The sequence below is a fragment of the Epinephelus lanceolatus genome, chromosome 14 (assembly GCF_041903045.1).
Source record: "Epinephelus lanceolatus isolate andai-2023 chromosome 14, ASM4190304v1, whole genome shotgun sequence".
Lineage (NCBI taxonomy): Eukaryota > Metazoa > Chordata > Actinopteri > Perciformes > Serranidae > Epinephelus > Epinephelus lanceolatus.
In genome coordinates, this window is record NC_135747.1 from 30,181,718 (window position 1) to 30,315,357 (window position 133,640).

At 41.2% G+C, this 133,640-nt stretch overlaps 5 protein-coding genes across 7 annotated transcripts; 2 read left to right on the forward strand and 3 right to left on the reverse strand.

The window, feature by feature from the left end:
• Positions 1–23,087: 23,087 nt before the first annotated feature.
• cmss1 (cms1 ribosomal small subunit homolog) lies at positions 23,088–69,094 on the forward strand. Of its 2 annotated transcripts, none has more exons than XM_033617533.2 (10): positions 23,088–23,176; positions 62,032–62,168; positions 64,204–64,275; positions 64,365–64,500; positions 64,600–64,659; positions 64,746–64,848; positions 64,935–64,995; positions 65,091–65,178; positions 65,263–65,351; positions 68,783–69,094. In XM_033617533.2, the coding sequence occupies exons 1-10, from the start codon at positions 23,128–23,130 to the stop codon at positions 68,864–68,866; spliced, it is 879 nt and encodes a 292-aa protein (XP_033473424.1). In that variant the 5' UTR covers positions 23,088–23,127; the 3' UTR covers positions 68,867–69,094. The 2 variants fall into 2 exon arrangements, with proteins under 2 accessions (XP_033473424.1, XP_033473425.1); XM_033617534.2 differs by having other exon boundaries at positions 64,368–64,500.
• On the reverse strand, positions 24,714–75,287 carry LOC117251330 (filamin A-interacting protein 1-like). The gene is made up of 6 exons (XM_033617529.2): positions 75,157–75,287; positions 46,735–46,966; positions 45,691–45,861; positions 42,767–42,945; positions 29,377–31,888; positions 24,714–25,470 (listed from the first exon to the last, which is right to left on the reverse strand). The coding sequence occupies exons 2-6, from the start codon at positions 46,957–46,959 to the stop codon at positions 25,324–25,326; spliced, it is 3,234 nt and encodes a 1,077-aa protein (XP_033473420.2). The 5' UTR covers positions 46,960–46,966; positions 75,157–75,287; the 3' UTR covers positions 24,714–25,323.
• On the forward strand, positions 69,512–79,849 carry tmem30c (transmembrane protein 30C). Its single transcript, XM_033617532.2, has 7 exons — positions 69,512–69,863; positions 70,133–70,249; positions 70,506–70,613; positions 76,162–76,252; positions 76,659–76,805; positions 76,893–77,105; positions 77,327–79,849. Exons 1-7 carry the CDS (start codon positions 69,666–69,668, stop codon positions 77,512–77,514), a joined length of 1,062 nt encoding a protein of 353 aa, XP_033473423.1. The 5' UTR covers positions 69,512–69,665; the 3' UTR covers positions 77,515–79,849.
• Positions 79,837–105,331, reverse strand: dcbld2 (discoidin, CUB and LCCL domain containing 2). 2 transcript variants are annotated; one of them, XM_033617531.2, is made up of 15 exons: positions 104,976–105,328; positions 100,789–101,013; positions 98,010–98,147; positions 91,005–91,056; positions 90,843–90,915; positions 86,473–86,606; positions 86,283–86,323; positions 85,807–86,022; positions 85,204–85,328; positions 84,534–84,681; positions 84,303–84,440; positions 84,126–84,219; positions 83,997–84,046; positions 83,774–83,908; positions 79,837–83,437 (listed from the first exon to the last, which is right to left on the reverse strand). In XM_033617531.2, the coding sequence occupies exons 1-15, from the start codon at positions 105,076–105,078 to the stop codon at positions 83,019–83,021; spliced, it is 2,091 nt and encodes a 696-aa protein (XP_033473422.1). In that variant the 5' UTR covers positions 105,079–105,328; the 3' UTR covers positions 79,837–83,018. The 2 variants fall into 2 exon arrangements, with proteins under 2 accessions (XP_033473422.1, XP_033473421.1); XM_033617530.2 differs by having other exon boundaries at positions 84,303–84,681; positions 104,976–105,331.
• Positions 105,332–127,930: 22,599 nt separating this feature from the next.
• commd6 (COMM domain containing 6) lies at positions 127,931–133,083 on the reverse strand. The gene is made up of 7 exons (XM_033615569.2): positions 132,830–133,083; positions 132,019–132,077; positions 131,573–131,638; positions 131,398–131,474; positions 129,570–129,738; positions 129,319–129,471; positions 127,931–129,238 (listed from the first exon to the last, which is right to left on the reverse strand). The coding sequence occupies exons 1-7, from the start codon at positions 132,852–132,854 to the stop codon at positions 129,188–129,190; spliced, it is 600 nt and encodes a 199-aa protein (XP_033471460.1). The 5' UTR covers positions 132,855–133,083; the 3' UTR covers positions 127,931–129,187.
• Between the last annotated feature and the right edge of the window lie 557 nt (positions 133,084–133,640).

The following is a 133,640-nucleotide window of genomic DNA, read 5'->3' on the forward strand; positions in this document are numbered from 1 at the left end:
TTGACACATTGTTGTTTACTTAAAACCTGAGGTCATATCTTTTTCAGCATTTAGACAGTATTTCAGTTGATATGTGTTTTTAAATGCACTGTAAATTAAGATAATAATTGATTCTGACCCATAGCTACAGCCTCATAGTCAGAAGCATTTTCACCATTTGTTCTTCAAAAAAACAATGTCATACAGAAGTTATCCCTCTAAATCATCACTTATGATCCACTAGAAGTGTGTGGTGGTGTATTTATCGGCAGAGACTCGCCCCTCTTCTTATTATTTTTCAGTGCTCAGGTGAGGTCAGGGCTTTATAAAAAGACAGAGATCAGACGCCAGACCGTAGGCAGCAGGCATCCAAGAGACATAGTGCCAAAAAAATTGCAAAAATAGCGAGGCGACATGCCAAACAAGAGTGAATCTGGGGTTGGCTTTTACTTTCATCTTCGCTGGCAAGCACAATCCTGCATAGTATGCCTTAAAGGAACATCCTTTAAGGCTGAGCAAGGTACTTCTGACATCCCTCTCGCTAGCAATGCTTTCCAGCTCCTCCTAGGTCAGTGGTTCGAAACTGGTGGGTCACAGTCCAAAGGTAGGTCATGGATCCAATCTGAATGGGCCACAAGTGACTCACAAACATGTCAAGTTTGTAAAAAAACACTCTTTATTTCAAGGTACAGTGAATTTCTGGCACAGAGCTTTTACTTTGAAGTGCCATAATGGACAACTACTTGACAGAGATAGCAACGTAGCTCGACAACACGGCCAAACACAAGTATGATGCTGAATATATTAAACTGTGTGGACCATGAACTAATCACTGAGGAGAAACCAAGGCGTTCCCAGGCCAGATGAGGGATGTAATCCCTTTAGTGTGTTCTGGGTCTGCCCCGGGGCCTCCTGCCAGTTGGAAGCACCTGGAGCACCTCTAATGGGAGGCGCCCAGGAGGCATCCTGACCAGATGCCTGAACCACCTCAACTGACCCCTTTTGATGTAAAGGAGCAGCCTCTCTACTCCGAGCTCCCTCTGGATGTCCAAGCTCCTTACCCTGTCTCTAAGGCTGAGCCCGGCCACCCAACAGAGGAAACTATTTTCAGCTGCTTGTATCCGTAATCTCATTCTTTCAGTCACTGAACAAAGCTCATGACCATAGGTGAGGGTTGGGACGTAGCTGGACTGACTCAGCTCCCTCTTTACCACGGTGGTCCGGCTGATGCAGCGCCTAACCAGTGATCCATCTCACGCTCCATTTTACCCTCACTTGTGAACAAGACCCCAAGATACTTGAACTCCTTCGCTTGGGGCAGTAACTTACTCCCAATTCAGAGGGGGCAGTCCACCGTTTACCGACAGAGAGCCATGGTTTAAGACTTAGAAGTGCTGCTGACTCTCATCCTGACCACTTCACACAGCTACGCACCATCCCTCTGCATGCTGAAGGCCACAGTGTGATGAAGCCACTTTGAAGAAGATGAAGCCAGCCTTTAAAGACACAGACACACAGAAATCCATCCATTAAAACTACAAGAGTAAAGCCAGCCAATCTGCAGATGTTTAAACTTTAACATTAATTTTCAAGAAAATGCTAATTATTTAATGCTCTTCCTTTCTTATTGGGTACTTCAAAGTATTTCTCACACACTTGGACACTCTTAAACCTTCAATGATACAACCACAATCAGAGCGCTGCAACAAACTGAGCTGAACAGAAGAGTTCAAAGTTTACTGCTGGTCTTCATTTGTTGCTGTAATATTGTATTCTCAGTGTTACATGTTTTATAAGTGCAGGCTTATTTAAACAGCCCAGTTCAGTTTGTTAGGCTCATTCAAGACTTTTCACAATAAGACTTGCCTCTCTGAGCCTCCTTTGTGAAACATTCCTCAGAAGCTCCTCTGTACGGACAAACAAGGTTAATATTTATGAAGAAATGTGATGCATTCATCGTGATCTTCCATTTATTTATTCTGTTTAAATAGCACCATTAACGGATATACTTATGTCCCATCTATCCTCGTACAAGTCATGGGTGAGAAGTTTCACAACAAGACAACATGAATTCAGAGGTCTGTGATAATGGAGTGAATCAGATCTGTGAAAATGTCAACTGTCTTTTTGTTGACTAACAATCGATAAGGCAGACGTTTGAGGCATTTGGTCTTTTCAAGGCCTAAATCTAATTCAACAATATTCACAGTGAGTTGCTGAGCTATTGCTGTTGATGGGTACTGATGGCCTGACAATGAGCTGCAGACTGTACTGTAGATTTGTTGCCTCTGAAGTGCATCAAGTGGATGGAGATTTTTCAATACTGTTTGCTTCAGTGTTTTATTTGGATGTGGAGGTGGCTGCATTATGAGTGTGTGTATCAGGTTTCCTCAATGCAGGGCTGGGCAATATAGATATTGTGATAGGAGACTACAGCCAAGTTGTTGATACCTTATATTTACATGTTTCATCAGTATCATATCAACTTTCTAAAGTGACGTAACATGTAAGCTGACTTTGTCTTCGGTAGGTGGAAGGGATGGTGGTGAACCGCCAAGCTGCAGACCACAGTTTGAGACCAACAATCAACCAGTTATAATTTAGTGACTCATTTCTGTGTTTCCGGCAACTTTTTAGACACAAAAAGCAATTGTTTTTTGCTGAGTTATCGCTGCTGTTCCTTCTGAGATTGTGCCCTTTCAAACTGGGTGTCATAGTTCTGCATTCCTGGTCACCTGGGGTCTCATTTATAAACATTGCACAAAACGAGCCCTGAAAGAGGCGTACGCCACTTCCCAGGCAAGAGTTGTGATCTATGAAAAAACAGACAGAATGCGAGAAACTTTGACCCATGCTTACGAATATTTTGGAGAAGGGAAATTGGCGACACGGATGGTGAGGTGGACGCCTGATTATAGAAACTGTTGAATAGTTTTTGGCGCATACCATTATTGGCTTTTGTACATACGTACATTTTTAGTATGGGTCCTATCTTTTCTGCATGCATGGTCCCACCCAGCTCCCATTCAGTAATTCTCCATTGACCCTGGTTTTCCCACGCCTCAGCACTAGTCACGCACCTCATCAAGGCAACTCAGTTCACCTGTTCTTCATTCCTCACAGCCAGTATTCATATCTCAGCCTCACAGACACTCTGTGATGATCCCTGTGTCATCTAGGGGTGTGTCTGCTGTGAGTGTCTCAGGCCTGTCTCTCCCAAGCTGCCTTGATGCAACTCAGTGCACCTGGGCCCGGCGCACTGAAGCTGATAAAAGCTGTGGTCACTCATTCACTCACCCTCTACTTCTTCCTACAGGCAACCACTCTGGTCTGGTTTGGTAATGTTTTAGTTTCTTTGCTTTGACGCACTCTGGAGAGTGCGTCAAAGCAAACACTTACACATACACACTCTCCCACACCCATCATTCAATACTCACACATAGTACTGATATCACTGACATTCACACTCCATATGTTATTCTTATTTAGTTATTTGCTAATTTGGTCTAATTTGGTTTGATTTGCTTCCAATAAAATATCTTTCGTTAACCGTTCATCATGGTGTGTCTCTCTTTTGTTATGGCCACTTGAGCCGGGTCGTAACACACTCGTTGCCAGATTGTTCTTCGCCATTCCCATGCAAGACTTTCCAGAGTTCACTCTCAGACTGATTCCTTGTCGCCGTCCTGCTTCGCCTACCTCACAGTAAACTCCTCAGCCTTCATTCCTGACCACGAGCTCTGCTTCTGTGTTCCTGGTGTCTGTTTGCCTTTTCCCTTTGGCTGTGCTAACCTGTGCCGTGGAGTGATTCGCCATGTAGTGGCATACACCGTCTATGTGTGTGTGTGTCATGGAGATTATTCACAGTCATTGCTGGTTCCTTGACTCCTTGCCTGGCCTGACCTCCCGTCTGCTTGCTGGTGTGTTCACCCCTCCTGTGTGCTTACCTGGTTTTGGATCTTCTGCCGGCCTGATGACCTATCCTGCCTGCTCCTTAATGGTAATGCAGCACACAGTTTAACTGTCTGGTGTGTGAGTGCTTCCTGCAGAGGCCGGTGGCTCCCCTGCCCTCTGCTTGGGCAGAACCCCGAAGCTTTTGGATCAATGCTGCCAGGGAATTGGACTTTTCTGTTGTTTAACTTACCTGCTCATTCTGTGTTCTGCCAAGAAGTGCATTAGAGGCTATTCTGACCTGTCCTTTCTGTCAGTGGTGTTGCTTCTTAGTCCAAACCACACCTATTACGCTGAGTATTTTAAGCCACGACATGATCTTTTCCTTACCATCACCAGGTGGTTTTTGTGCCTAATCCTAACCATGTTTTGACCACAGGCTCACAGCTCAGACAAAAGGAGGGAGAATACAAAAAGATGGAGGTCCAAAAATGAAACAACTTATTACATAATGTTATTTACAAAACAAATTATTGAGACGTGATCAATCAGTAACATCAGTGGTGTGTGCAGGTGCCAGGGTGAGTGTAAAATGATGTATGAAGATCTTGCATGCTAAAAGAAAAGACAAAATAAATTAACCAAACCAAAGGAGAGCGTGGGAGCTGAGAGAGCTGCGAGAGAAAGAGGCAGACTGATCTGGCCAGCTGTGTAGGCTCACCAGCTCATCATCCTTGGTGAACCAGTTTCCTTATGACCTGCACTGCCAGCCCACTACCTGCAAGAGGAGGAGAAAGTACAGGCAGGCCAGGCAGAGCAGAGACAATGAAAGAGCTGTCATGCTCAGGGGCATGGTAGAGGGGGAAAAGTGGGACTGTTGACCCAAGGCCCCAAAGGGAGGGGACAACTTGAAAAGCTTGGCGTAAAAAATTTGGGTTTGTTGCATTTTTTTTTATTTCTCATACTTATTCTTTGTATAAAACTTGGTATAATAATTTGTTTAGTTCACCCCTGCACTACGATTCATCTCTGCTTATGCTGCTGGAGTACCAATGTAGACTGTCATGTATATCCCCAAGAAAGGGAAATCAGGGTTACAACAAAGTAAAGAAGGAAAGAGAAAGAAAGCAAACTGACGTTCTTAAAAAAAAACAAACAACATTTTATCTGGCTTTTGGGTTGGAGATTACATATCATCTTAGATTTTGTGAACCTTATAATCATAAGTGTTGTCTTTTCCTGGTTGTAAAGGCTGCTTTACAGTCAAGTGATATGATTTCTAAGGAACATACCACTCTGTTCTATCTGTTATATTATTTTATCTTACCCACATCCACTTCACTGATGATTACTTATTAAAAACCTTGTTGTATAAATATTTTGTGAAAGGACCAATAGTCTACCCTACAATACTGTAGTATCAATATATATAATTTCAATATCAATGTTGGGCTCCATACTCTAAAAATGTAATTGATTACTCAATATTTTTTACTTTTTTCAAACGTAATGATATTACTTTACTTATTACTCCCTACCAACAGTAATTCGTTACACTACTCATTATATTAGTTTTCCTTTGCACCCAATACAATTGGTAATCACGTATCTTCTCAAATTTAGATGTGTGCCTCTGTATGAATGTCATTGTAATCGCCGGTAAGCGTAGCTAAGGCTAGATATGTCTTCAGTTGCCTGTGACCACTATTTTCCCGCAGATCTCCCCGAAAGACGGAGAGTCACTCATGGAGCAACATTTCATCGACCACATATCCAGCCACAAGCTTCATCACTTCTTTGTAGCTGCAGCTGTCCACAAATAAAATCCAGTTATGGTTGTTTAGTCAGTGTAGTGCTACAGCAGACCTCCGCAGCCGAGGAGGGCTCACCTTTGGTGGGGTGTATTTCCCGGAGCTTTGCGTTGTTGTGTTGTCGGTCGTAGCAGCCAAGGTGCTTCAGACCGGAGGTTTGAGGATGTATTTTTCGCTGTAGCAAGAGTTTTAGTCCGACTACCTGCAGCAACAGTGTTCTTGTCATCTTTCCTCCTGACAAAATCAAAGTAATGGGAATATTTTCAGCTGCTAAGTTTCCAATTAGTTTCCAATTACCTTGGTGCTTTGTGACGTGTCTGCGCCTGTGCCTAGAAAAATGAGTCCACTGGTGTGATTGCTGTCAGTAGTGATGTGATAACAAAAGTAATGTTGGAACAAGTTGTTTGGTTTTGGAGTATCTGTAATATAATTACTGAAATTGTATTAGTAATTAGTTAAACAACTTTCTGTACTGCCCAACAGTTATCAATATCAAGGTACATGGTCAAAGATATAATGTTTGATTTGCTTCAAATCACTCATCCCTGCCTCAATTCAGACTATTTTACCCACTTACACCATTTTCACAACAGAAAAATGCACAAATCTCTTGTACTTCTCAAAGTAATCATTATTGTGACTGAAGTTTTATTAAGATCACACTGAACAAACACCCGCAAGATTCAAATATGTCAAAGACTGAACAAAGGCTAAGGCATTGTTCTCAAAGTTATATTTAATAAATTTCTCCAGAAACTAAGGTTAAAATTAAGGTTGCGGTTTATCATTATTGTCATTTTTATTTGTTATCTGGGATCTTATTACACTGCAGCAGGAATCTCAAATGTCACCAGAGAGTGTTAACTTTTTGTCATAAAATGAGAAATAAAATTACATTTACATTGTCTGCAGTTACAGGGAGTAGGCAACTCATAAGCAGCCTCTATGCTAGAAGTCACATCTCATTTAAGCAATAACATAGGTGTTTGTTGGTTTTCCAGCTGTCCTGGCCATCCTGTGCTGGGTCATGTAACAGCACGGAGGCAGCAAGGTCCTGTTTGACAGGTGCATTACCCAGAAATCCCCTCTCACCTTGTTTTTTGCCTCTGTGTCCCTTCGGTGATGTACGTGTTGAGGCAAAAACTTGTATGTGTCGCTAAGCTCCCAGCTGTGTGGGTGGCCCTCCGCCCTTTAACACTGTCACTTCTGCAGCTAGCACCAATCACTTTCGTCACTTACCATAATTAGAGAGGGGACAAGATGTCGTGTCGCTTTGCCCACACTATAGAGTCTCTGCTGTCGGCAGTGCCAACAAGCTGTCTCCATACATCCAGAGGCCTCACACAGGGGGAACTTGTAGTCTGCTCCATCTGCTGGAAACAAAAGGTGTGAATAACATTCAGATGTTTGATCTCTTAAGAACAAAGGTCAATTTTGATGACAAAAATTGTGCTGGAGTGTTGAAAGTTCTGACAGCACCGTTATTTATCATCTGAGGAGATTTGTACTGGATGCAGTATCACCCACAGTTTGCAATTTTAGTTTGGCCCTTTGCTATCACTCATATCAACCTACACACTGGGCCTCTGAAGGCTAACACATTTTTTTTTTTTTACACTAATTACATAGCCTATGAGACAGGGCAGAGACAGCATTAAAATGACATTAAGACCATAACATAAGTTTTGTGATTTCTTTAAAATACTCGAGAGAAAAAAGAGAATTTTGTTTGGTAGCTTGACAAAATGTTCTTCTTCTAGGGTTATTTTAAGGACATTTTGATGTTACGTTTTATTACATTTATTTGTAAGGGACATTAAAGAGTACTCCTAATGATGTCATTGGACTGTGCCAACTTGGGGTTTGGTATCTAGTTCTAATAATACACCCATGGTCTGGTTTTCCCTCCTGTTCAGACAGATTTCCAACTGGCCAAGCCAAAGCCAATCCCAACTGTTTATCTAATATGGGATGTGTTTTAAACCAGTGGATCCCAACTGGTCCAGCCACAGGGTCCAGATTTTTCCTTGTCATTAGTTCAAGGTCCACGCAATTCAGTATAGTCAGCGTCATACTTGTGTTTGGCCATATCACTGAGTTAGTTTGCTGTCTCTGTTAAGTAGCTGTCACTCTACAGCAGAAATTCACTGTAATTCAAAATTAAGTGTGTTTTTTACAAACTTGACATGTTTGTGAGTCACTTGTGGTCCATTAAGAATAGACCTGCGACCCACTTTTGGACTGTGAACCACTGGTTGGGAACTACAGTTTTAGACAGTGACAACTTGAAGAGCCTTCACACTTTACTCAAAATTTGTAAGGACGTCAGTTTTGGCTCGCATACCCTTGATCCGGGGACACTATGGTGAGCATAAATCTAGCTCAGTAAAGAGGAGCCCTGTTGAGACATTAAAAACAAACCAAGATGGCCGCAGCTGCAACTCTATTTTATAAATTCTAATGGAAAAAGGAGCAACACACGTTAACAACAATATTGATGCTACACCATCACAGCACATCTCTGCATGCTGTAGTCTGTTTACATTTGTCAGTCACTCAGCACTATGTCACATGTTTTGTAGCGCTGATTGGTTGTAGGTCAATCCAATTGTGTCCAGAGTCATCTTAGTCTACGGCATTGATAATGGCCTTTGGAAACTGAAAATGAACTGAAAGGTTCCAGACTGCATTTGTTCTCTCAGGCTTCTAGACGGCTTTTCCATTGACAGTTTTGGCCATGACAGGTCAAACCATGCCACATTGACTTGCGTTTTCATACCCGAGGTGGACCATCTCCGGAATCGAGTCAAAGTACGCCCATTGTGGCAACACCAAACAGGCTTCGTCATCATTCAGGGATGATTCAGTGTCGACATGCAGTGGCAATATCATCATTCCATCTATGTTTTTTTTAAAAGAAATAAGCAGTAGATGCCACGATAAAAAAAGGTACAAAAGGTACTTCTCAAAACACTTTTTAATGTGTAAAATTGGTGGCATTCCCCTTTAATCCAAAACAAAAGAGGAGTAGAGAGGCTTTGTACCAGGTTTACTGACCACTTAATATATGCAGACAAACATGACATTAACAACATCTCAGCTACAGACACGTGTCAACTGTGTTTTGTTTTTTTTCATGTATGAAAAAAGAGCAGAAGTGTAACAAAACTGACCCTGTGGTGTTTTGAAAAGCCGGCACGTAACTTGTAGATTCAACCGGACAACATGTCGTGATGTAACCTCCGAGCTGTCATTTCTTCTCCAGCACGCTCTGCAGCGTGTGGCCTTAAAACTTCCATCAGGTGCAGCCTGACCCATGTGGTTAGACAGTTGGCGAGGTTGACAGTAACTGGGACCTTCGCCATAATGATGCCTGCTCTGAGATACCTTCTGTCTTACCTCTAACCCTCTGACACATCTACAGGAAGGCATGTTTGTCTCATCTGAGGCCGCAAACACAATATGCCTGCTTATTGTACATGTGATGCTTACAGGTGAAAGTTTGATGTAAGTGTGAATATAATGTTTGTTCCAATATATTAAACATAACAGATTTTTGTCCATGTTTTTTTTAATATTTTTTGTTTTGATATATTTCAGCCTTGAAAACAAACAAACAAAAACATATAAAAACAAAGCAACGTAACCAAATGTTCTGGTGTTTAGAATGCAGCACATCTCCATGCAGGTCAGGCTCAGCCAGATGCTCATGAATACAGTTGTAACTCAGAGACCTGCATGGGAAGTTATGTGTGGGGAAGTTTTGGAAGGCTCAAGGTCACTTCCTGTTTATTTGCACTTGGTCACATACTTGCTGTCAAGCCGCCGACTACCTTGGTGACCCCTCGTTCTGGCTGTGGCATATCAACATGACAGTTACTGTATTTCATTTTATATTCATTTGAATCATCATTTTTGTTTTTCAAAGCTCATTAAAACTGAGAGGGCATTTTTAGTAACACACATACTTTATTCTCCTTGGATCGCTGTCCACTAATTTGATAAGGTTATATCACATTAAGGCAGGTATTAAAATAGTTTTCTGTCATCTAACTAATCATTTAAAGGAAAACTTTGCCAGTTTTGAACCAGCTTAGTGTCCTAACAATGTGGGTAGTATGTGTGAATGAACTATAGTGAACTTCCCTCCATCTTATCAGCACCAGGGCTGAGTTCAATCCCGACAAAAATCATTTATTTAAACAGAGACATTGGTGCATTGAACACCCTGTTGTGTCATGCAGATGCACTGCCTTTTATTATGGTGGGGTTTATTTCAATTCAATTCAAAGGGGCTTTATTGGCAGTTTGAAATGAGAACTATAATTGACCCTCCGCTAAGTCCCGCCCCCAGACACAGATTGGCTCAGACCGGGGTCCGATAACAACACAACTGTGCTCCATTGACTCTAATGCAGTCGTTTCAGATTTCCTTCATTTTCAGGCTGGTTTTGTGGATTTGGAGCTAAATGTTGTGCCTGGGGCACATCGTGTATTAATGATGCTCGTTACCTGGAGAGGTTGGAAAATGATATACAGTCAGGTCCATAATTATTTGGACAATGATACAGTTGTCGTCATTTTGGCTCTGTACACCACCACAATGGGTTTTAAATGAAACAATGAATACCTGCTTAAAGTGCAGACTCTCAGCTTTCATTTAAGGCTTTTTTCAAAAATGTAGTATGAACCGTGTAGGAATTACAACCATTTCTTCACACAGTCCCCCGACTTTAAGGGCTCATAAGTATTTGGACAAACTAACATAATCATCAATTAAACAGTCAGTTTTAATACTTGGTTGCAAATCCTTTACAGTCAATGACTGCCTGAAGTGTTGGACACATAGGCATCATCAGATGCTGGGTTTCTTCCCTGGTGATGCTCTGCCAGCCCTTTACTGCAGCCGTCTGCACTTCCTGCTTGTGTTTTGGGTGTTTTGCCCTCAGTTTTGGCTTCAGCAAGAGAAACGCATGCTCAGTTGGATTCAGGTCAGATGATATGACTTGGCCATTGCAGAACATTCCACTTCTTTGCCTTAAAAATGTCTTTGGTTGCTTTTGCAGTATGCTTCAGGTCAATGTCCAACTGCACTGTGAAGCATTGTCCAATGAGTTTTGAAGCATTTGGTTGAATCTGAGGAGATAATGGTGCCCCAAACACTTCAGCTTTCATCCTAGGGGCCTGGAAAAAACATACCTCAAAGTCTGCTGCACACCATTTCACAACATTTTGAGGAAACATGCTGTTTAACCTTAGCCTGGAAATCCAGACCCAAATCTAGAAAGATTTAGGGTCTGGATTTCCATGGCCATGAGTAATGAAAATGGCCCAACTCAAGGGGCGGCACCAAGCATGCATTTGAAAATATCACTGCACGCAATTGGATAACACTACGACCAATCGGAACAATACACGGGGTGACATATCCAGAGCTTAGCTACCAGCGGAGCTAACTGGTAGTTTACACTCTTGCCGTATCCGGTCGGCAAAACAGCAAAAATGTCCTTCTTGCAAAGGAAAGATTCGAGTGCCGTCTTCTGTTCCTCTTTTAGAGAAAAAGCCAAGTCTAACTCAACAACTGGTGTTCATCCGTAGCCATCTTGCAATGTTTACTGACTGATTCCGGACCGTCGTCGCAGCGCTGTCGTCATCTGTTTAGCTCGCCTCTGGCCCGCCTATATCAGATACACTGATGTGATTGGTGCAGCTCGGCTACAAGGGCATGGGTAATGAGCATCATTACTGATTGCCAGAGTGACTCGCTGAGCAAATTCAAATTGTGCTCTAGCGAGAACTCTGGATTTCCAGGGTAGTTTAACCTGGAAACCATAGCAAAATGGTGCACACTGTTTTCAGAGTAAAAGTGCCCCAGATCTCCCTACTGATGTCCCAGTGAAAGGCTGTTGTTCAATCTTCAGATTTTACTTCTACACTTTTTTGCACCATGGACACAAAGAGTACAGTAGTGAATTGAGTGAAAGGCCTGACCCTCTCTCTTTCAAACACAGATCCAAACTCCTATCAAACTGTAAAACTAAGCAGTGCTGATCAAATAGAAACCAAGACTCTGTTACTGTATTGCCTATTTCTCGCCTAAAATGTCTTGAGAAACATATTTTAGTGCACTGTTTGGCTGTTTGTGAACAGATAGCAGGCACCATACTGTTTCCTGTAATGTAAAACGGAGATCAAAAGATAAAACTAAGTAGTGTTGATAAAATATGAAGCAAGATTCTGTAACTGAGTTGCCAATGTCTCGCATAAAATGTTTTCAGAAACATATTTCAGTGCACTGTTAAACTGTAATTTGAGATTGTTTGTTACCAGCTGGCTGCCATATTGTTTCCTGTGGAAAAAAAACATTCTGGTAGTTGTAGGTTTTGCACCTCTTTAGCAATAGCAACTGCTACAGTCCTTTCTGTGGTCACGTGGCACCAATTCCACAAGTATTTGCGTCCTTCTACTGCATAGACAGCCCAGTTTTATGAAAAGACTATCTTTCCAGCAGTGAAATACTTATTTAATCCTTATAGTCTACAAAAACCTCTTCAGTCCCTCAGCAATCTGTTAACTGGCTTGAAAAGGAAAACAGACGATCTCCATGCAGCTCAAACTTGCACAAATTAAATGAACAAAAACTCAAATGTATGCTCTTTACTGGATAAAACAAAGCAGAGTAATTCAAAAGAGTCACCACAGAGATCTCAGGTGAATAAAGTAATACTTTTATCACAATGGAAATGCATTGCATGACAATAGGTAGGAAACAGATGCCTTTGTGGATGGGTAGTAATCAGCATTGAACTTTTTCAAAGCCATAATTATTCTGTGTCCATTCTCACTTCCTTTATCCTTCGCCTTTCTCCACATTCAGCAAAAGAAAACAACTCTGTAATGGAGACCAAAAATAAAACATCTTCTTGTGATCATTAAAAAGAGAAAGTGAAGGAACAGCTGCTTACAACAAAATAAACACATTAACACCAATGCTCCACAGTGCGCAATCACAGAGGCCCGAGGAGACAGCTGTCCGCCTCTTTTTAATTAAAATCACGCTCAGCTTCTCTTTCAGCGTTCTCACAACTTTCTGGACTTCTTTGTCTTCATTTGGATCTCTTTGTATCTTAATTTTGTGCCCTGTGTTGCTCCAGTATTACTCAAACTGTAATGCTTTCATGCTTATGGTTATGAAGATCAATACAACTCTTAAAATTTGTCCATCACTGTTTAAGCTCCAAAAAGCTAAAAACAGGGGAAACCCTGAGCCTCTGTGTCTGTCTGTCCAAAGGTAACAAAATCCTCCGACTGATGCCTTGAAACATCACAAACATACAAGTTTTATCTTGTTGGTTTCATCTGTATAAAACTTAAGTATAAAAACTAACAAGTTGTGATTTAACAGGGGGATACATCATATTAGAGTGGTATTGATTTCTTCATCTTACTTTTGGCAAGAAAGCAAATGTATTTCCCAAAGTGCCAAACAACATTTGAAATCATTTTCTACTTCTACTTCCCATCAGCCAATTTACACCAACGCAATCTTTTACCACAACCTCTTCCTTAAAGAGTTGCAGAGAACAGGGGTTATTTAAAACCTTCCTTTGTGTTCAAACCATTTTAAAAGGATTTTAAAGGGACAGTTCATCCAAAAATCAAAAATATTTTTTTTTCTCTTACCAATCTAGATTGTTTTGGTGTGAGTTGCAGACTGTTGGATATCTGCCGTAGAGTTGTGTGCCATCTCTAAAAAAATATGGAACTAGATGGCAAAAAAACAAAGCAAAAAACTACTACAAAAATAAAAACATAACAGCAATATCGTTTTCTAGAGATCTATCCCTAAAATGACAAATATTACTGTCCTAACAGTAGCCATGATAAACATGTCCTAAACATTATGAAATGACCACTGTTATGCTATAAAATCTCGTGGTTAGGCAACAAAACTAAGTGGTTAGGTTTAGAAAAAGCATCATGGTTTGGTTTTAAATATGTAGCTGACTTTTGTTTCTAACGTAGTGTCATGTATATCACATGACAATTGTCTCATATGTCACCTTACATAAGTCACTAGTGTAGTATGCAACACATATTAGCATTCTATGCCATAATGTTATTAAAAGAAGTAAGCATTGACATTGTTCCATGAACACCAATCTTGTGGGTGAAAGTCCTGTGCTTATCTGACCCAAACATAACCCATCCCACCCACTTTGTAGGGACTTCTTCCATCTTAGCACTGCTGACATGCACCTCCCCAGAAAAGTAACTTCTCGTTGCAGTGATGCAGACCTCCTGTCTGTTTTTGTAAGCTGACACCATTTCCCTCAGTGGAAACAAAGCTTGTATTTGCTTTAACTTCACAGATAAGAAACAATAAATTGTGAAGACAATAAAGCCTCCACAAAAATAGCATTTTAAGTCTTGTTAGTGATTTACCCTGGTTTCATATGGGCAGAGGAAATCTCCGCTTGTCGTTAGGCTAATTTGTACAATGTAAAATGCCATAGGCTTGTGCTAATAACGTTAGCATGTTGTATTTGTTTGGAAAACGTGTTTTAGTATGAGACAGTTGTTTGGTCAGTGAACCTTGTGAGTTGTAATGCAGTGGAATTTTGTAACATTACCTTTGTTAAATGTTGCTGTTGTCTCTGGTTTCATATGAGTAGAGGAAAAGTCTGCTAGCTGCTAGGCTAATTTATACAATGTAAAATGGCTTAGGCTTGTGCTAAAAACATTAGCATGTTGTATTTGTGGGGAAAATGTGTCCAGATAAAAACACGTGCTTCATCTGTGAATGCTGCGAGTTATAGTGAAGCTGATTTGTGTACTTGTGTCTGAAATTGTCTCTATTAAGCCATGTTTAATGTGTGTTTAATGTGTGTTTTGAATCAACTAAACTTCACAGCACTTTACAGAAACCCCACTGCCAGCTAGTGGGTTGGAGGTGTAACTGCAGTGACACAGACACACCAATGCACAAGTATAAATGCTCACAATGGTTTAGGCCACATGCGTAGGCTCTGCGTAGAGTTGCCACCCGTCCCGTTTTTCCCAGAATTGTTCTCTTTTTTCATCAGCTGTCCCGGGAAAAAAAAAATCCCTCCCGGGACACAATTTGTCCCGTTTTTTTGGGGAAAATGCAGCAGCAGCAGGCCAAGCAGTCAATCCAGAACGATGCATAGTGCGTCCAAATTCACACCTGTTCTTCTCTATGGTTTTTCTCCGCGACCGTGCGTCATAGCGAGAAACCATGCATATCACGTGAAACAGCGGAATCGTAGCTTTCCGAATGTTTTCACAGCGAAAAAAAATTATAAAGTTACACTAAAATGATGTATAACATAGCTTTCATACAGCTCTGCACACACATTATATTAGGATGGATTACTCGCGAATGCAGGCTCGCACAGAAATGCCACGCATATCACATGAAAGCGCAGGAGCAGAGCTTTCCTATGATACCACACACATCATTGTGCTGTCATCCCATCAATAAATCCAGACTAATTGTCTACCAAATAAAATCCTGTCGAATTTCTTTACAATCCATTATACAGATCTTGTTATCAGTCACTTCATATAGTGAGGAATATCGTATCTTACCACGTCTTAGGCTTGCGTGTGTTTCTCCCTGTCTGTCCACATTTGTAGTCCATCTTTCAAGATGCAAATATCTCCATATTGTCCAGTTGACACTCCATCGAACTTTGTATGACAAGACCAGCCACTTCACCTTTGTGCACCCAGACAACTGTAGCCTAATTATGCATGCATGACAGGGCCGTAGTCACCATATACATTGAGGGGGACATGTGTCCAACCCAATGCCCAATTTTTTTTTTTACTGCAATCAAAGTGGCAAATATTATCTTGGAGGATATCATTGCACTTGGGTGACTATTTTTCTATGATCCTAGATGTAAATATTGCATGTTTCTTTCAGATAAAACACATTTTTGACTTGTGAATGAGTCAATGGAATTTCTTGCAATAATGAAAAAATACTGTCAATCATGTCCGCCTGGCACAAACCACATGTTTTGGACAGCTGTGAAGTGACAGAATGTCCCACCATCATGGTTCTTATATTGCCAGATTCCAGAGAGTCTCCCCTCTTCATATATGCCAGAATATGTCAACTTCCAACTTGCTATGGTGAAATACATGTAAAAATGTAAGAATTTAGTAACATGGATTTGTTTTTTTCATTGAAATAAAAATTAATATAAAATACAGGCACATAGAAGGACATGGAATGATGGCAAATCTGGTCTCCTATGTCCGAATTTCATGTTCATTGGTCAATCTGAACTAGTAATAATGGCCGAGCCCTCCGCCTCAAACATTTGGTCGAGTGTCCCTTTTTTTCACAAATCCAAGGTGGCAACCCTAGCTCTGCGTGAGCTGACGCACAACTATAAATCCTGCTTTTTATACTACTTCACGTCAATTCCTCCTCTGCTCCTGTGATAGTAGCTATGTCAACACCTTACAATTACTGTAGGACTAAGTATGGGCCGTAACAAGTTGCTTGTACAGTTGACCTACTATATGACCTTTTTCCAGTGAGAGCTGACCGTTCAGTAGACAGAAAATAGTTCCAACAAGAAACGGCTCGCAACAAGATCTGTGGATTATCTTGAGTAACCGGGTTTTGATTTCTGGAAAGAGACATTGCTGTTGAGTTTTTCAGATGTATTTTTCTTGGTGCTTTGAGCACCACAAGAGATTCAAGAGAAGGCAGACATCTCTACAGCGATACCACCAACACTCTGCAACTCACACCAAAACAATTTAGACTGATAAACAGCACTACAGGTAAGAGGGAAAATAAGTGTTTTTGATTTTAGAAAGAACTGTCCCTTTAAGATAGAAAACTCTCCATTGTTTTTTTTTTCTTTTTAAATGCACATTTTCTTTCGCATACAGGTTGGCTGATTAACACAGAAAAAGCTGATTTTAAAGTTTCACAAGTTTCCCTGGGGTCTAGAGAAAACGATTGTGCTATTGTACAGCATATTGTTCCTCGTGAAAACGCAGCCAAATGATGAACAGAGAGAATGACAAATGAGGAAGAGGCCTGTGTTTTACAGGAATGATGCTTAATTACATACAAAGCTGCCATTTAGAGCCCATTGTCCTCCCCGAATGTTGGCAGACCTCGGCACAATGTGTTGACTGCATCCGTCCTTTCTCTTTCTTGATTTGTTTTTCTTCCCCCATTTTGAAGGTTATACAGCATAACTATTCTGAACCCGTTATAATTTCCCCAGTAATCAGTCTGTTCTTTTTTCGTGGCAAAGCTTTAATCAAACATCTCATAGCTTCTACCAGCCAGAAATGTGTTGTTCCGACAGAAACACAAAAAAGCATGCAATTACTCCCAGAGGACCTGTCCCTCCTCTCCGCTACAGCTGCAGAAAAGAGGGCACTATTCCAAACACGTCCTCCTCCTCCTCCTCTTTTCTCCTCTCTTTCTTCTGTGTGTTGGAAAATAAGATCACCCTTCCCAAACCATAATGACAGAAAATGTAAAGATGTGTTTTGTCATGTGCACCGTGTAAAAACCCTCAGTTGAACAGTAGGTTACTGCTCTCCTCCGCTATGAAAACTCCTATAATTGCATATGTCATTCATACAAAAGTTAACATTTGAGTTTTATGAACTAGATATAATTATAGAGATCCTTTATTTAGCATCTAATTAAGTGTCGCAGAGAACAAAGTAACTGAAGCAAAGGATGTGTTATTTCCGGGAAACGTTGTATGGTATGGTTCAGTATGTTGTGGAGAGGGGGCGTTATATATACTTTCATTCATTCATTATCCATAGCTGCTTATCCTTTTAAGGGTCGCAGGGTGCTGGAGCCTATCCCAGCTGACATTGGGCGAGAGGCGGGGTACACCCTGGACAGGTCGCCAGACTGTCACAGGGCTGACGTGTTTAAGGACTGTGGGAGGAAGTCGGAGAACCTGGAGTAAACCCACGCTGACACAGGGAGAACATGCAAACTCCACACAGAACCTGGACCCCTCTTGCAGAGAAAAGTAAAATCCAACATTCATTGAAGAAATTACTGCATGTTATTGAATCATAAGATCAAATCATGAATGAACAAATATTTTTTTGGAGCATTATTTGGCTCCCTTTCCGACAAGATAGCATAATATGGTTGGTACCAATGAATTCCTCAGGCCTCTAGTTTAATATGATACCCGTATCTTCACTGCAGCTTTAAAATCGAGCCCGATACAGCAGGTTTTATTTGCTAAAAATGAGTCTGCCTCACTTCTCACCCTCAGCTTCACCTGTCATACCTGCTGCTTCACATTTTTTTGTTTTTGCCAGATGTTTGGCTGTTGTGTCTGTGCTCCTTTATTGCCTTGTTCTCTCTGTACTCTGATTTTTCTTTCAGGAGCTCCTGATTTTTGGTGAGGCATTCTATCTTAGCTGGTCAGGCAGCAGTCTATCTCACGTTTACATCAGCGGCACTTGTGCACATCACACACCTGACGCCCTCTGTTAGATGGACTGAACCATTTCACAATACTTGTGGGGGGAGGGAGGATCAGATGGCACATTAAAGTATTTTTTTAAGATAAAATTACATTTATTTATCATGTAAATACATATAACTTGTCAGTGATTTAAGTCAGTAAGTAAATTGTTGTACTTGATCCCTGTTAAGGATCAACCATAGACCTTCTCATGGGCCCCTCCTTGGCCTTGGGCCGGGGTCGTCTGTACCCAAATGTAATAATCCAATTATGATTTCACTAAAACATAATTTTCTTATTTACATTATATGATAGCCGTGCATTTTTATGTTCTGCAGATTTAAAACTTGTGTTTCCTCACGTTGGACAAACAATTTGTAGACTGGGGAGACAAGATGTTTTCCTCTTATGCTGGTGAAAGGCCTCTCGACAACTCCTGATATTTTTCTGTTACCTAAAAGAAGAGCAAAAATAAGAAAAGATCGGTGGATCACAGAAGTCAACGGGTACTAACAAAATAAGAAAAAATTGTGGATTTGATTTGTTCGTAAATCACAACTTCCATGAGGCCTGCTGTAATGTCATTGAGGATGTTTTATGAGTCAGTGGAGGCCGGTGCCATCCTGTTTGCTGTTGTGTGCTGTGGCAGCAGGTTGAGGGGAGCAGATGTCAGCAGACTCAACAAACTGATGCAAAAGGCCAGGAAAGTTGTGGGGGTGAAGCTGCACTCAATGATGGCAGTGTCACGAGGAGGATGCTCTTTAAGTTACGCGTCATCTTGGACAATGTCTCCCACCCACTCCGTGATGTGCTGGTTAAACACAGGGGTACACAGGAAATCATTCCTGCCTGTGGCCATCAAACTTTTCAACTCCACCCTCAGACTGTCAGACAGTGTGAGTCAATAGTGGCCTTGGACTTAATTCACCCGTCAGCAGTCCATAATTTATTTATTATATTTTCGACTGTGCAATGGTGACTTAAAGGAACAGTGTGTTAGATTTAGGGAGATTTAGTGGCATCTAACAGTGAGGACTGCAGAAAGTTCTCCCTCTTAGAATTTCTTCAGTGTTCATTGTTCAGTAGGTCCATATCGAGAGCCCAATTATTAGGTCTCTTCCTCTCCAAAACAAATGGACCTGATAATTTAAACCAGTGAGAAACCTGAATAAAGCAGTTTCATGTTAAAAAATGAGTGTTTGTCCTACGCTGTTTGGCATGTCAGAGACGGGCTGCTAACCTAGCACCTGCTAATGTGTGCTCGCCTGTTTTCTCTGATAACTGATTGTGTGCTCACCTTATTTCTGATCCAGATATTCATCAGGTTTTTATGAGGAGCCAAATTATCAGCAGAGGTCTCTTCCTTTCAAAAAAACAACAACAAAAAACTGATGATTTAAACCGGTAAGCCCCTTTGCCTCCATTATCCAATGAAGGCAAATGGGCTTCTGACTGTAGTGGCTGGCACAAAAATATAAAAGAAAGAGAAATTGCAAAAATGCAAATGGCCCTATCTAGACTCAGTGTCTGGTTTGTCTGTTCTGGGCTACTGTAGAAACATGGCAATGCAACATGGTGAACTCACATGCCCTGTTTGGTTTGGTTCAGTCAAACTCAAGTTCATTTGCCCCCTAAGTGTGGTTCGTTTGGGCAGGTGTGAACACAGCGATCACACTCAGGTGTGCACCAAAAGAACCAGACTGAGACCTTCTTGAAGAGGTGGTGCGGTTCGTTTGTGGTGAGAACGTGTTCCGACCTGGATCTGAACCAACTGCAGTCACATGACACATTGTTTGGGTTAAACATGAGCATGTTACAGTCCTGGAGGATTATTAATGTGCACCTCCTCCTGTACTGCCTTAATATGCACATTCAGCACATTCAATGCATCAAAACATTGTTTTCTAGTTGGAGCCGCGCCTCGTTTTCAAACTGTATGGTTTGACTAAAGTGAACAATGACAGCAATATAGTCCACGATGAGCAGCGCTAAAATCAACCTGCGTAGTTGTCCCTCCATTGTGACATTAGAAATTGTCACATTTATCTTACAAGTGTACTCTTCTTCAATGTTGTGTTTACTTCCTGGATTTTTCCTGCATGGAAATTCTGACCAATCAAGAGCAGCTTTCTCACACAAGGCATTTGATCTGGTCTGCTTGTAAATGCTGCCGTGAGAACACAAACCAACTCTAGACAATTATGCAACTTTATAACAAAATTAGTCCCTGATTTGGAAGAAAATTGCAACAATTCTTATTATCATGTGGTTATACACTAAAGAAAACATACTTATTATTGTATTCCATTTTTGCCAATATATCCCCCTTAATCCTCCACACTGGACCTTTAAAGGTCAGTAATTCTGTGCAACACTGTCCTAACTCTACAGTAATTGGTGCAAAAAGTCAACTGCTGCAATTATTCAACTGTGCATTATTTTCAGTGTCCAAATTTATTCCTACTCTCTAACATATGATGCACAGATTGTACAATGTATCATAGTGCATATATTTTTATATTTGTAAAACTTCACATACCACTGTACTTTCTTATAATGCTCTGTGCTTTACATCAGAGGGACTGTAATGTATCACAGTTTCCACCCCGGGATTAATAAAGTGTCTGATTCTGACTGCGAGGCAGCTATACTGGCAAAAGGGAAAATATTGCAACATGTGCTATTTGACGATATCAAACTGCATCAGTGGTCTCAAACATAAATTGCCCTCTCCTACACACGTCCTCATTACTTTCCACATGAATTAAGTCGAGCTTCTAACTGACCCAGTTGGTAAAGCAATAAAGACGATGGTTACTTGTAGTAGATTACAAAAATTGTGAGCAGCAAAACATAAGCACACAGAGCAAAGCTGTGAGTGCACTAAACAATACATGCAGCGCCTGCCTCTGTATAAGTTTATTTTCTGCTCTGTGTGCAGAGACGGAACACTGAGCTCAGACACTGTCTCCCTATCTGCTGGTTATTTTACAGTCTCTATCTATTGCTTTGTGTAAGCTTTTGTTCATTTGTGTGCCTAAGCCTCAGTAAGTCTTTTGACTTTTTTTTGCAATCATGTGTCTGCACTCCAAACAGATTATAGATATATTATCTTTATAACCAGGTACCCAGTCAACAGTAGAACTGCCCTATTTTTACTAAATTGACATGTTTTGTCATAACTTATTCAGAAAGACTGTTGCCAAGGCAGTCAGCTTTCTTTTTGCTATTAAAAAATACAGAGTTGAGTTTTTCCCAAGCAACCATGTAGCAGCTTTGACACCATAAGTCCAATTTGGGGTTATTTCGCTTGCTCATCTTATTATGAAGATAAAAAGAGACCTACTGCATTAGCAGCACTGTAACTGTGTGAGTCTGAGCCATCTGAGCCAGCATTGCTCTTAATGTGCTTACACATAAATAGACATAACAGTAGGAAACAAGGCAACAAAGCTGGACAAATAAGGATTAGATACAGACAGGGCGGTGAGCACAAGTATGTGAAAGAACTGGTGTTAAATCTCCCATTCCAACACATCCCAAAGGTGCTCTATTGGATTGAGATCTGGTGACTATGGAGGCCACTGGAGTACAGTGAACTCACTGTCATGTTCAAGATACCAGTTTGAGATGATTTGAGCTTTGTGACATGGTGCGTTATCCTGCTGGAAGTAGCCATCAGAAGATGGGTACACTGTGGTCATAAAGGGATGGACACGGTCAGCAACAATACTCAGGTAGGCTGTGGTGTTTAAACCATGCTCAGTTGGTACTAAGGGGCCCAAAGTGTGCCAAGAAAATATCCCCCACACCATTACACCACCACCACCAGCCTGAACCGTTGATACAAGGCAGGATGGATCCATGCTTTCATGTTGTTTACACCAAATTCTGACCCTACCATCTGAATGTGGCAGCAGAAATCCAGACTCATCAGACCAGGTAACGTGTTTCCAATCTTCTATTGTCCAGTTTTGGTGAGCCTGTGTGAACTGTAGCCTCAGTTTCCTGCTGTTAGCTGACAGGAGTGGCACCTGGTGTGGTCTTCTGCTGCTGTAGCCCATCTGCTTCAAGAATGGACGTGTTGTTGGTTCAGAGATGGTCTTCTGCAGACCTTGGTTGTAAGCAGTGGTTATTTGAGTTACTGTTGCCTTTCTATCATCTTGAACCAGTCTGGCCATTCTCCTCTGACCTTTGGCATCAACAAGGCATTTTCACCCAGAGAACTGCTGCTCACTGGGTATAATCTCTTTTTGGGACCATCCTCTGTAAACCCTAGAGATGGTTGTGTGTGAAAATCCCAGTAGATCAGCAGTTTCTGACAGACCAGCCCGTCTGGCACCAACAACCATGCCACGTTCAAAGTCATTTAATCACCTTTCTTCCTCATTCTGATGCTCGGTTTGAACTTCAGCAGGTCATCTTGACCTTGTCTACATACCTAAATGCATTGAGTTGCTGCCACGTGATTGGCTGATTAGCTTTTGCATTAACAAGCAGCTGAATAGGTGTACCTAATAAAGTGGCCAGTGCCCCCCTTATGGGCTTCAGTGTGAATATGTACAATATGTGCTTACATACATGTTAATATACTGTACAGCATGCAGGATTTACATTAACAGTGACAGATGATTTGTACAGGAAGGCAAATGTAGACAGAAGACACAGTCAGTGCCCTAATTCGAAAAGGTGGTGTTACTTACCAAGAAAGTCAGGCATGTTGTTATGAAGTTTTCCATGGACAAACCCAACATATATCTACCGTAACTAGTGTTTAACTTATGTTGTGGTGATAACGAGTCTCTCCGTTTAACTTTCACAGTGTCCCCTTAGCGTTTTAAGCCACACACTTTACGTTTTAAAACGTGCTGCTCTTGAACACACCCCTCCTCTACCAGCGGTAGATTTGATTGGACGGGCTGCTAGCTTAGCTGAGGAACATGGGAGACGACTTGGGTGACGAGTGGTGGGCGCACGAGGGTAAATCAGGTATGTTTCTTGACTTTAGTAACTTTATTTTGTTAAGTGTTTCTTAAACGTATGGTCCGGGAGGTTTTGGTGTACCCTGATCCGTGAGATCTTAACGTTAGCTTGTAGATGTCACAGGAAAAGTCTGTTGCTAACTGTATGCTAACGTTAGCTAGCCGGTGGTAAAGTTGCTGTTAACTTAAGCTACATTCTATGAACCGTTGGTGTCAGTTACCATAGCGACAAGTGTAGTGACCTACCGTGTAGCTTAGCTGGAGTTTGTTAGCAGAGGGAAAGCTAGCGTTGTTAGCGCGAGTTGTTAGGAGCATAAGATGTGTAAACACGTGTATGTGTGTGTGTGGCTCATGACAGTAAATAACTACAGTAAAGTTACTGTTGCTGTAACAGTGTGTCTTGTCATGTCCTGCGCCTTCCTCTGAAGCTTACAGTTAGCTCGTCTCTGTAAGTTACATGACTTTTTGCATTTCTATTTTATCCTCATCTTAATACATCAACAGAGGAAGCTCCCTGCGGCTTACCCTCATAGCTCCATGCACCCTGCATACCAATAGAGGGCAGTCCTGTACCTTAAGGATTATTGACCTGATTGCTTTAGACAGCAGTGTTGATGCGGTGCCCTGCAGAATGATACAAGGGGTATTTTCAGGAGGTACAACAATAAAACGCTAATTTAAAAGATCTCTGTTCCCCACTTTGATGTATTTTTCTTGAGTACCTAGATTTTAAACTTTACTTTATTCTTCTTTACTCCACTATATTTCACAGGAAAATGTCCTTTTTATTTCACACTATTTATTTGACTGCTTTAGTTGATTTTTGGTTGGAAATCAGATCCACGTTATGATATTATCACGATACAATATTATTGCCATTTTAAATATGTTGCAATATGCTGAGTATTGCAATAAAATATATTGTGATATAGATCTATTTATTACCTTTTTTCAACTGTAAATTATGTCCCAAAAGGAAAACATCTGTTCATCTCACCCCATTTTTTTGCAGCAAACTGTATCAAGTGGACAGAAAAAGCACTTGGATTATATCATACTAGTAGGATACCTTAAGTTTAATTTGTATTTGTAATAACAATAATTTACATAATAAAAAAACAATACTTGGCACTGTGTGACAATTCGATGTTGCCACACAAAAATATCACAATACTATGCTGTAACGATTTCTTCCCCTACCCTTAGTAACATAAGTAAAGTACATTAATTAAAATTAGCTCCACCTCCATTAGCTACAACATAAATGGAAATGTCACAGTGATAATATTCAGATTGTACAGTAAATGATATGACAGGGGCCATCTTGCTGCCTAATGAGTACTTTTACTCTTGATACTCTAAGTAGGTTTTGTTGCTAATACTTTTATGGAGGTAGAAATTAAAAAGCAGGACTTATACTTGTAATAGAGTATTTTTGCTCAAATAAAAAAAAATACTTTTTCCACTACTGGCACAAACACACATGCACACTCACCAAGCTCGTTATTTGTGCACTTTTATGCAAAAGAGGAAAGTGATACAAATTCACACTTTATGGTAAATTAATAGAATATGATAGAGCAAACATAATAATATATAATATATAATAATGTTATGCAGGCCTGAATTATACTCTGCTTTTCCTCCAGTCTTCAATCAAATTGGAAGGAGGAACACTTAACTGTTCCCTTAAGTTTTCAGTTTTTATGATAGTAAGGTAAGGTGGTGTTTGTTGTGTGGGGGACAAAAAACAAAAACACATTACCTGTTGAAAGTATGGTGTACCATCTTGCTTTTTACCTTTACAGATGAGCAGATTGACAGATTTTTCATTGCAGCATGTGGCATCACTTTCTTTACTCATTTGTAACACATCATTTAAGATAAGGAATCAAGTGTTGGCTATTTTTACTACAGTCAGTACATTTTTGACATGCAGTGAAGCAGTTTTTTGACTCTGTGGTGACAAATTCTCGATAGATGTATAGTTTATATTCAAGTGACCACTGAATATAAACTGACCATGTTGCTGCCCAGATGTCTACATTTAAATCGCAGTTCTTTAATGTACTTTGGATATGTTTTATTATGAAAGTGGTGTTAAAGTGGTGTTAAACACCACACAAATTGCAGTTGCAGGTCTGTTGGTCATTCTCAGGTCAATGTTTTCTCTGTATTCTCTGAGGTGGATTTAACATTTTTCTGTCCTGTACTGGGAGCTCTGTTGCCTCTTCTATGAGTTAATCCTTTGGTCTTGGGAATCCTTGTTGGGCCGGGCTTCTTCAGCGACCCTAGAGGAATCTGAGAGAAAAGAAGCATAACTATCTCTTAGGGGTTGTTCACCTAATGTTCACTCCTGCAGATTTACTTACATTTTTGTGATTTGTTGTTTGTGTAAAGATGTTGTGGTGTGTGCCTTTTCAAAGTTGAATCTATGGCCACTGTTTGGTGTGAACACTTCAGCCTCACCATGGTGTAATGAGCTTTGACGGCATGCATTTTTCCCTTTTGTGAGAATCATAAAAAAGCATCATCACTATACTTATATAAATCCATGTAATCTTTATATTGAGTGTGCAGCTCTTTGTTTTCCTAAGTTGGCCCCTTTCCCCTGACTGACATCCCATCCTCACTCGCATTTGTATGCGCTGCTTGACAGAAAAGGCTGTGAGGCTGACTGAGAATTGACAGGACAGAAAAGGAGAGTTGAAGTCTGCTGGATAGAGCATGGGACTGACTTTGAAGTCTTAAGAATGAAGAGAAGGTTCGTGAGACGCAGCATGACTTTTATGGCAATGTGTCTTGTGGCTAAATGCTCTCACTAATGACAAAGATTCTCATGAGGCCTCTGTCACGCTACAGTCTGCACTAAACTGTCATCAAATGCATCATCTGGTTTCCACCTTGCCAACCGGTGACGTCACCGTGGTTAATGTTTCTCCGTGTTTGTCATTATATACCTGCTATGCCAGGCCTCTGCCAGCCTCCTCTAGCACAAGAAACCTTATGGTGTCCCCCCAAATACTGACAGCTAGTTTCTTATTTAGATGAGCTCATCACAGCTTTTATTTAAGCTGTTTAACAGCCCATTTATTTCTGCCACACTATGTAACTATATATTTTGTGATGTTTGAAAAGCTCATCTGTTGCTGTGATCGAGGTTTTAGAGTTGATACTAGCCTCCTGTTTATTTACAGGAATTGGCTGACCTAAATACAGATAATCATGTCAAGTCAGTGTTTATAGAGCACATTTAAAAATAACAAATGTTGACCAATGGGCTTAACAAAGACAGAAGATTATTTATGTTCGCAATCAAATAAAAATAGACATTTTTAGAGGATATACGTAAATGAATAAAAGCATGGAATGGATAATTTTGGATAATCTTAAATTATTAATTAATTGGTTCCTGTTGTTTAACTTTTTAAAGGATTGTCCATTATTTTCCATTGTATTTGGCTACAATCTTACCTTTTTAATATTCTGGATAGGTCTCCTTCCCCTGCATGCCATTTTGTTTAACAACAAAATGGTCATTAAAATTGGTTTAAGTCTATTGTGTTTGTTTGTATTGGATTACCATTGAAAAAGAGAGCTTGGATTTTTTGAAGTGGGATTGTATGGGGTACTGACCATGTCTACAGTAGATGTCTGGAGGAGAGGCAGGATTACTTGGAAGAGACAAGGAAGCTAAGCAATGCACTGCTGTGGACAGGGGCAGCAGCAAAATGCATTTTAGCCACCTAAAGAAATCTGTAACAGTTTAAGTGTACACTATATTAAGGGTATTTTCATTGCTTGACCTTCCTGTCAGATAGCCCAATCCGACAGGGAAGCGGCTTTAGTTCCCAATGTATGCTCTCGTGAAAACCACCAGACTCCGTTCACCAAAACAGTAATTTTAGCTGACTGAACACAGGAGCTGCTGGTCAACCGCTACCTCGATTAGTTAGTTAGTGTGTGTTAATGTGTGGCTTTGGTGAATCCTAACTTACCCTTTAAATCACCAAAGTCACACAGTAACCCAAACAAAGTAACTTATTGAGGCAACTTTACACCAAAAGGCTCCTGTGTTCAACGATGTTAAATCACTGTTTTTCTCAGTGGAGACTGGCTTTGAAAATAGCGATATAATGGCTTCATTTCCACATCTGATGGCAAGATAAAGCAGCGAAAATATTCCTAATATAACGTACACTTAAACTGATATTGATTTTCTCAGGTGGGTCTTTTTTTAGGTGGCTAAAATATTCTACCTGTCTACAGCAGTACATACACACAGTTTTCCTGCCTGCTTCTTGAAACTGAGGGTGTGCTGACTGACATCTACTGTATGTTATACATTGGCTATTGATAAGTACCTCATACAGCCTCACTTCAAAATATCCAAACTATTCCTTTAAGTGACTATCATACCACTGTCCAGTTTTGACTGTAGTACCCACAGGAAACTGTTAGGAAATCAGGAAATGTTCATAAAGTAAGCAAATCAACTCAACCATGAAAGAAACTGTATCATTTTGCCTGCGCTGGGAGGTTTACTTGGCAGGATTTGGCATGTGCTGAATACTCTAACTGCTGTGGCAACATAAGTGGCTAACAAAACAAGACTGACCAGGAATGGCATGCCAGCTGCTGCTCTTTGTTCACATAGTGAAGCTTTTTTGATGGTAAATGAGGAAAAGCTAGTGAAATGTGTTGATGGATATGTGCAAAAGTTGAAAATGGATGTAATTATACATCAGGTGTCAATTTTAAACTTGTTAAGATACTGACAATTACAATTTACTTTTAGTATTTGTGACCAAAAAAGGCAAAGAAAAGGATCTTAATAGTCCAACCACCATAAAACCTGAACAGCCTCACCATCATTAGGTGTTCCGAGTTTTATTGTGTCAGAAAAACATGAGCCGAGTTTTCCAGTGCATATTTGAAGGAGGTTTCACACTCACTTATCCACACACACACACACACACACACACACGCACACACAGTTGTGAGGAATTATGCTGTGGTTGAGATAGTGGGTGACTCAACTTTTGAATCAAACTTAGCAAACACAAAATGTGTCAAATAATCAGATATGTGCTGGATGTGTTGCGCTATGCAGAGTGGTGTTAGCCTGGGGGAAAAGAAACATCAAACCATATTTTTTTTGTCGTTTGTTCGTTCTTTCCAGTTGTAACCTAATAGATGTGATGATGTCAGCCTCCCCTCAAAAAGTATTCAAACTGAATAAGTAAAATCAACACAAATGCTTTTAATAAACAGAAAGAAACAGTAATGAAACAGAAAACTGTAAAAAAGCACATCACACATTTGATTGCGATGATAGGCTCGTTCGAGATGAACTGCGCTTCGCCTGAAAAGTAGACGAGAGCAGGCGGCCGCAGCGGGGGGCGGTGACAAAAAGCTGCGGTGAAGTCGGACAGTTTCCCGACAGTTTCCAGCAGCCTTCAGTCCGTGCAGGAAGTCACAGACACACTTACATCCTGTCTGGAATGATGTCAGTTCATTAAAAAAGTGATCAGATCCATATATCGGTTTGTTTTCACCATCAGTCACACAACATGTTTTCTGTTCACAGAATAAACCTTCAGATCAGACAAATACAATCTTAATCTCTAGAATTCAACAAAAATGAGTAGTTTATCTAAAACGTCATCTTGTTGAGTCGATGTCTAAACCAATCAGCTGTTAGATCAGGTGAGAGCCAGGCGGTGCAGTCGGTGGAGAGCAACTGCAGCGCCTGGCTCTAAAAACTGTGGCCGCCTCGCTCTCGTGGCTTTATCGACGTCCACTTTTGTAATACGTCAGAGCAAGTCAGGATGAAGTCGGACACAAAAAACTAACCGGCATGCATTGTGCGCCGATCGCCGGTGATCGAATCTGCGCAGGACTGGCTCATCTCGAACGAACCTATTGTCTCACTTAGCTCTCGCACAAACACTACACACACATGTTGTACAGTCAATATTTAAAGGGTTGTTTAAGCTGTAAGTCTATGGACACACGCTAGATCAAGTCGGCTTTACAAAGGCTCTAATAGGACAAATACCACAAAGCTTTTATTTGGTGATTATGGCAAAATACAACAAACTCTGGGTGCTCGTTAGAGGAAGTGCTTCTGTCCATGAATGTGAGTGAAACATGATAATATATATGTTCAGAATACATCTTCATCTAATCACAAAGGCCACTTACTGTTATATTAGAGGAGTGTGAAGCTGCAGAGGTAGCAGGGGATATAGTGATGCTACTTGTAATCTTGCCAACACCTTTGACATGACAGCCGTTGGCGAGCACTTGAGTCCTTTGTTCATGTCGGACATAGTATGGCCCAACAGGCTGTGGGATGCTGTGGGTCATACCATTCAGAGACTGGATATAGGGGCTCCCCAGATGGATGTGGATCTTGTTATCCTCCGTGGCAATGATGCTTGGGCTTGAGTCGGTGCTGTTGGACCTCTGATGTTGCCAGCTGTTCTGTCGCTCCGGCGTCTTGCAGAAGACGGTCTGATGCGCGGCCTCTGCTGGCTCTGGAGAACAGGTCCGGACTGTGACTATCTGAATGGGGGAGCTGTGGTCGGGTGTTGCAGAGCGCGATGAGTTTGGGCTCATCACCTGAGAGATGGGTGTGCTGTCAAGTGGGGAGATGGTGCGGTCAGGACTTGAAGGTGGGGTTTTGGAATTAACTGCAGACAGAGCTGAGTTCTGGATGATGGTTATTCTCTGTTTAGGTGAGGCCCCGCTTGTTGGGATGACAGCTGTGCTGGTGTAGGACGTAGCTGCGTCTCCAGTGGGGCTGCTGATCTCCAGCATGGCTGTGTTGAGTATATGATGTGGTGTTACTTTGATGTGCAAGGGCTGCCCCGGTGTGTGCGTTAACATCACCTCTCCGTTAACCGTTTGGTGCATATCTACACCATTGGCTGAATGACTGCTGTACTGGCTGACGTTATTATTTGCGCTGTTTAAGCTGTTCAGATTGTTGACAAGAGAGCTTCTCCTGTTTATGACTTCTGCATTGTGGTTTGGATCCTCATCCTCAATTTCTTTATCGAGTTTCTCGCTGTAGTCAGGAGGCAGGCTATCTGCTGGCTCAGTCTGAACCTCTTTGGTGGTCTGATGAAGGTCTGAAAAAAGTTGTCTGTTTGCACCAGGTGTGAGATTCTTGATTCGTCTGTGCCTGTCTAGCTCACTACTCAGCTCCTTCATCTCTCTGGCCAGCTCTCTGTTACTGGCTTCCTGCTGGGTCAGCTTTCTCTGCAACACGGAGTGATCCGTCTGAACCCTGCAGATGGACTCCTCAGTTCCCATCAGCTTCTGCAGTTTCTCCTTCAGGGCATCCACCTCTCTGCCTAATAGTCTGGACTTAACCTGCTCTTTCTGAAGACGGCATAGGAGAAGGTGCTCCTGGTTGACCTCCTGCTTCTCTGCCTGCTCGTATCTGGAGAGTTCTCTCTTTGCGGCCTCTAGCTCCTCTGTTAGAGCCTGAGTCCTCCTCTGTTCGTCCTTGAACCTCTTTTGTAGGGACTCAAAGTCCTCCTCCACCTTCATCAGCTCTTCCTCCAGCACCTCCTTGTCCTGTAGTCTCTTTCGCAGTCCATCTAGCTCTCTTGTCAGTTCTTTTACTTTGTTGTCCTCTGTTTGGCAGTGATGGTTGTTGGGAATAGAGCTGTATGTGTACTTCTCCTCTTTTTCTCTCCTGTTTTCTAAGACTTGCAACCGTTTCTTCATTATGGTTATTTTACTCTGTAGCTCTCCGTTCCTTTCCTCCTCTGTTTTCAGTCTGTCTTGGAGCTCATGTTTTTCCTTTGTTATGCCCTTAATCCTTTCCTCTAAATCTACCTTACACCTCAGTGCCTGCTGCCTCTCCTCTCTCAGTCTCTCTGTCATCGTTGCCAAATTGCTTTGCTCATTTCTTTTGCCTTCCTTCCTGTTGAGTTTTTCCTCAGCCTGTCTGAGCCTCTCGGCCATGGTCTTTCTGTCCTCCACCAAAGCTACAGTCAGTGACCTGAGCTTGGCCAGGTCCTGCCTAATCACCGCCTCACTCTTTTCCAGTTGGCCTTCGTTGGCCTCCAGCTCTCTCACCCTAACTTTCAGAGTGTTGAGCTCACCAGACAGTAACTTGCTCACCTCTTTCTCTCGCTCCAAGCTGCCCTTCAGAATACTGCAGTCCTGTTTGCTCTTACCTAAAGCGTCCTCTAACCTGTCCAATTCACTAATCCTCCCATTGAGTTTATCCACCTCAACTTTTAAGCTACGGCAGTGGCTGGTCTCCCTCGCCAGTCTGCGATCCAGATCTCGGCACTGTTCCCACATGCGTATCAGCTCCTCATCCTTTCCCTCCATTTCCACGACTCTTCTCCTCAGTACCTCGACCTCTGACAGCAGGCTTGGGGCTGTCATGGTGCTCTGGCTTTGGTGGACGATGGAAACTTGATTATGGTGCAGAGATATGTGCTCCTCCTTCTTTGTGCCGGGGTTAGCGGCACTGACCTCCTGCTTGATGTGGTCAGTGATGGCGGTCAGTTCTTGGATGCGACCCCTCTCCTCCTCCAGCAGCTCACTCAGACACTCTTGCTCCTTTACAACCAGCAGCGCAAAACCCTTCAGCTTGGTCAGCTCGTCCTTTAAAGTTGATATTTCTCTTTCACGTTTCTTCTCCTTTATCTCTTGGTATTCTCTCTCCTTTACAATCAGCAGCTTGAGTCTGTAGAGAAAAACAAAACAAATTACGCTAATGTCAAACTTATGTCGTGGCCTGGTTTACTGTGTAATTTACTCGTATTTCAGCCTCCAAGGACACTTAATTGTGTTTATAGTTAACCTCTTGGCCACAACTTTTAAACACAATTGATTTCTTAAGTTGTTTATATCCAGCATAAACATTTATTTAAATTTTCGGATGAATTTAAATAAAATTTCCTCCCTGCTCAAACTTCTCCAGAAGCTTGTAATAGGCCTACTCTTTTCTGTTTTCTACATCTCTCTGAGTGTCCCTACTTCAAACTCCAAAACATGTAGAGTTCATGTAATTCCATGTTGTTTTGCACGTTTCTCCAGGCAGCATGCGCTCTCTTGGATGTTTAGACTATCACGGCAGATGGTCCCTTGGCAGGGAGCATTTGTTAATTAAGAAGTTCCTCTACCCTTGAGTACCCTCGACACTGCACCCAATCACCCTCCTTCTGTGCACCTCCAGTGCTACCCCGTTTCCAGCTAGGAGAGGCAGGAATTCCCCCCTGTTCCATAAGTAATTACAGACGGGCCACATTTACCAAGTGCTGTCGCTCCCCGCATTTCCCTAGATGCATACCAGCAATGCAGAAATGCACTTAATGCACACAGTACATTTCATGTCATGTGTTATTGCAACCTTGGCATAGTTGAAAGTGATCTCTCACCAGTCGAAATTTACGCTTCAGAATAAGTCTCTTGTGTGTGTGTGTGTGTGTGTGTGTGTGTGTGTGTGTGTTGCATACTGGAGGTATCCAGAATGCAGACATTCATGTCTACTTGGATTAATAATCAGATCTACATGCTTAGAAGCTTGTTTTTTCAATGTAGAAAATGTTCCCAAGGCCTTTTTTCTTTCCCTTTTTAATCATTTGCCAATAAAGTATGTTTTGTGGAAAACTATTGATTTGTGATAGCTGATGTTAAGTGTAAAATATTAGTATGCACATTGTGTTTAAGGGTTTTTTCCCCAGAGAACAGGGTCTATAAATGTAACATTTAGAGCTTTTGCACTTTTGCTACTGAGGTAAATATCAACAATAGCTATAATATGCATGCATGTGTGGGTGGATGGATTAAATTAACAAAGAGCTGAACGTCTCCGAATGGAATTGATCGCTGGTCTGAAAATTGATGGTATGTTGCTCTAAAACATAGATTAACAGGCTACACTACCTAACGTCAAGATTGGTTTTTAAATGGTCTCACTTTTAGTTGTATTGTCTTGTCAGTAATGCTTCTTTTGGACAGACAAAGAGTCGCAAACAGTTATGACTTCGGAATTAAATTTTCAGTGTAGAAGTTTCAGTGAGACTTAATTCATTGCTTTTAAATTTACTTTTTCAAGTGCACTGTTACTTGTTCTCAACTTGGTTTTGTTCTGTCGAATCTATGCAGAGCTGGACACCACTTACTTTACCCGAAAAGCATCTTGCGGTTAAAAACCATTTTTTAAAGTGTCACATGTTTCTAAATGCTTGTTATATCTTCCCCGCTGTTCACAAGACTTGTGACTGTTCCTACCTGTGCTGTGCAGCGCCGTTGGCCTCTGTCCTGTAAAATCCTCGGAGAATAAATCGCCTCTACTTCTTCACCTCTCCCTTTCCCGGAGATCCCAGTGATGTGGACATTCCATCCGGAAAACCAAACATTATGAGAAGTGCTCTGCACACTGAGTCTCACTCGCAGTCAGTGGCGCCCATTACATCATCAGCAAGTCCTTATATGGGACTGTACAGGCTCTACTGCTCAGTGTGTGTGTGTGTGTGTTCAAGTGTGTGTGTGTGTGTGTGTGTGTGTGTGTGTGTATATATATGTGTGTGTGTTTTTACTGGAGTTCAGCCCATTCCAGATGAGGTCATTGTGTAGCCATGCCAAAGAGGCTAATGGGAAGGACAGAATGTGTTTGTGTATGTGTGTGAGTGTGCGAAGAAAGCTAAAGCTTTAATCACAATTCAAACGAGAGAGGCTAACACTCAGTTTGCAGGATTAGCCTGAGCAAACATGTTAACCATGCCTGCATAAGTGCTAGGCCTAACTTGGCATGACATAGGAACTGTAGCTCATGCATACTGTACTCTGTGTGTGTGTATGTGTGTGTGTGTGTGTGTGTGTGTGTGTGGTGTTCCCATGTGTTTCAAGAAGAGAGACATGTTTTGTGAGTTGTAGCTGCCTTGCCTGAGGCCTGATAACCTGACTGTGAGATGACATCATCACTTCATAGGCCCTCAATTACATCCATATGTCTGTCTTTCTCTTTCTCCTCCCCACTCTGCTTCTCTATCTCTTTCTCCTTCTCTTCATCATTTTGTTCCTCACCCTGCTCTTTTTGCTTTTGGGTAAGAATTGCAGTTTTGTTTTTGTAACTTGCATCTTTACCCTTCTCTTGCCATCATCAATTTCTCCTATATCCCTGTGTTCTATGGTGGCATTACTCAAGTCAAATCTATGTGCTCAGCGGAGCAGAGAGGGATGACAGATTATAATCTCATTATTCTTGCTGCTAGTCTCGTCTGTCACGACAACAATGACAAAAATCATAACGGAAAGATTTATGATGTTTTATCTTGCCAGATGATGGTACCACCAGTGCTGCAGGAGAAAACAAATATATATAGGTCTCTGTGTGACTCATGTTCCCCTCCAGGAGTAGTTACTCGCAGTGTGGCTCCTCATTCCTAGCTTTCACTGGGAAATATACCCCTGGTGGTATTTCTTTCTGTCAAGCAAACCCGTCTAGTCCCCAATTAAAGGAGAGCTATTTCCCCTGTGTCATGTCGTCACCGCAAAAGAATGTCCAAAACAGCTTAAAAGACACACTTAAACTTCACTTTTAGACGTTTATGTTCTCAAGCATTTTCACACCAGGCGTGGAAATTTAGAGATTGCTCAGATATTTAAGGAAAGCACTGAGAGGTTGTGCAACAGCGGCGAACATTTGTGCTGCAGAAAAGACGGTCTATAGTTTATAAATGTGCAAACAATGTCTCCATGGTTGTTCAAAGTTTGTGTCAGCTCCAATTTCAGTCGCTCTGTGCTAACAAAACACATTTTATAGGAGGAAAATAGTTTCTAAGCATTGAAAACATCAAGATACTGGGCTGGATAGCACTCTACCTGAGGTCTTTAAGAGCTGTGATTTTAATGACATCATCCTGGATATTTGTAACCTTACTCTGCTGATAAACTACAGGCCTGATATGTGGTCTCTCACCAGCATCATCCCAGTTCCTAAAGCTGGAGGTCTTTCAAAACCTGACAACTATCGTGGCATCAGTCTAACATGTATCATTGCAAAGATGTACAACCGCAGATACTAAACCAGATGCACCATTGACCTTCACCTGAGAGAGAACCAAAATGGCTTCAGAGAGGGGAGAGCCACTGCAACCCAGATCTTGGCCTTGAGGAGAATCATCGGGGAGGTGAAAAAGAACAACCTGACAGCAGTCCTGTGTTTTGTCGACTTCAAAAAGGCATCTGACTTGATACACAGATGCGTAATGATGAGGATACTCAAGGCCTGCGGTGTCGTTCCCAACCTAATCTGGGCCATAGGGACCATGTACGTGAGTATAAGAGCAAAGGTTGTGACCCCAGATGGCAACGGTGAGCAGTTTGACATCCAGGCAGGAGTGTTGCAAGGAGATACCCTCGCCCCCTTCCTCTTCGTTGTAGTCCTGGACTATGCACTCATGGCGGGCCATCAGTGGACACGAGCAGGAACTCGGACTCATTTGAGCACTAAGGAGGTCTGTGCCCTCCTTGCAGTAGTCCTAACAGACCTGAACTATGTAGATGACATCAGCCTGCTATCTGTGCACAGGAGCTTTTGACTAGAGTGTAGACAGAGTGTGCCAAGGTTGGTCCTCAGGCGAAATGCCAAGAAAACCGAGGTCATCCTCCTCTAAGGACATCAAATGGTGCTCTAAAAGAAGTCAGTGACTTTAAATACCTCGACTCATGGATCAACTCAACAGAGCAGGACATTAGGAGGGCTGTAGTGTGGAAGGCTCTGAACTGTATGACCAGTATGTGGAAGTCCAGCCTCTCCCGACATACCAAGCTCAGCTTCTTCTATGCAACCACAGAGTCCATTCTGCTATATGGAGGTGAATGCTGGAGAGGACCCTGGATAAATGCTACGGCAGAATGCTGTTTGCAGTACTGAACATCAACCAGGGTATCCATGGCATTATCAAGAATCGATACAGAGACCTGTGTAGGGTGAGCAAGAAAATAGCATCCAGGAGAATGAGACTGGCCGGTCACTGATAGAGACACCAGAAGTTCCCAGCCAGCAAACTAGTGCTGTGGGAGTCAACACATGGACATCGTTCACAAGGACGTCCCATGTCAACATATGTGGATGTCCTAAAGAAAGATGCAGGAGCAGAATGCACTGGCAAACTAGCCAGATGCATGGAGGGTCGAGATGACTGGAGATGCCGATCTAGGGCTCGTCTGAGGATGACTGAATAATGGTGATGATGATGATGATACTCTGTCATCACTTATCACATTGCTTGACGAGTTTCCACTTCAACACCTTTTGTTCTTATAGCAAAGCAGGACTGCAACTAATGATTATATTCATTCTTAATTAATCTGTCGATGATTTTCTCAATTGATAATTAGTTGTTTGGTCTGTAAAGAAACTCAAATTTCTTGTTTTGCCCTCCACCCAAAGCTATTCAGTGTACTGTCATAGAGGAGTGAAGAAAATACTCACATTTATGAAGCTAGGATAAGAGAATTTACAAGTTACTAAAACCAGTGAATCGACTATCAAATGAATTTGCAACTAATTTAAAAAGAAAAAATGTTGCAGCTTTATTGCAAAGCACTTTATATATCAGTTTCTCAAACCACCAATGTAGTGAAATGTAGAGAGTATCTACAGCATTTATCCCAAATCAACTGTGTTGCAGGCTCACATGTGAATTCTTCCCATCAGACACTATGCTGCCTTAATATAGCCCATAGAGTTACTGACCACACCAGTCACACAAGTTAAAGATGTAAGGCCACTATTCTGCTCCTTGTAGGCTTTCCCTTTAATCACTTAATTAATTGATTATAACTGTGCTGCCTGTTTCAAAGTTCAGAGATCAATGTAGTAACTAATATTTTATTTTGACTTATTGGTTTTGATAACTGGTTTTGTTAATGCTAAGGCTTGGAAGCTCATACAGTGGGAACTGCTTAAAGTGATCAACAGTCTGTATGGATTACAAGTCTTGGGAGAGAATCATTCCTATACAAATACTGTTTAAATATTTTTCTCATAATAATCAAGAAGTCCATCTACAGTGTTTATTTTGGGTGTTAATTTATTTAATCATTTTATACTTTGCCTTATAATAACATGTCTGCTTCAGGTTGGCTACCTGAGACTGGAATGACAATGTAAATCATGATGAGAAAAAGAGTCATTTGCACTCAATGAAAAATGCAGTCTCATGACAAACTGCCAAAAACGAGCCAGCAACATGCAGCAGTGAAAGTCCTTAGAGTTGCACTAAGTAGTCTACTTAAACAACAAGAAACAAGGTTAGTGATTAAGACAGAAAATGAATGTGCACAGGGAAGCACCAGTGGTTGAAACCGCCTGATCGTCAGGTGGATTAATAATGCCTGGTCATGTGATGCCCCCTGTAACAGCTGCACTGTATCTTTAAACAGTCAATAAAATTCATCAAATAGCAAAGCTGTCTGTTTCATTACTTAATCTTTATCCAATAAACATACACATGTCAGTTAGATGGCAACCTGCATGAGAAATAAAGAAAAAGAGAGGAAAAATCTGTTAAAGTAATCATGGGCTTGTAATGATCAATTTGATCTGGACAGACGTGATCACTGTAAGAGGTTTCCACTGTAATGTGTTGTTCAAACACTAGGAATTGGTCTCGCTGCTCTTCTCCCTAAGTGCTTGCAAATTGATTATCAGCTATGGGCCCCAGTAGTTGTAGCTGCAGACTAGATAAGGGTACCAATACTAAATCATAGTGTTTGATTATTCTGTCCTGACTCTAAAGAATCTTTCGTAAGGTCTTAGTGAGATAAGATATTTCTGTGGTTGTGGAATGTGAGAGAGAAATGCTCCTCATTCCTCGCAATTCCTTTCCACAGACCAACTCCCAGACCAGAGTTCATGAGGTCCTGTTTTGCTTAGAGGAGGGGTTGGCAATCCGCGGCACTTGTCCTCAATTACAAGCATGATCCGTTCCCTCAAAGGCACTTCCAAGAAAAGCCTCAAACATTGCCCCTTATATGAGAGGAGCTCTCTCGCTTCTGTTGTCGTAGCTCCTATTTTCATCCAGGGGTGTAATTTGGAGTTACTGAGTTTTTTTAGCTGCTGACTTTTGACATATCCTCTAGCTGTATGAAGCATGATGCTGTACAGGTTCACAGAAAAGGCCTATTGAAGATGCATAAAGAAAAGCAGCTGCTCACGCAGCCTATCCTGGCGTTCTTCTCTTCATTCATCAGCAGGTTTAATAAAATTGAGGGATGAATAAACTGACCTCATATGCTTTGTATGGCTAATAAATGGGCCCAACAGCTTGCGATGCGCTGCCAGACACCTATGGTAATTTATGCACATCTTCTTCTGACACATTATTGGCTGAGCCGGCAGATGGTGGATGTGTTTGAGTGTGAGGGATGGACAGAACAGCTGTTGGTTTCCGCTAAGGCACAGCCAAGTTTACTTGGTTCTTCTCCTTTGAGCAAAATTTATAAAATGTTTCCTTCACCATGTTTAACCAAGCCAGATTGTTTTTTCACCGTCTGCTTGTTAGCTGTGCTGGTGGTGCAGCTCTAGTGATAGCAATGTCAGTCTGTCCCTCTGTTGGTTGATCGTTCTCCACTTTGGTTCACACTGAAATATCTCAGCAATTACTAAATGGGCAGGTATTAACTTCTGTGCTGACATTAACGGTTTCCAAAAGAGAAAAATCCGACTGAGTTTTCCTCTATTACCACCAGCAGGTAGACATTTTAGTGAAATCTTTGAACCAATATTGGATCATTTTTATTAAAATAATATATTTATTCATTAATGATCCTCAGAGGATGAATTCTAATGATGTTGGTGGTTCACTGCACTTTCCTTTAGCCCTGCATGAGGTCACCATTTGGTTTTGAGTGAAATATCTCAACAACTATTTTATGGATTGCCATGGAATTTAGACATTCATGTTCCCCTCAGAATGAATTGTAATAACTATTGTCATCCCTCGGCCTTTAATCATTGGGTCAAAATCCAAATGTGTCCAATGCTTTGGTTTACGACTAAGCATTTGTGAAACTAATGACATTCCATCAGCCTCCTCAGCTGTACTTTGTGTTTAATGCTAGTTTGCAAATGCTAGTATGCTATCATGCTAAACTAAAATGCTAAACATTATAACTACTTTGCCTGGGCATGTCAGCATGGCCACTGTGAGCATTTAGCCTGCCCATAGATGGTATAATAAAGATGGAAGACATGACAGCTCCCCAAAAGTAAAGCCTCTAACACAGCTGTAGACTCTTAGTCTTTTAAATATTTCTGAGATCATCTGCCCTCCTTTCCTACATCTGTAGCACTTATTGATGATGTATTGATGAGAAGGCCACATCAATTAGGGAGTGAAAACATGATGTAGTTTAAAAGTGGTTTGCGGGTGCAGGATAAAGTCTGTGAAAAGTGTATGAGTCAGAACTCAAGTGAACAGATGAGAGCACGGATGTCTTTGGTGTGTTGAACATGTGTGTGCAGTTAATGCTGAAATGTTGTCAGCTCGGTGACAGGCCATAGGAAACACACACACAGTCTTAGAGTGTGTTCTGATAGCTGAGGTTGGAACAACCAGATTGCTGCATTGTGATGTGCAGATGTAATCATCCTTTGACACGCAACCAGGATCATACTATGGCAAAAAGTGATTATATGCCGTGACTGGAATTTACTGTATAGTTCACTGCTAAAACAGGTCATCTGCTGTGCACATGGCACCTTGTGCAGCTACTTTTGTAGGGAAATGAAAAAGGGAGAGAGGGGCGCTGATTTTAAGCCGGGCTGAGTGGCTCTCTTGGCTCAGAGCGTACGCTTTGAAAAGAAACGGGGAGGGAGATTGAAAGATAGTTGAAGAGGATTTGGAGTAGGAGTGGAAATTCTTTCAGTTAAATATTTAGGCTACTGCAGTGCGAGATGTAAGAGGGACAGGATGGAGAGGGAGATGAAAGGGACTGGCTGTATCGCCATGTGCCGTGTGTTGTTTACCTTGTGGATAAATGCAAGCATTGACTCAGCTCAAACCTATTTGTGCCAAGCTCAAAGAAGCTGCAGCACAGTGCCGATCAGAAAGAATGGGAGTATAAACTCTTTTCCAAGTGTGCCTTAGAACAAAAATAAATATGTACAGGCAAGAGAGCATTGCTGTGTGGACTGATTGTGGATGTGCAGAGAGGAGTAGGCCATTTATTGAGTTTTAAGGCATCACAGAAGAGCTGCAAGTATGGTTTTCATTATCGATTTATCTGCTGATTATTTTCCCAATTAATTGAGTAACTGTTTGGTCTATAAAATGTTTGAAAATGGTGACAAATGCCCATCATTACATCTTCTGATTGTTTAATAGCCATAAAGATAGTCAGTTTACTACCAAGAAAGACAAGTCAAGAGCAATATTAGATCATGTTTGGCATTTTTGCTTGACAAAAGAAACTGAAACAACTATTTGATGATCAAAAGTTACATACTAATGTTCTGGCTGTCTACCAATCGATTAGTCTGACTCACTGTATGTGGACTTTGGCTATTAACCTGCCATCGATAGGCTTTTTTTTTTTACTGAGATTCTCCCTCCCTTCTGCTGTCTAACCTCCGAGCTAACAACATACACGCTGAAAATTGCAAGTTTTGACGAAAACTTGGGTCATGCACTAAGGCAGGCCTTACAAAAATCTACAACGAATACGACAACTTGTAAACGCACCTCAGACTGGACTCCATCTTGCAAGACTCTCATTGTCGTCACCAATGTACGGATCTACTCCACTTTACACAAACCTCTGTAATATTGTCCTAATAATGCTCTGCAAGAGCCACACACAGCTAGACTATAGTCTGTGGTTTTAACGGGTCCAATGAGCTCCTCCAGAGCTAAAGTATAACCATGCTTAACCTGTCGGGCACCGATTATCAAATTACGTTTGTCTTTTAAGAAGTTGTCGGTCAACAAAAGTCTATTACTGTTTTTTGTGTGGAGAATTAGCCATTTTAATGACAGTGCTCGCCTCCCTGTGTGCAAATGTTCCACCAAAATAAGTTCCGCCTTTACACTTTTTTGCAAGGGCACTGTCACTGCATTCTGGGGTTACCGCTGCCTGGAACGATTATGTTTGGTTCGAAGAACTACAAACAACCTAGAGCGTTTTTGAATGATAATGTGTGCTTCCAGGCCTATCTCTGTAGCGCTGACACTGCACTGTGAAGATAGGTCTGGCTCTGCAGGACTGCTAACCGATATATTGTCTAATTATGTAAGCTCTAGATAAATGGCCACCAAAAGGAAGATGGGAAATGTAAAAGTTGAGAAACATGAAATTATTTTGGTTGGAGAAGAACCCAAAACCCGCTGGAATACCCCACAGCCTGAGCTAACACTGCAACTTAAAATTATGTGTTAAGTTCAAGTGTGATGTTTTCGGCGCAAGTTCTTAAAAGGAATTCATAAAGGAGGGCGGGCAGGAGATGAAAAATCCTCTGTGTTCAAACAGTCAGGAATGTATGAGCCACACAGGGTTCAAACTGCACCACAGACATGCTGTCTACTCATGTATTAATCATCATTAGGCAAAGATGAACCACAAAGCCTTTATGTGTGCATGTTTAGGGTTTCCACATTGTATTTGACTAAGCAGAATTCTAGTAAATTTAATCACTCTACTGGCATGGCTATTTTTGGTCTTTAATTGCGTGTGTGTGCCTGCAGTGGATCAGTAAACGTTTGCACTTTGGCACACAGATGCAGACAACTAGTCTCCTCCCAAGGCTGCGAGCCCAGTGCGGGTCCAGTCTCTACGCAGCTAGATTACAGAGTGGACTCGGATGGTACATGAGCCGAGACAACCCGGGACTTCAACACAACAGCCCCGTTGTGGGCCTCAAATTGCATAGGAGAACCAGTGACCACCTTCTTGCCTAGACCTAGCTGTACCCGTAGGCCACATCTAAATATGCTCTCTATTTCTGAAGGGAATCTTTCTGCCCACAAGTAAACCATCAGGCCATTTGCTCGGTTTAGAAGAAGGCTTTATTCTGTGCTGTGCGGTATTGTTGAATTGGGCAGGAGGGTGCCAATTTAGACTGTACATGTAATTGCATGTGAGTGCATGTTTATGTGTTTACAAGGGAGAGTGAACAGAGCCAGGCTGGCCGCAAGGTCCAACCAAGTCCAGGATGTAATGGACTGTGTCTGAGTGGAGTAACTCTAAGTACAGTCTTGAGGTCACATACACTGGGGGTGGTAGAAATGCAGCAGCCAGCAGTGCCTTTGCTCTCTCACTCAGCCATGAAGAGCATTACAGACCAACATAGACTAAAAGAATCTAAGCCTGCACAAGTGTACATCACAGAGCTCAGATCTGGCTTGTTCCAGTGCGCTGAAATACTTTAATCCCTTAGCCTCTTCTACGCTAGCTGTAAATCCTCATCTCTTTTACACTCTGATTCTGAAAGGCGTGGATGTTTCTACAAGTCTTGCTTCAAGGCAGGATAGCAATTTAGTGGGAAATGGAAAATATCAGTGTTGTCTTTGCTTAAACAATCATCTGAACCTCTCGGGTTTGGTGCACCAACCTCTCTCTGTCCTCCTCCAGTAGAGTGGTAAGGCAGTGACTCTTGTGGATAAAAGCCCCGTGGCTGCTCTCCTGCTCCTGAAGCCTGTGCAGGGCGCTGCTGTGAGAGTGGGACACCTCCAGGAACTGCTGCTGCATCCGTTCAAATGAGCGCTTCTGGGACTCCACCAAATGGTTGAGCTGAGGGAAAAGGCGAAAACAACACAGGGGGCTGTAAAGAGAGATTAACTGATCAATTAATCCAGTAGTTGTCAACTATTAAATTAATCACCATCTAATCTGATAATTAATTCATCAGTTTGAGTTATTTTTTAAGAAAGGAAAAAGTCAATATTTTCTGGTTCAATGCTAATTTAGTTTTTTTCCATAGAGCTGTGTGTAGCATATTGCTTTGCTCAGCGCCTCCTTGCCTTGCTCTCTTTCTCTCTGTTTATCTACTACTACTACTACTGCAGCAGGAGTGTGAGCTCCACACTTGGGACCTTGAGAGTTCACCTGCTCAGCACACACACAAAGTGACAGGGCTAAATGTTAGCATCAAACGGCTAATGTCATTCAAATGGTCTGACAATAGAGTCAAGCCATTTTGGTGTTGGTGTGATTTTCTTGGGACCGTTTAACGGCTCGGCCTTGGATGTTAATTGCTGATGCTCTATTAGCTTGTACTAGCTAGGCAGATGTCGAACTAACTGTTTACTGATTCTTTCCACCAGTGAAGAGAAATAGTCTCCAATGAGGGGGTATCATCTCTCATATAGGTGTCCACCTCTGCCTCTGGGTCATAAACTTTTTGGGGGTACTCTAGTTGTCTGCAGGAGCAACATAATGGCATAGCTTTGGTGGTGGCGTAGGACTCCAGCCTGGGTAGCAGCAGACTCCACTGTCTTATCTCCCCCTGTAGCACCAGTATAATATATTTAATTTATCTACTGTTTAACTGATAGTATTAAAATGTCAAAATTCTTACTGTCAGTTAACGCTTAATTAATAACATCCCTAGGTTTGGTCAAAGCAAAACATTAAAGATAGTCAATTAATTTCACCATTTTCTGTCATTTTATAGACCAAAAAACTAACCAGTTAAATAACAAAATATTTCACAGATTAATCGACAATGAAAATAATCATTGGTTGTAGCCCTAGTTATCAGTGTGAGGATTTTGGCATGTGAAGCTCTTAAAAGATTTAGTGGCATCTAGTGGTAAGAATTGCAGATTACAACCAGCTGAAAATTCTCCTGGTTAGAATTCCTTCAGTGTTCATTGTTCAGGAGGTTTTTACTGGGAGCCCAATTATCCGCAGAGGTCTCTTTCTTTAAAAAAAAAAAAAAAAAAAAAAAGAACAGGGTGATTTAAACTGGTAAAAACATAGAATAAAGTAGTTTCACATTATGAAATCAGTGTTTTTCTGACGCTGATTGACACAGAGGGGCTGCTAAGTGCAGTGACTAATGCAAAACTGTGAATGGCCCTGTCTAGAGCCAGTGTTTGGTTTGTCCATTCTGGGCTCCTGTAAAAGCATGGTGGTGCATAGGGAGCAGGCTCTGTAGATAAGGACCTGGGGCCTCATTTATAAAGCTTGCTTACGCACAACACGGGGCTTGAAAGTGGCGTACACCACTTACCACGCAAAGGTTGTGATTTATAAAAATAAACTTGGCGGGAGAATATGCGTACCTGTAAGCAAACTCTGAGTCATGCGTGTGCAACACAGACGGCGAGGTGGAGTCAGATTTTTATTGATGTCTCACACAAATTTAATGTCACGCTATATCCACCTTAGATCCACGTTATCACTGAAATTAAATCCTGCAGCTTTATTTTGCGCTTGGAGTGAGTGATAATTGTTTCATAAAAACGTTGTAAAATCCAACTCAAATCAAATCAAATTGAAATTCTTTCTAAATACGTATTTAATCCGCACTGCCTCTAACGTCTCATTGTCCACTCTGTGAGCGCAGGAGGGGGAGAGGATGGCGCGACTGCATGGAATATATTTATTTATTTAGCTAAATATTTCCAGTGCATTTATCATGTCTCAAAATACAGCCATTAAGCACAACCGTTACACACTCATTTCATCAGCCCTACTTAGACATGTGCTGTTCATGACAAAACCGGCATGAAGAAACGTGTTCGCCTATTACACTTTCATCTTTGAATTGTATTTCAAATTACACGTTGTATTTTGGGACAGGGATACCACTGGTTCATGCTGTAATTCAGGCTGGGTGTCTGATCAGACTAATTGCCATAAACATATAAATACTGCGGTGACCCTCGTGCGTAATTGCACAAGATGGCACCGGCACATACTCCTTTTTGCCTCCACCTTTAATAAATGTGATTCTTTATGTCGCACATCAATGTCAAACATCAGATTATTTTTTGGCGCACACCATTTTCAGCTTTTGGGCGCACGTCAACTTTTAGTATGAATCCTAAGCACTCTTTTATAAATGAGGCCCCTGCTCCCTATGTAGATATTAACGACTCACTCTAAGGTAATGAAAACATAACCCTTTTTTTTTTCAGGTGATTATACACTAAAGACAACTTCCTGTCTTATTTTTCCCAAAATATCCTCCTAAATCCTACACACTGAACCTTCAATTTTCAAGAATCTTTTCACCCAAATTGTTTTTTATGAATGTTTGAGATTTAAGAAACGTTTTCATTAGAAACGTATTCTCATAAAGAAATAACACTGTAAGAAATAAGTGGAAAAAAACTTAAATTGACAGAGTTATAGTCACTGCAGAAGAATAGATTCAGCGCATGTAACACCTGTAGTGCAAAATAACAAATTTGTGTAATGATGTGGCAGCAAGAGATGTTCTTTTGTCAGACAGTAATGCATTCCCCTCATTAAATTTGATCACCAGCTCCATATGATGTCTAGTCTCTTGCTATTGGCTGTTGGTACCTCAGCAATTGGTTTTTTGTTCACATCCTGCTGGTGGTCCTGCTGGGCCCGGAGGGAGTCTCTCTGCAGGGCACGGAGCACCTTCTCCGGTCTGCTGAAACCATATTGGGCCCCCAGTAGAGCTGAGTCTGTCTGCTCCGATTTCAACACAGCGATTACCTCATCTCTGGCCTGGTGTGACAGACATTGCAGTTGAGTGCTGGGTTTAATTTAGATGTCTTATGACAGTGACACTCAATATTTTGTGCTAGCGATGCACCAATTGCATAATTCTGGGCCGATACCAATGTTTTAAATATCTATGTGGCTGACAGCCAATACTGATGCTGATGTCTTTTGAATAAGCACAAATTCTATCATACAACTTCATGAAACAACCTTTGAAATAACAGTCTTTCACTAAAAAAAAACATTTTAGCCTTTTACCATATATAATATCATAATTCCCTCTCTAATATGTATTTTATATATATTTAATTGCGTCAACACATCAACAAATTTCTTCTTTATACATCTGTATTTATTCCAGTTTCTCACCCAAAACAAAATTTTACAAGATTACATTTGAACACATCATGACAACATTATGATTTACCTTTGCCTAATACTCATTTTTACCAAAAAGAGCTTGAACGCATCATAATGTAACTCAGTGTAACCTCTGCCAGCAGTTAGTTTTGGCCCCTGGCTGCTAACAGCTAAGGTTAACTAGCTCTTCTCCTGCCATCAACATGGATTTTCACATGCAACATTATCAGGGAAACAATAGGGTGAATGCATCAATAGGTAGTTTACTGTTACGTTTTTTGTTGTTTTTGGGACGACAGGGCGCCGTTAGTCTTGAGCTCTGCCTTTTAGCCTGTGCAAAACTGATGTGAAACAAAGGAAAAACACTCGTAATCTTATTTGCTGATAGACCAATGACAGTCAAAAAGGCAAATACTGATGTTTGGCCAATAAATCGGTGCATCCCTACTTTGTGAAGTTAATGTGACTTTTAAGTGAGATTGAATGTGCATGCAGGATGTGCACAAATCATCCTACCTGTAGTTCTCCCTCCAGAATACTGAGCAGAAACAACAAGTCATCACGGGACAGGTCATCTCTTGCACGTCTGCCCTCCCACCTCTCTTTCTTGTCTCGCCTGTTTGCCTTTGGAATAGTGATTTTTGGGGGCTGCACAAGGTGAAAGGGAGGCGCTGAGCTGTCTTTCTTTGGATCATCTTGATTCCAGGAAACCATGTTGACGCTTTTGCCGAGCGGGTGCATTGTTTTCCTGGGAAGAAGTGAAGAGTGAGAGATGATTAGAGGTGGCAGCTGAACATGGGGACAAAGAGAAACTCGTGCTTCTGATCCATAAGGTTGAACAGGGTCAGGCACTGTGTCTGCACAGTACAAATGGTTATTGTGTGGCTTTAATAAGTGACCGGCTGATGCAGATTATATAAGTCTTTGCGGGCTAATCCAAAGTCAGAAGGCTCCTTGTCATCACAGTTAGTGTTACTGAAACGGATAGGCCTGCGCCTGGCATTACTTTGTGTGAGGCTTATGTCATCTCATAGTCTTACTCTTAGCACATTCACAGCAATCACTGTCAGCTTGGCAGACAAAAGGACCAGAGGTTGCCAGAGAGTAGGACCATGATTACTGACCACATGAGAGCGAGATATGTGTGTGTGGCATGTGTGTGTTATTGAAGCAAATCAGTTAAACAGCGTTAGCTTGCCAGCTCTCTCTTACTTGGTGTTCTCATCCCATATTTAGAGACAGAAAGCAAGCAGGTTCATATTAGTGAAAGATGATGTAATCTCTCTGCTCCTCAGCTCTGCTTCTCCAGTCCAAACTCTCACAGTGGCCGGGAACGCCTATTATTCCCTAGTTATTGGTCAGGTTTCTTTAGATAAGTTACTAAAGGCCCTTGTGTTTCCCATCTAGTGGAAATTGCAAAAAAGCAATTAGGTGAGGCATAAAAAAACAGTAGAGGTGTGTAATTTCACTGCAGTTGTTTTAAGACTGTTATTAAGACCTCCTCGGACCTTTTACTGGTGTTGTTAGAAATTCTGTTACAGAGCAGGAAAGCAATGAGATTCTTTCGCTCCGTCGTTCTTTTTCTTACCCAAGCACACATACACAAAGACAGGCAGCATCTGCTTGTCGTCAACACGGCCTGCGAGCAACCTTGAGTCTCTCTAACCAAGATGAATACTGGTACGTAAGGGACAAACATTGTGCAAGAGAAACACCAAACAGAAAGCAAGCCCTCTAGGTGGTTCAAACTGTAGCTCAATACCGTCCTTCAGAATCCATGTGAGAGTGTTGGCTTACTTAATAGATGGTGTCTTCGTACAAGTATTTTCTCTTGGCCTCCGCATGGAAAGAAAGAGTGACGATCTCAACCTCCCTCCCTTCCTCTTGATACCCTCTCGGTATCAATCAGGAAGACAGATGAAGCTGTCTTAGCTGTCCCTGCGTTCCTTTAGTCTACTTGTTTTCAGCGACAGGAAAGGATGATGGAAGCTCTTAACACAATTGCTGAGGAGTTTTCATTAGGTCACTTGTAAACTATCAAGACTTGTTGTACTCGTACAGTCAGTACAGGACCGCTCTAATACTGAGTGAACTCAAAATTATTATATCTTGTTTTAATGTGCTGTTCTTTGTCCAGAGGCCCAGAATTAAAGAAAGAAAATGGTCGAGATTTAGCATTAAAGAGGACCTTGATCAGTCAGCTTAAACAGGTTTAGCCCCGGGTTGGTACAGATCAAGATGACAACATGTGGTGGCGCTGATGTGAGGTGGTGATCTTTGGCGTGTATTCTCTATGGTGGCCTGGGGCCTGTTTTCCTTGGATATGAGTGTGTGTGTATATATATATATTTCTTTTCTCTGCCCATCTGATGGTGCTGTTAATGTGAGCAGTCAAGCCAAGACACGTGCCTTTGTGTCCTTGCCCTTGGCCTTCAATTGACTAATGGTGATGGTGTCTGAACACCTCACAGTGCTCGCTCTCTCACACACACAGATGGCATTAGTCAGACTGTGTTCTTCTTTAGTGCGCTCACAGCGTCTAGACAAGCACATGCACACACACACTCCCACACGATGCCAGACATGTGAAAATACCTCTAAACTTAAGTTCTGGCTCAGAGCCAGAGTCTGCCTTAATAATGGTTGCCAGGGTTGCCCCACTGAGGACTGTCCGCTGGCAGGCAGGTTGGCAGCCGCACATGTGGCTGGCCACCTCTGTTTATTTATGTGAACACCACCCAGGGCAGCGTGCCTGCATCCCTCCTGCCTGCCCCTGTCTAACTCAAAAGGGCACCGGCTGCTCTCGGGATAAACCATTAACTCTTCCAGAAAACAATCTCACTTACTGCACTCCATCCCAAACAAAAACTGGTCCACATGCTCACAGGTGGTATATTAACAGTAGAGTGGGGTGAAATGTGGTCATGGGCGAGGGCCAATGAATTGTCAAACCATTTCCTTGACATTTTAAAACCAGCTCTGTAGTCAGCAGTGCACCCAAGTTGAGATTCACCAGCTGTACAGTATATGCAACTACCAGCTCAGGAGATGCAGTGGAAACTGCTTATATGGATCAAAAAGCTTTGGACAAAATCAATTTTATACAAATGCTGTTTAAGTAATTCACTTATAGTAATCAAGTTGTCCGCTTATAGTGTTAACTTTGGGTCTTTGTTACATGACAACATGTAGAAAAACAATTTAAAACTATGGTACTTTTTTTTTTTTTTTTTTTTTTTTTGAAGAGAGCAATGCGATCATTAGAAGAATGTCCACTATCACGACTGCCGACAACACCGCATGCTTCTTCAAGCGCCTCCATCATCGAAAAAAAATCCCTGGTAATGATTACTTTACCCCACGTCTCCACGTTAAACTAATCCCGTCCAAATAGGGCTTTACTTTACTTTACATAGTCTTCTCAAAGCTTATGGCTGCTAGTGATGTAGACAGAAAACAAGTTACCCTCGTCAAGTGGATTGATGAAGGCCGTTCACGTAATGTTGCTGTGATAAAACAGATGCACCGTATGTTGAAATTATCAAAATTCAATAAATAGTGAAGCTTTCTGTTTCATTATTCATACAAATGTAATAAACATACAAAATGTGCATAAGAAATAACAAAAAAATTGGTTACGATAATCATACACTTATAGTGAACAATTTTACTTGGACATACATACTAACTATAAGCTTCATTTTTTAAAAATGTATTGCTAAGTTCAGACTTTTTCCATGGCTTTTATTTTTAGTCATTTAATAGTCTATAAAGGCTCCTAAAATGGGACATTTACTCTGATTTACTTTGGCACATCTGACACCAATATGCCTCTTTCTAAACCTAAAATTAAGACTGATGGATGGACTAACATCGCAAAGTTACAGGTATTGGCAATCAGGGTATGGATTCAGGAGGACATCAAGTTCATCAGTGTTACTCTGCTAAACATGCAAAACAGTATGGAGGAAAGGGAAAGACAAGCACCATCATTTTTGTTCCTCCTCCCCTCTGAGAAAACAACCTAACTTGTGGCCCCCAGGTAATTTAAGTTTGAAACCCCACCTCTTGCTATTTATTCCCTTATATCCACTTTATATCCACCTGTCATGGGATTCTGGCTCAGTCTATGCCCTAGAGTCCTCTTTGGCTCCCAGTTTCCAGGGTCAAGTTGGCACAGCGCTCTGTTAATATGCACTCAGTATGGCTGATGTATGCTTTGGCACGAGTGCAGTACTGCAGGCATGGTTGGTAAGAGTGTTGTAACAGAGAAATTATACAGTTAGCAGGCCAGTGAGAGGGAGAGTGGGAGATGTTGAACAGCCTATAAATTTATTTTGTCACCAAGAATGTCGCTGTTGTACTTTATGATTGAGTGTGGTTAGGGTGCACGTATTGCTGAATGCCTCGTACTCTGATGACTTAAGCATAAAGGCGGAGGGCATTAGATGGGCATCGACCACATTAACTGCAGCTGTAATCATTCTGTTTAAAGTGTTAGACGGTTGTGTTTTCATGGTCAGGGAATCTACCGTAGTTTAGAGCAGATAAGCATACTTATTTTCAACCTTTAACATCATTTCCTTTCATTATTTGTGTGTGTTTCTTTTGATGCACCTGACAGAAGGTGTTAAATATTTGACAGCGGCTCCCATTTCCTTTTTATTGTCGTTGATACGTTTTAAGCACCAGATGTGGCGGTGTTCCTGCCGTCTGTGCGGTTTAAAGTGCTCACGGCTTTCACAAGTAATGAATGTTCGAGTTTTTGGGGTTGGTGTAAAAGATCAAACATTTTCTTATGATATAGATTCCCATGGTCTGAACTCTCAGCTGCACTTGGAATCAAATATTTTCCGGCTTACAAGATCTATGACAAAGGAGCAATTAACAGCCGAAAGACGTCAGCTTTCAAGGGATCTCTGAAGTCTAGATTATGGTGGTGTTGATTGTTGAACTACAATAAAATATGTGAGGTTGAGCCAACCGGTTTTAACAGTATGAGGTAATGCAGTCCTGTGCTGTGATTTTTATATAACTGACCTAAGATTAAAGTATAATATATAAGTTTTAGTTTAGAAACCAGGCAGCTGAAGTTAGACTTGCCATCTTGTAAATATCGCTTTCTTGTCGTCTTTCCAAATTGATGCTTTGGGTTGTTTGTTTTGTATGGTCTGTTGTATGTTTGTGCATAGGTGGTCTCTCCTACATCACAGTGAAGAGGTGCTGTAAATCAAGTGGTAAACATAGCCGTGGAAAGCAAATTAACGACCATTTGGCGGTTAGTGATGTAATGACATATGGTCTACATTGTTTTGTAATGATGTCAGGTTTATCCTCTAAAAGTTAGCCTGTTTATGTGGAGCAAGACTTCCCTGACAGAAGCTCGTTGAAAAATGAAGATGTAAAACTCTACCATGTACTGTTTTGTGTGGGCTGTTGTCTGTGCTTTGGGACAGCTGTGCACTTTTCACATGAACACATTTAACCTCACTCTGATATATCAGATGATAAATTCCTCTTGTATTGCATCAGACCAAAAGACGACAGCAGGGTTACAGTTATCCTTTATGGTACATGCTTTCAGGGAATTTAGAAGAGCAAGACAGGAATGGATGTAAAGATAAGAATCAGGTCTGTTAGTGAAAAGGAAAGGGAAGAGGAAGGGGAGGCAGAGCTGTAATGTTAAAAGGAAGAGTGGTGTCAAAAGCCTACTTATTTAAGATCAAGTTTGGCAGCCTAAATTAGTTTTGGCTGACAACAGTATCCACATTACGTAAGTTGTGACAGGCTGTCAAGGCAAGGTGAGAAAAGGGATTCCTCCTCTGGTTCCTGTCAAAGCTTAAAAGCTTTAGGTTATTTACATAACCTGATGTCTCTGATTAGCACCTCCTGTGCGACACCATCAGGAGCTCCTGTCACAGTCTGGCAGACAAAATTGGCTTGAGTCAAACACATGAATGTCAGTGTCCCAGTATATGTTAGGGGACTGTACCACATAAAACAATGAACCAGACCTTTGGTTGAACTGTAGCAGAGATGAGGAGCAGCTGAAATGTAGTAACACTCACACATACCCACACACATCAGGTAGATATGCTCACAGTCAAGGTCTCTCCCTACTGTATACTTTATATTCATGTGAAACCGTCATGGGGGAATTGAAGTGGGGTCTCAGATCTGCACTGTCCTTGAACATTAAACTTGGTTTTAGTTAGGTGGATTTAAGGTGCGCTAGAGCTGCCTGGTTCAAATCAAAACCTACATACTGTTGAACACCTTTTTCTTTAGACTGAATAAATATTTTTCATCTGTTTATCTGATGTTGTCCATAATAAAAACATACTACATAGGAGAACCGGAGGGTCACCTGTTCAAGTCCCCGTCCGGACCAAAATATGGAGTGTGGACTGGTAGCTGGAGAGGTGCCAGTTCACCTCCTGGGCACTGCCGAGGTGCCCCTGAGCAAGGCACCGAACCCCCCAACCACTCAGAGCGCCTGTCATGGGTAGCCCACTCTGACATCTCTCCACTTAGTGCATGTATAGGTCCTGTTTGTGCATGTGTGTTCGGACCTGTGTGTAATTGACAAACAGAGTGAAAAATTGAATTTACCCTCGGGGATTAATAAAGTATATAAAAAAAAAAAAAATAATAATAATAAAAAAAAGGTAGATTGTTTTAGAGCAAGAAAAGCACTTAATGTACTGATCCAAATTTCATGACTGAATAAGGTTTGAGTCTGTGTGTGTGACTGTGTGTATAGTGCGCCATGCTTGTCACAAGGGCTCACTTATGCTCAATGTTAGATACTCGTATAGACATTATGGTATGGGATTTTCATGATACAATAACCATCTTAGAAGAAATTGCGATGTCCTTTGATGACTTTGCATGTATACACATTTTATGTATGTTCCCGGGAATTTCTGCAGATATCATTATGGATGATGGCGAAAATTGGTATATGTATTTAATTCCTGGATTATGTTTGTAACAGTTATTGGATTTCTGGCTGGCAAATGTTATATTTTCTACATTATTAATATTGGTTTTATTTATTTTATTTTTTTTCTCTTTGTCTTTATGTTTTCGGTTTGTTCTTGTTCTAAGTCCATGTGCATTGTCTTGTAGGGCTGCAATTAATAGTAATGATGGTAATAATATTTATGATAACAATGATAATTGTTAGTCAATATCTGCCCTACCTAACTAAGCTACTTGTATTTGAAGCTCCGGTGCTCTCCTTGTAAGGGTGGAGGGGATCAGGGGAAAGGGAGCAAGGGAAATGAGGGGGGCACAGAAATGTCCGATTTTTTTTCCTGTATTGCACCACATTTGTCACTGCAACTTTCTCGCCTATATTATAAACAATAAACAATTGATCACAAGAAAAAATGTTATTAAATGTTATTATTACTGTCGGTTACAACGGCCCTTAAACGAATGAAAACAGAAGGGCTTTTTTAATTAAACAAATGTTTATTACTATAATGGAAACTTGAAACCATTTTTATAAAATAAAAGTATGTGTAAAAAGTCACCCTTTTGAAAATAACTAAAATTAAGGTGAGACTCCATTCAGTTGAATCTTTTTCAATACCATAGGCAGTCAAATGTAGACAGTATGACAGTTATTTTATACCATGGTATGTCTTAAAACCGGTATATCACTGCAGCCCAAATGGACACAGACAGAACCTTACATCTGTACTGTGTTTATACTGTCCATATTTGTGCACGTTTTCTAAAAGCTTACGGATACGGAGGAAACACAGCAGCACCACCTGTAATCATGGGAGCAGCGTGGCGTGAGTATTTCAAGCAAGACACGACCGTAGGATGCAAAAAAGACTTTAAAAATGGCAGAAAGGAATGAATAGATAATATATTGAAAATGATTTTCTGTCCACATGTCTTGTATTTAATGGCCTCACAGACAATCGTCATCAGCAATGCTTTCTCTGTTAAAACGTACATTACTATGACCTCCTCCACTGTCGCCATGTTGGGCATGTCATAAACTTTTGACTCTGCCCTCTAGTGCCATCTGTTGCCTTCAAATAGGTTTGTATTTCCCTTGTTTACGAGAAGAGCGCCCCACTCTTGTGATATTCACGACTCGTAAGTGGACATTTTCTGAAAGCTTTTAGTTCCCAAGTTGTGATGTCTTGGCATACATTTTCAGAAACCGCAGAGGCCATGAATATTAAGTTTTCGGTGCAAAGTAAGTCAATATATTGTCATTTTAGTCATATATAGTTCTCCAGATCTTTTCCCTCTGTCACTGGGCCTGTGCCTTTTCTGCAATACGTGAGCTGCTTGCTAAATTTTTAGCCTCCGTGGCCTCTAGATGGCAACAATAGTGTCTATGTTGTGGTTGCCTTGCAGCAAAATCTAAGTCGATATCTAGTCTCACAGCACGATATCAATACAATATCAATATATTGCCAGGCCCTGCCTCAGGCTGGTGATACTCCCTCCCTGCAGTGTATCACGTCTGAGCTGTGCTTAAATGTCCTAACAGGCCCTAACAAGAGCACTGATAGACAAATAACAGCTGCTTGTAGCCCTCATTTGGCAAGCTTGTAAATCAGACAAGACAGTGTGAATCCTTCATGGACTTGGTCTCATCTTTATTTCAAGTTCACTTAGCCAGTGTGGAAGATGTTAGCATTAACAAGCCCCTGGATAAACATCCCAATAACCAACAGAACAACAAGTAATTGGACACAAAGTCAAAATGTTAAGACAATGGACTCAATGACTTGGACAGCAAAGAGTGGGAAGCAAATGAATTTGTAACCAGACTGGTATCCTCCTCTGCCTCTCTGCTATTCCACTGCAGCCTGCGTGTTCAGTGTGAGCATGCAGCCTAAAGTCACCATTGATTTAACAATAACACATGCTCAAATTGTGGCTTTAGAGAGGAAACTGCTGGCCTCCAAAACCAATAACTGCTACACCCACTCCCCCACCCGCACCACTCCCAAGATCGGTCAATACTACATGTCCTGAGATGAGTTATTGATTGTTTAAACAAGCGCTGAATTGATTCATAGAAAGTATCATATTGTTTTTACACAAGCACACAACAGAAACATCACGCATCTCCATGCTTGTATATAATGGGATGTTTCTGCAGGAGGATAAAAGGCCAAAGTGGCACCTTTAATCAGACCTAATAGAGTAAACTGTGTTGACGATTAAGAGCTTTTCTGAGGTCATGGCCAACACAGTTTTAAGCAGCTGTGTAGGCACAGTGCCAGTTTATAAAAGTGAGCACTTTACCGTTACAGAACTAACCAAATCTGAGTGTCTGGAACTGATGCCATTAATCGCTTCCTGTAACCAGTCGATTGATCCTCTTTACATCCAGTCAGCACCATCGACCATTCATTAAAACCAGTCATCTGTATTGATCACCCGTTAAAGATGACCAGGTGGCCCCATTTCCCTGCATCTCCGCCCTCTCTGCAGCCACTGACTTTAATTGATCTATGGTTATCTGAGCTTGTATGTGTCTGAAAGCATGCCATATTCCTCTTCCTGACTCCATCTGGAGAGAGTGTGGCATGGAGGATATTGGGGGTAAGGCTGAGGGGACATTGGAGATACTGACCTTCTCATAGATCAGCATCTGCTCCCCTCAGGCAACACTTATTGAAACAGGGCTCTCCACATCTTCCGTCTTTAAAGCTGAATCAGGGGCTTTTCAGTTCGAGGTCAGCAAACTTCCGGGGGGGGGGGGAGGGACAGGAGTACACTGATTGATTTGCAGCCTTCAGTAGTGCAAACAGACACCGCTGTGTCTTCATCAGAGCCAAAATGGACAAAGACATTGATGCAATCAGTGCAGCCAGTCCCTTTTTTTCCCCTGGGAGCACATTAGACTTAGCTTGGTTTCCTCTCCACTGTATTTTTAAGTGCCTTTTAGCCTCTGTCGTCTTTGCCTCCATTCATTTACTATCCTTTTATTCTTGGCTAATACATCTGTCTGCTGGTTCTTTTCTTTGCTTTCTGGGTGTAAGAATTGGTACAGACCCTGATAGTCATTTACTATAATGCAGTTTCAATGGAGTGGGAGATTCAAATCATTAGTCGAATGAGACTGCATCAAGACAAGCTAATCAGTGTGCTATGCAGTGTACTTCTAGGGACATTTTGGTCCCCAGATTTTGCTGTGCATGAGCGTTCTTGACTGTCACACTACTCTTTGGTACAGTCCAGACTAGGGATGTTCCTGGCGACTAATTTCATTGTCAACATAACGAAAATCTTAATTAAGACTAGTCGACGAGTCTAAAAATGGGAAAACACTCCAAAAATATTGTGTGCATTAAGAGCCCTTTGAAGCCTTTGATCACAATCTTCAACAACCATGTCGGATTTTAAATGCCACTTAAGTACAAGACACTGCGCCGTGCGGTATTAATGTGAACCCCTGCACATTATCTGACAACAACTCACTTAAAGTTAACAAATAATAACATCTCAAAAAAGATACATTACTGCTGAATTCATTTTCAAGATGAAAGTACTGCCAAACCGCGACATCTCTCCAAGTTCTCACCATGCTGTTTTAAAACTCCAATCTACTCGAGCATTACCCTGCTGTCTGACGGCTCCGTAGCACCCACTAGTGGCGGGCGGCTGCATGACAGTTAAGCAGCCTTGTACATGAATAAAACACTAAAAGGTTTCACAGACAAATATTTCTGGTGCCGACTAACGAGGGGGCGGACGTTTAATTGTTTAGACGACTAATTGCGCACATCCCTAGTCCAGATGTGATGCAGCAGCACAGAGGAGAAACTTTCCACTGTAAGGCTCTGAGATAAGATAAGATAAGAGATAGACGATAGAAGATAACATTATCTTCTCTCATCTGCTTGGAAGTGAATTTACAGCTCACGGACACTTAATACGACAAAGTCTCTGGCCTTTGTTTGATATCATTTCCGATCCGTCCTTAGCGCCGTTAGCTTTTTTATTATATAACATGAATGAAGCTGTCACATTGAACATCCTGCTGAGCCTCATTCAAACTTTAAAAAACCCCTGAATCATGGAATATTCTTATGAAACAGGCAAATCTGATTTGACTGTGTTGGATACAGCCCTACTGTGGTCTAAGTTGATTTCAGAATCCTTTTATTCTTTCAAACAACCCATTTTCAAGATTTGATCTAGTCCAACTGCCAAAATCCAATCAGATTACTTCTTAACAACTGGGCACAAAACTCTAACGCCAGTGGGAGAACTCAGGCCAAACATTGCCCTTCAACAATGTCATCAAAATGTTACATTAATGAAAATCTTTTGGAAAATGCATCCATCATTCCTCCTATAGAGCATATACCAATAAGCACCCATCTTCCGTCAGGTACGTTGGGCTGTTGTGACATTGGACCCCTGTAGTGATGTATAGAGCCACATCAGAGTCACCTTTACTAAGCCAGGTGCATCTCATTTGAAACCCTTCTTACTGATCAGAGAGGCGCGTCATCCTCCGCTCAGTTTGCTTGTCATTAGAGGTGCACTTTGTGTGTGAGTAATCAGTGATATGTGCCTCTCACCATGCATTTTTTGAGGCCTTAATAAGTTAGGTGCTAATTACAGACAGATTGGATGAGCAGATTGGATGACTTTACATAAATCGCGCCCTCAGGCCCCTGTAAATTTAGAGCTCGCCTAATAAATGTTGTGTTTTGACAGCATTTACGAAGATGGAGGAAACCAAAGCTAATTTTCAGTCGATTAGCCCTAACCTCAAATGACATTGTTGTAGCTGCAGTGTTCCCTTACCTTGCATGTAGTACAGGAAACTGTCCTTTAACAAAAACAAGTTCACTGTATATAGTCCAATATTGGTCACAGAGAAGTTTTAGAAGATTAGGGGGACAATGATAGCTAGAAGTATTTGTGTGGTTGGTTGCATTGTTAGTTTGACCATCTCTTGCCTTCTTGACACCTTCGCAACCTCTGTAATATTATACTGTTGACACATATCTGTGCAAACATATGTGCATTATGTCCATTGCGCCAAGTGAGAAGAAGCACCCAATAGTCAATGATAATCCAGACAGCTCAGTCCCTATATAACACCAGATCAAATACATGCTGAATCAGCAACTCATCACCTACAGAGTATTGGAATGGCTCCTTGACCGACGTGTTAGGTTTCTCTTTGTGCTAATAGTGAGATTAGAAATGTGTTTTAGGCTTAACACCAGTGTGGCTGCCCCGTCAGCAGCTAAAACTCATCTGAGGCTTTCAGTTAACTCCTGAACCCACAGGATTATTGTATTGATGAGTATTTCACAGCTCATTGAGCACAAAACAGCAGTGCCAGCTCAGGCACATGAATTGTGCCTCTAGAGGGTATAAATCACATTAGATAGGTGAGCTAATTTTGCAAGATTTTCTCACGAGCTAGACGTTTTACCTAGCTACCTTTCTGTAAAATGTTTGCTAATTTGTTAAAGTCTCTTGATGATTATCTTCAGGACAGACAGATTAGTGCCATGCTTTTATAAAGCGCCCAAACTCTTTGGTAAATGCAAGTAACCCAGAGCAAGGTCTTGGCGGTAGACACAAGCACCAGCAGGGAAAAAACACTTACCTGCTGCAGGACAGGTGAATCTGGTTTACATAGGCCTGAACTTTGCTTTAATTAGAACCCATTTATCCACAACATCTTGAAATCCTCCTCACCTCTGTGGTTAGTTACCTCTGTCCTCTGTTTCCTGATCTGTGGCACCTGTGTATCCTATCCATGAGAGAGAGAAAGGGATGAGTACTAGCAGAGCGAGAAAGTGGGAAATGATGGCTTTGAACCATCAATAGTGGGAGTGGTCTGTCAGCAGGAGTGTATGGCTTGACAGATGACTGTAACAAATAAGGACGGAGGTCTGGGACTGAGGGATGAAGCGAAGAAGGGGTGTGGTTATTGAATGATAGGAAGAACAGGACCTGCGAAAGAGAATGAGAGGGTAAGACTGGACCAAGATCTCTCATCCGTCCTTCGAATGATCTCTTTTTATAACATCCTTGGCTATGACAGTCCCAAAGAAGAGTTGTAGAGGAAATAAAGAAACAGGGGTATGATTATAACGACTGGATGAATCAATTGTGAGATGGGAAATTAGAGAATAAGGCGGAAAATCTGCTGTCAGGCATCAATGGGTGGTCTTTTGGGAGTGCTTTTGGTCTGGAGGAGCAACTCTCTGAGGCAAGTCAGAGACATGTTGTATATCGCTGTTTTACTGAGCCCTAATAATAGTTTCACATTCACATTTATTTATGTTTAAGTGTTGCTTTGGTACAATGCATGTCAGGAAATGATGTTTCATGCCGTTATTCTGACTTGGGAGTGTTTAGCCATGGTCTTGTATCAAATCATTTAAACAGCCCGAATTGGCTACGTCTTATGCAGTGGTATGTTTTTGGAGCATTTTGATGAAAATTAAAATCGGATACAAACCATGTATAGCTCTTTTCAAATTAACTGTACCCTTGTAATAACGTAACTATTAGTGTTATTATTGAATTTTAAAGGGATAGTCTGGATCTTTTTGATGTGGAGTTGTATGAGGTACTTAGGCATAGTCAATGTGCTACATGGCAGATGGTGGTTGGCTTCATCAGAGTCTGGAGAAGCGGGCAGGAGTACCGACACGGAAGCCAAGAAATGTATTTTAGCCACGTTAAAAAAAAAAAAAAAAAAAAAAAAATCAGTAACAGTTTAAGTGTATGCTATATTTAGAACATTTTCACCACCTTACCTTGATGTCACACTGCCCTTTCCAATGGGGAAGCATTGAATGGATTCAGTTGCCCATCAATGCTCTCGTCAAAGCCACCAGACTCCATTGATAACAACAATCATTTTAACTCTCCAAACGCGGGAGCTGCTGGTCTACCACTGCCTCAATCTGTTATTGTGTGACTTAAGTGAATCCAAACTAACCACTTTAAACGCCTAAATCCCACAATAACACAAGCCAGCAGCTCCTGTGTTCAGCATTTGAAATTATTATATTTCTCAATGGAGTCTGGCTTTGAAGAGAGCGATGTAACGACTTCAGTTCCCTGGTAATATGTCGGACAGCAATGTAAAGCAGTGACAAAATTCCAAATACAGCGTATACTTAAAATGATATTGATTTTTTTTAGGTGACTAAAATATCTTTTGTTGCTGCCGCCACCTAAAGCAGTGCATTGCCTAACTTTTCTGTTGGTACTTATGCCAGCTTCTCCAAACTGCCAGCAATGATAACTGTGGAACCATTTTGAAAATGGTTCGTTGACACTTCTGGAGTTCTTTTCATGAAGTGGAAGATATTGTTGTGTCATACTTAATATGGTAATATTAGATGTAGAAATAAAGCACCAAAACGATACATGTGAAAAACTCAGCAACATTGTCTCTTTCCAGAAACAATGATGCGGTTACTCAAGATAATCCACAAACCTTGTTGTGAACAGTTTCATGGAGGAACTATTTTCTTTCTACCGAACTACGCCCCCCAACTCTATCACCACAGAGAAGGAAGCGTGCGTGTACTCATTGACAAGAGGCTCATGATGGTGACAGTGTGAGATGTAGATATGTATGGCGTCCTCCTCGGCCAAGCTGTAGTTGAGCTAGCAGTTGATGCATGCTTCCCTCTGAACGATGATACAGGTGCTCACAACAAGGTCTGTGGATTATCTTGAGTAACTGGGTTATGATTTCTAGGATGATACATTGCTGTTGAGTTTTTCAAATGTATTTTGTTGGCGCTTGAAGCACTACAAGCTGAGTGTCATCTAGTTTTAATATATTCAAGAGAGGGCAAACATCTCTAAGGCTGATACCTCCAACACTCAGAAACAACAAGAGGAAAATATGTATTTTGATTTTGTTTAAGTTAAAAACTGTTGCTCATTGCTCAATCTTGCTGCACTTCTGGACACACCCCAATCAGTGAGGTCACAGCAGATGTTTTCTATTAGTGGTTAATGATATATCTGTTTTAGTGCTACTGGCAAGGTTTTGGCAGAGAGTAAAACATGCCTGAAATTTCAATCCATTACAGCCACATGAGCACATTTCTCTGAAATCTCGTTAAGTAATAGACATAAGTAGTCAGACATAAGTAGTCAGACATCACCCCACTCAAACTTTGACTCTTACTGACACCTGAGACAAATTAGATTCTTGTCTACTTAATGAAGAAAGAGGTGATGAAGAGAATGAGTACTGCAAAGCTGAAGGAGGTATTTTAAAAATCCACACTGAGGAAGTACACTGCAGTGAAACCTACCAATTTATTGCAGAGTTCACTCTGGCAACTGTATTTTGAACAAGCATGCATATATGCCAGGGGGTCTGAGCATGACCTCATAGCATAAGACGAGAGGTATGCTCAGAAAAGTGGTAGCAACAGAGAAGCTAAATATAACCACATGCTTGGATTAAGGTCTGCTGCATTATGATTTTCTCTGAGAAAGTTTGTGTTTTTGCTTCTTCTGTTGCGACTGAAATGTGCTGCCTGCAGAACTCTCACACCTGATGAGCAACCAGTCTGACACATGGTGTGCAAATGCCAAATCCCTGGTTCAGGGGCCAAACTGTGGAAACAGATTCAAACTCCTTAAGCCTGTATCCATGGAGAGTATGTCTAATAACAAAACCTGATTTTGGCTGAGCTGAAATGTGTTGCCTCATCTTAATATTTTCTTTATCTGGCACGACTCTCAGTTGCAAGTCAACACAAAAACCCAGAAGTGTAATGAGGAAATTTCTCTCCCTGTCTTTCTTTTTTCCAGATGTGTCGGACGCAGAGGAGGAGACACAACAAGACGAACAGCCAACAAAAAAACCAAACCTAAAGACAAAACCAGAGAAGAGGAAAAGTGTAACAGAGAAAACAGCTAAGGCCAAGAAGAAGAAAAAGAATGAACAGGTGATATAATGTTTTGCACGTCCTGTGTTAAAGCTGTCAATGAGAGGGTTTTTACAGTACACCTAAAAAGAAAGCTGTTTTCTCCCAACCCACTATAGTAAAATTGTGAGGATATTATTCTGTTAGATTGAATAGATACCAGGAAATGTATCAGATTAAAAGCACAAAATCTGCCTGTAATACTAAGATAAACCGTGCTCACACTACAATCGATTAGGCAATTTTCAACAGAAGCCGGTGACATGAAGCAACACACTTATCACTGCACGACAGGCGTTATGAGCTACAAATCAAAGGTGACCTAGCCTCAACTTTTTTTTAGCCCTCCAGTGACGTGGTGAATCATCTACCAATCATATGTTTTTGTTTCTAGCTACTGTGATATTTAGCTTCGTTAGCTGAAGCTATGCTAGCATCTGGGTGTTGCGGTGCACACTGGGATGCAATGGGGCAGCGAAATGTGATATTAAGATGGGGCTCAAACATTGATTAAAAGGATAGATATATTTTCGACCAAATACAAACTTCAGATGACGTTCAGTCGAGGTGCTTTGTTGCAAGTAGCAGACGCACACAAGCCCGTCACGGCAACTCAGTGATAATGTACCTGGCCTGAGCTGGACATGCTGTAGTTTTTGTCTCTTATAGTGTGAGCACAGCATTAATTGATAAGTTGATCGACAGATTAAAAATAAATTGGCAATGATAAACAACTAATTGTTTGAGTAGAGGTGTCAGCAGAGGGGTTAGCTGGACACCAATGCAACTGGGCTGGAGAGCCACGAAAAAGGTTCACAGACTGAGATCAATACAAAAAAAAGTACGTTTATTTAGGGCATCCGTGCACAAAAAGAAAGGTGTACTTCACACTTTCATCACCTTTCTTTTTGTGCACAGATGTCCTAAATAAATTTTTGATTTTTTGTGGTCGTCCAGCCCAGTTTCATTGGTGTGCAGGTATCTCCTCTGCCGTCCTTTCTTGGTTGTCCGTTGTACCGACACACCCAAGATAAACTTTTTGTAGCCCTAAGTAGGCGCAGTTTCACAGCAGCCCTAAGACCTTGAGTAGAAGTGTCAAATAATCTCTGGTTACAGCCTCTCCATTGTAGGGATGCAACAGCATGATTACTGCATTATTACATTATTGTTAAAACACACACACACACACACACACACACATTGAAATCCTTTCATACTGAAAACCACAAATAAAATTAGCAGCACTTTATTTTTGCCTGAACACAGTACCTTATGTTAACATATAAAAACCATATCAAATATGCCTTAATATTGAAGACCACCAGTGGCCATGCATCTGGGGGACTTTTGCAAACTTTAGTTGCTGCTGGACAAAATGTACTGTGAGTTTTTCAAAGCTTGGTAATCAAACACTGTTTTAATGATAAGTAGAATTTATACCAGTAATACTAACCATCAGGAATTTTACCACGGCTTATTGTGAGACTGGTCACTCCGCTCCATTGTGAGGATTTGCTGCTTTTTTTTGTTGTTGTTGTTTATATCATCCTTGTACTGTGGAGAATATATTTGACCTTCGGAGTGTTAGTTGGACAGAACATTTGTAGACGTCACCTTGTGGATTGGGAAAGTTGGAAACATTAAATAGACCAAACTAGTAATCGAGAACTAATTAATTAATAATAATCATTATAAACAATGAATGAATGAACTCTACTTTTTACTTCTGAGGATTAATCAGGTTTATTTCATTATTTAAAATGCATACAAAACACTGTATATGCTTTGCTTGAATCGTGTGTTCTGTGTAGTTGAGTTTTATTGTCTCATCACATTGGATTTTTTCATTTTACAGCTTATTTTTTGCGCTATTATTCCCTTATCATTATATTTATTATTATCAGTGTGTATGTCTCATTTTTGCAGTAATATCTTCATTTTCTCATCATCATTATTTGTACATCATTTTTGCATTTGTGTCACCTACTCTATATGCATCTACAAATCAACCCCCAGTGACAAATGAAAGGTTGAAAGTGTTGAATTGTTTCCATAGAAAGAGTGTGTTATTCCTCAGAAGACAGACACAGATGAGGGAAAGTCACCGAAACCCAAAAGAAAGAGAAAGGTGAGTGTGGCGACATCTGCTGTTGCAAAATGCAACAACAGTCTTTAGGCTTTGAATACTACTGTACATAACTATATGCTGTTTACCAGAAGAAGAAGACAATCACAGATGTCTTGTCCTCTTCGGAGCCAAAACCAGGCTGTCCAGCAGACCTGCAGAACGTGGTGACGCAGTACTTCTCAGACAAGCGCTCTGTGATCGAGCAGGAGGAGCTGAAATTGCTGGGTGAGTCAGGGGCAAGTCCCCTTTGACTTGGGAGTTCAGTCAATATCTGCTGATCTATTGATTCACTAAGGTCACCGTCTGCCTTCCTTCATATTTCAGACTCCTGCTTCCTGTCCAGTAATGACTTGACACACACACTCTCATCATATCTGAAACAGGGTGAATGGTTCCCTAAAACTAAAACCTTCCATTGTCCGTTTACTTGGAACACACGTCTAACTTTTATTTCCTCTTTTTGCTTTTAGTTTGTCCCAAGTGGTCAAAGATTCAAAAGCAGCACACACAACAGAGTTCTGTGGTTCTGCTCATCGTCTGCAGCTCTGCTCTGCGAACCATCGAGCTCATCAAGTGAGTGACTCATCAGAGGTGTTAACTGGATTTCTTCTCTTACAACTTTTTAGTTATATTTACCTGATTTGTTTTGTTATTCCCAGGCAGCTAACAGCCTTCAAAGGTGAAGCCAAAGTACTGAAACTTTTTGCAAAACACATCAAGGTAATAGATGACATCACGAGGATGCATGTGGTTTAAGAGATTTTTGTCGGAACAATATTAACAGTTCTCTTTTTGCTTGTCTTTTCTCCGTACAGGTAGAGGAGCAGGTGAAGCTGCTGCAAAAAGGTGTCACCCACATCGGAGTGGGGACACCTGGCAGGATCAGTGCTCTTATTGAGAAAGGCAAGTGTGGAGTGTGGACACGATCATTCTCCACTTCAGTGTTTGAGGTCTTATTAATCTGTGTGAACTCTTATTCTTATCCAGAGGGTTTGAGCTTGCAGGCGTTGAAATACCTGGTTCTGGACTGGAACTGGAGGGACCAGAAGCTCCGCAGGATGGTGGACGTTCCTGAGGTGAGCTACTGCCCCCTGCAGGGCTGATACGATAGCTTGTTTTGACTTACAACAGCGCACATAAGTATATAAAGTTTTTTCTTATTGTTACTTCATTTTGATGTTTTGCCCTCACTGTGCAAAGTTTTGTTTTAATATTCAGCTGCTGAAAAGGGGAAAGTTTTTTAGGGTGGCAGGGGTGGAAGAAGAAGTACTCCGACCTTTTACTTTAAAACTGGACACTATTTTCCCATGTTTTTGTGTCTAAGTGAATATTGGACAACTATTTTCCGTATTATATTTAATTTTAATCTAGAAAAACACATATACAAACAGACTAACAAACATACTCGAAACAAACTAACAAAAAGAAAAAAGATTGACTAAATATAGTAAACAAGCATAGTAATGGTGTTTGATATCACTTCAAACCTGATTTCTTTTTAGTTTAGACAGTATGATTTAAATTTTGTTTCATATTTATTCACAATATTACACCCAAGATCATCCGCGTTATCAGTGTTTTGGTTCATTTTTCAGAAAGAGAAAAATAAGTCAGATAAATTCTCAAGTAAAGAGGTAAAAATTGAACACCAAAGTATGGTTTACATTTTGTTCTACCTTGTCAATTTCAAGTGCCTTCATTATTTCAAGTGTTAATTGTAAAGAAAAATGTTATTTTGATGGTGAATTAAGGTGCCTAACCCCAGATACTCTTACATTTATCATACAAACTCAGTTTATCGTATCAAAGTCTCTCAAGGTGAATCCTCAAGACTAGTTCCCTAAGCCATGTAGAGAAACAACCAGCACTGGTGACATTTTCACAAGAATAATCCTCCTGTACAATATGTGGCAGAGCAGGAGAAGCTTTCCAACAACCTAACAGGGAAATTAATGGGTCACGTTCAATCTGAATGTTGTAAATATTACAGCACCAATAGAAGATATCCTGCCATAAAGGAACAATCTTAGGACAAAACCAGAAAGTGTGACCCAGAGTACCTTTTGCAAAGCTACATCTCTCAGTTATAGATACGTTAGAATACATTTTGTTAATCGTCTCTTTGGAATAATGTAATCTATGCATGACCTTGAACTGAATCAATTATTATTTATCATTTATAATAATTTAAACTATTTTTTAAACTGGTCCAGTATTGAGGGGAGAGCACTGCACCTGTCAGCGGTGAAACATGACGCATGTCACCACTCAGGGCATGTTCACACAGTTAATGTACATCCACTAAAAGTGCTTGTTTTTGCCACTGACAGGCTCAGAATGTATTATTAGTTTCTAAAACATTATGTAAAGGATCCCTAAAGTGACAGACCTTTTTTGAGGAGCAAGACCCTTCTTATTTGAGCAGAAACAGCCCTGAAATTGCCAAACCCACGGTTTTGCAAAAAGTATTTCAGGTGGACATTCCAGTCAAACTAGAGACCCTATATTTGGGCATCTTGCCATTGGACAATGTTACCTCTCATGAGAGATACATGTACTGCTAGCAGGAAGGCCATTACCAGAAAGTGGCTAAAGCCGGCAATACCAACAGTGGATGATTGGACTGATTTTATATATGACGTCTTTAGGATGGAAAGGATTACCTTATTTATCAGACTGCAACAGGACAGGTTTTAACAAGTTGGTTTGCATTAAACCTGTTCGTTCTTTAAGGTGAATTTCTGTCCGTTTGAGTTTTTTTATCCTATTTTTAATTGATTTTTTATCCTTGTAAAGTGAATAGAGTAACATAGGACAAACCCCAATATTCTGGTTCATATATGAAGTTCAGTTTCTTCTTCGTTTTTCTATGTTCATACTTGTATTTACATTTACTTCATCTGTCTATTTTGGCATTTGTGTTACACACTGTAACACACTTATATGTGACTTTCTGCTATAACTGTGTCCTACAGAAGGCCTGGAGAGATGGGGCCATAAGCCCTTTGAGTATGATGAAGCTGGCTGACTGGACTCTGAATTAACTAAATAAAAGGAGAATTAAAAAATAAAATAAAAAGAAATTGCCAAACCCACCGGTAAAATGTATACAGCCAACATATTTTAACATCTAACTGGGTAAATTAAAGGTTTATTTCAACCAAACCAGAGTTGGTGATTGTTGAAACAGATGAAAGATGAAAAAAGACAGATTTTGTGAGTTTTATTTTATTTCTGTCCACTTTGAATGAAGTGTGTTTTATTGTGTTTAAACTACTTATTTAAACAGAGTCTGGTGAGTTTGGTAGTAGCAATTTTGGGGCTGTTTCCAGTTCAATTCAATTTTATTTATAAAGCCCAATATCACAAATCACAGTTTGCCTCAGAGGGCTTTACAACATACAACATCCCTCTGCCCTTAGGACCCTCACAGCGGATAAGGAAAAACTCCCCCAAAAAACCCTTTAACAGGGGAAAAAACGGTAGAAACCTCAGGAAGAGCAACTGAGGAGGGATCCCTTTTCCAGGATGGACAGACGTGCAATAGATGTCGAACAGAACAGATAAACATAATAAATTAACAGTAATCCGTATGACACAATGAGATAGAAAGAGAGGGAGACAGAGAGAGAGAGAGATGCAGGACATACGGTAATGACAGTAGCTTACAACAACATTAATGAAAGTAATAATATTATAATTATAATTCTGGCTATTTTGGTACAATATGTTGAAAGTATATATTAATATCTGATAGTATACATATGTGACAATAATCATATGTATTTAATAACAGTAGAAGAAACAAAACAAAAAGGTCGACCTCTGTAGGGAACCTTTCTATAATGTTGTCAGACACTCATGATAACAATCTGAGCCTGTCAGTGGCAAAAATAAGCACTTTTAGTGGACATAAATTGATGGTGTGCTATTACCCATTAGCTGCAGCCTGTTTTGCTGCGGCTGGCTGCAGTGCACTTGCTCAATACTGGACTAATGTCAAAAAGTGTTGTCTCCCTTAGTCACTTAGACACAAAAACATGCGTCCATGTTAAAAGAAAAAAATCAAGTTACCCTTTAAGTAAAAGCAGAAATACCATGGTCTAAAAATACACCTTTTAAGAGTAAAAGTCCTGTATTGAAAATGCAGTTTAAGTCAGAGGAATTATCAGCAAAAGGCACTTTGAGTAAAGTAAAAGTACATCTTATGCATAATGGTTCCTTTTGAAGTGCTGTAGAATATTATATTATTCTGTTTAATCACGAGCAGGAGCACTTTGATGTTCTGCCTCATATTGTAGTAATGTGTGTTTTTATGTAAAAAGTAATTAGTGACTGTGTCAAATAAAAGTAGTGGAGTCAAAGTATAAAGTAGCATAAAATGGAAATACAAATACTTGTGTCCTACATGAGTAAATGTAAGTTACATTCCTCCACTGCTGGGGTGGCTCTTTTTCCTAGTGACTAAATTTTTGTGTTGTACGTCATATGTTTGTGTCTATTTCAGGTCAAACTGGACTTCATGAAGCTGCTGGAGAGTGGTATCCTGAACGCTTGCAAAGAAGACAAAGTCAAAATTGGACTATTTTAACTGCACATTGTAAAGACGCCTTGATGTTTAAAACTACATACTGATGTTCCTCGCCGCACGCCGAGGGGCCTCATCCTGTTTGTTTTCCCTTTTGTGTCAGTGTGAAATCTGCGCTGTGCTTTTACTATTTTCAGAGGCTGTGTCAAATGTGCGGTGTTGTTTATTCACTGTTGTTGTCCAATGCGACGTCCCAGTGTGATGGATTGAATAAACGCACTCAGAATGAAACTCGCATCCTTTTGTTTGTGTAGTCTGACCTTGGGAAGTCTCTCCTACTGAGTGTGTGAGGTCATGAGTTTACTTGCCCACTAGGAAGTCCCATTTATCATAACATCCTTTTGATAAAGTGTTTTAAAGCAGCACGGAGGGGGACCAGAACCAACAGATTATCTCCCACAGCAAATAAAATAAAGATATAAACTACATGTCTGTCATTTTGAAGTGAGTAAACAGGAACCTGTGTTTGTCTTGTAAAAGGCAGCACAAACCACAATCGCAAAGAAACATGGAAGTAACAGAAAACAGAAAGAGGTAGTTAAGTAAAGGCTTGTGGTTAATTAGTAACAGGCCACAACGGTCTCCCACACCCTGCAAGGCCTGCTGGGAAAATCTCTTGGCAGGCGGAGTGTGTGTGTGTGTGTGTGTGTGTGTGTGTGTGTGTGTGTGTATGTGTGGGAAGCAAGATATCGCTGAAATAAAGAACAGGAAGAGGAGATAGAACAGCGCTTTCTCTGACACACTTTTTGGACCTCTCGCTGTTTTCGAGTTCCTGTTCTGTCCGTAAGCGAAAGTCCCTCTCATGGGCAAAGTGAAGGGCAAGTCTGGGACCTTGGCTCGGAGGCCAGACAACTCGGCTTTCAAGCAGCAGAGGCTACCTGCCTGGTCTCCGATGCTCACGGCTAACACTGTGCTGCCTTTCTTCTACCTAATGTCTTTGATATGCATGCTGCTGGGAGTATGGCTGCTTCTTACAGTGCAGAGCACACAGGAAATAAAGGTGAGTGTGGGCGTTTCTGAAATTTTCACTTGCTTATGTAGCAGGATTTTATCATGTGGAAATACTGCAGTAAAATACACAAAGTATATATGTGTATGTGTTTGTGTGAGAGGGACAGAGAGAGGAAGAGACCGAATGCCCCTGTGTGCAATAAAACAGGGAGTGACAAAGAGAGGAAAGATCCAAGGTTATGTTTGAGTTTGGTAAACAGGAACAGTTTAGTTGCAATTTATTCTACTCTTTAATTAACTCTCTCCTGTCTTTTTCAGCTGGACTACACTGAGGCTGGGACCTGTAATATATGTTTTGAGAAGCGTAAAAATGTGAGCAATGCAGCACAGCCCTGCAGCTGCACGGTGGTGTTCAATATTGACAAAGCATTCAAGGTAACGGTCTCTAACGTTTTACAACATAGTGTGATGAAACATCTTGGTCACCTACAAGCCTTTTCTATAAGCCTAAATGCATGTATGGTTGAAATGGGTCCTTGATTTAAGATACTTTAAATAATATATTCCAAGGTCAAGTATTAACGTTCTCACTCAGTGTTCAACATGTCCCTTTTCCACTGCTTTCATTTCTTGTCCTTGCTGAGCATTTTAACACCTCTGCTGATGATAATGCATCCTGCTACTGTTTCAGGGAGATGTCTTTTTCTACTATGGCCTCCGAAACTTCCATCAGAACCTCCGCAGATACATGGACTCCAGAGATGATGGACAGATGGTTGGCAGGAAGAAAAACTTAAAGGTAGTTACACTTTTTTCCCCTTCATTTATCAAAGTTGCATTGTTTGGACTCTTTATTCACTTTTAGTATTTTATGTATTTTATGATAGCTTGTTAAAATTGCAAGGGTACACTCCTTTGTTTGCCTTTTGATACAGTTGAGGACTAAAAAGCTTTTTAAAGTAGCAATACAACAGTGTAAAAATACAAGAAAATCATTCAAATGCATTCAAAATCTTCAAGGAAGACCTCACCACCAAAGTGACTCTTTGTGTATCAGTTACTCAGACTTTTATCTTATATTAATTTTCTCACTTGTCTCCACAGTAAACAGGCACCACATTTAAAACCATTAGTTTACAAACTCATGCAACTAGTGCAGTATGACCCAAGTGTAGAAGCTAGTCTTTTACTTAGCCACTGAGATGTTTAAACCTAGAGTGACCTGGTTGACGCACCTGACTTGAGTTTTATTTACTGTACGCCGTGTTGAGTCCGTATTGAATCCACAGGTTGTTCTCGGTTGCAGCAAAAACAATTTATTTCCTCCATGCAAGTGTGAACAATGTTCATTTACTTCCAAAAAAGACCAAAACACTCGGCATACGGCGTGTCAAACATTTAGTCTTATAGCGGTTAAAAACCCTTTGCCCTTCAGGGTCAAACAGTGACCCTCTCACCTTTATACCTGCGCATGAGAACATCACAGTGACACCTTGTGTTCATAACAGTGAACTACCAAATAAATCTTGGATTATTTAACAAACAAATTTGGCCCCTACTCACCAGCCCCTAATTGTCAATGGTCAGCAGACATAACAATTCACACAAATTACAAAAAGGAGTCAAATTATGTTATTACACCCAAAGTACAGATTAGGGCTGGGCGATATGGCCTAAAAAAAAAAAATCTGCGATTTTTTTCACAACAAATCCGATTCATGATTTAAAATCGATTTTTTTCCCCTCCTAGTTAAAAAAAAAAAAATATTTGTGGCCTGGTAGCACATACCTGGGGTCCAAAACTTTCAGCATGTGAATAAACCCCAGCTTTTCCACAGTAGCCTATATATGGGCACCACAACTCGTGCAATATACATGGCGACTGCATCTGTGATCGCTTTCCACCAGACCCCTTTCTTATCATACGGCAGTGTTTCCCCTACCATTACATTGATCACAGAAGTCGTTTAAGATTACCTTTCCTATAGAACAGGTCTATACCTTGTCCTTTTATTAAACAAACTAAATTGCCTTATGTTACAGGCTGAGCCTGATGTGTGTGGCTCGTGTTTGTGTGTGTGTGTGTGTAGTTGATGTTGGAGGTATGAGACATTAGCGCGCCGGGTGTGGTGTGTGACGTCAGACAGATGCGCCCCAGGAAGAAAGTGAGGCATGTGCTATGTTGTGTACATCGAGCAGCCACAGTGAAGAAGCCTACGCAGTTCTGCATGCTGTTTTTGAGTTAGTTCCCTCTATGTAAAAGTCAGACGCTGATGAGAGAGGCTGTGCATCATCCCTGCAGTGCTGAAAATAAAGTGCCTTTCTTTAACACAGACCAAGTCCCGTTGTTTATGTGTTGTTGCCACAACGAGCTAACACAAGCTAAAGGAGCTAATGGTCTTCGGAGGTCCCTTTACTATGGTTCGGGGGTCTGCCAGCTTGGCGTTGGTAACACTTATTTATCTTATTTACACAACGGCATGTCATTTCTGTCCCTACACGGTGCGCGTCTAAAATCCTCCTCTGCTCTCTGTGTCGCACACGGCGGAGTTTGGCCCTGATGCGCACACACACACAGACACAGGTGAGCACACAAAAGCGCTGAAGAACTTGTTCCCTTTCTTGAGAACGAGTTCTTCAGTGCTCACTGCCATGTTGTTTGTGTATCAAGCGCGTGGGGGGAGGGGTGAGCCCACTCTGAACTACAGGAGCCCAGCGTGGAGCGGTGGTGGCGGATTTTAAATAGAAACTCAATTTTCATTAAAACAAATCGGCCTAAACTACAAATTCGAATTAATCGATAAAATCGATTTATCGCCCAGCCCTAGTACAGATCAACATATCTACTCTCCATGCACTAAACAAAGTTTTGTCACTGGTCACTCAATGACGCTGGATTTTGTCTGTAGTCTCACAGAACAAAGAAGTCCATGCTTATCTGGAAAAAACTCCAGAACCCTGCCAAGTGGTCATGAACCACGAGGAGTTGAAGAATCCATGACTACTACGATGTCTCCAACAGCCAAACTCCTTTTCTTCAGGTTCCATTTTTGTTTCTCTTGAAGCAAAGGCAAGAACTCCCGTATCCATCTCTTCCAGAAAAGATCTGAGAGGTACTGCACCTGCCTTCAGCGCCCTCTCATATACTAGTCATCAGGTCCTAACACTCCAGGTGGCAAAGGTGGTTTACCCTTGAGGAGAAGAAAATGGTTGGGCGTGAGCAGTTCCAAGTCATTGGGATCCTCTGAGAGCTTGGTAATTGGTCGGCAATTGAAAATGGCCTCCACTTCACAGAACACCATCTGCAGCCCATCATCATCCAATCTCTGCTGGTGTAGGACCGAGCTGAGAACTCTTCTCACCAGGCGGATCATCCGTTCCCACATACCACCATGGTGTGAACCCTGCGCCAGAACACCTTGAATCCTGTCCTGGTTCAAAGCAGCAAGAGCCTCCTTCAGTTCTCTTTTGGCCCCGATAAATTTGGTACTGTTGTCTGACTTTAGGCTTGTGATTTGTCCTCTTCTGGTGATAAAATGCCGCAAAGCATTTATCCATGCGTCTGTTTCCGGCGAAACTGCTACCTCCAGATGGACAGCTCTGCTCACCATACAGGTAAATATGACTCCATATCGCTTGCAGGTTGATCTTCCCTACCTTACTTCAGCTGGTCCTAAGCAATCTACTCCCATGTTGGTAAATAGTGGTAGATCAGGAAGAATATTTTCCTTCGGAAGATTGGCTATCTTTTGTTCCACCGCTCTTCCATTGTAGCATCTACAAAATCCACATTCAGCAATGATTTTCCTAACAGCTGAATTGGCATTGGTGATCCAAAACCTCATAGTGGACAGTGTGTCTTTGGAGAGAATGAGCATAGATCCTCTGCTCAATCTTCCACCAACTCTCAAGAGTCCATCCTCCAGGATTGGATCCAGCTTGTATATGGAACTATGTCGACTCAAGGCTTTCCCAGATTACAGTGCAGAAATCTCCTCACTGAATGTGTCGCTGACAATAACAAATGATGGCATCAATTACGTTGCAGTAGCCGCGCAAGAATAAGGAGTAAGCTTGGGAGTGCTTTTACGTCCTCAGATTCTATTGTTTGCCATGCCAAAGCCTTTTCCATGTAAGCAGTTGCAATTTTATATGGATTAATACATGTTCCTGTAGAAGGTTTTCCGCCACTGCATAGCCAAGCTCAGGAGCCATATGTTGGCAGCTGTGCACTAGCTCTTGAGGTTGATACAAACAGATAATACAGATAATACAAACAATCAGCTTCTCCTGACAATGTGTTTTTCTCTTGCTGTTTATCAAGCGCACGTTGCTGGTTTGAAACAGTTTTTAATCGTTGCACACTTTCCTTTGGATAGACATCCATTGGTTTATGGAGTGTTAATGACCTCTTTTGTGTGCCATTTTGCTGCATTGATTTGCATGTTCCAGGTTTGAACTCCTTTGCCATGGGGTTTAAGACACTGACAGATTCCTTTTTTCTTTTTTCCATTTCCACATAGGAATTCATGGCATTTGAAGGTGCCTGAGAAGAACTTTTCAGGTCGAAGGCCTGTAATACTACTAGCTTTGCAGCCGATGCGCCCAATTGAGTTTCCAATTCAAGCTGCTCTTTTTTCCTCTTCAACTGTTGTCCCTCCTCCTCCAAGGCATGTCTCGCCTTTAAAGCTGCCACTCGAGCCATGAGGGCAGTTCTCTCAGCCTCTGTCTTTACTTGAGCAGAAGATTTACTTGATCTACAACTGTTAACACTCCTTTGACTATACCATTTGCTACCTACCTTGGAGAAACCGTCTTCAGGATTAATATCAACGCCAACAATTTTATTTTCATTACCTTCATTGCATGAAACCCACCTTTTTGCATTAGCTATACACTCATTATTTGACAGCATTTTTGCTTTAAACCATTCTTCATTTTTTTCTTGTTCATCATTTCAGATTCATGCATGCCTTTTGCATCTTCACTCATCTCAATCAATTCATGAGCATTCTGTACCTCAGTTTTATCACCCTTTAACATCAAACCATGCATGGATGGTTTTTTTTTTAAAGCATTTGCTTTGTTTAGTTTGCCTTTTCTACCATTTTGCAACCTGTCTAATTTATCGGCAAGTGCTTTATCAGTGAGCTTAACCACCCGTTTTTTGAGTTTGGGTTTCAACACCACTAACCACACTACTAGCAATTTGTCCATAAATCCTGCTAGTGACGTCCGCCACAACGTCGCAGTCTATTAATAATGATAATGCATTGGGTTTATGCCATGTTATGGGTTCACACAATTTAAATGGCCATTGAACAGTGTAGCGCTGCACATACCTCCTTCGTTCGGCGCCGTGCGATGATCCGTGGTACGACGCTCCACAGCCGGCGTTAGCATTAGCACCGTAGCTCCGCCTATACGCCCATGGATGGCCGCACACGTCCTCCAGACCGCAGCAACAATCCGCGCAGCTCCCAGCAGCTCTCCTTGTCCTCCACGTCGCCTCCGCAAGCATGAACAATGTCCATTTAGTTCCAAAAAAGACCAAAACATTTGTCATATGGCGTGTCAAACATTTAGCGCCGTGGCGATCAAGAACCCTTTGCCCTTCTGGGTCAAACACCTGACGACAACAGTGACCCGCCTACCTTTACACCTGCGCATGACGCAACAGCGACACCCTGTGTTCAAAACAGTGAACTACCAATTAAATCTTGGATTATTTAACAAACATATTTGTCTCATTTATCCAGTCGTGTGCTCAGTACTTCCTAAACATAAGCATTTTGGCGAGACTTAGACTTTGCTTAGACTTAGATTATACTGCATGGGCTGTGTGAAAGTTTGCAAATCAATGTTTTAATATAGTTTTTTATAGCTTTTGTTAAATGTGGAAAAAAATACAAAAACAGAAATTGCTCCTTTTACAAATTTTAGTCCTATCACCTCATGTGACATATCAGGCCCTTTTGTATTCTTGTATTTGTTTTTTTTTTCCAATTTGTTTTTGTGTACTGTTTTCTGAGTCTTCAGTTTGGTCATTTGGACCCTGATTAACTCAATTCATGAGGACTCGAGGTAACACATGATGGGTGGTTGATATACAAATGGTCATTTCACTGGTAAAGTACTTTCAAGTAAAGGTACTTAAGTGTTTACAGAGATGTGTACTTAAATTGTCAAAGTTAAAAATGGCATTTATGCGGCAGAATGGCCCCTCAGTGGTAAATTTTTGCATGTTATAATATTGTTTAATTATTGCTGCTTAAGCACTGCGTACGCAGCATTTTCATGTTGTAGTTGGGGAGGTTTTAACAACTCATACCTTGTTTCCTGACTAGAACCCAAGTACATACTGCGAACCCTTTATTAAAGACCAAAATGGACTCCCCATCGCCCCCTGTGGTGCTGTGGCCAACAGCATCTTCAATGGTAAGCACCATTCCTTACATACTTACCAATCATCACATTCATCCTCCACTCACTTTCCACTCTCATTTGCTTTTTAAAGGTAAACTTTGATGAGTTTCCCATGTTTTTGTGTCAAAGTGACAAATGGGAACAACCGGTTTTGAAAGTGGTCCAAGAGCATGACAGCTGTAGTTGACAGTGACAGGTTACACTGTAAACACTCGGGCAGGTTCGCTTGTCAATTTACGTTCACCATTGCAGTGTTCTTGGTTCTGTTTCAGTTTGAGACTTACTTCCCTGGTTTCTGACTTTGAGAGACAGTAGCTTATGCCCATAGATATTAATTAACTTTTCTTCAGCCATGGAAATAACATATTGGAATTACTGATTTAGGTGTTGATCCCCTTTAACTCTTCTGTTATCACAGACTCCTTCACTTTCACGTATGGTGGTCCCACTGGTCCTCGAGTCCAGGTCCCTCTGTTACGAAAGGGCATCACCTGGTACACGGACAAAAATGTGAAGTACCGCAACCCAAAGAATGAAAACATGACCCTGGCTCAGGTGTTTGAAGGTAAGTAAAGGACGTAACCTTCGATCAAACACACATTCAGATCAAATTAGTGTCATTCATCACGTCTGATTTACGATTACCACATAGGCACAGCAAAGCCCCTGTACTGGCAGAAGCCTGTGTATGAACTCGATCCCCTCGACCCGACCAACAACGGCTTCATCAATGACGACCTGATCGTGTGGATGAGAGAGGCAGCCTTCCCCAACTTCAAGAAGCTCTATGGGGTTTTATACCGAGCCCAGAAACCCTTTAGTAAGGGTCTGCCTGTTGGGAACTACAGCATCGACATATCCTACAGTATCCTTTCACTGCTGTCACAGACGTGTCTTTCATGGGAACTCTGGTGTGGGTTAAAGTAGGTTACACACGTCCCATTGTGTCCATTTGTTTCCTTTGTCTTATCTGCTGTCAATCACAAGCGTATGGACAGGGACTATTTTAAGACTACAGACCAACTATTTTCCACTGAGCTCCTCTTTGTGATCACCTATTTTCAGCCTTGACCTCTGCCTCTCCAGACTTCCCAGTGCAGTACTTCCGAGGCAGAAAGGAAGTGGTGCTGACCACGCTGACCTGGTTTGGAGGTCAGAACCATTTCCTGCCCATTGCCTACCTCGTAACCAGCTGCCTGATCCTCCTGATAGCCATCGTCCTCACGGTGGCGTGGTACAAGTTTGGGAAGAACGGGAGGAACATGGAGGAATGATGGGGTAAGATGTGCTCCAGGATTACGAGGAGCGAAGAATTCACCAGCAGCTGAAAAAAGTGATAATCGTCGTGCTGATTAGAAGACAACAAATCTGAAATGACAAGAAGGTTGATGCGAATGGATGAAAGGTTAAGGATAATGGTTTTAAAAAAGTTAATTTGGTTCAAAACCACAGCAACATGTGCTGGAAACAATTGAAGACAAAAAAGTCTGACATCTGGAAAATGACTTTCCCTATCAGCTAAATGAGCCACATGTGTTAAAGCTTTTATTGTGATGATGTTGCTCTGAATAACCCACTGAAATAAAGGTGTTAGTGGAGGCTTCAGGCTTTCTTCAAATGCTGATTTTACTTAATTACGTTTTTAAATACACACCATTTTGTCCATGCACTGTTAATATTTATTAATATAATCAGAATATATTTATTGTAATTACTACTTTGGCAACTACTGAACTCCAGTCACTGTTGTGTTTAAGCTTTATCTCATGTCTACATGAAACTACACTGTGATAAGTGAAACAGAATACAGACGAACATCAGAGAAACCTTGTAATGCTCTTAAAATTGAATAAGAATTTTGTGGATATGGTTTTTAATTACATCACAATTAAGGCTGGTCAATGCAGCCAGTATGTTTAAGTGTGTTTTTATATGATGCTTAAAATTCTATTTTACATTATAACAAGGCGAAGAGTCTGCAACCATGCTAGCACTGAAGCTCAGCTGTGTTTTAAACTAAATGCTAATGTCTGTATGACAACATGTTCACAATGACAATGGTAACATGATGATGTTTACAACATATAATACCATGTTTACTGTCTTATTTTAGCATGTTAGCATACCAACATTTGCTGATTAGCACTTCAAGGGAAATTGGTGTTTTTCAACCTGGACTCTATTTTCCCATGTTTTTGTGTCTAATGCCCTTTTTCCACCAAACACTTTTGGTATAGTACCTTTGGAACCAAAAGTAACCCTTCAGACATGGTACTTAGACCCTAGTGTTTCCACTGCAAACACTCTTAAATGTGGGGGGAGTTGTTCTCACTCACTGCTCCGTCCAGCACTCACTGTATTTCCTCCTCTATCAGTCTCCACCATGTTCATTGTCCACAGAACGAGGCTGCTCGCCGACATTTTAATAAACAGGCTGCAGTGAGAGTCTCTCTCCATGGGATATTTAAAAATAGCAGGTTTGTGCATTTAGTCCTTCTCAGGCAAGCTCAGGGGTTTAGTGTTGGTGTAGCCCACAGGAACGATGCGTTTCTTTCTCTGAGTGAGGACTGGGATACATGCAGCTTACATAATCCGGACAAAATTAATATATATTTTTAAACACTTGAAGATCCACTTATTACTAAAAGTGTATGTCATACAATGCAATCTCTTTGGGCGATCATGCACCGTCAATTTACGTCCATTAAAAGTGCTTGTTTTTGTCACCAGCCGGCTCATATTGTATTATTGACCAATTCTCAATCAAGGATAAGTCTTGTTCTAAAATCTTACGGGCTTTTTTACATTGTAGAATTCAGCTAAATATTCAGCCATTACATTGAAAATCTTTTAGATGTCGCTAAGCTATGCTTTTTGTACTCCAACAAACTCTCCGTCCAACTCTCACTAACGTTTCCACCGTTGTTTTTCCTTCAAGTCACCTCATGAGATTTTAGAATGAGACTTCTCCTTGAGCGAGACTCACATTAACAAACAGACCAGCGAAAGGTAAAGAAACATTTAATTTCTCCATCTCTCTGTAGGATCTGTTCTGTAATGTTGTCAGACACTTCTAATAATAATCTGAGCCTGTCGATGGCAAAAAACAAGCACTTTTAATGGACATAAATCAATGATGCACAATTGCCAGTAGCAATTACACTGTAGCCTGTTTCACTGCTGCAGCTGCAGCACTCTCTGTCAATACTGGACCAATTTTAAATGTTGTCGTCTCCATCATTTACTGAGACACAAAAATATAGGAAAATAAAATCCAGGTTACCGCAGTTTATTTTTGAGCACAGCAGAGGCTGATGGAATGTGACTGGTTTGCAGGATGGGGCTGGATTAAAGTCATGGTATCCCTAAAAATGATTACAATTCATCCAGAGGGGGACATAAATGTCTGTCATTATTAAAGAACCATTAATTTTAGTACAAATTTTGTGGTAATCTATCCATTTGTTTAGATATTAAGGTCTGTAAATACCAGCTACACGTGTAGAAATGTACTGTGAACTAAAAGACAACCATTTGTACTGTCTCTGTCACGTCCTATAAAATTCTGTAAAAGACTGAAGATTGTAATAAAACAGTTTCTTTGCAAAACTCTTTATTTCTCTATATACAATCAGTGAGAGCCACATAAACACAATCCCTCTGTGACCAGGGAGCACCAAAACTCTGTTTGTACATCGCCTTGGTTATTGAGCATAATCAAAGCATGATTGGTGGCACAGCTGTGTGAATAACACCTTCCCCCCCGAGGTGAGGTTGTTATTCTGTAAAGTTATAAAGCAGCTTGTTCCATTTTTCTCCATCTGCACTCCTGCCACAGAGCGTTTGGTCAGATTAGTACCACAGGTGGGACAGGAGACGAATGCAGTCTAACTGGTGCTACAGACAACGACTGAACACATCCTATAATACAACTATAAGCTGCATCGAAACTAGTCCAACAAAACCACACAGGACTGAAGTATCGACACAGTTTACCACACATACAGATGTTGATGCACATAGATACAAAAAAAAGAAACACTCAAATGCATTAAGGACAGATCAAACACTCATTTCACCACGAGACAATCACCATGATGCACAAATAAAAATCTAGAAGTTCAGGACAAACACACACACAGAAAACTCTATGAAATCATCAGCTGTAACAGATTAACCCATCCACCTCTTTGCTCTGTACCCTTTTTACTAGAACAAAAACTATCTAGGCCCTTAAAAACTGTTTGTTTACCTACATTAAGACTGCTTTCATGATTATTTGGCTAAACTAACGCTGTTGGCACGATGGTGAACGTTGGTTCTGTTATGAATTAACTTTGCATAAACAGAAAAAGGCAACATTTGGTCTTTGAGGTTACAAAACGTATCGTCTCTTTGTGAAGTTCATCGGATAGATCATCCAGAACAGCCTTTTCCCGTTCTCATACATCTGTGACAAGGTTAATGAGAACTACTTAAAAGAATACTTCACCTGCAGGAAAACCATTTTGTATATCAATAACTAACCACCTGTCGTGAAGAAAACTTTGTATTATGTGGCTCCATGAACGGAGAATCCAAAAAATTCTTCATGAAATGAAATTATAGGCAACTGTGTTTAACACAACAGCAAAACTATATCAACGTATCTGTTCGCAAACTCTCACACTACTCAGTATAATCCAAGTCTCATTTATCCACGGAGCCAGTTTCGACAAGGATCTGAACTAAAAGTTAAACTTATCGGTGGCCTCCACAAAGCCAGTCTCCATTGACAAAGACAGTGATTTTACACTGATCAGCCAAAACATTAAAACTACCAACAGGTGAAGTGAATAAGATTGATCAACCTTGGGTCCTGGCATTCATGTTTGTGCCATTTGACATGCACCACCCACCCAAACACCAATACAGACCAATACACCCCCTCGTGGCAACAGCACTCCCTGATGGCAGTCTGCCCCCCTCAAACAGGACAATGCACCAAGCCACACCAAAAAAACTGCTCAGAAATGGCCTGGGGTGTGTCACTAAGAGCTCAAGGCGTCAACATGGCCTCCAAAATCCCAAGATCCCAATCCGATAGAAAATCCATTGGGCGTGCTGGTACCTTACCTCGCAACCCATGGGACTCAAAGGATCCATTGACAATGCCCTGGTGCCAGACAGCACAGGACACCCCCAGAGGTCCTGTCTCCATGCCTCGACAGGTCAGAGGCTCCACCTTAGATCGGACTTGACTCTGACCTGTCAAGGCCCGGACAAAGGACCTCTGGGGTACCAGTTTGTCCCACAGATGCTCGATCAGATTGGGATCTGGGGAATATGAAAGCTAGATCGATGCCTAAAGCTCTTTGTCATGTTTCTTGGACCATTCCTGAGCAGTTTCTGAAGTTGGGCATGGTGCATTGCCTTGCAGGGGGGCTACTACCATCGGGAGTACTGTTGCAATGAGCGGGGGTACTTGGTTTATGACAATGTCCACGTGAATGCCAGGACCAAAGGTGTCCCAGCAGAACATTGCTACCACTGGCTCGATCAGCGGTAGCAATTAGTTAGTTAGGATTATTTAGTTATCAGTTACTTAGGATTCAACAAGTCACACAATTATATAAACAAACTAAGGATTGAGGCAGCAGTAGACCAACAGCTCCCATGTTCAGCAAGGTAAAATTACTGTCTGTCAATGGAGTCTGGCTTTGAAGAGAGCATAGATTCACTTTTAGTTCAGTTCCCTGTCTGTCTGGGAAGTACTGAGCATACGACTGGATAAATGAGACTTGGATTAAACTGCAAGAATTGTGGGAGAGTTTGTAATCAGATATTTTTAACATAGTTTTGCTTTTGTTCAACACAGACCCCTTTTACCTAAATTCATGAAGAATGTTAGCCTTTTTGGATTCTCCGTTTACTGTGGAGGCATGGAAGAAAAGCAAAGTTTTCTTCAGGAATTCAATGTAACATGCAGGGAGTAATTATTGTACAAACGGTCTTAAGCGGGTGAAGTATCCCTTTAATGTCAGTAAGGTGTCCACAACAGTGCAACAATGATTCTTTGCTTGGTAATAGGTGAGGGTAGTGGTGGGCTATTTTTAATAAGAGTTTCTCCTCAGCAGGATGTGAAATAAAAAATAAATATCAGTAAATCATCTGAGAGTTTGAACAGGTTTGCAGTAATGGAATTACTAGAACTATACACAATTTCAAGTCATGCTTTTTAAACAAAGTAAGACAAAAACGTACCGTGGAAAAGAAGAGTTTCTCTATAAAGGAGGATGTGGGAGTACTCGATGCAACATGCAGCTAATTAATTAAGAGAACCCTTTTAGATTTGATGAGCGTAAATCATCAGGTACATTTCGGTTTGGTTCAGTATGTAACAGAAGAATAATGGAAATCACAGTTTCACAGAATACGAGAACGACTATGGATCACAGAACAGGGACAAAGTCTTTAAACAAATAGTAGTCAGCTTTCTCCTTTTCATCCTCCCTCCGTCTCCGTCTCTCACACCTGGCACATACACATTCATCTTTGTGGTTTCAGTGATAGGACTGTAATGGCACTACACAAGCAGATTGTGGCCATGCAGAAACATTTAGGCAATACAGACATCTCCAGATGAATCTAAAGCTAAGGTAGTGTTCATTCAAGACTTGAGCCCGGGCTCCAGGGCTCACAGGTTCACACCTCCTCCTCCGTAAACAACCCTCCATCTGTGTTCAGTGGGTCGTGTTGGTAGTGAGGGGCAGATTAAGGCTATGTGCATCCAGACTCTTCAGCTCTTTCCCATTGGCTTCTGAGTGCTACTCTGAGGTACCTGATAGGTCAGATCCTCAGTGGGTGTGACCTGTCCAGTGGCATTCTTGGGTGTGTCGTAAGCCGACCTCCCCGAATGGCTGCTGTCTGTCCGTGTGAGCAGGGAGGCTGGCCCGGCGCCCATGAAACTGCACACTGTGGAGGGCTGGTTCAAAGTGGAGCCCCCTGATGGGTGGCAACCCATATCGACCACGATGGGTGTGGCGTATTCAGATCCCGAGGCTGGTAAGGGTTCTGCGTAGGCATGGTACACATCGGGTGAGATGGGAGCGTCGTACAGGTCGGGGTCTGAGTATCCTGGGTCGGGTCCCTCGTCTGGTTTAAAGGTTGACCGGGCACCTAGTGTTGTAACGCCACTCACCAGGGGCTGAGCATATTCTGAAAACAGAGTGTGTCATAGTATATTAACCAAAGAAACCTAAGCTAGTGTTAGGTTGTTACGTCAAAGTTAGCTGTTTAAAGATTCTGTGTACGACGTTCAGAGCATTAATATAGCAGCAAACCACTATTTGTAACGATATAGTGGAGTAATGGTATCCTCAGCAGAGAATGAAGTCACACTACCTCTGTGTGTGTTACAGTCATAGCTTCTCTGCACTGCGCTCATATGGAGGTTACTGCTGATATTGAGACGACATCACTGTAGAAGCGTAGCACCCACCCTCTGACTCCCCTCTGGTTAACACAATTAGCTCTGTCAGCACTGGTACTTACCTGCAGGTTCAGCATGAAGTCTTGGTACTGCGCCTCTCCCCGTCAGCCGGCCCACCTCACTGCTGCTGTACCGAACTGAGTCCTCCGTCTCCACCATCTTGGAAGGCAACAGCTGCTTCATGCTTTTCCACCAGTCTGAAGCAGAAACACAGTGAGTCACACCAGGAAACTCTCACAAAACACATCCAGACCTATCAGCCTGAGCTGCAGACAGATTACATACCTGTGCGGTCCCAGTGAGGAAGATCATATGTTCCTTCTGAGCTCTTTTTCCTATGAAGAGAAACATAAAGCCAAACTGACCTTTTTTTAAAGAGATTTATTTTCTTTCCTTGATAATGAGAACACGTACCTGTTCCTCCAGTGCCATGCACAAACCACGATCAGGATGAGAGCAGTCAGAACCATGACCAAGACAGGCACCAGGACTGCTGCTAGAGCCACATCTAGGAGCAGAAATATTACATCATGACAAACCTCTCTTTGTCGGGATCAAACAAGCTTTTTTCCAATCAAAAGTCTGACGCACCTTTGCCGGTGAGAGGAGGCATAGTGGTGTTTCTGATGTCTGGGGTGTGCGTGGTTTGGCCAAGGTGAGGTGGGCGTTTTGTACCCGCAGGAGGTGGAATATGACGAGAAGGTGGCACCATCCTCGTCCTCGGCCTCGCTGTCGAAATATAATTCAGGACAGAAAATTTAGGATTGATTTGGAACTTAAAAATTTTCTTTGTTGATGTACAAATCAACCACCTCTGCCTACCTGCAGGTAACTGGCAGCCAAGCAGCTCCAACTTGATCGCGATTCTCTGGTGCCATTGGGTCGGATTTATCCTCACAAACCGCGCCTCGATCGGAGGAATGAAATTATTCCTCACCTCGTGCAGGTAGTTGATGTTGCCTTGGAAAATCTGCCAGAAAATCAGAATCAGCTCTTTTATCAGTCCCAGAGGTTTAAACCAAACTCTAACCCAGTTGTAGAAGTTAAGAAAGAAAAACTTCAGCAGAGGAATTCTTGTTTCAGACAAATGCACTATAAGCCTTAAGCTGATTATTTTCCAACTTGGCAAGCTAATAACTACTTTCCTCCACACAATAAGAGGCTGTGAGAATCCCAGCAGAGAGCGGCTCGTGGACAGCAGCGTCTTCCTAACAGCCCCGCCACTAAATCCATATCCATTCATTATTAATGCCCAAGTGTCCTGGCTTGTCTACCACAGCACTTAACTCAAACCACTGACTGTTATCATTTCCTGCCATAAACATCTCTTCGTCAATACCAGTTGCCATGGAAACAGGCCAAGTATGTGCCCCTGCAGCCTTCTAAAGTGACATTTTTGTCCATTTGCTCTAATTTAAAGGAAAAAAACAAACTAAGAGCCCATGACGTAACTGTTAAGCAAGTGGGGTTTATTGATCTGGGGATGTATTACCTTGTCTTGTGTAGAGTTTGCTTCCCTGTAGATGTGCCACTGCTTGCCATTGTTACTGTACAGGATCCGGTATGCTGAAACATAGTACTGGTATGCTCTTAAGGTGGAGCCAGTTGTGATGATACCTGGATGGACGGACAGCAGAAACATGAGGATGATGCATACATGTCTACAGCCATGTTTTTGGCTCTGTGATGTCTTACTTGTGCACAGTGCTAAATGCTGATGTCAGCAGGCCAACATGCTGATGTAGGTGTAATGTTAACCATGGTCACCATCTTGGTGTAGCGTGTTAGCATGCTATCATTTGGTACTAAACACAAAGCCGAGGCTGATGGGAATGTCTTTAGCTTTGCAGGTTTTTGTCTAAAAACTAAAGTATTAGACAAATAATAATTCTGACCTGGTGATGCAGATAAAAAAAAACTGTCAGGGGATCAAATGACCTTTTGCTAAGCCCCGCCCCTTTGTGATGGTGTCGGAGTAAGCATGGAGCCCACACTGTAACTAACTGCACTCCCTGAAGAAACATTATCATATTTTTGGAAAAATGAAACAGTGATTCCAGAGAGAAGCCGTATGTGACTGTACGTAGCTGTGTACCTGTGATCCTCTTCTCCCTTTTGAGATCGACCTGCAGCCACTGATGCTGGTCATTCTGAAAAGACGCCCAGGGCAGCCCCGCCTTCTTGAGCCGTGCCCCTGATGGCGCCCACACACTGTGCTGACCGATGATGTTGTTCCACTCCCACACGGACGAAGCAGACAGCTGAGTGTCCGCAACAACACTAGACTCTAAACCCAGCGTCCCGTAGCAGCCTGCGAGCACAGAGAGGCCGTCATTAATAACAATATGAAACATTTCTGCAATTCATTTCAGGTCAGATGATAACAGCAAGTCTGAGCTGTGAGCATGTGTAAGAAAACAGCAGGTGATACACCCAGATTTTGTGCTGCAGACTAATAAAAAAAAAATTACAGACATTACACTTATTAAAATTACAGATGCGGACAATAATAATTTGATACACAGACTATTACAGCTCCTAACGGTGCTCCAAAAGAGACAGAAAACTCACCGTTGGTCCTGAAGGTGAAGAGGCTGTTGGACAAAGTTCCTCTGAGGAGAGAAGCGCAGGATTAGATTAACACAGACATATCGTTTTTAAGAGTAATCGCTAATATCTCCTGGATCTTAACTCACCAAGTCATGAAATTAGCATCGTTAGCTTTTAAAAAATATGATCCAAATGCATGGAGTCATCTTACCCAGTGGAAGTGACGTTGTTAGCCACTGTGGCCTCGTAGTGAGGGATGCCTTTGCTGCTGACCACGCTGATCCTCCCTCCCACAGCGTTGGACACCACACCTGCATGGACGGCTGCCACACAGACAGGCGACGACTGCAGATCCAAAGGAAATGATGATTTGAGATTAGAGAATTACAACAAACAGTACCAGTAACTAAAGGTAATTTCCACCACATCTGACAAACTGTGAACATTAGGCAAAGTAATATGACGAGAGATTAACAGTCAAGGCTTTGTTTAAAACACTATTTTGCTCCTTCTTTGTAATTTATTTTTGTGCGAGACGTACATGCTGTAAAAAGGAGGATCACCAAAAAAGTTCAAGGTCAACAAGATTAAATAACAATATATATTTGTCACTGTTTGCTCTCGCAGCCTGAGTGAATGCTGAACACATGTTGTAGCAGTCTCAAGACGTGTATGGGCAAAGTTGTAAATCAATGATCAGGACTGCTTAATGGTCATATTGGATTTTATGCATTAACGTAATTAAATACAGTCAGATTTGATCGCAGGTGGGCCAGACCAGTAAAACCACGGCATAATGTCCTATAAATAACAAAGACTTCCAAATTTTTCCTTTTTTTGTTCAAATAAGTACATTTTAGTGGTCCGCAGTCTACTCCTCACTGTCATTACATGTGTATTTTTCTATACATTTCCACTCCTGACTTCATATAGGGCACTGGGGATGTCGTATTTAATTTCTTTCTTTTTTCCCGACAAACAAAATCCTGAATTTGAATAAAATAATTTATCAAATTACATGAATTACATTAAATTTCTGTGATGAATACATGTAGTTTATGGTGCTGTTAGATTAATGCTAGACAACCTTGTTAATACAGGTGCATACCGTTTTTTGACCGCAGTGAAAATGTTGTTTTTGAACGGCTAACCGCCAACAAATATGTATTGAAACAGAATATTTCATTAGATGAATTTTTTAAATGATTATATCCATCTTTTTTCAATAAGTTTTGACTTTTGGACTTTACAATGCTCTAGAGTTACTGGACTTGTTTGGAAAGGACGAGTGTGAAACAATCCTACTGGATCTAATGTTACGTATAAATAACCTTAGTGTCGCCTAATCTTTATCTGCAACTGTGCAGAAACAGAACAAACAGACATGCAAAAAACAAAAGAAAAAAGCAACGCAGCCTTTGAATGTTGACTTATAATTTGAAAGTCAACATCATGAATGAAGCTCCAAACTATTCTGTACAGCACTAACTGGCACCAACTGTTTTGTGCCGTTGCAAACTAGAAGTGTTTGCAGGTAAGTCTGTGCGCGAACAAGCAGTACTGTCTTCCAGTGTGATCCCAGAGCTCAGACTCTTAACCTTCAGACTGTGGCAGATAAAAGGCTGATGAGTCAGCATGATGTCACTTCTCTGTAGAGAGGATACCGACAGGCACGGACGGTAATGATTCACTGCTGGCTGCATTCCTGTCCAAACCTGCTGCCACATTACTGAGAAATGGACAGAAAAAAACACACACAACCCAATTCCACTCTGGTCACGAGCTCCCTTCGGTGAACAGCTGGTTGAGTGAGGTGGAATTTTATTACTGGAAAAGACCCACACTGGAATTCACAGCTGACAAGATTGTGGGAAAACTCTGGTGACCCACAGAGTGACAAGCACATGTACTCACACACACACACGGCAGTCAAACGCTGCCACGAGTAATCGACACTTGCCCCTGTGACTCTTTAACTTCCCAAAAACACACGCCACATCCTAAAGAGCGCCATACCAAACCACTAACACAAATACAATGCTTCGCTGCAAAACCGCCGCACCCTGCCTCCAACAGAGGAAACCACACTAACACACATGAAACAACACACACACATGGACACAGACACACGATATGTAGAATGTGGACGTATAGAAACCAGCACATGGATCACTGAAAGATCTTAAAATCCTAGTGAAAGAGCACTGAGCACCAAAATGGCTGGCGTTGGAGCATTAGAGGAAACACTGTTAGATCCAGTCATACACATCTGAGCCTCAATCAGACGCAGACTCAGATGAGGAGTCTGTTGTGACCCTAAATCAGCAACTAGCAGACTCAATAGAATGTTTTTTTAGCTTGTAGGCTAACTGGCAGTGGCAGACACAGCATTAGTCTTTGTGAAACATACCGTAATGAAACATATAGCAATACCTGCTACAACATGGTTTTTGGTAGATAATGGAAGGAAGCTCAAGAGTCAAGTTTACGTCCGAATCTACACACTTTAGGCAAAGCAAGGCAAATTCATTTGTATCGCACATTTCATGATTCGACCGTAGAACCGTCTGATCAAAATGGCACAGGACAGAATAAATACGAAGGTGGTGATGTGGAGTAAATTACATAGTTCTCCATGGGCAGAAGACAAAAGGCTCGAAAATATTTTGTCAATGCCTAAATTAGGGACATAAGTGCATATAAAACAGAACTTTGGCCCTGAATCATATGTAACACCCGGTTTATCTAGAAGCCAAAGATCTTTAGTAGCACAGCTGAGAGCTGGTGTTCGTCCTCCAGCCACTGAGATCAGGTGATCCAATGATATTCAGGAGGACAATTGGGTTGGTGTGGCATAAAGCTATTTAAAAAACTGTATTCATCTTCTAGTTGTCTGAGACACATTGTTCAATTTTAGATTGTACACCGACTCCACTGGTCCAGATCTCGGCTGGCTAAGATTAGCAGTGATAAAGATCCTATGTGCGACAGGTGTAAACAGTCTTCAGCCACTTTATGTCACATGTTCTGGTCCTAAAATGTCTCATTTCTGGGATTTAATATTTAAAACTTTTTCAACAATGTTTGGATGACTGGTTGCCCATCTATGTCCATGGCAATATTTGGAGTAACTCTGCTAGATGTGAATTTAAGTAGAGTCCAAACGGACACTGTCTCTTTCTGCTCACCTCTGGCTAGAATGCCCATCCTGTGTAAACAGATTATTTTTTTATATTTATGTATATATTTTAAAAATCTTTTAATTAATTAATTAATTATTTTTTCCTTTTTGTCTTTTATTTCCTTTCGCTGGTCTGGCTTTCTCTGATTGTCCCTGGGTGGGTTGGGTTGTTTTCTGTCCTTGTTGGTTCTATGTTTGTTTGTTGATGCTCTGGCACACTTTTTAAATTTTATTTATTTATTTATTTTTTTTTTTTTTAAATCTTTGGGTTTTGGGGGAAAGGTGTCAGGTATTTTAAAATCAAAAGGCTCAAGCCCAAGTGAAGTCACTACGCACTGGTGTTGAAGCCCCAGTTGAGTTGCAAGTATTTTTGTATTTTGCAAAGTCTAATCAAATTTGAATCTCAAGTTTGACCCGAGTCCAAGTCATGTGACTCAGGTCCACACCTGATGTACCTAATCTAGCTCGCATGGCACACGTTTAGATCTGTACAAGATCAGTACAAGAATGTGAAAACACCTCTCTAGTGACAAACTTTGCACAGACACAGCCAGTATAGTCAAGGTCAGACATTTAGGGGACATCAACAGAAGAAAAACAAAAGAGAAACAGAGCTGCAGGGTCTGGTTTGGGTGTGGCAGACTGAACTATGCTTCCACAATCACCATAATATCACAGCCTGCCGACACACACGCACCTTTAACACACGCATGAATGAATCGCTCGCACATATACAGAACCCAGGCATGCACACACGGAGGTTTTCTCCAGCTTCTCACTTCGTACTGACTCACTCTGCAGCTTTTCGTCTCACACACTCAACACACAGCTCCGCTCGGCGGCCTCTTGCAGCTGGACTGGATTAGAGGCTTATTATTTTCGGCCAAACTATTATCTCACCTCTCTCTCACCCGCTGACCCTGCCCCTCCTCTGTTCCTGTGGGGCACCTCACTCCCTGAAGCACACCCCGGTGCTCCTCCCTGTCCTCCCATCAGCCAGCAGCAACACCCCTCCCTCCTTTCCTTCAACAAACCCCGAGCTCTGAGCATAAAGTCATCAGCCAGAGACTCGGCGCCCATGACCTCACGCGCAGCGGGGGTGCTGTGAGGTCATCAGTCCAGGACTCACATGCCACGGAGCAGGGGCCCGTTTACACAAGGAAGAAAAATAGGAGTCAAATGGAAAGATGTGCGGCGCAGTAACGGATGATGACCAAACAGAAAAACAATGGAGCGACGGAGCCATGAAAACATGAGTAAGCAGATGCTGATGGTCTGCTGGATCCTGTGGGGTAACGGTGACCAAACAGCAGGAGACCACAGGGCGCCATGACTCACCTGGAAATGTGACGCTGAGGATGCCACGAGAAGAAAAACACGTACACACTGCATGTACTCACCTCTCTGTATCCATTAGGTATAGTTCCAGAAATGTCCTCAGTGGATGTCAGGCAGCCTGCTGGACAGTATTTACTGAGAAGACAGAGACAGACACACACAGTGAGCGTATCAGACAGCTTGATCTCTGCACAAATATCCACACAAAGCAAAACGTTATTTACCTGAACTCTGCCTCGGGGAAATCAGTCCCTTTGTCCAGGCAGGTGATTAAATCTGCAAAAGGTAAACAGACAGTGTGAGAACTGGTTTCTCTGCATGTTCCTGTAAACACATCACCCTCTCTCTCTCTCTCTCCCTCTGGCAGGAAAACAACTCCCAACCTTTCCCAGGTAATCCATGGATTTAATTATCTGGTGTTTCAGGTGTTTACAGAGAACCTATTGTGCTTTTCTGTCAAATATATAATGTTGCAATGAAGGATGTTCATATCTAATGTGGGCGAGGTTTCAAGCAATGTTTTTATCATCTTAGAAATATTTCAAAAATACGATCCACTTTTACTTTTAAAGACACAGAGACAATTTTACACGCCTTCATCTCTTCACTGCAGCAGCCTCCTTCTCGCCTGAATCAAAAATCTATTAATCGACTCCAGACTGGACAGAATTCAGCTGCCAGAGACGCGTGATCACATCACTCCAGTTTCAGCCTCTTCACACTGGCCCCCAGTATGTTTTAGAATAGATTTTAAGATTTTACTGATGACTTTTAAGGCTCTTCATGGTCTCTCTCCCAGTTATATCTCTGACCTCTTAGTACCGTACACACCAGGATGAATTTTAAGGTCTTTTTCTGTTCCAAGACAGAAGACAGAGTGAGAGAGATCTCTTTTAAGTTCCTTCTTAAAACATACTTTTATCGGAGAGCCTTTCCCAATTGTACTTGAGTTTTAAGTTCTTTTAAACTGTCTTTTATTTCCTCTGTTTTTACACACTAAAGTGTTTTTATCAGTTCTTTTAAAAGTTGTTGTTTTTATGTCTTGTCTGTTTTAATTATTGACACCTAAAGCACTTTGTGACTCTGTTAAATAAAGATTATTATTATTGTTATTACGTAAAAGTAATCCCTGTGAGGAAAAACCTCAGGCTTCAGACCGTTCTGAGTACTCGGTTTCTTTTCTTCTTTTGAGACAAGCTGACGTCAGCTCACGACAGATGAAACTGATCACATTAAGGATGGCTCAGTTCCATTAAGTGGCCCAGTCAGCTATTCCAGTGAGCCAGCATGCACAAAACCAGGATCTCCCCTAAGTGGAAGGCTGACTATGACGTCAAAACCTGTGCTGTGAAAAAGGTTTATTGATTAATCAACTAATCATTGCAGCTCTACTACTAAGTGAAGCTACATGCTAAGGTCAGGGAAACAAGCCCAGTTCAGACCAAAGATTCACAATGAGACAAGTTGAAACAGGCATCTACTTACAATGTGCCGTTCTGCAACGTTCTAAAACCCTGCCGGTTCACACCAATGCAACTAGATGAGACGGTGTATCATCTCTATGCAACAACTCTCTGTACTTCTGTTCTGATTTTCAGCTTTTCAGGCTTATTTTTTGGCTGAATATAATTTGTAGCTTCTTAAAATATGAATGAGGATAGTGATAGTGAGATACTGGCTACAGCTGCATTTGTAGTAGTGATGAAATGGTGAAAAACAGAAACAAATTGAGCATCAGACAGACTGAATTCATAATAAATATGCCACAATAATGGCGATTTGACCACCTGAGTTGCAGGTGACACCATCAGCCGGCTTGAGTTGAGCTCAGACCAACTAGTTCAAACCACTGCAGCTTTCTAAAATGGTTTCGTCTCATCATGAATCATCTGAACTGGTCTTTAGTTGCTGATATTATCAATTTCTCCCTGATTTCAGATCATATTCCTGCTGCAACATGTCCAAAGTTTAGAAACTTTTAATTGTTGATTTTCTTACAGTAGAAATTGCTGTTATCCTCCTTTTCAGTCATTCCCTGGCTGCAATTACAGTGCAGAGATGTCGAGATACGGAAGACCCGGAAGCTCTGACCAATTAGAGCAGACTGGACTACCATTTTTTCCCCTGATAAAGGGTTTTTTGGGGGAGTTTTTCCTTATCCACTATGACAGACCAAGGATGGAAGGATGTCGTATGCTGTAAAGCCCTCTGAGGCGAATTGTTTTAAGTGATACTGGGCTTGATAAATAAAACTGAATTGAACTGAAACCGAATTCTTTCAAATGTGAGGATTTGAAATAGTTCGGTTTCAGTTCAATTCAATTTTATATGGTTGACATTTTTCCACTATTTTTGCTTGAAAAATGTTTGAAACAATTAATCGATTGACAAAATAGTTGCTGATTATTTTACTGTTACTCAATTAATCAACTAATACTTTCAGCTCTTATTAGTTTCTGGAGCTGAAATGGTGGTCGATTAATCAGTTATCAACCAAAAAAATAAATATTTGTTGGGAAACATTTTGATAATTCATAAATTGTTGGAATCATTTAATAAAAAAAATTAAAATATTTGCTGGTTACAGGTTTTCAAATTTGAGGATTTGCTGCTTTCTCGGTTTAAAGCTGTTTTAAATTGAATGTCTTTAAGTTTTGGGCTGTTGGTCACACAAAACGAGACGTTTAAAGACATCACTATGAGTTTTTTTTTCACTATTTTTGACATTTGATAGATGAAGGTAAATTAAAATCGAGTAAAATAAATGTTACTTTTTGCATTTTATTTTCACCCAGATTAATCTGACTCATTGTTTGGTCTGTAAAATGTCAGAAAACAGTAAAAAAGAAAGCCTATCACCAAGCTGACATTCACACTGACCAACAGTTAAAACTTCATGATCATAAGTTTAGGGGAGCGCATGATGACATGAGTGAGTTATGAGGCACGCCACGTATGTGCAGCAGGATGCTGTGGGCTGCTGGGAACTCTACATAAACCCCACAGTGGTGGTCAGTCTCAGTGAGTCTCCACCACATTATCAAAAAACCCACTTATCTGGAAAACCAACCTGTGAGTCACATTGACAAATAACCTCCCCCCCCAACCACCAACCGCCGCAAGTCGCCACGATGACTGATTTACTTAGCTGTGCAAACTGTCCTCCCACGCTCGTCTGCATGATCTGTTACACGACACACGAAAAACATCAGTTCTTTGAGGGGGGGAAATAGTTGGGTCCATTTGATGGCCTTGTTTGCTTTGCAGCGTGATTCAGTCGAACCGAGATGACCACTTAGACTGAATTATTCCTGTCCAGCACACACACGTCACTGCCGTCCTCTTCTTGTGGCTTCAATTATCTGTTTAGCTGAGAATGTTCCACATGACAAAGCATGGTCGCCTAAAATTACAATCATACAGTCACAACAACAATCTCATTAAAGAGATGCTGTTTCAGTCACGGACTACAAAATACAGAAGCTACAGTAAACTTGTGTCTGCTGGTTTATGTGTATACCATCAGTTATCAAGCTGCTTAGTGAATTTTTGACTGATCAGATCAGATCTGACAAACAATTTTGCAAATGCAAAGGTCCTCTGAGGTAATATGTGTAAAGATAGGAGCACTGCTGCGTTTTAATTAAAAATAAATAGATAAAACTTGCAAATTAACTAAATTAACTGAGTGCACTGTGGCGGCAGAGGGACTTGTGCAAAATCTAGGTATGCAAATGATGCTGGCAGAGCTTTAACTATAGTCGACAGAAAATTAACCTCTAACAACTTTGATGACTGATTATTCACTCTAATGATTATTTTCTGAACCAACAACACGTCGAACCTTGAAGCAGATGGGCTACAGCAGCAGAAGACCACACCAGGTGCCACTCCTGTCAGCTAACAACAGGAAACTGAGGCTACAGTTCACACAGGCTCACCAAAACTGGACAATAGAAGACTGGAAAAACGTTGCCTGGTCTGATGAGTCTGGATTTCTGCTGCCACATTCAGATGGTAGGGTCAGAATTTGGTGTAAACAACATGAAGGCATGGATCCATCCTGCCTTGTATCAACGGTTCAGGCTGGTGGTGGTGGTGTAATGGTGTGGGGGATATTTTCTTGGCACACTTTGGGCCCCTTAGTACCAACTGAGCATGGTTTAAACACCACAGTCTACCTGAGTATTCTTGCTGACCGTGTCCATCCCTTTATGACCACAGTGTACCCATCTTCTGATGGCTACTGCCAGCAGGATAACGCACCATGTCACAAAAGTCTGAGTGGACGTTTGAGCCATAGTTAAGGAAATTCTCTCAAGGTATTCTTGAGATATCACATACACAAGAATCGGACGACCACATAGCTTGTCAACTTACTACCAGTCGCTGCTGCAGAGGCATAAAAATGGCCAAATTGTCTTGTACGAGTGAAGAGTCAATTCAGACTTGTGCAATGTTTAAAGTGATACAGAAATCTTACTGTGTCCAGCCTAGTATGATTGCCATTGTGACTTCTTATCAAAGTGCGCTGATACAGACACGAGACAAACACGTTAAACTGCCATCAGATCAACGTAGTGCGTCGTGTCTGACAGAAGCTTATGAACACACTCCTTCAGTAATATGAAATCACACAAGAGGAAGTTCAGCAGCTTCTAACAGGCAGGAAGTTTTAATATAAACCCACAAAATATCACTATTTCTCTCGATTACTCTCACTTCTTCTTGCCTCTTGTTCCTGTTCCTCAAATCCAGTATGTCTTCATGCTCTCTTCATTCTCCTCTGTCCCTCTCTACTCTCATTTACCAGCCAGACTCCACTGAAAAAGTCACAACTAAAACCACAAGTACAGCAACAACTAGAAGGGCACTCGGGAAATGCCCTTTCTTACAATGTTAATGGAAGAGAAAAATAATTTGTGAATCCGCCCTGTGATTCAGATCCGCTCCGAAATTAAATGGGTTCTTCCTTGACCCATGCTACACCCCTCTACCAAGTTTCACGACAATCGAGCCAGTAGTTTTTTTTTTTAAACCTGCTGACAAACAAACCAAACTTGAAAACGGAATTTCCTTGGCCGAGGTCATAAAACATCAATTCACATTTTGCACTTAGACATGAAGGGCTGTAAAACTGCAATGTCACAAACCCCGCCTCACATACATGGACGGTTGAGTGGTGGTTATATAAACACATCAGCTGGTGCCACCCGTCTGTATTCAATACCGTCTGTTCACTCATTAAAGGGCTGACAAAACAATAATTTGAGACAATAATCGATGCCCACTCACATGATGACCCTGCACACTGCAGCTGGACTTTCAGATTTTGGCTGATCAGAAAATACCACTCACAGCAGAGATGCTCTTCATCTCCTCCGTGTGTTTAGATACACTGTTTAATGGTGAGCAAACACCACCTCATAAATGCTCCTCATTTGGCTGCGAGCACAGGTATCGCCAAGCTGCAGACACCGCTTTCCATTCAGCTCGAGTCATCTTTAACTGATGCTCTATTTTTTCTTTTTATGAGCTGCAGACACTGTTTGCCAACAGGATAATTGGAAATCTATATCATCTGGTACTATACGTTTGTCCTGACATGCAAGAACACCCAACAAAACAAATTCACTAAAGAGAAGATACAAAAGCATTTACTATAAGACATCACGTTGTGTTTCCTGAAATGTGGGTCAGAGATCCTCTGGGGTCAAAACAGACCAACGGAAAATAAACTTAAAGGTCCAGTGTGCAGGATTTAGGGGGACATACTGACAGAGAATGAATATAATATAATAAATATGTTTTCTTTAGTGTATAATCACCTGAAAATAAGAAATCGTTGTGTTTTCGTTACCTTAGAATGAGCCGTTATATCTACATAGGGAGTAGATCCTCCTCTATGCAGTGCACCATGTTGCACCACCATGTTTCTACAGTAGCCCAGAATGGACAAACCAAACACTGGGCCATTCCTGTTTTCACAACAGCAACTGTAGTTAAAAGCCCCTCCGCAACGAGCAAAAAAGTGTTGGAAAAATACTGATTTTTAACATGAAAGTGCTTCAGTGTTTCCCCTAGTTTAAATCAACAGGTCAGTTTGTTTTGGAAAGAAAGGGGCCTCTTCGGATAATTCGGCTTACAATAAAAACTCCTGAACGTCTGGATCATAAGATGTCAGAGAAAAAAGGTGAACACACATTAGCAGAGCAGGGCTAGTGGCCAAATAGTGCTGGACAAACGTTGATTATTAAGTATTTTTACCATTTTAAATCACCGGTAACAAAGGAAGAACATGACATAGGAAGGCTGCATCCAAATGTCCACTGTCTAGACTTACAGACTTCAGTCGTACGTACTGTGACAACTTAACCATCATCATGTAAAATCTATGAGGGCAGAGACCGCAAGCTTCTGATGGACAGCCATCAAGACTGTTTTACTCGTTGCCATGGAAACATTTGAGCGACAATTATAGTCATTATAATTGCTGTCACATTCTGCCTGCTCATCTGTCCCTGCAGATGACAAGATGTAAATCTCATATTGTTTTGTGAATGAACAAAATCAATAACTTATAGACTGCAGACATTCATATACAGCGATGATGGAAATAAGGACTCTGGAAGTCTGATTAAAGTTAGTTTCAGGCCCCTTGTTGACTGGATGAATTGTGGATTTAACGACCCCAAGCAATCCCAGACTTCCTGGGAACGCACCGGCAAAGTCCACGAGTCTACAAGGGTGGTGAAGTCCGAACATTTGGATTCAAGCCCAACACACCTCTGCTGATAATTCAGCTCCCGTTAAAAACCTCCTGAAGAATGAACACTGAAGGAATCCTAACCAGGAGCTCATGCTTGGCACATGGGAGAAGTTTTAGCTAGTTGCAATCTCAAATCCTCACCACTACACACTGCTCCTTTAAACCTAACATGCACCACAGGATGAAACATGGCTGCAGGAAGTATGAACCTTCAGAAAACCCCACTGTGCACAGTGGTCAAACTACAAAGACGACCTTTTTAACTGAATACAAAGATGACGTATGGAGTGACAAAACTATGGACCTGCTGCAGAATGAAACACACACACACACACACACACAGTCTCTAAGCAACTCTTCACCAAGAGCCAAAACAGAAACATAAACAAGCCTGACTGACGACCCACAGACAATGAACACATGACGGGCAGACAGGTACACTGAGCTGAGATCTTGTTACCTGTGTGTTCGGTGGTGGAGTAAGACAGGTAGAATCCATGTCCGGTGTGGTGGGTCCCACTCATGAACTGGACAGTGACCTGGTTGCCAGTGGACTCAATCAGCTCTTTGACCTTCAGACCCAAACCGCAGTACTTCACTGTGAGACAGCACAGGGTGACACACAGGAGGGACGGGACAAAGAGGGACTGTTTAGTTACACAAGACGGTTTCATTTATGCAACGACAAATAACCAGGATAAATTAGATACTAGAGCAGAAAGAATTCGTATTTGATGGCTATACATCTCTAATACATTTCATTTATAGGTGCCTTTCACAACACTCAAGGTCACCTTACAGGCAAAGACAGAGAAAATAACAACAGATTGAAAAAGTCAACGAGATAAGGAATAAAGCAACATTAAAATAAATTATGAAATTCTGTGTAAATAGTGCATGTGTGTGACTAGACGGACAGGAGTCAGACTGAAAAGGCTATTTGAAAGAAATGAGTTTTGAGGCAGGATGTGAAAGTGGAAAAAGAGTCGATGCTACGAATGTCCAGTGGGAGGGAGTTCTAGAGACGGGGGGCAGAGTGGCTGAAGGCTCTAGACCCCATGGTGGTCAGGTGGGCTGGCAGGACAGTGAGGTAGATGAAGGAGGAAGACCTGAGAGTTTGATTTACTCAAATCCCCTCAGACAGAGTCATAGTGATGTGAGATTTCCCCTGCAGAAATCCAATCAAGCATTTCCCCCAATTTATTTAAGCAGATCTCTTCTAACCGTTTATACAGCACCATAAAAATCAAGCAACGGCCGGTTTAATTCATCGTCCACAGCTTGTTTTGTTAAAACTGTGTGTCCACAGGTCTAATATTTAGCTTAATTTCCATTAGTAGCACCTCTCATTGGAAGTGTGTCCTGCAGCTCTCTGCCATGAGACTGATTCTGACTGTGGGCTTCATCATGTGGCTGACATCTTTCACTGCCTTTACATGCACTTGAGTAACCTGGTTTCGTCGGCTTGATTTCTTAATCATCATGTAAACAAACACTCTGGACAGAGAGAGTGTCACAGTGGAGGCAGTGTGAGTGGGTGAAAGTAGAGATTCTTTTTGCCCACATCCTCCTCTACGGTAAAATACTCTAAGAGACGGGATAAAAATCAATTTGGTGAATTTAAAAATGCACAGTCTGACTAATGCTGGAGATTAAATTACAATAATAATACTCCTCATTGAAGTCTGCTTCCACGGGCGACTTGTAAAGATCTGTTAAGTATCTCCTCAGGCTGCAATGTGATATATCTTTAATGAGGTTTGAAATATTCCAACCTTGGTTTAAAAACACGGCAAAGGTCACTGAGAAGTCTGATCACTGACCAGCTGTGTGTAGCAGTAGGTTTCACAGGAATATGAAAAACAAGTAATAGTAAAACGTCCTCAAACACAGACAGTGAAGAAGCTTATTAGATGTATACAGCTTGGGAGAGGGCTGCAAGAACCAGTTTGTATGACATGTCCAACCTTGTCGAATGGCAAGAATGTTTAAAGACCAACTCAAGGTGGACGTCACAGTTACGTGACAGCAGTTGCGCTCGCATCGTGGCGGCAGAAAAACAGCGGAGACATAAAAATGTCTTGTTGTGCTGTTGGATGTGAGAACAGTAATCCAAAAAAAGATAGCCTTCATTTATATAGGAAACCATCGACAAAGACAGCGTCTGAAGCTAAACGAAGACCCTCATGGTTGCTAGAATTTGATGTAAACAAAAATAGGCCTATAGCCTGGTATACCCTGTGCGATTTTGGGCTGTCCCAGACGAAAGATGACCATCATGAAAGAAACATGGCGCTATCTTGGGTCGTGGCTCTTAAACAGTGGTACATCGCACAGTGAGAAAGGCTCAAAGATGGCCGCTCGTTCTCACGGTCTTGCAATCAAAAACAGCCTGGGATAAAGTTCTGACAGTGTAAGAAATTTGGGATGACCATCTCACTGTGTGACTGCTGTTACGACCAACGTCTACAAACCAACCAATGGAAGTGCAGAATGAAATGATGCTCTGAAGCTAAACCCAAACAAACAGATGGATAGCAGCTCGCCATGGAGGCAAAACGCGCTAAAAGAAATGTGTGGGATTCCAGCAAAGAGGTAAACCACATGCAGTTGTGCCTGTATGATGTGTCCTCCAGCTCTTATCATGATCACGTAAAAACCAATGAAGCACAGAAGGAAATGGCGGCGGAGGTGCTGCTGCCAGGTGAGCAACCTAGCAGACACACCGCAGTATATAGTACCCACAGAAGTTTAGGTTATTTATTAAAGTGACCCTCTGTGTTGTGCTTCACACTTGGAGAAGTAATAACCCGTGCAGTGTCCTTGCACACTTAGTTTGGGAAGCTATTGCATCGTATGTCGTAGCCTACGATTCAGTGGGCGCTGTCATCACACAGTCTGCATACATCAAATTTGATGTTGTACCCAAGTTTATTAGATCCATGTCGCACAGTGTAGCATGCAGTTAGCTTATAAGATTGCTTAAATCTCAGAGTCTGTAGGAGGCTTTACACACACTTCTCTACTGAAAAGAAAGTCATCCTATAGACAGCTGCGACTTGTTTTTGTTCTACATGTGACAAGTGAGAAATATTTGCATAAGGAATGAAAAAAGTGTGTGACTGTCAGATTGTTGGTTTTGGAAAGATACAGATAACACAGGATAGGTGAGGAGAAAAGGTCACTGTCAGTTGTGTACTCGGTTCAAGTCCAGCTCAGTATCCGTTCGTCACTCTCACCAATCTCACTCCTATCGGGTCCGATGCCGTTGTAGAGGCGGAGGTAGTTGACCTGGCAGTCGCTGTCTTCTATGTCCAGCTCGGCGAAGCGGAAGTGGATCCTCTTGCCGCGGGGCACGCCGATCTCCCACTCACACACCGTGTTGTTCGGGTATGTCCCCGGGTAACCCAGAGAGGACAGAGTCCCACTGCTGGGGCCAAGTACACTGGGGCCACAGCCATCACCTGCAGGGCAACACAAACACACAGATTCAGAAAACAAAAGCACAGACAGGGTGGAGGTGGGAAAGACAAGCCTGAAGAGTTTTGTTTAGCTCAAGAATCATAAGACAAATAACTAATACGGCTCATTCAAATGCAGTGTGTCAGCATATCAAAGGGTTTAAGTGTGTGGAGCTATTCTTTATTTTTCTTCAAGGGTAAGTTTAGTATTTTTAAACCTGGACCTTATTTTCCCATGTCTCTGTGTCTAAGTGACTAATGGGCACAACAGTTTTTGAAAGTGGTCCAATATTGAGCAACCAGGTTGCAACATAACCACTGTGGGCATTTGTGAACCGTCAATTTCCTTCCACTAAAAATGCTTGTTTTAGACTGACAGGCTCAGATTGTTGTAAGCGTCTGACAACATTATTGAAAGGTTCCCTACAGAGATAAATATTTGTTGTTAAGGAGTAAGATCCTTTTTGTTTAAACAACCCAAAAATCAGTACAGGCAAAGCCACTGGAGTTCCTTCAAAGCAACAGTAATTCTAGTGTGGATAGACCCAGCGTATTTTCACATCTAACTGGGTGAATTAAAGGATTATTTTAAACCAGAGTTGATGATTGTTGGAGCAGTTTTGTTTCTGTTGATTTTGAATGAAGTGTGCTTTAGGATGAAAACATTACTGTTTATTTAAATGGAGTCTGCCGTACAATTTCGGGTCTGTTTCTGGTTAAACAAAAAGAATCTTAGGCCCCGATCACACAGGAAAGCAGTGTGTGATCGATAAAAAACGGCAGTGCGGTGTGCCTTGCGATTTGCAGGTTGCAAAATGGGGGCACACTGTGGTGCAGTGAGGCACACTGCAGTGATCACTGATTGGCCTATTAAGATAAATAATCATTGAAGTCGTTTAATTAACAAAAATGTCATGTATTCTCGAGTTCCAGCTTTTCTAATGTAAGAAATTTCAGATTTACTTTGTCTTGTGATGGTGAACTGAATATCTTTGGGTAAACCGGACAAAAAACAGGACTTAAGCTGGGCTGCAACTTTCATTATTGATTAATCTGCAAGTTATTTTCTCTAATAATTGTTTTGTCAATAAAATGTCGGAAATAGTGAAGCATGCCATGTATAATTTCCAAGAGCCCAAGGTGATGTCTTCACAGGGTTCCCAAATATTCATGGACAAAATTTCAAAACCTTTTTCATATTTTTTTTTTTTCCTCTTGTCCCACTTGGCTGGTATTTCTCAAATATACAGTGGTAAACAAAATGCTATCACACACACAGCAATGTAACCTTAACAGCTACAAAAAGTAAATTTGCCGTAATGAAAAGTACTGTGACGCTTTAATTACATAAAACAAAATTCCATGACTTTTACAAAAGTTTCAATGATTTTTACTCATTTCAGGACTTTTCCAGGGCTGGATAATGTGATTGCGAAATTCTATGACTTCCAGGTTTTCCAATGACCATGGGAACGCTGTCTTTAAATGGTATTATTTATCTGACTAACAGTTTAAAAATCCAAAGATATTCAGTTTATTATCATGTGTGACAAAGAAAAATAGGGATGCAAAATAATATCAGCACATTTAGAATCAGCCAACATGCTTTTTCTCATTTTGCACAATGAATGAATATTACATACATTAAAAACATTGTATTTCATGTCTCTATCAGCTGGTGGGCCATAACAATAAGAGTATGCCTGCATAATATGATGTTAATGTCCACTACAGATGAGACTTGATGATCTTGATGATGACTTGGTAGGGAAAAAGTGGATATATATCAATATCAGTATTGGTTATTGGTCAAATAAGTTGTTATATATCGACATATCAGATATCAGTGAAAAATCCAATACCGTGCATCCCCACAGAAAAGCATCAAATTCTCACATTTAGGAACCAGGCAACCGGCAAATGTTTAGGCTTCTTTGCTTAAAACAATGATTGAAACGATTTTGCAATGATCAAAATAGTCACCAATGAATTTTCTGTCAATCAACTTATGGCAGTGGTTCTCAAATAGTGTGCCTCGGTTGATGCCAATCCAGGTGTGCCGTGGGATTTTGTGATAACCACACATTATTATTGCAATATTCAACTGGGCCTAAACAAAAAGTTATGAATGAATTTTAATTAACTATATCAGTATGTCGTGTGCTCCCATTTCCTAATAAAGAGGCAAACTCTAGCTAAAAAATGTAATTTAATGTAAAAAACCTTCACAGGGGACCTATTTGTCACCGGGAATTCTAACTGTGTGACACATCAGAAGCCCTGATTGGCAGTCAGTGTGAGGGATGATAACATTTAAATGGACAAAGCTGTGAGTGTGACAATGGATCGCTTTATTGTACGGAGCAAATTGGAACAAAGCATCAGCGAAGACGACCTACCACCGAAACAGAAGACAGTATCACAAAAGCTACCTGTCTTATTTGTGTTATTGTTGAGTGATAACAAACGTTATAGAGGCTATTGTGCACAAATATAATTACAGGTGTGCCTTGATATTGTGGCCCTTTGGAGTGCCTTAGGCACAAACATTTTGAAAACCACTGACTCATCAGTTAATAGACAAATCGTTGCAGCTCTAATTTGTTTGCAGCGGGAAGTTTACTGACCAAACAATCAATGGAGAAAATAGTTGCAGCCCTGCTCTGAATAAAAGCCAAATCAATGTGATGTCTTTGGGTTTTATAGACAATAAAAACTTTTGGCTGTGCTGCAGAGACAATAAACCGACTACAAACATTAAATTTAAGAAGCAGCTGTCTGATTTTATGTTTTGGCACTTGAACACCACATAGTTAAAATTTAAGATGATTCAACTCATCTTAAATTCAATTTTTAAAAACAATGACCTCAGATTTTTTTAAAGGATGAATTTGTTTTTGTGTCCTCCGAGCTGTCAGAAAGCAGAGACACATTGTGTGTGTGCTGATGCTGAGGACTCATGTCTCTGAGATAACACTCAGTCACGCTTCATGGTGCTAAGTGGATGTTCTGTGCGGCCTGGAGTTATGTAAGAGCCTCTCAGTGGACACTATCCAGATGAACAGGACAAAAACAAAGCTGCTCCCCTCAACTCTGACTCACAAGTGCTGAACAACTGCATGGCATTCAGCAGGAGTTCAGATTACCTTCCTGGAGTTAATGCTCACAAACACACCAGAATACAACTTATATCCATCTTAATGTTTTCATCAGAACAAGGTGCTTCACGTGGAAATATTCAGTAATAATTCATTTGCAATTTAGAGTTATGACAAACTGTGTCCACGTGTTTACAGTCATACCCCCACTGCTACCCACCCCCAACTCTGACCACCTGAGGCTGGCTGTGGGCTTTAAAAACCTACTTAATATTCATGTTTAAGTACAATATGGTGTAAAGTAAATAGTCAACATGTAAGGCAGACTGAGCTTGATGTGATTGTAGCAGGAAGTCACGGTGAATTTCAAAAAATGGGCTACCTGGAGCAAGAAACAAGGCCACAAGCTCCTGTGTAGAGGTGTTAAACCCAGGCTCCGTTACAAAAACACTTAATTTAAAGGTGAATAACGTTTTTGGGAAACTCAAGTCTGTGATAGGCAGTGGGTTTAAGCTTTTAATTAAACAGTTAAAGCCTCACTTTAATTCGGCTTGCAACAGATCTACCCAGCAGCCGTTATTCCCCCACAATCTCAGTTTTTTTCAGAACCGGTTTGCCTGGTTTTACTACACCCGTGTTTCACCATGACGGGCGGCGGCAAGCGGTGTAAACCAGGCGGAACTCCACGTACACACGGCCATGTAAGGTTGGTGTTAAGGTTGGAGGACAATAACAGTGCACCGCTCATCTCTAAACACCTAAAAACCCCCGTGTTCACACTCTTTAAACCCCCCAGCATGGCCGCATGTGGCCGCGGTTGTCCCCCCTCGGCTGCTCCAGTTGTCACCGCAGCTGTGTGGCACCAACCTTTCTGTGCTCCGCAGCCCTCCGTGGTGAGGATGATGAGAATCGACAGGACGAGAACCCCGGCCCCTGTCGGTCCCCTGCCCACCATTACCGCTCTGCCCATAGCAGCCTGCAGTCTGAATGCATAATGCTCGCTTCTGGACCGGCTGCACCGCTTCAACCTGGACCGGGAGGTGGGGAGAGACCCAGAAACTGATCCTCGAGAGCGGGTCCGCGTGTGGTTTTCCTGGCGAGGATGACTTTAGCTTGTCGTTTTAACAATCCAGTGGTTAGCGACACTCTCACTATGGAGGTAACTGCTCCACACACACATACACACATCCAGGCTGTGGAGCTACTTCCTCCACCGAGGCTCCTCCTCCTCATCTGGGACTGGGATACCCGAGTCCCCCAAGTGGTCTGATCCCAGATCCACTAACACACCCCCTTCAAGGAGCCAGTCTCTAATACTTGTTGTAATATTATGATAGGATAGGATAGGATAATTTCTTATTTATCATATTTTTTTTATTTTGGAAATTAAATTATTATTATTACTACTAGATTTATTTATTTATTTTTCCTAATTTATTATTGATATTTTTAATGTATTATTTAAATATTATTATTAGTAGTAGTACCAGTAATAGTATTTTTTTCTTTTTTTAATTTATTTTTCTTTTTTATTATTTTATTTATTTATTTCCCTCTTCATCCTTTCATCTGTCAACCTGTACAGTATAAACACACAGTCTGTGTGACACAGACACTAACACACGTACACGTAACACACATGACAGCCAACACAACACATCCCCTTATCTCCTGACAACAATTAATTTACTGACCTGTATTCACTTTTATATTCACTGTCTTTGTTGTTTTGTTAGTATTTTGTATTGTCTTGCAATAAAATAATAATAAATAAAGGTTTGTAAACAACTGCAAACATATAAAAACTTCTGACAGAAGACCCTATACCTCCAGTTTTATACCCATCTCTATACATGAATAGTAACCTACAATCGGACTTGAATCTTGAATTGCTAGACATAAGTAAAAAAAATGTTCTTTACTTATCAGAGGAGAGGAGAGTGGCTGTGGTATGATGTATTTTATTCATTTATTTGTATTTTACCCACACCTACGCTACAGATATATGTATTTTTGCAGTTTATTCATCGCTCATAAATTGGAGGATTAAACCCATCAATACCTTGCGCCCCTATTTGTATGAATAAATAAATGAACTTTATTTATATAGCACCTTTCATGCACAAAGTGCTTTACACTTCAGCTACAGAGACCAACAGCAAAGAAATAAAACCATGCAATTATACAACCTTCATTCAAGGAGAAATGGGAAGAATACATTTATTATTCAATCAATTAATTAATCAAATTGTAAGAGATACATATTAAAAATATTAAAAAAATTTAGCTGCTAGTTAAAGACTATATTAAAAAGATATGTTCTGAGTTGTTTAAAACTTTCCACTGAGCCAGCAAGTCTAATATTTTAAGGCAGAGACAGGGTGTTCCATATTTTTGGGGCGTAGTAGCTAAAAGAAGCATCAGTTAATAGATAAAGAAACACCCATCCCTTTCATATTTAGTGACGTGTACATGTATAATATAATATGTACATATATATACCTGAAACCAGAATATTATGGTGAAATGATGAATGAATAAAGCAAATTCATATCTTTTGAACATCAATTTCGAAAAAATTAATTAGGTTCTGAAGGGTTCAGTTAATTTCTTTATTGTACACAAAGCTAGCTGGTGTGAGGAGCAGTAAAAGTCTGCAATCACTGACAGGCTGCAGTCACACTGGAACAGAGTTTATGGTCACAAGTCCCTTGTATTGACAGAGCTTGCTGGTCCTCCTCTTACTGGTGTAAGATTCTGAAGTTAACAGTCACATATTAGATACACTCATGTCCTGGGAGCTCTACAGAGAAAGATTTGGGGCTCTAGTTTCGCAGACCGGGCGAGGCGATGGCGCAGGCGGATTTTGCAAGTTTGGCACACCGTGTGCCTGGCGCAGCTACTCCTCTTTCCCACCTCCGTCCCTCCTACATGCGCAAGTCGGAAAGAGGGAGGAGAGAAGGCGTGGAGTGGGTTTTACACACATCACACCAATCAAATGAGCCCCTCTCCTCGCCCTTCAATGCGCCGCGCGAAGGCGTAATGAGAGTTTACTCGATTTGCCATGGCGGAAGAGAGCAGCAGCGTCAGACGGCCAAACTTCTCCCAGGAGGAAACTGATGTTTTGGTCCGGGAGGTCCAAGCTCGCAGTGTCCGAATATACGGAACTGCGAGCAGACCTCCATGGGCTGATGATGCAAAGGTAGCCTGGGAGGAGGTCACCACAATTGTAAATCAATGTTGCGTTTCTCTCGTGCACTTTTCTTTTGACTTTTCTAAGATGACAGATGCTGAATATATACTCCCTATCTGATGCTGTGGCTGTTTGTGGTTGGCTGAGAAGGATGTGAACTCATTAGTTTGCAGCTGTGTTAATCAAATCAGGTTGGGTTTCCATTACGTGTGCCAAACGTGCCAAACGGTGCCAATCCCCTTTGATCTGACATCAGGGGACGGGACAGTCGATATAGAGATACATTTATGTGCTGATTGCAGATAGTTGCATTGAATAGTGGTTTTGTGTCTATTTATTGCATCGTTAATGTGCCTGATATTCTGGAAACCTGCCTGTGAGGTTTTGGTGACGTGTGTGCACTGTCCGCCCGTCAGCCAAACTTCGGCTTACACCGAATGCGCTCGGCCTGCGCTGACAGTAGACCTGGTTTCAGCTGGCGAGCTTTTAGCACACCTTCGGCGAAGCCTTTTGGCACGAAACTGTCACTGCGCCAAGCTGCATCTGTCAACACCTCCCCCTGCTGCGCCGCCACACCCATCTCAGCGCACCTCGGTCTGCCAAACTACCAAACTGAGCACGCCTCGGGTTGCGCTGCTCGAAACTAGCTCTGCGCGGGGTTCGCCACCCTGCGCTGCGCCAGGAAACTAGAGCCCTTGATGTTAATTTCAAAACTTGCAACTGAACATTTCTACTCAGCTCTCCTTCACAGCTCCTCAAAACACACTACAAAGCTCTTTCTTTCTTTCTTTATGTCAATTTTATTTCTCCAGCCAAATGTCACATATCACATGTCACAATTTGCCTCAGAGGGCTTTACACCATACGACATCCCTCTGTCCTTGGACCCTCACAGCGGATGAGGAAAAACTGCCCAAAAAATCCCCTTTAACGGGGAAAAAAATGGGAGAAACCTCAGGAAGAGCAACTGAGGAGGGATCCCTCTTCCAGGACGGACAGACAAGCAATAAATGTCGTGTGTAGCCACGACCCAAGGGAACCTGTGAGACAATGGAGAAGCTGAGTTAGTAATATGCAGTACACATGAATGTTAGCAAATGAAAAACCAGAGAAAGAGAGAAGGAGACAAGAGGCTCAGTGTATCATAGGAACTAGGCCTATATCAGCATAACTAGGGGCTGGTCCAAGGCAAGCCTGAGCCATGCTATGGGTACCATTGCCGAGGGTCCTGTCTCCTAGTTTCAGATGGGGTTCCATCGTCGAGGTCCGGTCTTCTGCTTCCGCTGGGGTTCCATCGACGAGGTCTGGTCTTCTGCTTCCGCTGGGGTTCCATCGACGAGGTCTGGTCTTCAGCTTCCGCTGGGGTTCCATCGACGAGGTCCAGTCTTCAGCTTCCGCTGGGGTTCCATCGACGAGGTCCGGTCTTCAGCTTCCGCTGGGGTTCCATCGACGAGGTCTGGTCTTCAGCTTCCGCTGGGGTCCCATAGCCCAGGGGCTGGTCTTTGAACACCGAGGGTCCTGTTTCAGAGTTCTTCTTGGGTCCTGTCTATGTGACCATCTGTCTGCCCAGCCTCCACAGGTGCTCTGCCCGCTTAACCAGCTTCCTGACTTCTGATCAGATGACCATGGAGAGTGTAGGTCAAGTCGTGGCTGCTGCTGCAGCAGGTGAAAGGGCTGTATATTTAATCTGGCCCTCTTCCTCTCACAACCTGACCCCTCATAGTCCTCACAGTCATCACGTTGACACATCTTCCCCTTCACTGGTGTTGAGATGCACCTCCGTGTACAACTGCTGCTGCTTGAGGCAGATGAACCTGCATGGCTTCTCCTGAACCTCTTCCTGTCATCATCTGACCTTCTATAGTAGTCAGAATCCAACTGACGGTGCCTCAGATCTTCATCATCAGTCTTTCTCTTCATCCCTGGCCTGATGCAACCCTGCGTCAGACTGCTGCTGCAGGGTTGTTCATTGGTGTGTGGATGGAGAGGCTGGGCTCGGGGGCTCCTCACAGCAGTGCTAGGCTGGATGTCATTGCGAGAATCCCGGCTGCGGCTGGAGTTGGATGGACCTGCATCGTTGTCTCTGTAATTTGATAAATAGGAGGTTGAAAAGATTGGCAACACTAACAGACGTCAAACTGATACAAAAACTTCTACAAACGTAAGACAAACGTCTTCAGTTCTTCTTTGTAAACTGACTGATAATGATGTGACTGATTTAGGTGAACCTACCTGTGCCATCCAGTCTTGACTCTTTTGTATGGATGACAGGATTCATCTTGATCATAAACCTTTCTCTTCATCCCTGACTTTACTGGATCACTGGTCTGGCTCAGGCAGCTCCTCTCACCAGAACAACTAGGAGGGTTCTGCTGGACACGGTGGCCACTACTGGAGGTGGGCTGCTTCTGAGATCCACTCAGAGATGGAGGTGAAGAAGCTCGAGTCTTCTTTTGACAGACGGCCATCATTTGAAGATAAGACTGAACACTACAAGACAAGAAATCATTAGCTAACTTAGCCAAATGTTTACACAAACACAATCAGATAAAGTAAGATAGATGAGATAAATCATCATCTTCTGCACATACTGTAGCAATAAAAGTGCAAGTTGGAATTAATAATGCTCAATAACTCGTATGTTAAAATGAATGAAATCACAGCTTTGACTTACTGGGCGCTGTTGGCTTTCATGTTGATTATGTGGCACATGCTGATGAAATGATGCTTCAGCACCTGATGGGGTGTAATCCTCTCGGAGGCATCGAGATGAAGCATTCTTTTCAGCATGTCCATAAAAATCTTCAAGTCATTTAATTCTGCAACCTTGTCTGCAGAATTTTTCGAACTGATTGTCCGAATCTGGAACATGAATAAACAAAGAAACAGAGGTCAGGGGTGTCTTCACTCACCTCCAGGAGTAAATAAAAACTCCTCCTGAAGATATTTGAGTGTATTCTGTGTATGCTTCAGAAAGAAAAGTACATATTTAAGTTTTACAGTGAATAATCAGAAAGAACACCTACATTCAGGAGGTCGTTCAGGGACTTAAGCTTCACCCTTCTGGACTCCACCGACATGACCCCCGTCTCTGCGTGGTACTGTTCTGGTGTCTGAAAAGACAGTGTTACTGACATTGTGAGTCCAACAAACTTAGACATATTGAACCAAAGAATTTAAAGAAGACAGTAAAACTTTTTAAACCATCAGGTGGTTATGGGAATGGGAGTTTTGAATTACAACACACTCATATAATTAACCAGACTGTGTGGGGTGAAGTGACGGGTACCTTGAGTTTATAGAGACGGGTGGTGGAGTTGTTAAATTTCTCGAAGAAAAGTCCAGTCTTTTGCCCGAGGGTGAGCACGTTATCTGGAGGCCGACCCTGAGTTTCCACTATGTACCTCATCTGAAAATACAACACAACATCAAGTTACACAGGGAGTCCAGGTCAAAGACTTTGAATGACTTTAAAACTGATTCATTTCTATATTCATTTCTATAAATGACGGAGCAATCATTTCTCTCATGCTAACTTTTAGCAGCAAGAAAAGGGTTGAAAAATTATTAACAGTAAGATAAAATATAGATAGCCTTTTCAATTCATTCACAAGAAAATAAGATGATGCAGGTTACGTCAATACATTTTTAAGAGGAAAACTTTGAATAAGCTTCAATTAGTACTTACCATATCATATTCACTCCTGCCAGGGTAGAGTAGACATCCGAGGTACAGCGAGGCAGCCATGCAACCCAGAGACCACATATCTATGGTCTCTGTGAATGGAAGCCCCAGAATAACCTCCGGAGACCTGAAAGAGGACAAACAACCATGATCATTGTAGTCACAAAGTACAGTTTCCACCATTTTGATGGCCAGATCAAAACATGCAGATCAAACATAATTCAAGTAACTCACCTGTACGGGCGGGTCTGGATGTACGAGCCCACCCTGGCAGCTGACACATCACTGGCCAGGCCAAAGTCGATCACTTTGACTCTGTAAGGCTCCCGTGCGTGGTTAACTAGCATGATGTTCTCCAGCTTGAGGTCAGCGTGTATAATACCGACAGCCTTCAAGTGCTGGAGCGCGATGGCTAGCTGAAAGGTTATTAAAGACATTTATTTAATGATAAGGTCAACGATATTTCATCAGTTTTTACTTTTCAAGTGTTAGGGTTAGAAGGAAATGAAACAGGACATACCTGCTGGACAATCGGTCTAATCTCCTTCAGAAGGAGTGGTTGGAAATGTCTCTCCTTCATGAAGTCAAAAAGACTTTTGTTCAGATGTTCAAACATGAAACAGATGTGGTTTCAGCAGATGAAATCCTGGTGCCAATGAACGATGTTACATTCCTCTGGGTCCAGCCATCTCAGTTTCTTCAGGGCAGCCACCTGGGGATACGTGACAGGTCAGACAGATTTTATATTAGTTTGACCCACAGTAACAAGTCATTACAAAACTGTAGGTATTTTTCCAATACAGGTGATGGAACTGACGAACAAAGTATAGTCATTAAAATGGTACAAGTCAAAGGTTGAGGATAATGACCAGTTCCTTTGCCTACCTCATTATTTGCCTGCTTAATAAAAGGTTCCCGATTCTTCATCATTTTGATGGCTACAGTCTTTTTGTCCAACTTCCGCATGCACTTTGCAACCATCCCAAAGGCACCCTGCCCCAGGAAAGACTGCACTTGGTACTCAGATGATCTAGAGCTGAGCCAGTCTCCAATGGCGACCTGGTCATTTTTGGGGGGTTGAGCGGAGGACATGTTTGAAGCCATCAATGTCACACTTGCTGCTGGGAGGAAAGAAGCACAAGATGCCGACACAACATTAAGTCACAATGTAATGCTGTCAAATTAAAGGAATATGTCACCCACAAAATGACCATTTGGTCATCGTGTTGTATTACCTTGAATTTGTGATGAAAACTTTTTAACACATGCCTGCATGGAAAATGGCGTCAACTGATAAATCAATATGTTGTTTTTGTTTTTCAAGTTTTCATCACAAATTCACAGTATCACGACATGACTAACTTATTTACAAATGGACATTTTGTGGTTGAAGTATTCCTTTAACATATTTATCACAAAAATATAACTTTTGTTGTGAGAACAAACACACTATGGATACTTACATGAAGCAGTTGATGTCACTGTTGTAGTACTAGTAGTAGAAGTACTAGTAGTAGTAGTTGTTTGTATTAGTTTTTCCTCAAATATTATCAATAAATGTTTGAGAAAAAACAATAGCCCAAGAAACGTTTTGGTAGAGTCAACCCATCTCCTGACCTGTGCACTCTGTGTAGATTCAGGCCTATTTCAGAACTCAGCTCTGTCAAAGACATTCCGTACAGTGACATTCTAGATTTCTCAAACATCCTGCATGAACCCCCAAAAAAAAGTTGTTTTGATATGAATTGTATTACAAGACAAACCAAAGTGTCAGTAAAGTGAATCTGCATTAAACTCCGACAGTTAACTTATTTTAACAGCTTCAGATATACACATACAATAAAGATCTTTAATGTATTTAAAGGCCCCCAATAAACTCCAATTATCAATTTAAGGGTCTCCAATTTAACATATCCACAGTCCATAAACCTGAGAATTAATGTCAGCTGCCCTGAGAGCAGCAGACATGTCATTTGAATGTAGGTGCTAGAATGGCTACACATGTATTGAAACATTTCACAAATGCATGTATAACAAAGAAGGACTGTCCTATTCATAAACAGAGATATCAAAAATGTAACAAAAGGTAGTCCAAACTAAGAGTCCGAGGCACTCTGGGGTAGTGTAAAAATCCTTTAATAAAACAGGGATATCAACGCGTTTTGACCATACACGTCTTTATCAGGATATGAGCATACAGATTGCACACAGGTGTTTAAATCATGTCAAGCATATGTTGGAGATCATGTGATTAAGTCATATGACCAAATTGTCAGATCACGACAAGATAAAACAACAAAGTATGAAAGTATAAATCACAGCAGTAATCAATACACCATGTGACCAGTTTGTCTGAACGCGACAAGAAAAATAACAGAGCATTAATACATGAATCAAGACAATCATCAAAGTCATATGTCCAGACTGTCAGGATACGACAAGATCATGTCAGGAAATTGCAAGGAAAGGTAGGTAGCAATGCGTAAATCACAACAACCATCAAAATCATGTGACCAGGCTAACTGAATACGACAAGAGAAAGTAACAAAATATTAATGTATAGTTCACAGCAATCACCAAAATAATAGGACCGGACTGTCAAAATACAACAAACCATAAAAATAGGTGACAGCAGTCATCAAAAACATGTCAGGATATACAGTGCCCTCCAAAAGTATTGGAACAGTGAGGCCAATTCCTTTATTTTTGTTGTAGACTGAAAATATTTGGGTTTGACATCAAAAGATGAATATGGGACAAGAGATCAACGTTTCAGCTTTTATTTCCAGGTATTTACATCTGGATCTGATACACAACTTAGAAGATAGCACCTTTTGTTTGAACCCACCCATTTTTCATGACAGCAAAAGTATTGGAACATGTGACTGACAGGTGTGTTTTGTTGCCCAGGTGTCTCCCAATTACATTGATTATTCAAACAATAAATAGCACTGGATGTCTGAGCTCAGTTTCAGATTGGGTACGATAGGTTTTGCCTGTGCAGACTGCATTTAGAGGTGGAACCAACATGAAAACCAGAGAGCTGTCTATGGGTGAAAAAGAAGCAATTGTGAATCTGAGAGAAGATGGACAATCAATCAGAGCCATTGCACAAACATTGGCCATAGCCAGTACAACCATTTGGAATGTCCTGAAGAAGAAAAAAACCACTGGTGTACTAAGCAACAGACGTCGAACAGGTACACCAAGGAAAACATCAGCAGTTGATGACAGAAACATTGTGAGAGCTGTAAAGAAAGACCCTAAAACAACTGTTAGTGACATCAGCAACAACCTCCAGAGGGCAGGAGTGAAGGTATCACAATCTACTGTTCGCAGAAGACTTCATGAACAAAAGTACAGAGGCTACACCAGAAGATGCAAACCACTCATTAGCAAGAAGAATAGGAATAGGAGGCTCGAATTTGCCAAAAGGTACAGAGATGAGCCTCAAAAATTCTGGGAAAAAGTTTTATGGACTGATGAGACAAAGATTAACTTTTTCCAAAGTGATGGTAAGGTGAAAGTTTGGAGAAAGAAAGGATCTGCTCATGATCCCAAACATACAAGCTCATCTGTGAAACACGGTGGAGGTAATGTCATGGCTTGGGCTTGCATGGCTTCTTCTGGGACGGACTCTTTCATCTTCATTGATGATGTAACACATGATGGCAGCAGCAAAATGAACTCAGAAGTCTACAGAAACATTTTGTCTGCTAATTTAAAGAAAGATCCAACCAAACTGATTGGGAGATCCTTCATCATGCAGCAAGATAACGACCCAAAACACACTGCCAAAACAACAAAGGAGTTCATCAGGGGCAAGAAGTGGAAGGTTTTAGACTGGCCAAGTCAGTCTCCAGACTTAAACCCAACAGAGCATGCATTTTACCTGCTGAAGAGGAGACTGAAGGGAGTAACCCCCCAAAACAAACAACAACTGAAAGAGGCTGTGGTGAAAGCCTAGAAAAGCATCACAAAAGAAGAATGCAAAAGTTTGGTGATGTCAGTGGGTCACAGGCTTGATGCAGTTATTGAAAGCAAAGAATTTGCAACTAAATATTAAGTCTCATTCACTTTAATCTATTTTAAGTTTATATGTTCCAATACTTTTGCTCACCTAAAAATTTTGTGTTCCATTACAAATAATGCTATCTTCTAAGTTGTGTATCAGATCCAGATGTAAATACCTGGAAATAAAAGCTGAAATGTTGATCTCTTGTCTCATATTCATCTTTTGATGTCAAACCCAAATGTTTTCAGTCTACAACAAAAGTAAACGAATTGGACTGACTGTTCCAATACTTTTGGAGGGCACTGTAGCTAGAAAAAATAGATAAGCAACATATAATCATAACAAGCAACAGAATCATGTGACCAGACTGTCAATATACCACAAGAAAAAATAACAAAACATTAATGTATAGATCACAGCAATCACCAAAGTAATGGGATCAGACTGTCAGGATACGACAAGACACTAGTGTTTAAATCAGTCATCATCAAAAACATGTGACCAAATACTAGGGCTGGGCGGTATGGCCTAAAGTCAGTATCACTGTATTATTTTTGGGGGGATGCGGTGACGGTATGATATTCTCTCTTTTTTTTACACCTTAAATAAAACAATTTCAAAAGCCATACAAGTCTAGGATGCAAACTATTTATCATCAGAAGTAAAACAGTTGCTAATCCATCTATTATTGTGTATAAAATGTTATTTAGTATGTAAACGTTGGAGGGAAGAGGAAAGGGCCGGCGGCTCCCGGGCCCCCATCTACCGCGGGCCTGGATTTGGGGCAATCAGCCAGGCCACCTCCATCATGTAGCGAGGCCCTGTTCGACCGCCATAGCCGGAGTACTGCGGTATGAAGGTAACCGCGAATACCGCCCAGCCCTACAAAATACTGATGTGTAAATCATCATAAAATAGTCATCAAAAATGACGTACACAGCAGAATGACAAAGAACCACTGGACAATGTCAACAAGCTTCAAAACTACCACAAAGACCTCAAAAAAACAAGAGTAGCAAAGGGCATATGGGATATTGCATATAGACAAATAATCCATGTCACTTAAAAGTAACAAATAATCCATATTACTAAATATATAACAAATGTTACAAAGAAATATTACAAAAAAGGAGAAAAGTCAATCTCTGTTGTGTTGTGGCTTTCAATGTGAAAATCCAATAAGTCTCACGCTGTAGGAGGCACTTCAGTCTATCTCCTCCTCTCAGACTGCTGGGAACAACCTCAATGGCCATGCATTTTAAAGTGTCAGAGTTGGTATGACCAGCAATTTTGTAATGTTGTGCCATTGGATAGTTAGGGTTTTGAGTTCTGATGGCACATTTGTGTTCGGCCAGTCTTACATTGAGCTCTTTTTTTGTTCGACCAACATAAAAGCAACCACATTTGCACTCTAGTCTGTATATCACATGTGTTGTGTTACAGTTGGCAAATGAATTGTGCCATTCCTAAATAAAATCCAGAAATTACTCGATATGACTCCAACAAGAATAATCATTTTTGGTGGAGATTTCAATAATGTCTTTAGCACATATGACAGTTTAAATATTAAAATAGTAAAATACAGCCACCAATATGACTATTAGAATTGCTTTCAACCAATAAATTACAGGATAAATGGAGAGTACTGCACACCAAAAGTAAAGGCTACTCTTATTATTCACATGGTTAAAAAGAAAAGCATATTTTAATATGAACAATTCTGATAAGTTTCAAGTTTTGGTGTTTGGATCCAGACAGAGGCAAGGACAGTTGTTGGGGTGTTTATTGAAACAATAATGTCTCAAAGAAAAAAGGCAAGAGGCTGGAGGTGGTGGCTGGGGGCTGACTGGTGTTGCAGGTGAGGTGGCAAATTGACCAGGAGATCCACAGAGGCTGAGCACCAGAAAAACAGTAGCACTGGAGACTGCAGGCAAGGCACACTGGAAAACTATACACAGGGAAAAAACTCTGGTCAGTCCATACTCTAAATAACAAAAACTCAAAGAAGCTCTGGTGAACAAGGGAATCATCAGGGACTCATAGTTACCGACTGAAACTGGATAATCTGGCACAGGAGTGGTGTCTTGACCAGGCTTTTATGGCAGGAGTGATTACTGATGAGCACCAGGTGTGCCTCCTTGTGAAGGCCCTGCTCAGCCAGCCACACCCTCAGCTGCCCACACACTGCTAGGGAGAAAAAACAGAAAGAGGGAGGGGAAAAGGAAACACAGAACAACCCCAAACACAAAACCAAACACCAAAACAAACATCACCATGACAAATTCCATGATATATTAACATCAGAGTGCCCCAGGAATGAATCCTAACACCTGGAAATGAGTTTGCATTTTACCACTCATGGTTCCCTCTTCTCAAAGTTAGTGGGTTTTTGAATGGGATTTTAGTTGGATACCTGAAATAAAGTCTGTGATTAAAGCTATAGTTGGTAATGTTGGAGAGCTAGCAAGATTTGAAAGCGGCACCTCCTCTCAGCTCCACCCCCTCCTCCCCCTCCCGTCAGTGCTCTGTCCAAAGCCACGGCCCCACAAACTTGAACGCGCATCCTGCACTGCAGTAGGAGTCAGCAGGGCAAAGGAGAGCCGAATAAAATAACAAATCCCCCCGAAGCAAACAAATAATCACCTGTCCAACAGAAGGACAGCAACCTCTGCATCACTTTTCAGGCCCTTCAGCTCCCTCAGTTGTCTCCACCATTCAAAAGCTGCACCGATGTTGACGTCTGGTTTGTCCTCTCACTTTATCCAAAGCCTTTTTCGTCACAGCCTTTTCTGCCTCCGACTTTCTTTTCTCAGCCTGTTTAGCGGGTCGAGCCGTTACAAGTAACGCTGGAAGTGATACTTTTGGCTGCATTTTCTCTGCTGTTGTTCAGCAAACTCCTGCTAACTCAGTATTTCTGCTGAGGAGTGTGCTGAATATTTCTGGCAATAGTGACACATGATGAGTGCACTCAGGAAGGAGGGAGGGAGGGACAGAGGGGGGCTCGGGCGGGGCGAGACATGAAGGCATCTGATTGGTTCTTTGCATTCGCACCAAACGGCAGGGATTGGTCAGAGTTTTTACAGGCCTGCAGCTGCCACAGAGGTCTGATTTTTTTCATTCCTTTTTCTGAACACATAATGTATTGACTACTCTCAGGATGGAAGGACCATTTTACCCAGTATAACAAGAAGTGTTTCTGAACAGGATTACCAACTATAGCTCAAACACAAGCTGCAGAGACTTTCACGTGTTATTCTATGACATAAAATACCTCACTTAATACCTCACTCGTGAACTCTGAAGCTTTTATAGGTCTTAAAAAGGTGGTTGCTAACAAGTAAATGAGACTACAGAATGTCATCACGCCAAGCCACACTGAACATGGCTTTACAGCCCTGTTATGGTGATGACGTTAGGTTATATGACCATAGTGTAATTCGTTTATAGCCTTATGTTAGCCTTTTACCTTGAAACTGTGCCAACCATTAGTAGTAGACAAACCTACCAATGCAACGGCTTTCTGAACCCTGCAGAGTGACACAGACACACCACCCCACAATGCTCACAACAGCGAAGGCGACGTGCATAGGCTACATGCGTAGGGTCTGCGCACAACTAATCCCTTTTAACTGTGATTATTAATTGCTGTTTTTGTAGGGGGTCCATGTCATTGGTTTGACATCCCATTAGTCCGACTGTCCGCGGTGCTGAACGGCTCGCGGCGGGCGTATGGTGCACCGCGACCGGCTTGAGGCGGAGCAGGCTCACGGCTTATGTGTTTGTCACTTTCTTTTTCATTTTAACCCACACCATGATCTTTTCCTGACCCTAACCAAGTGGTTTTTGTGCCTAAACCTAACCAGACCTTAACCGCAGAGCATCATGATGATTTCGGAACAGACTTCGGAACAATGAGTTTAATATGGTAGGAACAATGGGATGTCGAACCAATGGGCTGTCGAACCAAAGGGCAGTTCCCTTTGTAGGTTCATGTAGCAAATGAAGTTTTATGAGCAGTAGTTTTCAGTAATGTTCATCAAAACAAGGATGATATGGGTGCGTCTCTTATGCTAACGTACAAAGGGCCTAACTTTTCATTTTTCCTTAATTTTATTATCTGACCTGCATCTGTCTCTCCTCTCTGCCTAATTGGCTTTGGTCGCTGGACCCTCATTTGATGTTCCAAAATTGAAACCGGGTTGGAGTAGAGGTATCAAAGGAGTCTGACACATCTCATAAAGCTTTTTGTGCATGTTCAGCTTTCAGTGCGTCAGACACTTTGAGCGTGTTTGGGTTTTTAGAGCTGTAGAAGTTTTATACAGCTGTTTATTCAGGCTAAATAGTGCTCCTTTTGGTATCATTTTACAGTGAGGTACACAAAAAATGAGTAGTTACTAAGAAACAAATGAATAAAGATTAGTTAATGGTTTGTTCTTGAGTAACTCCCAAACAAATGTCATGGAGTAGCTAATCTTTAATAAATAATTAGTTAATTAAAAACTGACTGAGGAAACTTTTACTTAATTATTTTACTATATAGCCAGTTTACACGCTGAATTGTGCTCTTCATGGGGAAAACATCATACTTATTTTTTAACCACTTAGCCAATCCCCGTCCACTCCCAAGCTATAAATATACAGGTGAGGTGAGGTCACTTCCTCTTATTACTTCAGTCCTGCTGGTTGGTGAGTTGAACTGATCCGAACACACAGCGTTTCACAACACATTATGCTCCTTAATCCTCTGCATTCAGTAGCAAATTGTGTCTGAATGTTTTGTAACTAAAAAGCTCCTGCTACTACCGAGTTACGAATGTCAGCAGTGTATTGGTTGCATGGTGTGTTGCGAATTAGCACCCACTAGCTTAGCAGTTAGTGGCCTGTTGTATTTGTATATGTGTGTTAAATAGCTCCCACTAGCTTAGTTGTTAGCAGCCTGTTGTATTTGTATGTGTTAGTTAAGCGTCGTCAGCAATGTATTGTGTTTGTATGTGTTACTTGCCGTGAGCTTCACAGTAGGCCGCAATGCTGCTATTAGTGGCAAATAACAATTTAAGGTTTGAACATTACAGCTTTGTCATGAAATGATAATTATACTGTATTCGAAGCTTCTGATTTAGGCTAGCCCTGTATGTATTTCAGTTTAATCATTTTGTTATGGGTAAATATTATATTGTTTAGCCTAAACTGGAGGCATCTTTGATTTAAACAACAGAATGTTGTACAAAAGACAGAAATTACTATGTGTAAATTAATTCCTCGTAACCTTCATGAGTCAGGTTTCTTTGATGGACTTCACTGATTATTCTGTGATCTCGCTTTGATGGCGAGCTACCCACGACACCTGGATTCCCCTCTTTCCACAGTCTGTGGTAGGATGAACTGAACTTTGAAGGAAATGAACTTTGCAGAACTGAAATCATTGAATTGAAAATATATTAAACTGAAAGGCTTATAATTGTGTTTGGTGTTTGTTTGATTTATTTTTGAAGAAAATTCATTACAGTACAAACTATGTGGCCATCATTCAAAACTTAAATGTAACTTGTATTTGGAAAGAGTGGGGCTTAGCAGGAAATAGGCCACACCTATAATTATCTTAGAGCTATCCTGATTAAACTCAGTGAAGACATCCAGCACTCGATCCTGAACGTACACCCCAAGTTTGTTCAAATCAGGTAAAGGGAGATTAAAAGGCAAAAGTTAAAGTGAAATTATTGAAATGCTGCATTCATGATGACTGTGTATGATTGGTCTCACTCCTTCTTTGGACAGTATTAAACCAGCTGAAGTGACTTTGCTCAGCTTTGTGTAGCCTGTAACCTACTCCCTTCTGCTTGCAGCCTTGATTTTGTCAGTTAAGCTGCCTCCTTCTATTGGTTGATGAAGGGCTTGAACTTGATTTCATTTCATTTGAAATCGGCTAGCTGGAAAATTTAAGCCTAGTATTCATTCTCTTTTACCTCAGTCCTGTTTAAAAGAGCAGCTGTGGAAGATCTCAGGGTTCATGGAGGGACATAAGGTGATAGGGAATCCAGAGGGATTTTAAAATCAGTTCTAAAAGATACTGGGAGCCAGTGTAGGTTTTTGTTAAAACCCTGGCAGCAGCAGCATTCTAAGTGGTCTGTAGTTTTGCAATGGCAGTTTTATGTAGGCTAGTGTATAGAGCATTACAATAGTCAAGACGACTGGAAACAAAAGCATGGACAAGTTTCTCAGCATCTTGCTGGCTCAGTAGAGGTCATACCTTAGTGATATTGCTTAAATGATAAAATGCAGTTTTTGTTAACGCATTAAAATGGAGATCAGAATCTAGAATGATGCATATTTAGAGGTAGAATGAGGTTTCTTACTTGAGGTCTTGTCTGTGTGGCCAGATGACCCAGTGTTGTTCACTGCAACACTGTTTTGTTCATTTATTTTTTACCTTTATTTCATTCAGTTTTCTGTCAGTATGTATGTATATTCTATTTTCCTGCACTTTAATCAACATTTCTGTAAACATACCTCTGTGTTTCCAACTGTAGTTGAGATGTTCTAAAACCAGTAATGACAAATAGCAAATATACGGTAGGGTAATAGATATAGAATTTGTTTTTATTATGATTATTTTATGGTGTACATGCATCATGAGCATGTAGGGCACAAACTTTGTCTTTTGTTGTTAATGCAATAAAATTTAATGGCCATCTTTTTTACATACTTACTCCTGAGAATAAAAATCTTACCAATGCAGCAGTAAGATGCATGCAGAAAATACATATAAAATATGCAAAATAAGTAGTTAAATCAATCATCAGATAAATGAATCAGAATCATAATGCCTTTTATGGTCGTTGTATCATTAACAATGAAATTAGGAGTCCTACTCCTGTAAGGTGCCGACAGTTAAAACCACATCCTACATACACTCACCTTCACACTAATAAATAAAAGACAATAAATAAGCGTAATAGGAAAAAAAAAACCACATACACATAGTATGACTAAATATTATTATTGTACATAAAAGGCACCAAACTGGAGAGCGGTGAGCCGCTGCACAAACGCACGCCATCATCTTGCTCATTGTCACACAAAGAAATGCAAATTAGTTTTTCTTTTATCATATTCCCCTCATAATGTAGACAAGTAAAAGTATGAAGTCTAACAAAATAAAAGTACAGCATTCTAGTTTTTATCTCTGGTGAATGACAAAGCAGTGAAATCAAACTATTGTGTTGCTGGTTATTTACTGGGACTTATGTCGTGACTCCAGTGTGCTCCTGGCTCTCAGCTGTTTTATAAAGATCTGTGTGAGCTAACAAACTTATTGTCCCACCCGTCCTCATTATCCCATTAACATGTTGTCCTCTCAGCTGTGAGCCTGTACACCCAAATCTGGCACGAGAGAATCTTCATACACTGAGGCAACCCTACACAGAGTTATTTATTTAAGTGAGACTGTAGAATAAGTTGATGTTGTTTGATTAATGACAGGGTGACACACATCATCACAATGTCCAGACTTCAGCTGAACATTTCTGGAGAACCGAGCCATGAATTAATGTGAAGAAATATCCTCTTATTATTGTTCTACAATACACCCTCACTTGGCAAAGAGCTCGAGTGTGGTGCAACTGCCAAGAGTAACCAATAGTAACATGTAGCAACAAACACAGTTTTTAGCCTGTAGCCTGTGAGTAACATGTTGGATGATTCACTGCGTGTGTGTGTGTGTGTGTGTGTGCAGACTGCAGGCACATGTCCATCAGGGTGTAAGAAAGTGTAATGTTGAGAGAAGCAGCCAAATAGTCACTCCTGCTCAAACTGTCCACTTGTACATTCTCTCCCACACACACCCTGCGTCTGTTCTTATATTCCACTATCCGTATGTCTATGACACACTGACACAAGGGCACAAGGGGAACTCCAATTTACTCACAGCGGCGTGAGTCGCCCCCCCGAGGGACATTCTTACAAATTCCCACAAAAGTCGGATATAGATAACATACTATTATGTAGGTTTGGAAAATATATAAATACAGTGGAATATCCCTGCAGCACACTGTGTGTTTCTAAATATAGTTTATTAGCCTTTTTGTTTTGACATTTGCTTTAGCATACTTCCTGATTGTTTGGCGCCTCACAGACACCAGTATTATATATGTAAACAAATAAATCAATCTTTTTTCCCCCTTTAAATGTTTGTTTTGTTTTGTTTTGGTCTCTTATTAAAACCCAGAACATAAAAGTGGTGACAAAGTGTACTTGCTCATCTGGTGAAGGTGACAAAATACAGTCAAGACCATTAGGCGTTGTTGTTGCATGAACAAATACACTTAGTTGCCACTTTATTAGGTACACCTGCACCTTGTAATTCAATGCAACAGCTCTTTCATAAACAAAGTTACAAAGTTTATAAAGATCTTTTTTTTTTTTTTACATTGTCAGGAATGTGTTAATCAAGTATTATCAATAAAATACATTCTGACTTTAACATTAATTTACACACTGTAAGGTTAACTTTAGCTAACGCTACATTAACGTTACAAGGTTAATGTAACTCCTCTTATATGTAATATTTGCCAAAGGTGGGCATGTATGCAATTAGCTAACGTCACTAATAATGACTTAAATACTTATCTCTAAAGTTTACTTCGAATTAAGGAAGCTAAATTTGTAAGCTGCGATTTAGCATGGCAAGCCAGGTGCAGCGTTCAGTCAGGTAGCTGGTATAGGCTGGTATAGGCCATGCGTAGTGCTGCCCCTCGCTCCTCCACAGTTCAACCCTCTCATCCAAAAATTTGCACGTCTGGCTCCAGAAATCCAAGATGGCGATGGCCAAAATGCCAAACTCAAAGCTTAAAAACGGCAGTCCACAAACCAGTGAGTGTCGTCACGGTGGCCACGTCCATTATTTTTACAGTCTATGCTCCAAAGTCGTCAAAAACCTACGCTTGGTCAAACTGCATCAGTTTTGGATGCACAGGGGCAGCCTGTCAATGTACGGTTGTTACATGCATTGTGTCTTTTCAAAATAAACTTCTGTTTTCACAGGAAATGTGCAGTTTCTGCTCGTTATATGCATGCAGTCCTTTTCAAGTTAAATTGCAATGTAGGTGAAAAACTTTGTATTTAGGTTTACTTCCTTAGGTTTAGGCAACAAAAGCACGTGGTTAGGTTTAGGAAGAGACCTCATGGTTTGGCTAAAAATAAGTAATAGTGTTATTTAAATAATGTAATGTCATGTGGGGTATGCCACTAGCAAAGTATGCTATACATACTGGCACACTACTTTGTCATTAAAATAACTTAATCGACTTTTAGTTTTTACACTACGGCTGTTGCTCAGACAAATGCCACTGTTCGGTGTATCCCATACCTCCACTAAAGGGTGCAGCAGTGTGTTAATGCTGAGGGCCACTAACCAAGCGTCAGAATCGAGAATGAGACCAGGTTGTTTTAATGTATACATCCCTCCCCAGTATTCAAATATGCTCAAAATGCCCCCACTCCCTAATAAACTCATAAAAATATAAATTTAAAAAAAGTGCTATGCTAAGACAGGCAACCCTGCACTGCCATCCGAAATAATCATTATCAACTGTAATCATAATCATAAATATAGGCTACTTAACAAATTGCCGTTATTATTACTACTGGTTCTAGTTTTACAGTGTGCTGCAGTTCTGTGTGTGGTTTGTCCAAATAGTGTTGTTGAACATCAGCATGAGGTGCTGCTAAAGCGCTGCAGGTATATACAGTCAATGTCAAACACTGTACAGTCTCTCTATGTTGTTACTATCAAACGTATTAATAACTGGAAAAACTGGAATGTCACATAAGTGTTAAAAGTGTCAGTCATTTATGGGTAATGTGGAATTCATGTAGACACCTCTAGCTTTCAGTTATGTATATTTGTATAGTATATTTCTGTGTTTTTTTTTTATTTGAAGGGGATGGTCCCCCCCAGTGTTGACTCCATGCTTTGGCCTTGGTGTGATTATTTGAGTTCACATTTATTTATTTTTTTATCATTAAATTTTATTGAACTTTTTTTCCTTACATAAGCAGTGTAACTGAGTGTTAATAAATTAATTGATGTACATACACAAGAGAAAAAAAGTACACAATACAATATAAAATAAGAATATAAAATGCATAATTACAATACATAAATAATTCTTAAAATAAAACAAACTTTATTCCTACATAAATATGCATCACAATCTTCTCTGATCTACAAACAGATCTCAGTCACTGAAAAAAGTGTGCAACAGAGCAGCATGCACATGGCACATGATTCACTTCAAGATATGTCCACACCACCAATGTACTCCATGTACCTTCTCCACTTTGCCACATATTTCTCCATCCTGTCCTTGGAACTGACAGAGATTTGTTCATATGATGCAACTTTTGCCAACTCTGTGAACCATCCCTTAAAAGAGGGCTCACCTCATTTCCTCCAGTTTCTCATTATGATTTGCTTTGTCACCATTATACTGGTCTGAATAATGTCCCTGGCTCCACAGTGAGATGACATTTGTGGGTCAGTGAGCACATACAGCCTCGGGCAGAACTCAAAGTCAGTCTGGGTAATGTTTTTACATGTTCATGAACCTTTATCCAATAGTTCTGAATCATGGGACATTCCCAGATTAGTTCATATTTAGTGGTGGTGTTGATTTTGTCCACCGAGGGGGGCAGAAATTAGAAACACCTTTGAATCTTATGCAGGACACCACTAACATATACACAACATATAATTTGATCAGCATCCCTATGACAGTGTCAAAAAGCTGAACTTCACAGGAAACATAACAGTAGACATGATTACAGAACAGTTGTTGTATTTAATTACACTGTACAGGTGTCATTCAGAGAGCGATTGTAAGACCTTATGCTGGTGCAGTGGGCCCTGGGTTCCCTCTGGTGCAGGACAATGCCCGGCCTTATGTAGCCAGAGTGTGTAGGCAGTTCCTGGATGGTGAAGACATTGATACCATTGACTGGCCCTCTCATTCCCCTGACCTAAATCAAACTGAGCACCTATGGGACGTTATGTATCGGTTAATCTGACATCACCAAGTACCACCAGAGGCTGTCCAGGAGCTCACCGATGCCCTGATCCAGGTCTGGGAGGAGATCCCTCAGGACACCAACCGCCGACTCATCAGGAGCATGCCCAGACATTGTCAGGAGTGCACACAGGCACATAGGGGCCGTACACACCACTCAGTGTGTGTCACATTATGAGTTGCTGTGATAAAATTCACACAAGTTGGATCAGTCTGTGATTTCAATTTCTTACTTTCATTTTCAGTGTGATTTTGAATCCAGCCCTCAATGGGTTGATGATTTTGGTTTCCACTGACTGTTGTTCTGTCATTTTGTTCTAAAAAAATGTATACAGTGTACATCAGTAAAGATTTTCAACTTGAAAAATTCATCAAGATCTGATGTGTGATTTAAGTGTGCCTTTATTCATGTCCCCTTCAGCATAAACAGAACTGAGTGCTGCATATACTTAATTTAATCAGTTTGTTTTAATCCAAGCCACAGCACTGCTTGACGGTATCCTTTATTAAAAAACAGTGTGGATTTATTAGTGGCAGGTAATTAAGCATTAATAGATGTATTTCCCATGTTGAGATCTGATGAAGGCTTGGCACCACCTTTGGGGAAAATAGACAGTTAGTGAGAGCTTAGTCATCACATGCCTGCATCATGTCTGTACCTGCTGATCCAGAAACCAATACAGGAAACACTGCGTATTAAGTCATTTAGTAAGCTGTGAGGATTTTGTACACAAGTGCAGCCCAGAATTCACTATTAAAACAATTTTTTTTATGATTTTCTTCTCGTGCAGCCAAATTCTGAACATTTAATCTCCTGCTTTTATGGAACCTGCAAATGCATCTCAGGGAAGTCTGGGCCGAGGAATTGGGTGTTCAAGTGTCCAATGAACTCTGAGAGGAGTGTTTGTCCAATATACACGGCTGTCCTATCAAACCAGATTCAGGTTAATTCAATCTAAAATCTGATATAGATGGCATTATTCTAAAACTAAACTAATCAAGATATTGAAATCAGTCTTTCCTACATGTGACAGATGTGTAACTGCCAAAGGATTACTGTCACACTTTTCCTGGCACTGTCCAGTTATAGGTCATTTCTGGTGTGACATATTTAATTGGTTTTCCAAGCAAATTAAAATAAACATTCAGCCAGATTGTTCTTTGGCAATATTTGGTTGCTCTGAAAGGCTCACATCAAAAGCAGGCTCCTCATGCAGGCATGGTTGCAGCTAAAACATTTGTGTTAGGCTGCTAAACTGGAAGTCAACACTGTCCCCATGTTTTAGGAGGTGGCTCAAGGAAATGTTTGTATCACTAAACAGGAGCAGACTTGCTTTAGTAAAATGTGATTATTTTTAATAAAAAAAAAAAAAAAACACTACTTTTTATTTTCCTTCATGATTTTACTTTTATAAATGCTCTAAAATTTTGTAAACACAAAAACAGTATGTATGGGTAAATATTTGTCATATTATTGTCTGTTTTATATCATATATTTCAAATTACTTTCATCTCAAACCGCCTTTTGCTCTGTTTTTATCCATCTATTGTGGGCTATTTCATTTTAATGCTGTTATTTTTCATTGTCCTTATTCTCTCTTACCTGTATAAAGACTGGTTGCACTTTTCATTTAAAAGGTTTAACACTAATTGTAGTGAAATGGAGATAAAAATATAAAAAATAAATAAATAACAGCGCCCCCCTCTGGCAGCCATATAGGGCTACACACTTTAAATTGAACTGGTTAACTGATTTGGGAGAAGTTTTTTCTTTTTTTTTATTATCATTACAAAATCAATTTTAAAAAAGGATTAGGAACATTAGAAACAACAACACTTTACAGACAACGAGCCATGACACAAATATTCAAGGCAGAAAAGTACTAAAATGATTTTATTTATATATGTAGTAAAGTACATTATAGTACATACCATTACGAGTTTATTAGGTACACCTCGCTAAAACTAACATAGCAGTTCTGCAATAACTCCTCCCTTCATGAAGATTATAATGTTCAGCTTTTGTTTTAACTGATTTAGAGGGTGTAGATTTAACTTTAAAGACATTTGGAGGATATAGATTGTGATGTTTGTGGACAGGTGTCTATTATTTTGTCCATCCCACCACTGAGCGTACACTAAATAACAAAAAAATCCCCTGATCTCTCTGTATAATGCAGTACACTTTAACAGCACTACAAACTATATCCTCCAAAATGTCCATGAAGTTGAATCAACATCGATTTAAAACAGACTTCCACTTTATTGTACCCAAGATGAGATTCTTTCCCCAGCACTGTACCTTCTCAGACAACAGCAAACACACAACACACAGAAACAACATGGACGACATCACAGTAAGGGCGCAGACAGGAATGCACACTCAGGCCTGTTCAGCGAGGCCTATTTTTTAAAGCAGCTGTGGCTGCAGGGATCAGGCTCTTCCCACAGTGAGCCCTTCTGCACCTCAGTGCTCTGTACCTGTGCCCAGGGGGCAGAGGGGTGAGGTGGTGATTGAGTGGGTGTGTGATGCCCTGCTCTACTGAGGTTGCAATGTGTGCAGCGGCCCTGATGTTTAACTCTGTCAGGTTGGGTGTGGGGAGACCAATAATCCTGGCAGTGGCATTAGTGATGCGTGTGAGTTTGGCACTATTTTTAACCCATAACATGTTAAAAAAGCAGGTGGAACAGTGCAGAAGGACTGGCTAAATAATGCTCTGATACAACAGTAGGAGATGAGGGGAAACATAGAGTCCAAACAAATGCTGTATTAGTAATGTGTTAGTTTTAGTTAGTTGTACCTAATAAACTGGCAACTGAGTGTACAGTACGTCTCTAAAGTTAAATTAATGATATCTAGATAAGTTAATGTGAGGAAGTACACTTAAATCTTGGCATTCAAAGTGACGACAGGCATTTCAAACTAATGTAACAGCTTGGCGTCCAAAAAGTAAATCATTTAGGAGCTTATGCAATCTGCTTAAAAATGAAAGTGCAGAGCAGACAATTAAAATTTACAATAATTCGTATCCACATTTTGAGACAGTCAGCAGGCAAACACCTTTGCTGAGCTCTTCTTCTGTTGGTTACATGTAAATTGGATTGTACTCTTGCTTGCAGCCATCATACCGTCTCCATAACAGCGGCCATCTCCTTGAACTGCTTGTGAAAGTTCTGCAAAAGACAAAGATAAATCATCAAATCAAGACTCTAATAACACCAACAACACCACATTCACATCAACAAATACAGACCTGGAACTGTGGAATGGTCATCTCAAAAGACCTGTGACAAATCTGCCCAGAGGGCTCGACGATCTTCAGCAGCAGAGTCACATACGGGGAGTTGAGAGATCGGCAAGTGTCGGAGCTCACTGCCATGCCGAGCCTCCACTGCATGTCCACTAACTATAAGACACAGCAAAACAACAAAGTCTCACCCGCCTTGGACAAAGACAACTGATGTGTTCAGATCAGAAAGTATTTGAAATGAGATCTGGACGTACCTGGCCGATGCTGAGCGTGGCCTCTACCTTCTGCTGAGCCTGGACTAACGCACCATGTTCAGTCCACAACCTGTGCAACACCTGAAGGGAAGCTTTGGCCCACTTGTTACTGTCTTCTTCCAGCCTCGACACAAGGTCATCCGCAGAGAGGTTGCTCTTCCCAGCGGACCTGATGATACAAATGTTAACTATAACACCTTACAGTACAATAAAGTGCTTCTTTATGTATGATTTGGCCTTTTGCCAGGCACATAACCAAATATAAAAGTGGTTAAATCATCACAAAATGTGAGTCACTGACAATGTTTACATGCACAAAATATTGTGGTGTTTGCCGGTAATTTAAAAAAGTCAACATTCCCAATAAGCTGTTTACATGTTTAATGAAAATGAATATTCCACAAATATTTCTCTTTAAATACAGCCATGCATACTCCAAATAACAGCCCTAACATGTCGTTAATCACGTCAAAATATAGAAATGGGAAACAGGGGTTGCTTGTGCCAGGAATTTTTAAAAGCTTTCTACCACAGCCCCCCTCTTTTATTCCTTCTACCAGCTTCTTGGAAAGGTTGGCCTTGCGATATTTGCATGTATCCAAAAATCTGGTGATATCCAAGTCTTTCCTAATGTTTAAAACAGTGGTTCCCAACTGGTCCAGCCACAGGGTCCAGATTTCTCCTTTGTCTTTAGTTCAAGGTCCACACAGTTTAATATATTCAGCGTCATACTTGCCATGTCATCAAGCTAGTTTGCTGTCTCTGTCAAGTAGCTGTCAGTTACTCACTCACTTTACAGCAAGACACAGCACTTCAAAATAAAAGCTCTGTGCTGGAAACTCACTGTACTTAAAAATGAAGTGTGTTTTTGACAATCTTGACACATTGGCGAGTCACTTGTGGTCCATACAGTATTGACTTGAGACCCACTTTTGGACCGCGACCCACCAGTTAGGAACCAGTGGTTTAAAAGTACTCTTGTTTCTCCTCCTGACCAGAAATGTGGGCTTTTCTTATGGGCATGCATCTCTACACCATAGCCTTTCAAACTGCTGATGAGTTGGTTTGTGTACAACGCATCCATGACAATGCACAGAGTCAGCTGTCAACAGGCAGGAGGCCATGGGTCCCCAATTGAAATGCATGTTTTCCAATGTGCTGTATACATGTCGAAAGAATGCTCTTAAACCTGGCTAATGCCAGAATATCCCACACATCATAACTGGAAAATGCTTCATTCAGCAAAGAGCCTAACTCGGTATATCCAAATGGAATATGCTTATAGGAGCCATCTGTGGTGTAAAATGTGTGTAAGTTTCTAATTTGTCCAGTAGGGGTCACTGCATTGTCATGAGTGTCTGCCAATATAGGTAGGAACCATTCTTTGAGAGACAGACGTTGCTAGACGGGGGAGTTTTTTGACCGAGCCATGTCAGGTGTGGTGTATGGTGCTCTATGTCATGGTGAAAATTTGTGTATTTGAATGGTTTACTGACACAGATTCATGAATGATGCAAGTTTCATTCAAGACTACAGCTCTGATAAATAAATTATGCATCAAAGAAGAAGAAGTGGACTCTTTGTTTTCACCTTAGAGCAGCAGTGGGTTTGGTCAGGGGAGCTTGTCAATTAGTAAGTAACCTGTCAATGCAGCCCCTCAGTGGCTTTAAGTTTAGGCTTAGCTGCTATAATGCTTTTAACATGACCCGTATCAAATTCAGAATATTGTCAAATTGGGAATCATAGTGGAAAATTAGTGTGTACATGCAAGAAGACACCAGTTACCATATTTTAACCCATTCAGAGGCAAAACAAGGATGAAAGATACCTGAATGTCAACATGAGGAATCTCATAATGTCCTGTAGAGCTTCATTGTTAAATCTGACTCCGGCTCTCTGAAAACTCTGCCCAGAGAAGAAGAAAAAAAACAAGTCATGAAAGAAGAACTTGGGAAGATGGGTTGCTATAAGTTAAAAAATATTCTAAGGAAACATTGACTTACATCAGAAATTTCAGCTGAATCTACTCCTCTGGTGTGCCCTTGTAGATAAGTCAGGATGTGCTGACACTGTGGAGATTATAATATTAGTTATTAGAAATACAGAAGAACCTTAACGGCAACACCACATCCTGCAACGAACACTGTTATATAGTGTTTAACATCCAGTTGTTAATTCCACCGAGAGGTTTGCTCCACAACAACTTGCTGTTGCAAATCGTAAAGTGTAAAGAAGCATGTTTGTTTAAATTCAGTAGTAGTAATCAAATACTACAACCCAGCAATTACAACATGCGTGACGTGAGCAGTGCTTCTCTTCTAAGCACTTCTATATTACTCACTGAAATATCAACCAAGTCTAACTTGTTTTCCGAGTTACCCTTTTTGTAAAAGTGTGACTTGTTTCCTGCCTGCATGGGGACATATACAACTAGATTAAATATACTCACTGCTTCAGCCAGCAGATCTGGAGAAAGCTTACAGATGTTGTCCACGACTTTGTTGACACCTGAAGCACATAAGTGAAATAATTTATATTTTGCATTAATATTCTGAATCTGCATAGTAACTAGAGACTAAAGTTGTCAAATAAATGAAATAAAGTAAAAGGTATGTTTGCAAACTGTAGTGGAGTAGAAATAGGAAGTATCATAAAAGGAAACGACTCAAAGTACAAATACCTCTAACGTGTACAGTACTCGAATCAATGTATAGTTACATTCCACCTCAGGGTATTTTAGCCAACATAAGGTATTTGCAGAATGCTTAAAGAGTCATCTAACTGACTGGATAAAAATATGTTCAGTCTGCTCAATAATAAAAAAGGTTTTAACCCGTTTCCCAAAGCTGCGCCTCTGTTTCTGAACCAAAACAAAGATGGCGGCACACCTACTGCTGGGACATGAAAAGAGCCGTTACTTGGGAAACGGGTTCAAATCTGTTTTAATAGTCAAACTGGCGAACTATTTTTCACCCAACTGGTTAGAAGAGTCATTGGAGATTTATAAAATGTCAAAAGAACAAGGATAAGTGTTTTAACGACATTATGAATGTTATAACAACGCTGGTTAGGTTAGAGAAACACCGGTTGTTCCGTTATCTGTGTTTGAATGAAGCACGAGCTTGGGCTAAGCTAATGGCTAAGGGGACCATAACTGACATCGACGTGTTAAGCTGACCTCAATGAGTTACTACTACACTGCCATGGTAGTGTAACGTTACAACGCTGCCCATGTCTCTGTGATGAGAGTAAAAACCCACCATGGGCCTCCTCTGCTGCTGGCATCCTCTCTGTCAGTCAGGCTGCAGGTTTAACCGCCGTGTCAGTGTCACCAAGTTAGCGACTTCCTCGCTTGACAACTTCAAATACCTCTTTAACAGCTGTAGAGAAAATATGAAACTTAAAAAATCCCGTTTAATGACAAAGAGAGCGACTGTCTGCACAGAGAAGAATATTCTCCTTTGAAAACAATCGTCAACTTCCGTATTCTCTCTGTTTGTTGACGGATGCGCCCTCAGTAAAAGGTGAACAGCGCCACCTAGTGGATCGGAGCCTCTTCTTCTTCGTTGACATTTTTACAGTTGGCGTTTTGATGTCTCTTTACTGCCTCCCAGTGGTGGAAGACGTCCTCAGCTCTTTACCAGAGTGAAATACCATGGTGTAAAAATATTCTCTGCCAAGTAGAAGTCCTGCAACAGTACAGAAGTGTCAGCTTTATATACTCACTATGCAGGATGGCACATTTCAGAACCATATATATTAAATTACCCGATCATATTAAGCGATGCATTTACGTGTCACTTTGATGTTGCAGCTGGTAAAGGTCGAGCTAATTTTAATTATTTATATATATAGCTGGATAACTTAACCTGTAATGATGTATCAAAACTTAATAGTTTGTTTTTATTTTGTATCAATAATCTGCAAAGTAACCAATGACTAAAGCTTTAAAATACTGTAGGCTAAATATATTGGAGTGAAAAGTATAATATTTGCCTCTAAACTGTAGTACAGTAGTATAGTATTTGTATGTTGGAGTATTTATTTCTACTAATATTAATTATTCTGATT

Excerpts from the sequence above, each read along its gene's own strand:
- cmss1 (XM_033617533.2), top strand. The coding sequence starts at position 23,128 with ATGGGAGACGACTTGGGTGACGAGTGGTGGGCGCACGAGGGTAAATCA. Across the intron at positions 23,177-62,031 it reads GGCGCACGAGGGTAAATCAG|ATGTGTCGGACGCAGAGGAG; the intron begins GTATGTTTCTTG and ends TCTTTTTTCCAG. Across the intron at positions 62,169-64,203 it reads AGAAGAAAAAGAATGAACAG|AAAGAGTGTGTTATTCCTCA; the intron begins GTGATATAATGT and ends TTGTTTCCATAG.
- LOC117251330 (XM_033617529.2), bottom strand. The coding sequence starts at position 46,959 with ATGCACCCGCTCGGCAAAAGCGTCAACATGGTTTCCTGGAATCAAGAT. Across the intron at positions 45,862-46,734 it reads TTCTGGAGGGAGAACTACAG|GCCAGAGATGAGGTAATCGC; the intron begins GTAGGATGATTT and ends CTGTCACACCAG. Across the intron at positions 42,946-45,690 it reads ACAAAAAACCAATTGCTGAG|CTCAACCATTTGGTGGAGTC; the intron begins GTACCAACAGCC and ends CTTTTCCCTCAG.
- tmem30c (XM_033617532.2), top strand. The coding sequence starts at position 69,666 with ATGGGCAAAGTGAAGGGCAAGTCTGGGACCTTGGCTCGGAGGCCAGAC. Across the intron at positions 70,614-76,161 it reads GCAGGAAGAAAAACTTAAAG|AACCCAAGTACATACTGCGA; the intron begins GTAGTTACACTT and ends TTTCCTGACTAG. Across the intron at positions 76,253-76,658 it reads GGCCAACAGCATCTTCAATG|ACTCCTTCACTTTCACGTAT; the intron begins GTAAGCACCATT and ends CTGTTATCACAG.
- dcbld2 (XM_033617530.2), bottom strand. The coding sequence starts at position 105,078 with ATGGGCAGAGCGGTAATGGTGGGCAGGGGACCGACAGGGGCCGGGGTT. Across the intron at positions 91,057-98,009 it reads CTCCACCACCGAACACACAG|ATTTAATCACCTGCCTGGAC; the intron begins GTAACAAGATCT and ends TACCTTTTGCAG. Across the intron at positions 86,607-90,842 it reads TACCTAATGGATACAGAGAG|TCGTCGCCTGTCTGTGTGGC; the intron begins GTGAGTACATGC and ends TTGGATCTGCAG.
- commd6 (XM_033615569.2), bottom strand. The coding sequence starts at position 132,854 with ATGCCAGCAGCAGAGGAGGCCCATG. Across the intron at positions 129,739-131,397 it reads TTCCTCATGTTGACATTCAG|GTCCGCTGGGAAGAGCAACC; the intron begins GTATCTTTCATC and ends TTGTATCATCAG. Across the intron at positions 129,239-129,318 it reads TGACCATTCCACAGTTCCAG|AACTTTCACAAGCAGTTCAA; the intron begins GTCTGTATTTGT and ends TGTCTTTTGCAG.